This window comes from Phyllostomus hastatus, unplaced genomic scaffold, assembly GCF_019186645.2.
Source record: "Phyllostomus hastatus isolate PE091 unplaced genomic scaffold, TTU_PhHast_1.1 phas_contig_283, whole genome shotgun sequence".
Taxonomy (NCBI): Eukaryota; Metazoa; Chordata; class Mammalia; order Chiroptera; family Phyllostomidae; genus Phyllostomus; species Phyllostomus hastatus.
Genome location: NW_025333833.1, coordinates 11,041,642 through 11,167,870, shown reverse-complemented (window position 1 = coordinate 11,167,870; position 126,229 = coordinate 11,041,642). Strand labels below are relative to the sequence as shown.

At 44.2% G+C, this 126,229-nt stretch overlaps 3 protein-coding genes across 5 annotated transcripts; 1 reads left to right on the top strand and 2 right to left on the bottom strand.

Moving 5' to 3' along the window:
* The first annotated feature begins 19,007 nt into the window (after positions 1-19,007).
* Positions 19,008-32,603, top strand: SHCBP1L (SHC binding and spindle associated 1 like). The gene is made up of 10 exons (XM_045838618.1): positions 19,008-19,533; positions 21,006-21,155; positions 22,776-22,990; positions 23,770-23,856; positions 23,928-24,146; positions 27,474-27,579; positions 28,639-28,792; positions 29,942-30,192; positions 31,015-31,137; positions 32,150-32,603. Exons 1-10 carry the CDS (start codon positions 19,132-19,134, stop codon positions 32,396-32,398), a joined length of 1,956 nt encoding a protein of 651 aa, XP_045694574.1. The 5' UTR covers positions 19,008-19,131; the 3' UTR covers positions 32,399-32,603.
* Positions 32,604-35,581: 2,978 nt separating this feature from the next.
* On the bottom strand, positions 35,582-77,523 carry DHX9 (DExH-box helicase 9). Of its 3 annotated transcripts, none has more exons than XM_045838405.1 (28): positions 77,370-77,523; positions 74,098-74,230; positions 73,332-73,472; positions 65,698-65,815; positions 64,574-64,686; positions 63,819-63,967; positions 61,584-61,630; positions 59,682-59,818; positions 59,268-59,357; positions 59,013-59,174; positions 58,813-58,890; positions 58,093-58,284; positions 54,077-54,218; positions 53,528-53,610; positions 52,195-52,351; positions 49,732-49,832; positions 48,032-48,245; positions 47,760-47,854; positions 47,385-47,458; positions 46,111-46,263; positions 43,919-44,079; positions 43,020-43,131; positions 42,263-42,424; positions 42,028-42,155; positions 40,443-40,672; positions 40,155-40,270; positions 39,321-39,521; positions 35,582-36,206 (listed from the first exon to the last, which is right to left on the bottom strand). In XM_045838405.1, the coding sequence occupies exons 2-28, from the start codon at positions 74,206-74,208 to the stop codon at positions 35,834-35,836; spliced, it is 3,840 nt and encodes a 1,279-aa protein (XP_045694361.1). In that variant the 5' UTR covers positions 74,209-74,230; positions 77,370-77,523; the 3' UTR covers positions 35,582-35,833. The 3 variants fall into 3 exon arrangements, with proteins under 3 accessions (XP_045694361.1, XP_045694362.1, XP_045694363.1); XM_045838406.1 differs by lacking the exon at positions 77,370-77,523 and adding an exon at positions 74,765-74,864; XM_045838407.1 differs by lacking the exons at positions 64,574-64,686; positions 65,698-65,815; positions 73,332-73,472; positions 74,098-74,230; positions 77,370-77,523 and adding an exon at positions 62,473-62,602 and having other exon boundaries at positions 63,819-63,949.
* A 7,290-nt stretch (positions 77,524-84,813) lies between these two features.
* On the bottom strand, positions 84,814-114,419 carry NPL (N-acetylneuraminate pyruvate lyase). The gene is made up of 13 exons (XM_045838408.1): positions 114,204-114,419; positions 111,417-111,471; positions 111,006-111,091; positions 103,246-103,319; positions 101,565-101,652; positions 98,572-98,629; positions 97,075-97,150; positions 95,021-95,113; positions 94,114-94,262; positions 93,940-93,986; positions 91,624-91,708; positions 88,715-88,754; positions 84,814-85,373 (listed from the first exon to the last, which is right to left on the bottom strand). Exons 3-13 carry the CDS (start codon positions 111,071-111,073, stop codon positions 85,192-85,194), a joined length of 960 nt encoding a protein of 319 aa, XP_045694364.1. The 5' UTR covers positions 111,074-111,091; positions 111,417-111,471; positions 114,204-114,419; the 3' UTR covers positions 84,814-85,191.
* Between the last annotated feature and the right edge of the window lie 11,810 nt (positions 114,420-126,229).

Here is a 126,229-nt window from a genome sequence, read left to right as displayed (position 1 = left end):
TGAGCCATGGATAGGCAGCCATTTTTAGTGAAATATTTCATACACGCTAAAAATGTATATATAGCACATATATACAGTTTAATCTTTGAGCATTCCCATGTGTTCTGGGTAACAAACAGCGCTTCTGAATTTTGTGTTTTGCATTCCCTTCTTTATGTATCTATCCTTAAACAATGTATTGTTTATGTGCTTCATTTTTTAAAATTTTATACAAATGGAATCATACTGCAGGTGTTCTTCTTTGGCTTTGCTCAACAGTAAGTTTGTGGGATTTACCCATATCACAACACTCACTTTCATTACTTTATACTATCCCATTCTATGACGACACCACAATTTATGCATCTAGTCTCCTGAGGATGCGAATGTGGGTCATTTCCAGGTATTTACTGCAGTGAACAAAGCAGTTATGGTCACCTGTGAGTCTCTTGGTGTACTTGGTGCCAGAGCGTCTTGTTTCCAATCACTGAGGAGTAGAATTTTGGGTTATAGGTCCAATCTAGTTTTTGGCCCTTCAACGGCACTGAAAATCCTTGTCAAAGTTACTAAAGGCATCCACGGTGGCAGGCGGGTAGCTTTCCGTTCTCATTGTGCCTGTTCCTCAACCCAGCCTCGCCTCCTTCAAACGCTCCGCCGGGGGCTCTCAGGGGCGACGCATGCTCCGCCAGCGTCGCTGGCATGCCAGCGACGGCACCTTCCCGTCTATTTGCCGGCTTCTCCTCGATCCCACCTCTCATCGCTGGGGTTCCTTGGAAGTCCTTCCTGAGCCCCCTCCTTTTTCCTCTCTACCCATACTTTCTCTAGGTAAACTCATTAACCACCACCCCAACTTTAAATACCACTTACTTATTTTAGGCCCTAATGTTATTGATCCTCAGCTTTCCTCTTCCAATCTCAGGTTTATCATTAACTGCTTAGATCGCTCCAAGTCATCTCCCATGTGGTGTGTTTCAAGTGGAATTCTGTATTTCCCTCTCCACTTTCTGCCCTACTCCAGTTGTCTTTACCCTGAGAAATAGCACTACCTGGCGCCCTGTTACAAAACCAGAAGCTTGAGACAGGCTCTCGGTGCTGCCCTCCCCCTCGCCCCACCCATCCAACCCCCCACTGTCCTGTTGGTCCTACTTCTAAACACACCCTGAATCTGCACACTCTCTTCCCCCAGATGGCCACCAGCTCAGCGTAGGCTACCACCATCTGTGCCCTGGACTTCTATCTACAACAGAACCCTAACCGAGCCCCCCACTTCTGGTTGTAGAACCCTTCTTGCTTCTACAGCAGCTAAAATAATTTCATTTATAAATCATGCTCTCTCTTCCTTAAAGACTTCTAACAATTTTTCAGACTCTTTACCCTGGCCTATGAGGAACTTTATCTGTGTGTTTGCAGAAATCCATTAGCTGGCCAGGACATCCATTTAGTGGGTAATGATGAGCATTTTACAATGAAATGATGGAACAGAATAGAAAATACCGTAGGTGTGAACACATATAAGGGTAGGTTTTGTTCTGTGTCAACATTTTGTTAATAGCACTGAGTGAGATATCAAATAAATGTCTAACTGTGAGTTATGGTCAAATTGTTTTAGAAAAGCTTCCTCCAGAACCTGCGCCCACCCATCTCTCCAGCCTCATCTCATGCCACTCTCCCTAGTCCTGATGCTTCCGTCGCCCCGGCCTTCTGTCGCTTCTTCTACAACTGCCAGCCATTGGCCTTGCGGGGCCTTTCTGCGTGCAGGGGCCCCAGCTGCTCTGCTCCTTCTGCCAGGTTTCCGCAGGTGGCCCCTTCTGGTGTTTCCAGGCTCAAGGTAAGGCTCAGGTTAACAGTCCCCAACTCAGAGAGGACTTCCCCAACCATCCTACTGAAATAGTTCCCTACCGTTCATTTCTTCTCAGTGTCCTGTTTCCTTCAAAACACTAATCACAATGCTCAACATGATATTTTTCAAAGATGGTTAAGGTCTGTCTCTGGAACAGTGGGAAATCGCATCGGTGGGAAAGCGTAACCCACCCCACCATTCTTTTGACACTGTTTCTGTCAGCGCTGACTCTGACTAATATGCAGCTTGTAGATGAACAACATGTTTGAATAAGAATCCTGGGAACTAACATCAAAAGACATAGGCTTCGGCCTTCAGGCGTCCCAGCTCGGGAAGATTTGCTGACCTTCAACAGTGGAACCAGGGTGACATGAAGCTGGGACGACTAAACCAGGAAGACGCACACCAGAGTGTCCCTTGCCTTATCGGAATAGACTGGGCTGGTCCCCCTTGATCTCTTGGTTCTGTTCCCCTCTCCCTCCTTTTGAAAGCCTGGGCCTCTGAGATGGACTTGGAGACCAGAGTCCTCCGCCTTGCAGGCGGCTGGCAGCTGCAAATAAAACCACTGTCCTTTACATCAGCACCAGCTTCTCCAGTATTGGCTTCCATGGCAGCAGGCAGCTTCAGTCTTGGTTGTACCCCAGCCTCCCGTAAACTCCACCCCATTTTAGTTACCAAAGTCTTGATAGTTGTGAATAAGATACATATCACACCCTCCAATTTACCAAAGTGAATAATTTATAATGATTTGTAAAACATTCACCAGCCTTGACGTATGCCAAACGAGGACTGTGCATGTTGGAATAACAGAGGTGATGCCCTGGCTGGTGTGGCTCAGTGGACTGCGTGCCGGCCTGCAAAGCAAAAGATCACGGGTTGGATTCCTGGTCAGGGCACATGCCTGGGTGGCGGGCCAGGTCTCTGGTTGGGGGAGTGCAAGAGGCAACCGACTGATGTTTCTCTCCCTCTCTATCTTCCTCCCTTCCCTTCTCTCTAAAAAATAAATAAATAAAAATCTTTTTAAAAAACAGAGGTGAATTTCCTTAATAAATTCCTGTCTGACTCCATCCATCTTGTTACTTTGCTTCCTTAGCAAAGGGTGTTTGGCAGTGACTTCCAACACGCCATTAATCCTTGTTTAAAATCCCTTCTAACTTTTTAGCCTGGCCACACAGCAGTGATCAAAAGTGTGTCTCAAGGAAATGAGGCAATTGCTTTTTCTTGGCTCAGGGTTCACCTGAGCAGTCACCAAGAGTCTCTTTGTTTGGCTGAGTGGATCCGACTTTATGAATGAATAGCCCCTTTACCAACGAACAATAGCACAGAGCTGGGCCGCGAAGGAGTGGAGGAGCATTCATCTCCCTGCAGGTAATTATTTCCAGAAATCCAGCAACCACCACAATGATTCAGTTCCTACTGTGTGCTGGCAATTTAACCAACTTGAAGTGTTTTTACAGATTTCGTACTTTTCTGCTGCAAACGTTGCCATTTCGAAAGTCATGGCTTCCTATTGAAACTGTGAAGTTGTCAGTATTTTTCTTGAAATTATGAATGTACAGTGTAGAATCTAAGAGGCTGATGACATTGAAAGTTTAGCTCACTTTCAGCTCTTCCACACAGGGACTTGTAGGAGACCGTTCTGCATGGTGTGGGCCCAGCTCCATTCGGAGATGCACAGGATCCATGCCCACGGATAGGTTCTCCCATGGGGAATCAGGCCTGCAATGTGCCTAAGCCACTTTGAGTCTTGCTCTTGCTAAAAAACTCCCTCACCCTGAATTGATGATATTTACTGCAAAGTAACTTCCTAAAATCCATGCTAAACCTTCCCAGGATGAGTGTAACAGGTTCAACCACTTTTGCCTTTTCATTTGCAAATATCCCTCTTCTGTGATATGATTAGCAGCATTGGCTCCTTTGTTTTCTGTAAAAGGTAACCACCTAAAGCGAACCTGTGCATAGTAAATGAGGACCATCGTGTAATGTGCCGAGAAACACAATAAAGGCCGGTCACGGCAAGGGCCAAGGCTTTTGCTCCCCTTGAGAGAAAAGCCATGCCGTCCCTTTTCCTCCACCGGACTCAGTAGTCCGTGTGAATGTCTCATTTCATCCATAATGACTTGGACACTGCGGGCCGGTGTCTGCGTCAGGGACTGACACAGGGCCTCGGTCAGATGTGCAGAGTGCCACCAGCGCCTTCACTGCGCACCTGGCGTGAAGGCCTCCGCAGAGTCGCCACCGTGACCTGCTGGTGTTCACTTCAGGAAGTTACACATCAGACCTCGACTGGGGGTCAATAACCAGTCCATTCCTAATAGCTCGCCAACAGAGGCAATCCTATTCCACGTGTTTCTAAGAACCGCCGGAGTTCGTGCCTGTGACTCACAGTGGAAAGGACTCACGTGCTTCGCCTCCATGGCCGGAGAAGCCATGGTGTCCTTAAAGAAGCCATGGTGTCCTTAAAGACCTCCACTAAACTTTGCAATGAGAAGAATAAACTTTGAAGCCGATTTTCCTCCAACACGTGCTCTCACGGGAAAAGTGAGCTGGGGCTCCTCCCCACACCTCCTCGGGAACTGGAAGCAATTGCGTGTGGTCACACACCTCGCTGTGTTCAGCTCACATCCAGGAAACACCACCGCCAGGCTCCGTTGTGTGAGGGTTGGACTTGCCGCCTGGACAGCACTTCCAGAGAGCCTTCGTTCTCTCTCTGACTCTCTGAGCGACTTAGGCTGAGTTTGGAACGCTGAAAAGGCACAATTAAATTCACCTTAAAAATGCCATTTGAAGATGCTATCCACGTCTTACTGTGTTTTGAATTCATTCCAGTCCACTTCTACGCAAGACGTCTAATCAAACCGATTTAATGTTTAAGATGTCCCAACACCTCAGGTTGTAAAAAGAAGAAAACAAGAAAGAAAAAAGAAAAACCCAGAAGCTCCTTCGTTTCTGACTCAATCCTGCTATTGTTTGGAGAGCAGTCTCGTCATTCCTTTGCTGTGTCTGTTAATTTTTAATTCTTTGATCGAACTGCTTCAGGCTCCTCAGCTGGTCTTCGGTTTCACTTCTGGTGATAAGCAAGAGGCACCCGCTGAGTGACCCTGGAGTGTGGCACTGAGGTGTGCGGCGCCTCACCTGGTATCACGATGCGCTGGGCAGGAGCAGCCGCCAAGAGGGGGGTTCCTGGTTGGTAACATCTCACTGTGACATTTCCATCTGTACGTATTTAACTACATATTTTAATTTTTATTATTTTTTTAATCTTCACCCAAGAATACCTTTACTGATTTTAGAGAGAGAGGGAGGGAGGAGAGAAAGACATCAACGCGAGACAGAAACACTGATCTGGTGCATCCTGTGCGCCCGGACCGAGGATCAAACCTGAAACCTAGGGATGCGCCCTGACCGGGAATCGAACCAGAAACATTTCGGTGTATGGGACGATGCTCCAACCTACTGTGCCACCCGGCCAGGGCTACATCTTTTAACTTTAAATTTTAAATATAAAAACTTAGTTCTGTAAAAACTAAGTTGAATGCCTCGGAAACACTTGGTGAAACCGGATAACGTCAAGTCGCTGAGTTGGCGAAGTCGGCGTGGGTGAAGCAGGAAGTGTGACCGGCCTGAAAAGGCCTGAGGACAGACCCGGCGGGCAGGGCCGAGCGGCCAGCTCCGCCCCAGGGCTGGTGCTGGGGGCGTCGGGTGGGTCACTCGGGGGGAGGGCCTTAAAGGAGAGTCTGCTTTCACGTTCGCGTAGCCATGTTTATCATGCTCCTTACTGTGAAGCTATATCGTGGGTGTGATACACTGTCCCAGAGAAGTGCAGCTGAACGGACGAACTGAGAGAGGCCCATGAATGACTTAACGATGCCGATAACAGAAGCGGGGACAAAACCTCCCAAAGGGAACGCCCCGTCACTTTATGGTGATGAACAACTCAAAGTTTTTCATTACAAACAACAGACCCTGACTCTAGATATTTAAGCAGTTTATTAAAAGACGTTTTCAAAGGATATTGAGTGAATATTATGGTATGTATGGCTCCACAAAGTTGTAAAAGGGAAAAAAAAAGCAGACCCTGGGTGTCCACGGTGTGTTTTTTCAATACCACCAAGCAGTTAACCTGGACAGAGGGTCGGACCCCACAGGCTAAGAGCTCAGTCCTACAAGTACAAGATGTCCCCAGACGCCAGTCACAAGTCCATGTTGTCACCTGTGCTGTAGATCAGAGGCCCCCGAGACACCCGCCTTGAGTTTGAGTAATTCACTAGAGTGGATCACAGAACGAGGGGGAACGCTTTACTTAGTAGATCACCAGTTCACTAGGAGAGGGTATAACTCAGGAACCACTACGTGGAGGAGCTGCACAGAGCAAGGCATGTGGGAAGGGGTGTGGGGCCCCCATGCTCTCGGAGAGGGCATTTCTCCCCACATTTTCACATATTCGCCAACCCGGGAGCTTCCTGAGCCCCATCCTTTCTGGGCTCTTATGGGGGCCTCATTACATTGGCAGGATTGATTACGTCATTGGCCATTGGTGATTGAACTCAGTCTCTACCCCTCGCCCCTCCCCAGAGGTAGAGGGGGCTCTGGGGGTTGGGGGACACCGAAAGCTCCACCCCTTTAATCACGTGGTCGGTTCCTCCAGCAACCAGCCCCCACCCTTAGGTAACCTAGGGGTTTTCCAAAAGTCACCTCATTAATAGTCACCTCATCTTTAATGCCATCATCATCACTGGGACAAGGACCAAATATGTATTTCTTATTGTAAATGACAGTATGACAGGGCAGCTCACAGAGTCGGTGGGAGGACTGGAGAGAACAGGCGTGAGGCTGCACTTCCAGGGACGAAGCTGAAAACCACGGTGCGGAACTGGTCTGATGAGGGAGGAGCCTGCTGCTGCCAGCCCCCCTGTCCCCACCATGCAGGGCGCACCAGGGCCCCGGTGCCAGGGACTGGTTTCACAGTGCCCGTACTGCCGGCCGGAACCAAAGGGAACTCCTGGGTGGGAACTCAGCCTACCAGAGTCATCTGCTCTGCCCCTGCCCTTGTCTGCAAAAACAGATGATCTCTGCAGAGTCTGATTCCCTCGTGCAACTTCTGAAATTAAATCTCACCTGCCTATGCACCAGCTGCAAAGCATCTTGGGGGACTGAGTTTTCTAGATTTCTATCTTGGGGAAGCAGGACCCCTAAATCAGAGTCTTCCAAGATGTAGCAGGAGTGATCAGAAGATGCGGGGCAGCCTGAAAATGTAAGCAATGTCTATTTCAACAACTTTTAATTTTTAGTGGATTTCCTCAGTGTTCAGTCAAGTTCTCCTAATCTAGTACTGAGCATATCAGAACTCTCAAATTCCACATACAGCGTGTGGCTTATCAAAGTCTCTGATTTCCCCCAAAAGAATACAATAATTAAGATGAATGGTGAGTCTACCCGAGCTGGTGTGGCTCATTTGACTGAGCACTGGCCTGCGAACTTAAAGGTTGCCGGTTCGATTCCCAGTCGGGGCACACGCCTGGGTTGCAGGCCAGGTCCCCAGCTGGGGACATTCAAGAGACAATCAATTGATATTTCTCTCACACATCGATGTTTCTCTCCCTGCCTTTCTCCCTTTCTTCCCCTCACTCTGAAAATAAATTCTTAAAAATCTTTTTAAAAAGAATATCAGAGATTCTGATATTATAGAAAAAATATTTTTTAAAAAAGATGAATGGCAACTCTATATACATCTCTTTGTGTTGAGAGCATGACTGGGGAACCAGAATTTCTGGATTCAGATCCCAGCTGCTCCTCAGCTGTGTGACCTGCGGTGATTCATCGTGACATCTCGGCCCCTAAACTATAAACTGTGGACAGTAATGCTGACCCACCTCACAGCAGTGTTGTGTTGTGTGTTTCAAAGGAGATATCTATTAAAACAGTGCCTGAATGAATAAGGCGAGCTATTATTATGAGAAGCACGGGAGTACCGTCCGTCGAAGGAAATGTGAACGCTCTGAGTCTGTAAGCCATACAGGATGGGCCCGGGTCACAGGTAAGAGGCCCAAAGGTGAGGGAGACATGGCCCTGGCCTTCTGAGCTGCAAACCGAGTGTGGGAGGTAAACACAAGCAGAACGGACACAAGGCAGATGACAGCACGTGCACAACATCAGTATACACGAAATACTGCGAAAGTGTGCTAGACAGCGGCACGCTGTCCTGCCAGAACTTGTGAGTCACTGGGGTTGCGTACGCCAGTGTGAGCTACGCCTTAAACAAAGAGTATAAATGTGGTGGGCAGATACTGGGGGGAGGGAGAGGAGGAGGGCACGTCAAGCTGGAGTGGAGCTGCCCGAACAAAAGCCCAACGGGGAGAAATGATATAAAAGGGTCCCAAGGGCCATGCGGGATGAAGAAACTCGAGCAGGACACCGGGCTGGACAGGGGAGCAGGGCCCAGTTTGTGCAGTGCCTTCCGCTCTCGGCCGGGGAGCTGCCTTGACAATGGACGCAACGAAACCTTCAGTCGTCCTATGCCAGGGTATCCTCGCCCTTCCCAACCATTCCACCCCAAACCGTGCCATTCCTTTTCCCCGTCCATTAGTTACCCTCTGACTGTGAGTTCTTTAGAGAGACACTAACTCTCCAAGGCTATAAGATAAAAGGAACTACATTTACGAGTCTCTTGGAACTTGCTTGGGGCTGGCCTTCCCTGGGGTTTTCCAGTCCCCGGTTACTGCTCATCCCCAGGGCTGCCTAGAGGTGGTTTTTATCATCTAAACAGGTGAAAGGCAGCTCAAAGTATTCGGTAATTCAAGTTTTTCAACATTTAGGAGGGGTGGACACGACTTGCAGGCTTCTTCCCTCTAACTCACTCTCCGAGATCAAAGGGAAGTATTGGAGACATTCTGTTTAAGTCAAGCAGTTACTTCTTTAAAACGTAGCTCATTTCCCTTTCCCCTAGTGTCAGGCACGTCCCCTCCAGTGACAAACCCACAGAAGAACGGGCGGTGGGGGGACCGACTCCCAGGGACAGCGCTGTCCACACGGTCCCTTGGGGCCCTGAGTCCCTCGGCCATCCAGGCCCGGCAGCCATTCCGAGGTGCCCGGGGCCCCAGCACCCCTCGGCCAGAAGGGATCCCTTCAGTAGGGGAGCCTTCCAAGCCTGCAGCCAATAAGCTGACTCGTGAAATGAGCTCACCAGTGAAACGTACTATGGCTCAGACTTTTAATAGGTATGAAATGAATCTGAGTTAAGAAGTATTCCAGAAGAAACAGAGTTTGGAGCTCCTGTTGATAGGGAACAAACACACCACTGTTAGAATTCTGGCGCGGCTCTCCGCGCCCCATACATTTCATTTCTAGGACTCACAACCGGAATAGGAAACTCACTTGTTCTATTGAACACCTCTTGGCTTCACTAATATATACAATATAAACTATCCGTTATTGAATTTTTTAAAAAACATAGGGATTTATTGGCCCATATAATTGAAGAGCCCAGAGGTGGTTCTAAGCTTCAGGCATGGCTGGATCAGGGCTCTGACTTTCTTTCTGTCCTCATTTGTGCTGGCTTCGCACCCGAGCTGGCGTGTGTGTGTGTGTGTGTGTGTGTGTGTGTGTGTGTGTGGTTCCAAGAGGTCTCTCAGCACTGGGGCTACTTGTCAGAGATGATCTTATGATTTCAATGCAGGTTTAATTAATTGTTTTGCTTGCCTTTAAATCTAGCGGGTGCTGTGTTGTTACACAAAGGCAGAGTCCTTGACAAAGCGCTGAGGCACCAAACCTCTGCTGCTGGACAACGAGTAAGGGTGAGGTCACCCCGGGTGCTGTGGATAGCCTCACCGTCCAAGCCCAGGGGGTCCCTTCTTTGCTGGTCACGTGTCACTGGAGCACCCAAGTCTTCACTTCTTAGGGAACCTGCCACTCAAGGGCTAAGACCTCCTGCATTCTCGTATGGTCATTTTTGTTCAGAGTCTTTCCATTATTGGTTATTTTTAAGGGATTTGAAGTGTGACGCAATGGATATAGTAAAATAGTAAGAGCTATTTCTATGGACAAAGAGGACCCCTAAACGATAATGTGAAAATTTTTTCTAGTGTATCATTCTCTATTTATTACTATATTTTAATATGTAGGGTTCTTCTAGTTCTAGTCCAATTGTTAGGTGACTGAGCCGATTTGTATGACTGCCTGAAATAGCTCTAAGGACGTTTTCTGTCCAGTACACACAGCCGGTGTGTTTTTACTGTGAGGCTGCCTGTGCATGTGTGGACTGTGGGGCGGGTGGGCTGGGGGGTGGTCAGGGAGGTGAGAATTACATTCTGCTGCTGAGCTGAGCAGCGGGGACATAAACTATGCACGAGTAAGTATATGCCAACCACAGTTTTAAGCTTTTTCCATCTTTTATCTCCTTTAATCCTCATAACCACCCAGGAATGTGACTCCTAGACACGGCCCCATTTACAGATGGAAACACTGAAGGTCGGAATGGCAAACACCTTTCCGAAGGTGGCATGGCTAGAAGGGGGCTGAGCTGCAGTGTCCGAACTGGCCTTTCCTGGCTGCCGACGTCCTTCCCCCTGACGTCCGCACTGCGTGGTGCTCCCCAGGAAGGGGACAAAGGCCTCCCGCCTCCACTCAGTGCCCTCCGAGACGCCTTCCCTCCGAGGGCCCCAGAGACGTACTGCTCAGAGTCAGGATGACTGAATGGACTGACACTACATATGCCTCCGGAGCTTTTTAAAGGCTGCATAAGTGAATTCCCTGAAGTGAAATGTAACTGTGGAACCACAGGAGGACAGCGCATACTTCGTTTCCAGGAGTCTCACCGGGGTAAAGGGACACCGGTGTCACACCAAGAACCCCGGGGCGAGCGTGAGGTCTCCCCAGGCTCAGCCGTTGTTCCTGAAACCGCACACACGCCACTCCTGACACCTCGGTGTCCTCATGTATGGCTTGCTAAGATTCCTTCTATCTTTATACCATTTCATATTCTTTCTTTGCAAGGTTGACTATAGTACACACATATATTATGTTTTGAAACGTTGAAGTAACACAGAATTACATAGGGTGAAACACGAAATTCCCCTCTGGCGGCCACCCCACCCCCAACACCACCCTCCTCCCCAGAGGCTGCAGCCACTGCAGTTTGAAGTCTGGGGGTTCTATGCTTGTGTGTATGTCCACTTGCAACTGTGTAATTTTGAAAACCACAAATGGGATCATGTTGCATGGATTATTCTGAGAATTATTTTCCCCCTTCCTCCCAGTTCTCTGCAATATGTCTTTGGAGCTCTTTCTGAGGGAGGGCAGCTACATCAGCTTCATGCAGATAAAGTGGATGGACCAGTGAGAGCGGTAGGCTGTGTCCACTCTCACACTCTACAAACAATGCCAAGGCCGCCGGCCGGTTACCGCAGAGCCCAGGGGTGAAAGCTTGAACTTCGGAATCAGACTGGCTGCGTTTAAAGTCTGGCCCCACCCCTGCGTAGCTGTGACTTAACCTCTCTGTGCCTCGGTTTCCTCATCAATAAAGTGGGGTTGCTGGACTTGTTTCAGAATTTAGTCAACATATGTAGAGTTCTTCAACCATGTTTGCCACACAGTAAGTGCTAAATGCTGTCTATTTTCATAATTATTATAATTAGTGTATGTACTGTCTCCATGAGCACATACAAGCATTTCTGGGGGACTGATTTCTAAAGATGGAATTATGGGTTAAACACACTTAAAATTTGGAAAGTTTTTGCTAAGTTGCCTACCTAAAAGTCTTTAACAATTTCCACTTCCATCAACAGTGGCTGAAAGCGCCTGTTTACACTGGTCGTTATCAATTTTAAATATCTTTGCTGTGAGGAGGGATCCAAGACGGCAGAGTAGGTGGAGGATACGCTCACCTCCTCTGAGGACCACATCAGAATTACAATGAAATTATAGAACAATCAGCCTGGAGAACCTTCGGAAGACTAGCTGTATGGAAGTCTTATAACTGAGGATTCACAGAAGAAGCTACGTTGAGAATGGTAGGAAGGATGGAGATGGTGGGGGGTGGGAAGGGCTGGCCCAGCACCCATGTGCAGCAGTCAAGAATCCAGAGGGACCTCTCAGGGGCAAAGTTCTCCCCTGAGGAGCAAGGGGGCCTCAAACCATGCTGGGCCCCCCATCCCAGAACACCAGAGCCAGGAAGAGGAGCTCACATCACACCTGGCCATGAAAATCAGCAGGGATTCCGTAGTCCCTGCTAGAGGACTCCTAGAAACCCAGGCACCCTCCAAAAGGATCGGCATGCAGGATCTCACTTGCAGGCAATCATACTAGGCTCTGGTCAGGGACAGCGGCTCAGAGGGGAGGGGCCGGGGGTCCTACACGATAAGGCAGTTTGAAAATTTAAGCTTTTTCCATCTTTTAAATTTTAAAGGACTCATTTTAAAGGACTCATCATGTGGCTTGGGGGCGAGGCTGGAGGAACAGCCGCCACGTCCCTCTTGAGTCCCTCCCCCACACCACGCACAGATACCATTTTTCCTGGATCCGACACTCCCATCCACACAGCAGTAGCCTGGGGAGCTACACTAGCCCCACCCTTCCAGCTGCCTGCGGCCCCACCCTGCCCAGCTTGCCTACAGCTGCGGGCTCTGCAGGCAGCCACCAGCCTGGGGCCATGGTGCAGTCTTCCTGGAAACACTCCCGGAATTCCAGGCTGCCTTGGGGGTGGGCACCAGAGACTGAGTGGTGTGGTTTTAAGGCGAGGGGCATTTTCCCATGCACCCACAAGTGCCACAGTTCCTGTGCAGAGCCCTCCCTCCAGGAGGCCAAGTCTTAATCTGTTTTAGCCCAATGAACTCGACCGGCTCGACCCTGATGACTCCCTGAGACCCTTCCCCACCTGAGACTCAGTGGCTGAGCCGAATGCACAGAAGGCAGGTGGTAGCAGGTCTCGGGGTACCCTGGGCCTTTTGTGGACTGGCTCCAGGCTCCGTGCTGGTGGCAGCTGGCCACGGTATGCAGCGTGACTCCTCCCATCCACCCCCAGGCCCAACGCAGGCGCTACGTGGATCACTTTGCACCCCAGAGCAGTGTACCCCACAGGCACTGGCCTGCATTGGAGTCCCTCCAAGATGCTCCAGAACCAACACACCTGGTGGCTGGCTTCTGACTCAGTCAGAGTGAGACTCCACTAGCAGCACACCCAAAGGGAGGCCTCAGCAGGCGCCAGACCCTGCTGGGGCAAATCCCGCTTCATCGGCTCAGCACCCATCCAGCAGCTCGTGCACTGCGGTCAGGGTCAGTCCTCACAGTCACCAGCTAGAGGGGCAGCCCCACCCACAGACAGCCCAACAGCCACCAATTTCAACTACAACAGGAGGGCTCACACAACACTCACAAGGGGCGCCCTGGAGCGCCCAGCTCGGGAGGTCAGGGAGACTGTGCCGCTGTGCCCCACAGGCCGTTTACTACGTACATAAGGCCGCCCCGCCAAGCCCGGGGAGCACAGCAGGGCTACTTCAGACACAGAAACAAATGCAGGACATCCACTTCAGATCAAGAGACACACACAGACTGAAAGTAAAGGGATGAAAAAGATATTTCACACAAATGGAAATTTAAAAAAAAGCTGGGGTAGCAATACTTATATCAGGCAAATAAACTTTAAAGCAAAGGCTATGTAGTAAGAGACAAAGGACATTACGTAACGATAGAGTGATCCATCCTGCAAGAGGATATAACCCTTGCAAGCATTTACATACCCAACATAGGAGCACCTAAATACAGACATAGGGGGACTTCTACACCCCCATTGACATCAATGGGTAGACCTTCCAGACAGAAAAGCAACAAGGAGACACGGCCTTAAATGACACATTAGACCAGAAGGATTTCATTTACATTTTCAGAGCTTTTCATCCCAAGCAGCAAGATACACATTCTTTTCAAGGGCACTCAGAACTTTTTCCAGGATAGACCGCATGTTAGGCCACAGAACAAGTCTCAGTAAATTTAAGAAGACTGAAATCATATCAAGCATCTCCTCTGACCACAATGGTATGAAACTGGAAATCAATTACAAGAAAAAAAATGAAAAACACATGGAGGCTAAATAACATGTTACTAAACAATGAATGGGTTAACACTGTGATTATGGAAGAAACAAAAGATGCCTTGAGCCCTGGTTGGTGTAGCTCAGCAGATGAAGTGCAGGCCTGGGAACCAAAGGTTGCTGGATCGATTCCCAGTCAGGGCAAATGCCTGGGTTGCAGGCCAGGTTCCCAGTGGAGAGGCTACCATGCACTGATGTTTCTCTTCCTCTCGTTCTCCTTCCCTTCCCCTCTCTCTAAAAATAAATAAATAAAACCTTAAAAAAAGATACCTTGAGACAAATAATAAATACACACACAAAAAACAAGTCAAACAAAAATAAACACACAACAACCCAAACACTATAAAGGGTCCTCAAATCATTAAAAATGGAACTGCCTTGTGACCCAAGGATTCCACTTCTGGGTATATACCTGAAAAAACCCAAAACACTAACTCAAAATAATACATGCACCCCTATGTTTATTGCAGTGTTATTTACAACAGCTGAGACATGGAAACAGCTCAAGTGACCATCAATAGATAAGTGGATAAAAAAGTTCTGGTATATATACACAATGGAATATTACTCAGCCATAAAAAAGAATGAAATCTTACCATTTGCCACAGCATCGATGGACCTAGAGGATAATATGTAAGTGAAATAAGTCAGACAGAGAAAGACAAATACCACATGATTTCACTTATATAGAATCTAAAGAACAAAGTAAAGAAACAAACAAAATAGGACCTGGCTGGCGTAGCTCAGTGGATTGAGCACGGGCTGCAAACCAGAGTGTCGCAGGTTAGATTCCCAATGAGGGCACATGCCTGGGTTTGCAGGCCACAGCCCCCAGCAACTGCACACTGATGTTTCTCTCTCTCTCTCTCTCTCTCTCTCTCTCTCTCTCTCTCTCTCTCTCTCTCCCTTCCTTCTCTAAAAATGGATGAATAAAATCTTAAAAAAAAAGAACAAACAAAATAGAAACAGACTCATAGATAGAGAGAACAGGTTGGTGGTTGACGTAGGGAAGGGGAGTTGGGGGACTGGGTGAAAGAGGTACAGGGATTAAGAAGTACACATGAGTAGCCACAAACAGTCACGGGGACGTAAAGGACAGCATGGGGAATATGATCACTAATACTGCAATACCTGTGTGTAGTGCCAGGAGGGTGCTGGAAATATCAAGGGGATCATTTCAGAAAGCCCGTCATTGTCTAATCACTATGCTGTACACCTGAAACTGAAACAAGATAATATTGAATGTACACTGTAATTGAAAAATAAAATTTTAAAATTTTTTTAAAAATTAGTGTTTGCTGTACCAATAGATATCTACATACTCTTCCAAAGGTAGGCTAATTAACTATTGTCATTCCCAGTGTCCTTTACTGCCAAGACTGAAGCGCATGACTTCTGAGTTATTGAGGCAAGTTTGGGCTATGAACTTTTTACCACGTTTTAACACCAGTCAGTGGCGTGAGGCTGTGCCGTGTTCATGCCCTGTATTGCCTCTTGTTGGTAGAATTCATGTGCCCTGAAACACGTCTGGTGATTCTTTTCTTTTGTGTGGATTTTGTAAAATGAAATTAAAATCTTGCATATCCTTTGAAAACTGCTGAAGACAAAAACAACACAAAACAAGTGTCAGGGAGTTGCCACACGTAGCCAACGTTTGAAGATTTAGCAGAACATCATGTTTGAGGTTAAAAAGGTGTTAGACATTAGAAAAATGTGTCTGAACTTGTCCTTTCGTGGAGTGGTGTACAGTCAGCTTCTGAGTCAGAGACTGGGGCTGGAGGGAGTAAAAGAATGCTTCAGGCTCCACCCAGCCCTCTGGGACTCGGCCCTTAAACATCCCCAAAGCTCTCCAGTGCCCTCTTCTGGTCAAATGAGGAGATACATGCTTTCTAGAGAACTGTGCCTGCGTGCCCCCACCATTCAGAGCATTTGTTTACAAAGTTATGCCAAAGTGGTAAGGAAGAGGGAAGGGATTAGTGTTCTAAAATACTTGGGAATAAAGGGCAGATTGGTGTGTTTATTAAGTTTTATTTGTTCAACTGAGAAAACCAAAAGGGAAAACAAACACGACTACATTTCACAACATACTGTGTGTGCGCCCCCAAAATAATAAAAACCCAATCTCTACTACACGAAACTTCTAAAATTCCCGAATCCCCAGATGCTCTCCTTTCATGTTTTCTGACCAATGTGAGCCTTATTTAAATGCTCACATTTTCCATGTAGGGAAACACAAAAGTAATTTGTAAGTAGTAGTAAGGACTCCCTAAAACTGTACTTACTCTGTATTTACCTGTGTTCCTTATACCTGAACTTCCCTCTGGGAATGACTGGTTCATGGAAAAAACTTCCCTTCCCTTGCAACTGTCAAGGTCTAAGATTTTCCCCTTGACCTCCTTTAGATATTTACTCAAATGCCACCTGCCCTCCCCAACCCTGTATAAAAATCGTATCCCAGTCCACTCTCCCAAACTCCCCCAGCCCTGCTCACCCTTCCCCATACTCTTATCATTCTCTGGAGCACTTGCCACCATTGAATGTACTATAACTTTTACCTTTTCAAATCGAGGTATAGTTCATATATCATACGATTCACCCATTTCACGTGTAACGATTCAACGGTTTTTGGTACAGCCATCACCACAATCAACTGTAGTGCATTCTCATCACCCCAGAGAGACCTCCTGGACCTGTTAGCACTCAGCCCCCATGCCCTCTCAAAACAGTCCGCTCCCCTTTGTCCCCGGTGGCCACTAACCTACTTCCTGTCTCTCTGGATCTGCCAGTTCTAGACATTTCGTAGAAATGGAATCATATGTTATGCGGACTTTGGTGAGTTCATTCATTTAGCATGTTTTCAAGTTTCTTCCATGTTGTAGCATGTATCCGTACTTCATTTCTTTCCGTCTTTATTTTTTAAAAGACTTTATTTCTTTTAGACAGAGGGAAAGTAGGGAGAAAGAGAAGGAGAGAAACATCGATTGGTTGTCTCTCACGCACGCCCCAGCCAGGGACCAGGTCCGCAACCCAGGCATGTACCCTGACCAGGAATCCAACTGGTGATCTTTTGCTTTGCAGGACGATGCCCAACCAACCGCACCACACCGGTCACAGATTAGTACTGCATTTCTCTTAATGGCCATTTAATATTCCGTCATATGAATAGACCACATTTCCTTTTTCTGTTTATCGGCTGCTGAACATCTGGGTTCTTTCCACTTCTTGGCTGTTATAAATAATGCTGTTATAAACATTCATTTATAAGATTTTGTTTCTCTTGGCAATTTTACTTTTAAAAACATGTGGACTGTCCGTCTCCCCACTCAGAATGCAGTCTTAGAGGTTTTTGTGTATTCACTCTAACCCCAGCCCCTAATACTCTGTCAACACCGAGCAGGTGTTCGATACACATCTGGAAAATGAACAAACTGTCCTGTACTTTGGAAGCTTGAATCATTTGCCTCACGGGATCCCCCAGTTCCTCTTGGCTCCGATCCCCTCTTTTCACCTGAAGTCTGGTTAGTTCTCAAAGGGAAGAAAGCAAGGTGGATCCTGCAGGTCTCTGCTGAAGTGTCCCTTCTTCTGGGAAGAAAGGTCCAGTCCTCCTCCTGCACACCCACCCCCCATGAGGATTAAAGTATGCCCTTACTTTTTTATCATGGTCCTTACTAAATGCAATAATCTGTTGATCCATCTGCACCCTTCCCTGGGATTATGAAAACAGGAATTTTTGTCTTTTTATTACCGTAACTTTGGCATCCATGAACGTCTGGCACCTAGCAGGTTCCTAACAAATAATCGTTCGCTTTGGGGTGGGAGGAGTTGTTTTTGAACTTTTGACTGGGACGAGTGATCTTTATTACTCTGAACCTAAGAATAAAACTCCCACAGTTTACTGAAAAACAAACACTTCTGAAGAAAAGCTAGAATAGATTTTACTTTTGGTGAATGAAGTTCTCGAGTTAGGTATCATTTGAAAGAACATTCAGGACTCCTGACAAAAGGAAAAACCGTTGGAGTCAAAACATGATGAATGTTGTAATTATTCCCTGACCTAGAGTAACACAATGTTAATACTAATATTTTCCTCAAAATAAACTCCAAATTTAACATGGTGTCCTTCCAAATGATCCAGGAGGGAGGCAGGTGTTTTCCCAAGGCGGTCCTGGTGGGAGCTGGGTGGGGGGTGGGGTGGGCAGCACTTCCCAGCTAGACAGTAAACAAGAGTCACTCCAACTGGCTCCGCGTGTGTTGAGAGTGAAAAAGCAGAAACCAGTGGTCTCGGTTCTTCTCCCAAGTGTATTATCTTGAGCAGACTTTTATTGTGAAACCGTGCACAGTTTGCACGCATCCATTACTCCTTAGCTGGAAATTTGGGTCTAGTTAAAGTTACATAATATAGTCTCTTTTTTGGTGAGAACTTTGAGCAGCACAAGACAGACTAACCTGTCCTTCTTGGCAGGAAGCGGCTGTCTTGTTTAAAATGTAAGGGACATTTTATGTTGGGAACCGTGTAATAGGCTGGGGAAACTCTAGGTCGCTCCGTTTGTCACTAGGGCTTCCGCTAGGAATAACCGGAGGGTTCCAAGTACCATCGCCGTTCAGTATAAACGTAAATTTTCTTTCAGGCTGTGTTGTGCAGAGAGGCGTGTGTAGTTGTAGGTGGCCCGTTTGTTAGGTCATGATGACCTGTAGGGGGACTCACAATCACCCACAAAAAGTACGGGGGCCCTAAGAAATTCTCCCGTGGGGTGAGAATTGTCTCACTGAGTGATTTCAAGGAGAGAGGGCTGGGGACACCGCACTGAAGCTCAACACTCTTTAATCCCACTCCACCCACCTGCCCAGAACCGCACCCCTCAATACTTCAGGCCCAAGCCCCGCCCTGCCACCCCGCCCCACCCAGGAGCCCCGCCCCCTCATCACACCCCGCCCTGCTCCCGCCACCATGCCCCGCCCCCGCAGCCACGCCCCACCCAAGGGCCACGCCCCCAACACCTCGTTCGAACCGCCCCTCCACCCCGCCCCGCCGCGCCCCGCCGCGCCCCCACAACATCCGTATCAATCCCCTGCACCCAGCCCCAGCACCCCATCCCCATCTCGCCTCCGGCGGGACCCCCTCGAGCCTCCGCGCTCGTTGCCGGCTCCCAGGACACAGCTCGCCCATTGGCCGGCGCGGCGCCGGGCGGGAAAGGTGCCAACGGCTGCAGCTGGCCCGCGGGGGGCGGAGATGGCGTCGGGGGCCCGGGCTGCGGGGCCCGAGGGCCGAACCGGGAGCCCCGGCAGGCGAGGCGAGAAGGCCGTCTCCGCGCCCGGCGGAGACGGGGCGGCGGCGGGGACGCTGAAGAGCAGGGCGTCCCCGGCGCGGTCGGTGGTGGCCTCCCCTCGACCAGTGAAGGCGAAGGCGGGCGGGGAGGCGGCCCGGCGGCGGCTGCAGCTCCTGCCGGCGACTCAGGCCCAGGGCCCGGGCGAGGGGGCGGCGGGGGAGGAAGGGGAGCCCCTTCCCTCTGTGCCCGAGGAGGCGCAGGCGGAGGCGCGGCCACTGCCCCCCATCTGCGTTTCCCCCATGAGGGGCATGTGGCGGGACGAAAAGGTGGCGCTGTATTGCGACCGGGTGCTGCAGGATTGTAAGGTGAGCATGAGAAGGGACCGGAATCCAGCACGGGACCCTTGCAGAGGGGAGGTGGGGGGTGAGCGGGGGAATTCGGGTACACCTCCCAGGGAGATGGGGGTGCAGAGGGCACAAAGGAAACGTGCATTCCAGAAAAACCAAATTACTCAACACTGATGCGCTTCGCACCTTATCAGGCTTACCCAGGCCCTGTCCTAAAGGAGTGACCATTCGATTTGCGTCAAACCGAACATTTGTCAGTTAAGGGGACAGCGCTCGTCGTGTTTCTTCCGGTTTTCCTAGAGCTTCCGAAAAACGTAGATAGGCCTCATCAGTGTCCGCGCATCTATCGCAGTTTTTTCATTTAGTAATTTGTGCCCAAACCTAGGGGTAAGAGTCCATAGCCCTGAGTTTTACGCTACCATACTAAAAATGTTTACACCCTAAGAATGTTCCCACCTATCAGTCGAGGGTGTGAAATGATGTTTTGAAGAGAAGATGTATACTGCACCTGGTAATACTGAATAGACCAAATATTGTATGTTTCTGACCTGTTTTGTTGTTTAAAAAGTCATAGCAGAAGAATTTATGTACCAGGATATTCGCTGCAGTGATATTTATAAGAATTAAAAATTAGACGCTCATTTCTAGCTACTGGAGCAGTGAAGAACTTGGGGCTTCATATAATGGAACACCATGCACCTGGAAAAGTTACATTTTCAATAACTATAGATATGCTTATGCTATAATGTTAAGTAGGAAAATGAGCAGACAAAACATTGATTCATATGTATGATGAATACATGGATGGAAAAAAGACTGGAAAGAAATACTATCAACAGTGGTTGTATTCTGGCTGCAAAGACTAGGTGTGATTTTGTTTTCCCTGTATTTTTTTTTTTGTATTTTTCAGAGTTTTCCATAGCTTAATTGTATTTTTTAATCCAAAATAATATTTTTAAAAACATCAATATCAGAAAACTGGGACAGTATTAATGACCAACTTTAATATTGAGGGTTGGAGAAGGCTAGGTCTCTTAAAGACATTGAAAAACATTTACCTAGATTATTGTGTCATTAATCAAACAGGGTCTAATGACTGAGTTTTCTAATAACTTACACTATCATCCTTGAGACAGCTGGATTTAAATTTTAAAAAAATCAAATGGGGAAATATTTATTGAATGTTTAACACATGCAGTTGTTATAGAGAATGGAGTGCTATTTTAAATTTCTATGCACTGCATATGTTTTGAATAGTTAAGTCATTACATCTTTAAAGTTCGGAGGAAATAACTTTTTAAATTTGATCATTACTATGTTCATATTTTCCATTAAATATAGGTTCATTTCAAATCTGTTCTTTTCCAGGCTTTTCACTATTGAAGAGTGTATTGGTGCCATGTTTAAAATAAAGATCAATAAACTTACATGCACATCTGAAAGTCCCTAGGATTTTACGTGTGGGTTTTGTGTTTCCGTGTTTTTGCTAGGCAGAAGATGCTGATGAGGCCATGAGTAAATACCTCTCAGAGAAATTAAAGTTGAGAGACAGATGGCTTGGGGTCTGGAAGACGAATCCCGAGTTATTCTTTGTGACGTATGAAGAAGCGTCCATCCCTTTTGTTGGTATACTGGTTGAGGTAAACAGTTTTTGCCCGCTCTTGGTTCTTTTGAGTGAAATTATCAGTCCTTTTTAAGACCAAAATATGACCCTATTAATTTGGGGCTTTGATACTGAGACAGAAGTTGACAAAAGCTTACTTATATTTTTAAGTTTGTAAGTTAATTAGTGTAAAAAGGTAAGAGGGTACATTAGCACGCATTTACCTATAATATAATTAAAATGTAATCCAGTAGTATCAGTTAGTATTTATTAGCCTAGTTTTAATTCTCAAATAACATAAAAATAACAAACGTATATATCTTAAAAATTAATCATTTTTAGGCTTTAACAAATTTGTGGCTTTTTTCCATCATTTCCTTTCTTCATTTAACTCAATTATGATATTCAGTTAGATAAGGAAAGAAGAAAAATGGATCCGGAAACTATAAGTATAATTTGAAATTTTTTAAATGAAAAGTACGCTTTTTAACATATCAACTTCCAAGCCTTCATCTGATAAGGTTTTGCTTTTCTATGTCTGTAGGTTACATATTGTAGCATATCTGATGTAAGTTTGATTCCCTTATTCATCACTACACATATTTACTTTTTGTGTGTTGGGGGGTAGAATATTTAAGTTCTCTTAACAAATTTCAATTATACAATATAATGTTATCAATCATAGGCACTATGTTATACATTAGATTCTCAAACATTATTCATCTTACAATGGAAAGTTTGTACCCTTTTGTAAAGGACAGAAAACTGTACTTGAACAACGATTAAAATTTTAAAAAAAGAAGAAAAAAGTGTGTACCCTTTTGCTAACTTGTTAATTTTAAAATTTTGTGTTGATACTTATATATTTTGAAAGTAATACTGTCAGTTCCGTGGTTCTCAAGCACTGGTTTGTCAGGCAAGCGCTGGGGGTTATCACTGTGTCTCGGTGAAATGAGCCAAGTAAAACAACATAGTGTACTGTTGATAAAGCTAAATTTTTTCAACTTGAAGAGTTACTCTTTGATTATGTCCTTTTACCTACTTTGTATTTGAATACAAATGATGTAATACAAATGATGTAATACAAATAGGATTTTTAAAAACATTCTTTCATGGCAAAATTAGTCCCCCCAAAACTTTAAATATTACTGTTCTATAAAATCTGAAAGTCTGGCAACTCAAACTTAGAAATAAATAATGTAGGAGATATGCAGTTCCTCTCATGAACCTTGAAAACTAATGTCTTTAAGAAATAGGGTTTCAAAAGTTATGTTGATATTTTACTTAATATTAACCTATAATTATCCTATATATTGATTGTTAGAGAAGTCATAGCATTTTTTTAAGATTTTAATTTATTTTTAGACAGAGGGGAAGGGAAGAAGAAAGAGAGGGAGAGAAACATTAATGTGTAGTTGCCTCTTACACGCCCCCTACTGGGGACCTGGCCTGCAACCCAGGCATGTGCCCTGACTGGGAATCGAACTGGCAAACCTTTGGTTCTCAGGGCAAAACTCAACCCACTGAGCCACACCAACCAGGTCAGTCATAAAAAAATTTTTTTAATGTTATAAATAGCTAACATATGGGAAAAAAAGACTTTGTGGTTTATTTTCATTTATAGTTACAAACACAAATTTTATAATATTTACTGTAGGTAACTTGTACACCACACCAAAGCTCAACATCTTGTTTCAAAGTGCCTGTTTCTGTTGCTGAGCCTTTTTCTTCTAATATTGCGAATATTCCAAGGGGTCTGGTTGATGAGATTTTAGAGGAGCTAGAGCACTGCGTGCCCCTCTTGGAAGTGCACCCTGTTGAAGGACAAGATTCTGAAATACGTGACATTGCTTTGGCCTTGGAAGTTGTCAGGTACTAGAGCTTTTTCCTTCTGAAAGCTACAATGATCATATTCGAAGTTTTGATTTAATGTGTAAGTTTTATTTATGCAAGTAGTTCATGAATATTTATTAATTTTTACTTACTGCTGAATTCATTTTGTCCATTTTTAATGAACACATTTGTAACTCCTAGTTAAAACATTCTCTTGTGAAGTAGTATACACAGGCGATAAAAGTTTGCTATTTTTCAGTATTACATTTCACAAAGATTGAATTAAGAATTTTAGTGATAAGTAATACTAAATTCTGTTCATATTTAAGCATCTTAAATATGTCAGATTTCATTTTTCACACTGAAGGGTATTTGTTACAAATACTAGATGTCATTCACAGTATGACTGCTTCTTACAATGGGGAACAATTTGAGAGAAGCTACCCATAAACTTGATACAGAACATTTAGAGGCATGTTTTTGTTTTTCTAATGCTTTCTTCCCCTCAATATGCAAATTTGATGATATCTTAAGGAGTTTTTTTGTATACAAAATAATAACCCAAATTTATGAAATCTGAAACCTGTAATTTACAATTCCACTCTAAGGAACATTATCTTATCCGTAGTAACCAAAGTAGAATCCAGATAATCAAGTTTTTAAACTTCACCTTTAATATTAGCTCTGAAATGTTAATGATTAAAAATGTTTTCTTAAGAGTTAAAATTCATATAAACAATCCTGACATCGGAATGTCCTTTCAATTTTAAATGTGGTACTCACTGCTTTTGACTGTTTTCATCTTAATTTGATCATAGGTTTTTTTATGACTTTCTCTGGAGAGACTGGGATGATGAAGAAAGTTCTGAGAATTATACTGCTCTGATTGAAGAAAGAATTAATTTGTAAGTATACACTAAAGCTTGTTCGGCACATTATATAAGATAAGCATTGTAATTATATCGATACTTTTCAGGTGGTGCGATATACAGGACGGAACAATACCTGGCCCTATAGCACAGCGTTTCAAAAAAACCTTGGAGAAATATAAAAACAAGCGTGTCGAGCTCATTGAGTATCAGAGCAACATTAAAGAAGACCCCTCTGCAGCGGAGGCCGTCGAGTGCTGGAAAAAATACTATGAGATAGTGATGCTCTGTGGACTACTGAAAATGTGGGAAGATTTACGCCTCCGGTAATAATTGCTCTGTTTTAAATGGAAACAAAAAAGACTACATGGTTATTCTTTAATTACATCACTTATATTTGTTACCCTAATTGATACGATTATGAAATTAAATGTCCAGTTTAGGAGTTAAACACAAGGTGCAACTACCAGTATTGGAAAATCATTTTTATATTAGCTGAATTAACTGCAATCTTTTTTTTTTAATTTGTCGATGTTTTCTCTTTGAAGTTTCTAGGTTTTTTTTAAAAAAGAGTATAATTATTTATTTAGAGAGAGGGGAAGGGAGGGGAAATGAGAGGGAGAGAAGCACTGATTTGTGAGAGGTGCATTGGTTGCCTCTCATATGCCCCCACTGGGGGCCTGACCCGCAGCCCAGGCATGTGCCCTGACCGGGAATTGAACTGATGACCTTTTGATTCTCAGGCTGGTACTCAATCCACTGAGCCACACCAGCCAGGACTCTTTTTTTTTTTTTTTTTAAATATAAAAACAATCTCTTAAATCTGGTCCTTTTCTTATCTTTCCTCTTTACTTTCTTGATTATGGCCAAAACATAAGAAAGGGGGGAGACTTCCTCCACACATAATATGCATAGTAAAGAGCTGAGTAATTTGGCTGCCTCATAATTTCTGCTTTTCTGACCAACATAAGTTGATAAGTTGTTTTTGATGATAAGACGATGTAGATTTAATCCATGTCATTCTCTTCCAGTAAAATGTAGATTTCTGTCTTCGTTTTAAATAGAGGGGAAACAAGAATTCTTTCTCTTGGTCTCCACATCAGTGGAAGATCTTGAATGGACCCAGATACCTTCTGATTAGCTCATACTAAATTGTGGCACCCCCTCTTTTGTGTCCTCCCTTTACTCATCCTTTGCCTTAGGAATTCTGAGCCACATTTTACTTATCTGTTGACTGTGAGCCTACATTTTTTTGTGTGTGTTTTCTCCCAAATTTGACCTCGTTTTCAGTCACTAAGAATCCCATTCTGGTGACTATAGCGTGTTTCCTTGTTATTGGGATTCCTGTGTAACAAAGCCTTGGGGTTACTTTGGAGAATCAATATAGATACGATTTTTGAAATCCACTTATCTAGACATGCAACTTCAACAAAAGTTGAATTTGAATATACCTTTTTGTCACTGGACTTTAGATTCCGGTGGCATAGGGCAACCCAGAGTTCGCTCATCTTAAAAGTTAGAGTCACAGTGAATCTGGTTCTGGGAGCAGTGGAGTGAGCTACTTGGCCAAACTCTTCCATCGATAACAATTATAAAATCTGGACAGAATTTATTAGAAGTATTCAACTATTTTAAGGCACTATGAAATGACTAAAAGCAGGCAGCAACAAAGAAAGTTTATCCCTGAAATGGATTTATCCTTGGAATGGGTAAGAAAAGGGAATTTGTGGCTTTTTGATCTAAGGTAATCACCAATTCTCACAGCTCCGGCAGCAAAACAAGCAGTTTCTAGGTGAGAAAGGACAGCGTTCAGGGCTGCCAGATCCCGGGGAAATTTAGGTGGGATATACTGAAAATAAAGAGATGCAGAGGGCAGGATCCGCGAACTGAGCATGCGCACTGCCATTTCAAGTCCCTGCCGGAGCACCGAGTGAACAGCGGGCGCCGCGGGGCGGAGGTTAGCTGGGGGCCAAGCTCGGAAGGAGGCTGGAGGTCGATCGAACTGAGCGGAAATGTCAGCTGCCTTGTACCTCGAGGGGAGGGGTTGGCATTCCAACTGTCTGGTAGAAGACAAGGTGACAATCCTCAGAAGAACGTAACACAATCCAAAGTTACTAAAATATATTACCCAAAACTTCCACTGTTTGACCAAAAATGACTGGACACACGAAGGAACCAGAATGTTCGTTAGATCCACACCCAGGAAAAAAGTATAAACTGATTGTGAGGTGTCCCGAGTGGTGGATTGACCAAAGAATTCAAAGCAGCTATCGTACGTGTGTTTAAAGGGTAAAAGGAAAACACGGTGTTACTCAGTCCATGGGAAATCTCAACAGAGAATGGAAACTAGTGAAAAGAACCAGAGATTTCCAGATTCATCTCGGGCATGTAAAGGGTCTGTGAGTTATCATGAACCATGCTTACAACAAGAAAAAAGGTTCCACAAAACTCAAAATGCTCCACAGGCCTAAATGTAAAAATACTATAAGACTTCTAGAATAAATCAAAAAACACTGATTTTAAAACTAGGATTGCATGATTACTGTTACTTCCTGAATGTAGGATGCTGCTTTGCACTTTGAGTGATTGTAATCGGGTATGTGGTGAAAAAGTAATGTACGAGTAGTTCCCTTTCTCAATATCAAAGCCACTTGTTTAAATACATATAAAAGTGCTAAGTGGATTTGATTTTGGAATGTTAAGTGAAATTTTTGCTGTGGAGGGCGTTGCTAATATGTTGGAATTCAAATTTTAATAACTTGCATAATAAATTCTTAGAACCAGTTTCCTGAAAATGTAAGCTTCACGAACATATTTGAAATATAGCATGAAACGTATCAGTACTAAAGCTGCACCCCAGTCAGGACCCAGCAGAATCAAAGTGCTACAGAGACCCCAGAGGTTCACACCCAAGGAGAGTAAGGGTAAATCTGCCTCTGTTGGAAAAGGAGTGCCCCTTTGACTGACAGTAATGGTAAAAGTTACACTCAATTTTTATGTTCTTTCTTTTGAGGACACTGCAATGATTACGAGTTAGAAAACAGGAACTGTAAAGAAAAGGAGAAAGAAGAGAAAGAATGGAATTATTTAGAAGTTCTGAATAGCAAACATAAGACAACTAGAGAGAAACTAGAATTGTTCTGGAGCCCACAGCTAACTATTTCTAAGGAGACCCTAGGCTTTGAAATAGTTCGTTAACATAGTATCTATGTATCTATGTTAATGAATTGTTTTAATGTTGTGTCTAACATTGAACACAGTATGTAAAATTAGACATGTCCCAAAACATTCTTAGGACTCAATATCACAGGCACAACCCACCTTGGCTTTGTGTGATTCCGCAGTTCAGTGGGTCATAAAAGTACAATTGGACAAACTTTCTACTGTATGGAAGAGTTGAGGGGTTGAGGTATTCACTGCACACAGACTCCAGGTACATGCCATGAAAATGCAGAGATTTTAGAGTTCAAGGGTATAGACACTCAGTTACCTAAACTACTATACTCATTCAGTGTTCTCCGATTGCTCACTGCTCTCAAAGAGCTTAAAGTTAGTGGAACCTACTTGTCCAAGATGCTCAGTACCAAGTTTTCACTTCCTCAGTTCAGGCCGAATCTGTTCTCATTGTTAATCCTGAATGTGTTCAACTCCAGAGTCCACGGACCGTTTTTCCCGAGAATTCTGAGGCGTCGGAAAGGAAGAAGAGAATTTGGAAAGACTATAACACACATTGTGGCGAAAGTGATGACGACGAACATGGTGAGAAACTCACTGCTCTTTCTTGCTCATTTCAGTTTAGCTGCGCATGATCAGAAAAGCAGCTCTTGAAAGGTAGGGTTCTTGTGCGACCCTTGGGTGCCTTATGTCCCCCATTGCGTCCAGCTCAGTGATTAGCAGTAACACAGACTTCGGAATAATAGAAACCTGGGTTTGATTCACACTTTTGCTTCTCAGTGTGTGTATGAGATTAGCTAAATTGCAAAGTTTCTCTCACTTCCTCATTTGTGAAAGGGAGTAATGAGGCCTATCCGGCATGGTCGTTAGGCTTAAGTGATTTTATATAAATCCTTTAGCAAATGCCTACCACAGAAGTACCAACTGCTATTATTATTACTGTTTTGTAGTTCAGATCCCAATAAAGTGTCATCGTTGCTCAGATTTTCCCTGTAATGCTACAGAATGCGGTACCTGTCTGACAGTGTGCCGGGTACAAAGGTGAATTGACTTCCCTTCCGTCTGTACTGCTGATTCTGTTGCTTCCTGACTTCTCAAAGACAGTGTGTTCTTTCTTGTATCTTCCCCCTTTCTTGAGCTGAAATTCACATAAAACTACCATTTTAAAGTGGACAGTTCAGTGAAATGTAGTACATTCACATGCCACCGCCATTTCTCTAGTCCCCAGACATTTTCGTCATCTCAAATAAAACCCCAAACCATGTAATCTCACTTAGTCTCAATTTCGTAACCTGTTAAAGAGGTAACAACACTTTACTTCACAGAACTGTGGTGACGCTTAGGAGATGACAGGTCAAGTTCAAAACGGGGCTTCTGGCACACAGTGTTCGATGGCTGTGATTGTAAAGAAAGTGATCATTATGATCATAATGTGATCATAAAGAAAGTCTCTTTCCATCACTCCCTGAAATGATGGACGATACTGGGAACATTTAACATAAATGCATGTAATAATTACAGTGTATTTGTTATAACCAGTACAAGGTAAGTCTTGGGGAAAGCAGGTTATCAGTAAGGAACTGATTAAAATGACCTCAGTCTGACCTGTTGCTGAAGGTACACTGTTTCATTTCTCCTCCGCAGGTAAAGGACTTATCCTCAGACACGTTTCTCCAGCAGCACGACGACTTGGATTTGGCTCTGGATAGCTGCTACAGTGGAGACACTGTAGTTGTTTTCCCAGGAGAATATCAAGCTGTAAATCTTGCTTTGTTGACGGACGACATCATCATAAAGGGTTAGCAGGGCGTTCTCCTGTGCTGTCTTTTCATGGCAATGTGTACTGACAGATTGTATTATTGTAAACATGGTTTATCAAATTACTAGAAATTAGAACAGTTTCTTTTTCACAAAAATCCCTTATGTGCCTTTCACAAACGAGGCTTTTCTCACGTGTTCATGGTCTGGTGTCCATGCCAGAGGCCCTGTTTGGGCCTGCTGGACCAGAGCGGATCCTTGAGACCCCGTTCCCCCGACAGTACAGCCGGGTCTCAGAACAGGATCTGAACCCCCAAAATAAGAACCTGTTCACGATATTTTCTATTAGCGTCATCTGCATTTTTACTGAACAGCTTCCTTCCCATCTGTCCCCACTGCACTTCCTATCACTTTAGCGGGACCCCCAATGTAAGGCTGTATTACAATATACTCAGCATTTTCTCGAGTTAATTCATATGAAAACTTACTAAAACAGAAGTAGAAAAGCATAGTTTACTTTTTCTTAAGGTTCTGAACATACTTAGTAACTTTAATTCAGCCCTGTCTGGCCAAAAGAACAAGTAACTTCAACTTTGCCTGTCTACATAAAAACTGAGCAAACTTTTCACTAGGTTTTGATGACTGTAATCAGTATGTTACTATGTGGATAATAAGATCATATGTGTAATTCAAAAGTTTTGTACCTTCTCGAAGACTGAGCCCTTTATTTTTGGACTGATGTTACATTTAGATGATTGCTTTGACTACTCTAGAGCAAAACTATGGGTGTGATTACATTAATCTTGTAACCTAATTCAAGGATTCTCTGCCAGTCTTTTTTAGTATGGGAATTTACAAAGATTTTAAAACTAGGTTATGGTAAGGTACTTTTTGTGTCTTAACATATTGTACATGACTGCTGATTATATAATTTAGGGAAATACACAGTGGAAAGAGTATGTTAAATACCATAAGTAGATTTGGATTAAGTATAAATCAAAAATCTGACATCAAAATAAGGACAAAAGATTACAGGATAGGTAAGTATCTAATTAGTTAGCAATGGAATAATTATACATGTTACTTTTTAAAACTATATGCAAAGAAAAACAGTATTATTGAATAACCAAAGGCTTCAAACTTTGGGATTACTGATTTAATTATATGTATCTTTGTTCCTATGATTCAGGAGTTGGGAAGAGAGAGGAGATTAGAATTACTTCTGAGCCTTCTCATGACAGTTTTGTGGTGTCCAAAGCTGATAATGTGAAACTAATGCATCTGTCTTTGATACAACAAGGGACAGTTGATGGTATTGTGGTGGTGGAGTCTGGTCACATGACTCTAGAGAACTGTGTGTTAAAATGTGAAGGAACAGGAGTGTGTGTTCTGACAGGGGCTGCTTTGACACTCACAGACAGTGAGATAACTGGTGCCCAGGTACTGCATTTTAACGACTACGGCTTTCTATGACTGTAGATAACTTTGCGCGACCTTAACATGCAAACAAAGGGTGGCAATTACTCCATCTTTGAATTCAATTATAATCAAGCTTAGAAACTAATGAAAATAAACAAAATGAGGACAACAATGTCACAGTATGCTTAAGACAAGTGAACTGCCTAAGTTCAAAGTAGGGAATTATTAGCTTTGTGTTGTGATTTTTTTTTAAAAAAGTGCAGGAATCAGAGGCTATCAGGCAGATCATGAATCAGTTTCCTGATGGTAAAGAAACAGGACTTGCAGGCTGTCAGACACCGCTGCCAGGTGCTGTGACAGCTCCTAACAGTTCTGGTCTCCGGGCAACAGTCACAGAGGTCATTAAAGGGCTGGAAAATTGAATGAGAAACAAAATTAAAAGCAGACAAATGAGAGGATCTGTAATAGAATGATTCTTTTCTTCCTTTCCACTAAAATGAGTACATAGACTTTAGCAACATTGTGAGGGATTTAGAGTACATATAAGCAAATTTTTATAACTGAGAATTGCTTAAAGAAGTTTTTGACCCTCTTTCTGGAGACTTCATTTGGGTGCAACAGCAATGTAATGGACCATGTGACTTCTTTGTAGGCCCAAGAGTTTCCTAACAGAGACAATAGTTTTCCACATTTTTAGAACATCTATACAATAAACTTGCACTACTGTGTATTTTCATGTAACTTAAGTGTGTTTACATTGTTAACATAGAATTACTGCTTTGAAATCTAGAGAAAATTTTAGAGGTGTGTTTTAAAGATAGTTTTACTGCTTTTTATTGACAGGGTGCTGGTGTTGAACTGTATCCTGGGAGTATGGCCGTTCTGGAAAGGAATGAAATTCACCACTGTAACACCCTCGGAACCAGTGACGGTTCAAAAAGCACCTTAGGTGGAGTTAGTATGAAGGTATTCCCATGTTTCTTCATAGAGAATTATTACATACTAAAATATTAGTTTTAGTCTTAAAATTTTAGTCTAAGTGCCAGCCTGGCTGGCGTAGCTCCGTGGATTGAGCGAGGGCTGCAAACCAAAGTGTCGCAGGTTCGATTCCCAGCCAGGGCACATGCCTGGGTTGCAGGCCACGGCCCCCAGCAACCGCACATTGATGTTTCTCTCTCTCTCTTTCTCCCTCCCTTCCCTCTCTAAAAATAAATAAATAAAATCTTTAAAAAAAATTTAGTCTAAGTGTTATCATTGCCTTGGAAAATAGCACAAATAATTATAATATGGTTTAAATGATGGCTGGTAGGAAGTAAGTTTAGTTTTACAATTAATGATTTCAACTTGAATCCTCAGCAGATAAGTTTGAATATGAGAAAGTGGGCAAGTTAGCGCTTACAAAAATGTTTTAGATTCATCATTGAGCAGGCGTATAATACATTTTGTGAAATAAAGCAAACTAAGAGAATAATAAATATACTAAAGTATTTTCTTACTTTCAAACTTTGTAAAATAACGAGCCAAGTGAAACATTGACAGCATGACTTGTGAGATTCCTTCCCATCCCTGTCCACTCCTGTAACTCCTACCTTCCTAGGCCCCTCCCTAGACTCATGGAATGAGGCTTCTCCACAGAAATCTAGTTTATATATCATTAGTTGAAATTACGTTTATCATTTTAATTATCTGAAATCATTGAATATCTTCCTTTTTCTCAGGTTATATTGAAAGTAGCTTCATGGGATACTGCTATAATCCCATCTAGATTCAGTTTATCAATAACTGATACATTGAAAACCTCATTAAGCATTTTTGCAGTTAATATTACAGTAATCCAGTGTGAGGAAAATAACTTGTTCAGAACTGAGATTCTCTTGTCTTAAGGAAATGTGTAAACCCAAGAATAAGCTCTAGAGTTTATGACATGTTCATTAGTTCTTATTTTTGTAGAAACTGAAAAACTCATTTGCTTCAACAGGTTCTTCCTGCGCCCAAACTGAAGATGACTAACAACCACATTCACAGCAACAGCGGCTACGGCGTGAGCATTAATCAGCCCGCGGAACAGTTCTTCATCGTGGAAGAAGCCCTCAACAAAGGCGCTGCCTCCGGCGACAAAAAAGATGAGACGGTGCTGTCCAGGGTCATGCACAGCCTGAACCTGGAAATGAGCGACAACAAGATAGAGGCCAACTCGAAGGGGGACATCCGAGTGGTCACGAGTTAGCGCGCCGGGCTTGCGTCAGAGGCTCATGCTCCAGAGGGACGGCCGCCTGTTAAATCTCGCCCCCCGCGGGAAGGGTAGTTTGAATTAAATCCCAAACTTATTAAAAATATTTCAACATTTTAATGCTTTCTCACTGAATGATCCTTAAGATTTTCTAAGTAAGTTTTGAAATGTAACTCAATAAAACTCACCCTTTTAAGTGTAATATATAACTCAGTGGTCATTAGTGTATTTTTAGTCAATGTACCACCATCGTAACTAACTCCAAAAACAAATGTGCTTTTAGACGCTGATTTCAAATACTCTTAGTCGTTAGGTGTTCTATGCGGAGAATGGAAAGACGACGGTAAGAGAGCACGATATGTAACATAGGCTCAGGTTCAAAGGCAGGAAGCAAGGAAATCAAAAAGGGGGAGCAATATCAAGATGCATTTCTCCTTCATGTTCAAGAAGTCCAGAGGCGTCAGTATAGGGCTAGCGCACGTTCCATGTGGCTACTTGGTATGGGGCTGGTAGGAGGAGGTGTTCCACACTTGACATTCACATTTCTTCTATTGTTAACACTGCGTGGTTTCCATTCAAAATCACATGGTCCGACGTGGCAATGGTTGCTCAAGTCATTGTCTAAGTTCCAGCGAGGCAGGAGGGACCGGGCCTTCCCTTCAAGTCACACACACTGTTTCGACCGTCCTGCCTCTCCACAGCTAGGGTCCAATCACCTGGCTTCACCCGACCGCAAATAAGGCAGGAAATAAAATCTTGAAATTGGATGGCCATGTGTCCTCTAAAAGGGAGTTTGTTTCTAAGAAAATCTTTTCCACAAAGTAAACTTGTATTGACCTTTGAATATGAAAGGAAATAAACACTCACAACTTTTCCTTCCTCAACTTGCCTTTTACTTCGTAACCCAGCGAAAGCGACCCTGTGTTGCCGCTGTCTCCTGAGGCCCAGTTGAGAAAGACCTAGTTGTCCTTCAGTGTTGAGTGTGAGTGACACAAGCAGTAACTCCAGGGGCTGTCTCTGGAGGCCTTAACGAGAATAATCAGCAGTGATTTTAATGAGCTGTAGGAGCGGGGCCTTTCCTTTCCAGGCCCCTCCCTCCACCCCGGTTTTGGCTTCAGGAGCAGGTGACAGGCCCTTCGAGAGCAGAAAGCAGCAGCCCCGTGCGAGCAAACTTCTCGCTCACTGGCCATCTGCCTCTCTGTTGCTATGATTAGAGGAGCAAGAGACACCCCGACACCCCCAGTCAGTGTGCAGGCACGTTATCTTAGAACCAGAAAGCAGTGAACTTGAGGACAGGTGTCTTAATTTTTCCAAAGTATTAACGTGGTAAATGAGAAAACTAGGTATTACACTTTTAGTGATTAGGTGTTTCAAGTCCCATGAGTCTATACTACTCGAAATTTTCATTTAAAAATTTTGTTACATGCCTTTTGGCAGAGTCCATAGCTTCCACATTTTTAGAAAAGCCTCTCAATTCCCAGAAGCTTAAGACGTTTTCACAACGCGTACAAGGAGCACGAGAAGGCGAGCTCCACTGATGAGGCTCTAGGTTCAGCGTGGCCGTGGAGTGCGGCAGCGGAGAGCAGGAAGTGAAGGCGAAGGTGTTCAGCCCTTATCCGGAGGCAACAGGGGCCACTGGTTTAGGCCAGGAGGGCAAGGGGTGGGGTGGGGTGGGTATTAGATTGGTGTGGGAATGGGTCCTTCAGCGGAGTGTGCAGGATGCACTGCAGACAGGACTGCAGGCAGCAGAGGTCAGCTAGGAGGCTGCTGTTGCATCATCATACACCCAAACTAATGGTTTCTGGAACAGAATATAGGCAGATGCTTCATCAAAGCACAACTGAAAGGTGTTTTAGAAGAACTAGATGAAGTGACACACACGTGGCTTTGTTCATTAAGTAACTGGAACCCCTGTAATAAAAAAACCAAACCAGAACAGTTGAATAGGGAGCAGAGTTGAGGACATGGAGAGGGCTTCCTTCAGCTTGGTGGTGGCTGACCCTTGAGCACCCGTCTTTGAACTGCAGTTCCACGTAGATTTCCCAACAGTCAGCCCTCTACCCCGAGGTTTCACGTTCACAGATTCAACCAGCCACGGATCAAAACCAGTTATTTCCAGGTGCAGAGGGCTGAGTGTATGCAGTGTTCTATGTCCTTTTGTACAGAGGGTTTGGGCACCTTCAGGTTTGTGGTATCAGCAGGGGAGGGGTGTCCATATGACTGGTTCCCCATGGATGGACACGAAAAGTTGTGTATTTTTGACTGTGTTGAGGGGTCAGCACCCCTGACCTGTGTTGTTCAAGGGTCAACTGTACTGAGGGTTTTTTTTTTTTAAATTTCAGTGGACATTTAAGCAGAAATGTATGTTCAGTAAGTACTGTTTACTACTGCTGTAAGTAGCAGTCCGATGCTCAGAAAGGAAATCTCAGTCGCAGGAATACAGATCTGGACCCATTGGCTTACTGACGGCAACTGCTGAAGGTCAGCTCATGAAAATGCAGACCGAGGACTTTGAAAAGGACGTGAAAGCAAAATAACTTGCCCGAGGCCACCCAAGTGTCAGAAAGCAGCTTTATTGTATGAGCCCAAGTTCTGTTTGATCTAAAGCCTGTGTAATCTCTACTAAAAATATGTAAAAATCCATTGGAAACTGTCAAGTGTTATAAGTATATAAACATCCCTGTTAAGATAAACTAGCTTAACAAGTATCTGCTGAAACACATGCACATTAATGTAGGTAGAGTTAATTGTCAAAAACATAAACTTCATGCACTGGTGAAGTTTACCTTCATTCTCTGCCTAAATATAAACTTAAAGAGTTTTGTGGGCTAATTTTTAATTCGAATTGTAATTAACTTTTGCATTGGGAACTTAGAGAATGCTGACACTGGCTTTACATTTTTCAAAGACAAAGTTTGGGGAAAAGCCAAAATGTTCAGCCCCAGGTCAAAAGTCTTATCATCATTCAGACGCAGTGGTCCACGTGAATGGTACACTTACTGGCCAGTATTTTTTGCAAGACACTTTTCGAACAGCACCGTTATTCCTCTGACATTTAAAAACTAACAGGTGTCACTGGCACTGTAAAATTATTCTGTGTAAGATCAATAATTACACTACCAGTGTTCAGCTAATACTTTATTTTCTATTGTATTCAACTAAAGTCAAGAAAATATCAAGTTAATTTCAAAGGCAAATCTTTAATCCTTAAAGAAAAAAAAATACAAACTGTGGTACTTTAGTAATAGAGTGTATTTTACATAATATAAACAAAAGCACTAATGTATCTATATGCTTGGTTTCCTTAAGCTACAATGAAGCACAGAATGGGGGAAGTGGGTTTACTTATTAACAGCAAATAAACAACTTGGGAAAACAGGTCACATGCATTTGTCGTCTACTGTCTACGAATGGGCACCAATGTAACCAAGCTTAATAGCCACCCCCACCTCTTCCTTGCCCAAAGTAGCCACTCCCATAGCCCCCCCTGCCCCCTCCTTGCTGGAACCCTCCGGACCCTCTGTAGTCTCCTCCTGCACCCCCTCTGTAGCCACCTCGGGAACCTCCTCTATAGCCTCCCCGAAAGTTGGAGCCGCCACCATAGCCGCTGCCTCCGTAGCCTCCACCACCATAGCCTCCACCACCTCTGTAGCCTCCGCCACCATAGCCGCCGCCGCCGCCGTAGCCCCCACTGCCGTAGCCGCCAGTGCCGTAGCCTCCGCCGCCGTAACTGGAGCCTCCCCTTCTATATCCGCCTCCATTGTCGTATCGGGCCATCTTGGGAGGACGCGGGCCATCTCCGTACCTAAGAAGAGCACAAAGCCACTACTTCAGCAAAGTGTCCTTAACACTCCTCAACTAGTCACAAAATAAAAACATTCAGTCACATTTGAAATGTAACACATGAAGGAATAAAGCCAATTACATAAACATAAACTGAAATGAAATAAATCTGCTACTCCAAAACAGACACAGGAGAAGGCACCAACTGTAATCATCTGTTTTTCTAAAGTTCTTTCTGGTTCATTCTCAAAAATCTTCAAGTCTGGCAGTATATTCTTACAACTTTAAGATAGTTTGCTTCCACTCAGCTCAACTATATATAGCATTCTCTTTTAAAATAAAAATGTTATTTATTTTTAGAGAAGGGAAAGAAGGGACAAAGAGGGAGAGAAACATCAACATGTGGTTGCCTCTCTTACGCCCCCTACTGGGAACCTGGCCCACAGCCCAAGCTGGGAATTAAACCAGCGACCTTCTGGTTTGCAGGCTGGCATGCAATTCACTGAGCCACACCAGCCAGAGCTCAACTATATAGCATTGTAAGAAAGAAATAATATATCTTAGAGCTGACAATAAATTATTTGATCTTAATCACCAGATGTTTTCCTACATTAACTGAAATTATTTATTTTATTTTATTTTACTTATTTATTTAGAGAGGGAAGGGGGGAGAGAGAGGGGGAGAGAGAGAGGGCAAGAGAGAAACATCAATGTGTGGTTGCTGGGGGTCATGGCCTGCAACCCAGGCATGTACCCTGACTGGGAATTGAACCTGCGACACTTTGGTTCGCAGCCCGCACTCAATCCACTGAGCTATGCCAGCCAGGGGCTACTGAAATTATTTTTTAAAAATGTCTTTGGGTAATCTGTTTATGCTTAAATCTATTAGATGTGGCAAAGAAAAAAAATGAGGGGTAATGGAAAACTACAGAAATCAAGATGTTTTGCCAACAACCCCCATCGACAGACCCCACCCCAAGCAGCCATTCCTCCTGCACAGCTCAGAGACCAGCACGACCAGTCAGCGGCTGGCCAAGTCAAGGACGTGGCTGGGACCCGTCATCACTCCCTCACTGCGCTCTCCCCGCCTTCCATCCGCCACCACCCCCTACTGATTCTACTCATTCTCCTGCACTGCGGTCTGGTCTATTCACGTCTCCTACTTCAATCCTCCGAATGGTAACTCAGGGCACATCACATTCATACTTCCTGAATTTGTTCTTCCATGTATCCCATCCTCCCTGTGCTCTGCCATTTGCTGTCCTCAACAGAGCAGGTTATATGCGAAGCCCCCTTGGCCAATCCCCCTTCTGCCAAAAGTAATCTCTCCTGTCCTAAACACCTGCGAGAACTGTGTATGTGTCTGCTTGTGACACCCTTTTTCAGCTTTGTTTTTGAAGAGTCTCCTCAATAATTCTTCTATTTATGTGATCTGCTGGGCAGACCATTAGACCCTTGAACAACGTGGGAGTGAGGGGTGCTGACCCCCACAAACCTCAGCTGTCCCTCAGTATCGGGGGGGGGGGGATGTGTTTTAGGACCCCTCTCGCCCAGATACACAAATCCATAGATGCTTAAGCCCCTTACATAGAATGTCACAGAACAATGCACACAGTCAGCCCCCTGCGTCTGCCAATCCCCAACCATAAACCTGAAATACTGTTTCCAATCCGCAGCTGGGTTGAACCCTTAGACACGAAACCCGGGGATACGGAGAACTATGTATTTGTTTTAAAGAGTCCGCATGTAAGTGGACCCACACGGTTCCAACCCATGTCGGTCCAGAGTCAACTGTGTGGCATCATAAATGAGCGCACTGTTCCAGGAGCCACACTGCCTGACCTTGAACCGCGGGCCTTTACTTCCCTGTGCCTGGTTTCCTTATTCACGTGAAGGAGAATAGTGGTCTCCGCACACCACGGGTAGATCAGGAAAGCACTTAGCACACTGCTGGGTAGACTTAATACATTTTAAAAATGAACTCAGTTATAGCCAAAATGGGAAACCAGAATCCATAAAGCGCAAAGCAATTTCAGATACTGAAATTTTAGTTTGTATATTAGTTCTACTGTAACTTAAACTTTGGGGGTGAGACTGCAGTGCTGTAGCTTTGTTCTTAAAAGATGTATGTACGGAGCATACGGATGTAAAACACCATGGCGCCTACGCCTTAACCACGGATGATTAAGCAGAAGAAACAGGCGTGTATGTAACACACACACACACATGATAGCAAGTGTCACAAAATTCTGACGGAGAATCTAAGTTAAGAGACTATATGGATGTCCACTACACTATTCTTTGATGTAAAATACCAGCTATTGTCAAATAAAAAGTTGTGGGCAAAGAAAACTTTAAAAGGTGAAAAAAAAAAAGCAAATGAAACATTTAAGAATTAAAAAATATTTCATATTTCTTTGCTTTAAGGTATACATATTCTTCTATTTCCCTAAAATAAATCTGGATGCTTTTCATCAGAAAAAGCAGCAATTTAACCTGTCCGCACCGTCTTTTCTCTGCAGATGGCAAACACGCTGCGGAAAGAGCACTGTCTGGGCCCTGCCGCTCTCTGGCCGTGGGGCCCACCCAGGGCCTCACGCAGGAGGCGCACACACCGTTTCACGGTGCTCGCAGATCCCGCGAGTTCCACATCCAGGGAAGACCCCTGCCGGCATAAAGACCGGGACTCGCTGGAGGCCTACGTGACGGTTAGCACTTTTTAGCAATACATTTTTTAGTTAAGGTACATACATTGCTTGTTTAGACATAATGCTATTTATCGCACACTGAACAGACTACAGTATAGCGAAAGCACAACTTTTACGTGCACTGGGAAACCCCAAATTCACGTGGCTCGCTGCACTGCAGCGGTCTGGAACCGACCGATGTGCCGTACATACTTCAAGGTCCCTTACAATCTCCAACATGCACTGACTCAGAGATTATTAACACAGAGACAAAAGTAAATACCCCTTTTTCTAAGTGTGTTAATCAGAGCTAAATTCCATATTCAGTGCATGTCTAGAATTTTATCATCAAGTACAAGGCCTCTATCAACAAACTGTGGGAACTTCAGGCCAGTTTTAGAAACTACTGTCCTCCGCTTAGTTCCAAGGAAAGTGACTGTGACACTCACCGTGTACTGCCGATCATGAGGTTGATCCCAGCGGCCGAGGGCCTGGAGATCTGGCGGATCATGTTCAACATCCGTTCGTTCACAGGGTCCAGCTGGCTGATGATGCTGGGCTCTTTGGTGACCTCCACAACCAGGGCCTCCATGGCCGAGCGGAGGGCAGTGATGCAGGCAGCAACTTCATGAGATATTTGCAGCCTGATCCTGAAATGGAGAAAAACGATAAAGGGGGTTTTGGGGGAGAGACATAGAAGAAGACAGTTATTTCTCAATTCACACACAGAAAGTGATAGAATTCATTTTACTTACTTATCAAGTACTAATACTTCCAACTACAATACTACAACGCCCCCCTCCCCCACCAAGACTTAGGCAAACACAGGTATAAATGAGAACAATAATCTACACTAACGTCTCAAAATTCACTGCCAGCTGAAGTTTTAAATCACAAAGTCTATCGAGCAAAATTCTGTTAGCAATACCTAGCACTCAGCATTCAGACTGTTGGGAGTTTTCCAAGTTTCCAAGAATATGACTGAGCCTACTGGCTGTTCACTAGGCTCTCCTCCATTTCTGCCACGTGCATCTGTACACTCACCTCTAATCTCTAGTCAAAACACAGAGTACACGAAAGCAGTACATAAGACTTACTACCGAGTAGAAACCGTACTACTGAAACATAAAGGCATGAAGAGAATGACAAAGTGGCAAGGCACCTCATCTGTGCCACCAAGTTCTGCCATGTTTGATTCACACACTAAGTTAGATCAGCAGCTCAATTTGATCACAGCTCGATTCTCAGCATTCACTCTGGAGTTCACGTCCGCAAGTCCGTACCAGTCATCCACCAGCATGATCTGCCCATCGGACTGGATTTTCTTGGAGGCAAAGAGAAGCAGCTGCAGGGGGGTGACTAGGGTCATGCCTTTAGCAGAGATGGCCCGGGTTCGAATCTGCAGGTGGAGAAAGAGGCAAGAGGTAAGAGTTGACATTCCATCTGCCAATCAACTGCTATATAATAATAAAACGGCTCTGAAGATTAGCACTCATGTTCCCACTGCACATTAATAAGTAAAGACAACTTTCATTTTCAACCTAAGCTTTTCTAAACGAACCTTTTCTTACCTTTTCACCAAAAACAAAGAAGGGAGACGGGTACTTCATGTCTTGGCTGCTGAAAGGACAGTTCACCGATGACTTGTGGATGAGGGCGTTGCGCCCTTCAGTGGTGAGGATCTTCCGCTTCTCCTTGTGGTAGCACACGTTGGGGTACACGCCGAAGGCCAGCAGGGAGATGACGACGTCCAGGTTGTTGTCCGGCCCGGTGTTATTGAACACCTGTGTCAGCAAGCACTCTGTGAGGGGGAATGGGGGGGTTCAGATACGTGACTAATCTCCACACTGCATGTAAACTAAAGAGAATTAGAATCGGCTCCTCCTCCACCCTCTTTTTTCAAATAACCTAACTTCCTTTCTTCTAGAACTCTTACACCCAGATTAAGTTCAAGAAGAAATTCTGAGTTCCACAATAAAAAAATTAAAATGCCTAATATGTCCTTGTAAAGCCATCTATCACATTAGCTTGGAGTGATTATTTAAAAAAAAAAAGAAGAATTAGGCTGACCGGACCAAAGTATTCCTTCTGATGTTCTTAAACAGCTGCTCCTTCTGGAGAAGACAAGGCGGGGGGGGGCGCTCTGAGGGGAACCCACTGGAACGGGACGGACTTTCCTGCAGACCACGCTGCGAGCACTTCATCACTATCTGGGAATTACGACGGTGAGGTGTCCACAGCATGGAGACAGTCTGCTCCAGACAAATCTGAACTCCGGTCTTAAAACCTCCTAACTGAATGAGTTTGGACATGTAATTGAAACTTGTGTCACTTTCCTTATTGATAAAATGGGGTAATAACAGCTACATTCCAGGGCTGTTGTGAAGATTCTAATCTATACAAAAAGCTCTTCCCCTTCCCTTTGATTTCAATAAACACAACAGAAAAGAACTACTTTGTTTAGTTGAGATCATGATCCTTTTATAGTCTGCCATTGTGTCCACCTACTTTCTGTCTAATGGGCTCTCATTTGGTTATGTGTTCTAGTTCTCAATGTTTTAGGGAACGACCTTGTCTATTACTCTAGCTGGACGAGAAAGCACATAGAACAGTTCAACCTCCTATCAAGAGGTGAGCGACTGGACTACTACTGTGTTTACATCACGTATCATCAAGTCCTCTGTTACCTGTCCACACACTAAAAACCTTAATTAAAAGCCACTTGAAAAGCAACCTGGTAAAGTTTACTTCACATCTAAAAATAAACACATGGGCAGAATGATACATCACTTGATAAACCACTATGAGATTATTAAACCAACTACTCATTCTCAGAGTACTGAAAGCTGGATCAGTCCTCTTCGTGAAATAAAAGATGGAAACCCCCCCCCCACCCAAAGTGGCACAATTTTTAAGTCATCTATCCTCTTCTATCGGCTACATTAAATCTGAGCATCGTACCCTCTTGCTGCCTTTTTAAAATGAATGAACTAATGGGAAAAACTGATTACCACCACAGTGCAGAGAACGGAGAGCTGCGAACAAGGAAAAAGCACAGGTTCGAGGTCGGAGGCCGAGATAAACGCACTGTCACCGTCAGCACACGTCCTGCATAAATGTCCCTCCGGAACCGCCTTCGGACTAAAAGAGGCTTACCTTCTGGAAATCCAGAATTGATTAGAATCTCTTTGAGCTGAACTTTGGCTTCCCAGGTCATTCTCAGTGTAGCCATATTGAGCCTTTTGTGCTCACAAAAACGTATCTCTGCTTCTTCTCCACCCATTCTAAAGTAAACAGAACGAAGTCATTTTCAAAGCCCGGAGCACTAGGCACAGATTAGAAACTGAGGCAGTTCACCTAATCTCACAACCATCCTCTTTCAAGCCCATACCTAGCATCATCCCAAGCTTGGAACACCGATAAAAGGGCCACATGATCAGAGAATCTGCTTCCCGCAAAATTCCGATGGATGTAGCCCAGTCGCTTTCCTTCGTTGATGAAAGGCTCCGGAAAGCAGGTGGCAGCGGAGATGGTGCAGACGGCATCTCCCACGCTGAAACAGAGGCAGGAAAATTCAGTCTCAGTCACATTCCGGCTCCAGCAGCTCAGGTAGTACTGTCAAATGCAGGCCAGTGACACTACTGGCTATGATACTGCTTTTTAGCACTGAAAATGGCTTAACAAAGAACTTTACAACTGCTCTCTGAAGCAGAAAGGGAAAAAGTAGTGAGCTCTGACATTAATGGATGCATAGTTACCATAAATTATGACGAAGTAGTGTACATTTTTCCTTTCCTATTTTCTCTTCCCCACTCACAAAATCTCTTAATCTTCAAACCTTTCTGATAAAACATACTTGTTTCTCTAATGCTACTTTCCTTTCAAGGACAACTACTCAACCAACCACCTGAGAGGAGACGAACTCCAAGAAACCCGGGCTCGTTCCCACAGCAGCTGGGTCCAGGGGTCCGCCTGCTGCAACTGTCCGTCCTCCTCACTGCACACGTGGTTCAGTATCCGAAGTGCGCCACCTCCGTACTTACAAATGCGTAGCTTTTTTCTTCTGAGCCCGTGTTTTTATGAAGAGGGGAGTAAGACTCTGAAACTCTCCCACCATTTAACTGTCAGCAATAAAGCAAAGCACTTACTAGAAAATACACCCCATTATCATCATTTTTCCAAAACGAGGCTCGATGGGCAGTTTAGCCAGGATTCTTCCCAGAGGAGTCAACTCATCATTGGCATCCAACGCGTCAAGCTCTGTAGGAAGATATTTGTGAGCAGAAATGGTAACAGACACCCCTTGAACCTAGGCAAAGACGAAACATTTCTTTACAGATTAAGGTTAGGATGGTGCATTTAAGTCTTCATTTGTCAAGCCGACTGCCAGCACATGCCCGCAGCCAACGATTTTCTTCACTCAAACATAGAACAAAACCAAATTCATGAACACACACCAGAATTTGGCTTTGCAGTCTGTAAAGCTGAACACAGCCAATGAGAAGTCTATAAACACAGTAATAAACGTTAGGAGCAGCATAAGTACCTATGTGCCACAAGTCTGGTATCGTCGGCTAATTTTCCATTTCAAGGAGAAATGGCACCTTGAGAACAAGTCTAAGGCTCACAGAGAAGATGAGTACTGGACTCGCAACTCCAATTCAGATCCCCAGCCTCCAGTGCGTGCCCTCGTTTTCCCACACTACACTTCCATCCCAAGTGCAGAGAGGAAGAACAGGCGTCCTCAGAAATGTGCATAAACTGCTATGCCGTGAGTGCTTCATGTTCTCATTGTTAAATACTGGCTAAGAGATGACATCCTGCCTTTTCTCCATTTCTGCCCAAAATGACGTTAGCTCCTTCTTACCTCATGTTGCTCATTTTATAATTCTGATCACACTAAGCTCATAAGACAACACGGAAGCACATTAGCATCAGAGCCCTATGGACTGTAGCTTCTTCTAGGCTCCTTGTTAAGTGTTACTTGCCAGGACAAGACAGATGGAGTTAATTAACCTGTGCGAGGTAGGCCTGGGTTTGTAGGTACCTCTCAGAGTGTGCTCTGCTTCAATCACAGCATCCAAAGGCGGAGGTTCAATTGCCTTGGCCAAGAACTGGCCAATTCCTCCCAGGCGCAGAAGTTTTATGCTCAAAGCAATTTCATGTAATGGTGTTCGGAACATCTCTGGTGTCATGTGAGTTTCAAGTCTAAGAGAAAACCAAGCATAAAAATAACCATCCTTCCTCGAATATACACGTAGGTGTTTAATAAATTCTTTGCAGGGATAATCAGGAATATGGTGCTGTCCTTCTCTTGTGCTTATGGAATTATCAAAGAATCATTCATTCATTCATCTTTTATTGACCGATTCTAAGGAAACAGGAAGGGAGAGAGAAACATCGATGTCAGAGAGAAACACTGACCGGCTGGCTGCCTCCTGCACCAGCGACATAACCTACAACCTAGCAATGTGCCCCGACTGGGAACTGAATCAGAACGACACTCAAACTGAGCCGCACGACCAGGGCTCAGAGAACGTGTTGTATTTACTGCAAAAACTCTCTCTGGACAAGACCCTCTCCTCCGGTAGAGCAGGGGATTATGTCCACACTTACAGGTTGAGAGCAGTCTCAGCTGGAGGAGGAGAGTATGCCAAACCCCTAATGTCACTACCCCCACCTATGGCCTCTTCAGCTCCCACCTGCTAACAAACATGGGGCAAAATGGACCTTTTGTGGGGATGCGGGATAATCCATTTTCCCACAGCTTCCTCCCGACCCTACTCCATGTTAATGCCAGTGCCACCAGAAAGGATCTTACAGGTCATTTTACCCTTTACATTCAACAAGTTATTATTATAAATTAATGCCAACAATAATAGCTAACATTCACTTAGGGCTTACTATGTGCCAAGCACTGTTCTCAGCATTTAACTCATTTAATTCTCGAATAAATCCTATGGACTAGGTAGTACACCACCTTTCTTTTACAATCAAAGAATGGATACAGAATGGCTAAGTAGCTTAATTTCATTTTGTAAAATGAGAGGCCTAGAGAGTGTAAATGTTTAAGTTCATGCAAGGTACTAGGCACAAATAGAACTGAAAACCAGGTCTGGACAATTCTAACCCAGGCACACTCCCTATGAACTACTCATGATGAAGGCCCACGGAACCAGTACAGGTGATTCCGGCCCTACTGGCAAGACTTAGATCCGCTTCAAACACAATGCGTAGGGCTTGTTTACTCCTCACCCCACAGAGCACAGAACAAAATCCTTTGTTGCAGGCTATTCATGCATCACTAATTAATAGCTGCTTTGCTCTAAGACGTTAGACGTACTTATTTGAAGAAAATCTAACCTTTCAAAAGAACCAGGTACCATCCAAATGTCACAGGCATTCTGATGCTAAAATAAACCCACACTGACAATCACCAGAGAGCCATATGATACCAGTACCAAGACAAGTCAAAGCTTCCTTGGGTTTTCTTCAGTGTGTTATGTATGTCTGGTCAACTAAATTTTTTTGTCCCGTAATACACCCACAAAACCCCTAACTCCACCTTTGCTGGCAACTGGTTAAAGCTAATATATACCACATGGATCTCCAGAAACATACAACTAAATACCTATCTTAAATCTGTAATTCAGAAACACAAGGATTTTTCTTTAACCAAGAGGCCCCATACACACACATTTCCCAAGGGGCTGCACAGTAGAAATGGAAATGGACAAGATATTAAGAGAACTGAACTTCCGCCCTGGAGAAGTCAGCTAACCCTCCTAAGCTTTAGTTCCTTGATTTAAATAATGGCCTCTGTTTCCTAGGCACACGAGGAAGATCATGAGACAAGTGACGTGCTAACAGTGAAAAAAATTCTATAAATACAAAATATTAACATTTTTCAGACAGTTGACTATTCCATAAATATTAGTAATCCCAAAGTGATAAAGCTATGATGTGGGGCCACAATAATGTCCACATATTCTCCATTTAAAAGCTTATTAGTTAACAGTAAACTGGCTATCAAACATGCCACCATCAACATTCTGCTTTGTTTTCATTCTTACTGCCATCTTGTTGCCCAAGCTGTTTCCCCCAGTATACTTAACCGGGGGTATCTAGGCACTGAGTTCACCAAGTCACGGGGGAGGGGGCGGGGAGCAGGCACTCGAAGGAGAGAGGCGTATAGAAGGTTAAAAGGAACTTCAACCAGTATTCCAGAATTGGTCTCACCTCTCGAAACGGGCTCGGCTGCAGAGGTGAAAGCAGAACCCCGGCCGCACACGGCCCGCCCGTCCTTTCCGCTGCTCCAGGTTTGTCTTGGACGCCCACACTGTAGCGTAGTTGGTCATATTGTTGTGAGCAGTGAACAGCTTCACCTTCTGCCTACAGATCAAAGAATGGTTAATTCCAAGACTTGTGAACTACTGATACATAACTATTATAATTCCACTAAGCGGGAAGATGGCTTCCAGATAGCCACGCCTAGTTATGTTATCTGTTTGTGAACAGCACCAACGAGAATTAGACTCCGCGCTCTCCTGTTAACTTACTAATGTAAGGAGGCAATGTAACACCCATGTACTACAGCTGGCTAAGTGACCGACTTACTCTGGGCCTCCTTTTCTTCATCTGAATGAGTATGATGCTATTACTTCATATTTTTTTTATTTATAAATAAGCAAATTAATAAATGTAAATCATTTACACAGGATCTGGCACATAACTTAAGTGGACAATTAGACGATCTACACTATGACCTAAAGCGCACACGCTGAATGGAATACGTGGCACTTCTCGTGACCTCAGCAAGCGGGCCTGCTCGATCTTCCGGAGCACTCCGCAACCCCGAGCCCTTCGCCGTCACACGCAGGTGGCGGGGGCGGGCTGACTGGGACGGGCAGGAAAGGGCTGCACACTATTCGCCATTCCCGAAACTGGGCGTTGGCGAATCTTGCCAGGCTGGCTGAGGACCATACAGAGAAGAGGGGCCACAGGCTGGCCAGATAACCAGCTTTAACTTTTTTGTCCTGTGCATCGATTACCACATAAGCACTTTATCTCTACACAATGCCAGTCTGAGTATTTCCCAAGCTCATCTCATGCCAAATATGAAATCTGTTAGCTCTGAAATGGGAGTCCTACAGTACAGGTAGGACATCTGTCATGTGCCACACCAAACAGCACGCTACTGTATGGAAGTTGTCAAGAAATACCTGGAAACTGCAATGAGCAAAAACACCTGCAGATGAAAGCAGTGGGAATCAGCCGGAAGTCAAAAGTATTAAGCTATGTCACTTCCTCCCCTAACTGATTTGTGATGACCAGGATCAAGAGGAATTACTAATTAGCCTATAACCCAGTATTTACAAATACACAGTAACTTTGATGGTGTAAGAACACAGAAATTTAAAAATAAGGTGTTTCTGCATCTGTTAACTGACAGGAGATGCCACACGGAACACTCTGAGATTTATCCCAGGCAGGCAGGTCCCTAGGGAGCTCACTTGCAGGAGTCAATGACGTAGACAACATCGTTTATGGTGATGCTTGTCTCAGCGATATTCGTGGACAAAATCACCTGCGAAGCAACAACAGTAAGAAAAATTACACTTGAGGATTTCCCATTATGTACTTGAAAAGACTGATTTACTTTTGTGACAAATGACAAGAGAATTACAGAAGTCTTAAAAATATCTATCACTCAGCCACTGACTAGGTAACAAAAAAATATCACTCAGCCACTGACTAAACTCGGAGAGAAGATCTTTTTCTTCCCTCAGTTTAGGCAGACTACAATTTTTTAATGGTCCTTTGCAGGCCAATAACATGTTTAGTGCCCACGCCACGCACACGCTGTAACTGGAACGTCCGTCCTTTACCTTGGTCACCCCCACCGGCACCGGGTCGAACACTTTGCGCTGCTCCTCCCGAGGGATCTGAGAGTGCAGAGGCAGGATCTGATACCTCTGACTTCCTGTAACAAGACGGACAGGTCAAGGCCTAAAAACAGAAGCCGAGTTAAAAACTGCTCTACATTATGCAGAGTTATTAAAAAATGGACACGCTAAATTTTGTTTTCACATACTGGCTAAGACACAAGCAAAAATGTTCCTTTTCTCTCTCAACTATGTGAGAATTCAAAGGCTCATACCGAAGTGAGGATTCATTTCCAAGTACTTCTGCATAGTGTAAATCAAATTCCAGCCTGGCAGAAAGACCAGCACAGCTCCGGGAACGTTGAGGGTCTCAATGTACTTGAGCAGGGCCTCGATGAGCTCAAAAGAAGTTTCCTTCTCATTCAGCTGAGCCATGCTCATTCGCGTTTCTGGGCCGTAGTCATCGCCACAGATCAGGTTGCAGTTCGCCTGCAAGCAAGGGAGGAAGGTCTGGGACTGCGCACCGCGGCTCACGAGGTAAGTCTCCTATGTTTGTCCTAATATTCAAATGACACCTAGTGTCCTCCGTTCCGGCTGACTAGTCCTTTCTGATATACAGAAGAGATTTAATGTCCAGAAACGTAGAACCTGTTGCACGCTGACATACCGAATGTATCTACTGAACAGTATTTCCCATAGGACATGACTAAATTTCAAGCACAAACTCTTACATGTGATCCTTCAACTTCTAATGGCTCCTTCTACTGAGTATTTTTCTCTTATGGCTGACTGAAGACTCCTGTTTCTTCAAAAATATTTTCCTTGCTGACCAGTATGATCCTGTGTGCATCCCTTATCATAAAATTTATCCACACAAAATGCATTCATTCCTGTGTAATTTCCAGGCTCACTGCATACCACATGGGAAGTCCTTTAATTCTTAAATGAGTGAACTGCAGGCAGAGACTTGATCACTCACTTTCATCTATTTCTGAAATAATGTGAAAAGTCTGCCTTAGAATCAACGAGAAACGAAGCATTCAGTAATGACAAAGTTGTTACAACTGGGCTCTTTTTCCCTGATAAACTTTCTAATTTACTATTCATTTACATCCTTGGGTCTTCGATTAACAATATCCAATCCCAGGTTTATTTGCTATCAAATTCTGCATCGCTGGTTGTCCTACATTATTCATTCTGTTCAAATACGAGCTCCAAGATGAATTTTTATCTTATCGTTGACCCACCTCTATAGCACAATGAAATAAGTGCTATAAAAGTACGATTTTCTTCCTATGAAGAAAGTCCCTCACCACTCCCCAGTTCGTGACTTCCTCCATGTGATGTCGTCGTCACCGGTCTAGGCTAACGCTGCTGCTCCTTAAGCTGCATTGCGCCCACAGACGGCCTGGACAGCTGGTGACAACGCAGGTTCTGATTTAGCAACTCTGGGCGGGGCATCGGGTTCTGCCTTTCCACTGGTCAGTGACCCAGGTGCTGCGCCCCTTAAACATCTTACTGTTTCTCTTCCTTTTTCTTCTGACCTTTTTTGCCAGAGATTATTTAACTCATGCTATGAAAAGAGCCTGTCACTGAACACGAAACTCTTTGGAGTGACACTATCCACTCAAAGATAAATATTACAGTCAGTTTTTTAAGAAGTTTTCTGTAATGCTAACTTACTGCATGTTTTTACTAAAATCCATTCTCTTCTATGTAACAACGTGCCCACACTAAAAATTCTTCATGAACCCCGGCTGGTGTGGCTCAGTGGATTGAGCACTGGCCTGTGAACCAAAGGGTTGCTGGTTCGATTTTCAGTCAGGGTACATGCCTGGGTTGCAGGCGAGGTCCCCAGTGCGGACCATGCAAGAGGCAACCACACATTGATGTTTTTCTCCCTCCTTTCCCCATCTAAAAAGAAATGAAAAATCTTAATAGAAAAAAAAAAAAATCCTCCATGAAGTTCACTTACATCGTCCTCCTCACCGCAATCATCATCCTTATCCTTCTTCTTCTTGTCCTTCGGCGGAGGGACAAAGTGGGTCATCTGAATGCAGTCTTCCAGAAAGTACTCTGCAAGGACAATCCAGTCCAGTAAGTACTACCACGTTTCAGAATGCACTTTCTAATTCATAATTCACAATTACCTAATAGCCACCAACCGGGTTCTTCCCAACTACCAAGACATTCTAGTGTCAATGCCTCCCTTTCCTGATCTAACTCAGTGTTCCCATCTCTAACAACTAAAAGGGGAGTTATGCAAAGCCAGTCGGGGCACCCTCTACAAACAAAGTCCAATCAAACACTCACAGAACGCCTGCTGTGCACACGCACGGGTTATACACTCCCCATGGTGTGGCAGTTACACATAAAAAGGAATAACAATACAACATATGCCATGGTCCATCCTTCCCCTAGAAGGGTGTGCACGTAAAATGAGTTCCATTCAGTTAATCTGCTGGAACATCTGCTGACCAATCATGTTCCTGAGGTTCTCTGATAGGTCCAGGAGTGTCACATCATCTGAACATCTGCTTGCCCTCTAAGCCCCCAGAGCCCAGGCTGCCAGTCCCATCACATATCCAAGGTGCACATGGTCACCATGACTTGTTACGGATGTTGTTAAAAACTTGATCACCCGAGACAGTGTTTGCCAAGTTACTACACTGTCAAGTTACACTTGCTTCCCCCTTTCCATACTTTGCTCTTTGGAAACAAGTCATGAAGTACAGCACACTCAAGGGACAAGGAATTGAGCCTCACTTTTTTTTTTTAAACCCTCACCACAGGACACGCTAGAGAAGGGAAAGGAGGGAGAGAGAGGGAAACCTCTCCGTGAGAGAAACATCCGTCTGTTGCCTCTCACACATGCCCGGACTAGGAATAGAACAGAGACCTTCTGGTCTTCCGGATGCCACTCCAGCTGAGCCGCCCAGCTAAGGCAAGCCCACTTTTTTAGGGGAGAGTATCTACATACATATTTTGGAATTATTCTGTATGAGAGATTTGTCTGTATTACCCATTTACTTATTTAGCTATCATATAGATTCAAGAGTGTTATTTTATAGAGTTATAAGCTAATGTTATTTTTCTTTTGCTCAAATTATTGCAGCCTTGGCCATGGAGCTCTCTCCCCCATTGGCTCCTAAGTCCCTCTTCTCCATCACTGTGTGTTTTTTCTTTTCAAGCACTTCCTTACTTTCTGGCACTACAAAACACTCCAGGCTCATCCTGAATAGCCCCTGCCTTAATCTTAGAATCAGCAATTTCTCCATGGACATCTGATGCTTTAACTGGAAGATGGTATTGAAAGTAAGATCTGGGTGTTGGCATGTTCCTTGCTACTGGAGTGTAGTTACGTCTAGGACTGCTCAGCAGAAAAAGCTGGGAACACACACACATATATATCTAGCAGTTTGTTCCACTGACTCAGCCCCTGCTGGTTTTTGCAACCGGAAGTTGTGGAGACTTGTCTTCCTGGCACTGGACCCCTGGCCTGGGGGGCCTTGATGGGGAGCTGGGACTCCTCGCTCCCAAGACACTCCTCCCGAATCTTTATCCACATGTGCATGTGGGACCAGCCAACTCCACATCTCCGCCCCTCCCACCAGTCTGGATGGACGTGGTTTATCTGATTCTGTAGCTGTCAGACTTCTGTAGCTTCCATTCAACTCCATTTCTGACAGTTCTGAGCGATGGCTGTTCTAGAGTTTAGTTGCAATTCTGATGTGGTTGTGTGAGGAGGTGAGCCACGTTTACCTATGCCTCCATCTTGACTGAAAGTTCCTACACTGGTATTTGTTTCAGAGCTACCTTGTATCATCATCCTGAAATATTCATTCATTTCATACCAATACGGCATACTCTGTAGCTTATTTACAGGCCCTCAATTAGACCGTGCCATAGTTCACTGTTTTAACCCAAGCTACTAGAAAATAATGGTAACAAAAATCTTTTAAATGTACAAATTTGATTATAACTATCAGAATTTTAACTACTGAAATACTTGACCCTGAAATACCTTCCTCTCATTTCAAAGTCTCCCTGCTCTGGCTCTAAGAAAAATTCTCTTAATTTGACCCTGGTTGCTTCAACTTTTAACAGAATTTACCACAACTATCTACAGATCGTATTGATTTACCCTTGACTGTAATAACTTTAAAAGTCTGGCTAATAAAGGGCAGGGCATTTACTAGCTGTGCAAACTCTGCAGGTAGTGAATGAAACTTGTTCTCTCCTCACACGGACCCCACTCCTACCTGACTAAAGACCACAACAATGCTGTGATACATTTGATACTAATTTGGCCTGTATTTTAACGTCCTTTAACCTACAAAGGACATTTTCTTCATCTCCAAAATTAAGAAACTAATGAATTGTGCCCCTGAGGAGCACAAGAGATATTCACCCTCCCAACCACCCCCACATGATTTACCTTGAACTGGGAAAGTCCTCCCATAAACTTCAATGATGGGGCAACTAAAGAAATAATCACAGAACATGGTGGTGTCGATAGTAGCAGACATGAGGACAATGCGAACTTCAGGATAAGCCTGAACCACATCACGCAGCACTACTAGAAGGAAGTCTGTCTGTTCAAACACAAACAAAAAAAATTGCATTAGAAAGTCCTTGCTAGTAAGATGCACCCAAAAGATTTCAGTTTCTCGGGTGACTTTTAGAAGCCTAATATACAGGGTTACAGTGCAATGTGGTAACGGTATTTTAAATAATAGTCCTAGGCTAATACCTGTGGAAATTAAAGATGAGTGCTATTTGGATAAGGAAGGGAAGAGGAAAAAGACATAAATGCCAGCAAAGACTTTATCTCAAATTTTCCCGTAAAATTTACATTTGTAGGCACACAAACTTCAACTAGAAAAATGGGAAAAACGAATGATGAGCCAAAAATCAGTTAACTAATCACATATAAAGCAAATCTTAAAACCGATGAAAAAGTCCTAGCTGGTTCATTCAAACACCATATTGGAGAAGACATTTGTTATTTAATAATATAAAGTATCCACAAAGAGACCCACGAAAAAACAAGCTCGAACTCTGGTAAAACCTCTCTCTAGCTGTGCAGCCCTGGAGCCCCTCTCGCCGCCTCCCCAGCTGCAGAAAACCACGACGCCCCACCTTTTGTTCATGTTCCTCTTAGTACACACGGCGTTCATCTCATCTATACAGACCCTTACGTATGTTTTTAGGTTTGCTTTTCCTGAACTTTACGGGAGCATATATTTTACATCGTCTTTGGGGACCCCCTTCTCGCATACTGCAGCACTGCTGACATTCATCCACGTTACTGCAGCTGGTCTACTGACTGTGTGACGTCCCCACGTGTGAACACACCAGCTGATTCGCCAGCAGGTAGGTGGCGGTCCCTACTGCAGGTTTCTGGGTTGTTTCCAGGATTCCACTACTGTGAGCACCTGCTATTGTGAGCATTCACGTTCGTGTCCCCTGCTGCACACACACCCGTTTCAATGGGTAAGTGTGTGCGTGCTAGCTCTTACTGACCACTGCAACTATATTTACTTTACAATAAGAGGTCTTGACTTCCAGAATACTGTGAGTTTAACAGAGAAAAAAGGGTTTAATGGCCTCACCAAAAAAGACGCCCAACATCTTAGTGACGACTAAGTTCACGGCTTTGATAGAAGATGCAAGCAGCGCGGAAAGAAAGCAAAAGCAGACATTCCATTTGGACTTGTTTTCATTCAGAATATCCGTGCTGGGCCCTTGCCAGGGGCTCAGTTACTTACATTGATATCTCGTTCGTGTATCTCATCCACAATCACATGACTGATCCCGCGGATGCCTGCCTCCAGTTTTCTCAGGAGCACACCTTGGAAAGAAAACCAGAGCCACGACTGAAGGTGAGTTTCTATGAGGATTAAGCAGGGAGAAAAGTGGAGAGAGACAAACTTCTAGACAATCAACTCTGCTTATATAACAATCAACTAGTATAACCTCAACAGCATTTTAAGAAAGAAATAATCATTTGCATACTTAAAATTACTTAAGAGGTAACGGTGTACTCTGAGAGATACGTGTTTAACGAAAAGAGAATTGAGAGAGAGAACTGCGGTACCTAAGCTGATTTCACTTTTTCTAAGCTACTGTGCCCAGCAGATGTCTCATGCTCCCAAAGTTCTGCATAAACAAGAATTCTGAGACTGGCTCCTTGGTTTATTATTTCCAGCCATTCTGTGATACTACCAAGTTTTCATCAAAAAAAAAAATAAAAAAATAAAAAAAAAATAGCACAATATAACCCCCCAATGAAGACCAAAATAAAACACATCACTGACCTACAGTACAAAACATGATACTGGCATGAGGGCGGGGCAGTATAGACTCAAACCGCACACTGTAGCCACAGCTCTTCCCAGGCTCCTCTCCTCTCTCGTAGGCCACGCGCTCTGCCACCGACACGGCACTGATTCTCCTGGGCTGCGGCCAAAAAAAAAGAGAGAGAGAGAAAGTGATTTAAAAGATATGAAATTACAAGTATACTTGCTTACAGGGTTACTGATTTATTAGAGTAAGTGTGTCCCACTGCAAGCTCAGTAATCAACAGTAACAGCAATGATATCCTTAGGAAGCTCCAAAGTCTTTAAAAAATTTCAGGACCAAAAAAAAAAAAAAGACTACATAATTCTATGGCAGACATTTAAAAATGCTGTTTTTCATTTTGCATATAAAGTGATCCCAAGATTAAAAAACAAAAAAAACAACTTCTCCACTGGCCTCAACTGTTATGATATCCAGAGTGGTTTCCCAGTAGGGAAGGGGAGAGAGCGCTCTTGGGGAGCTTTCCTTGTAAGTGCCTACCACGGCGAAGACACATTTACATATGCTGAATCCTAAGGGGATTGCTACGGGTTAATGTTTTAAGTGTTGGGCCCTGATTTTTCTGAAAACTTTTCTAAGTGTTCCATAACTTCTAAGTATGCAAAGCAATATTCATTTGCTGGGTACTATGCCCTAAGGGTATGGAGGTACATGCAGATTATAAAGACTGAATGCTTCTAAGCTGCTTTGAATCTGATTTTGTCTGAGTTCCTGATGACAGTTTATATTTTAGTTTCTTGCTTAAGAAAACTTTTCCTGAGTTTTGTATCAAGTTAAGTATCTATATGAAGATGTCCCAGATTATGACGTGACTACTTAGGAAATCAGAGGCTGACAGAATCTTAAAAAACAAACAAACAAAAAAACCAACCACACAGTAACTTCACTAGAATTTTGAATTAATTACAAAACATGATTATCTTCTGTATCCCTAATACAAGAGTCCATGAGGGTATGGGGCTAGTAACAAATACAGGTTTAAGTGTACAATCACTCAGTCCACATTTATCCCAGGAAAAGATAAAGGATTAAAAGATGCCTTTTTCAACAGGGTTGAATTTTCCTGAGCTTATATTCTAAGCAACATTCTTAGTGATTCATGTGCCTTGACTTACTAAACTACGCTAGCTTTTACTGACCACTACTGTACCTCAGTGACCCTGAATAAAAGCATTACATGAAAAATTGAGCTCTGTATTTGTCCATCAAGAAGAGTTCTGCTCTCAGGAAGAGTTCACATGTCAGGAAATGTGGAAGATATTCCACTGGAAGTTATAAAAAGTCTTCTGAGCCTTTTAAGAAGTCCTTTGCATTCTATAAATAACAGGTATAAATGCTCAATACTACTATTATCCCCTTCCTCTACTTTTGTCTTTCCTACAAGTACTCAACATTTCTACTAAATAGCTGGCTTCTAGAACTTAAAACCTGGTAGGGTATTTGATACTCTTGGGTGCTCAGGGTTGCTTTTATCACCTTGGGGCAGAGTCCAGCCTTCTAAGTGAGTGTGGGCAGGAGATGGCATCGTCCCTGAGCACTATCTATCTCAGCTCCTCCCTATGCCCCAAGCCCAGCTGCCTTAAAAGACTCAGGAGAGCCATCCACGACAGAGGGTGTTACAACTTAACATTAGAGGTGCTCTTTAAACACCCACCTTCAGAAGCCACATCAGTTAAATCCCCTGGAGTATGGAGAGAATCCACCAACATCAAGGTGACTATTCAAACAGCAAGGAAACAACGACCCTGCCATCTCCTACCCATGTTTTGTATACTTCTCTGACTTACCAACTTCTAGTTTCCACAGCCCTGACTTTAAAACAAAAAAAATGTTTAAATGCATACCAAAGAGACAAGTGTTTTTTTCACTCATAACTGAGTCAACTAGAAATCTGTGCTTTTTCCTGAGAGGAGTACAGCCAAGTACATGAAATTGAAGCATGCCTACCATCTGAGACAACTCAATGTCTAGGAATTTATTCCAGTGAAACAATCAAACGAATGTATAAAGATGCATATACAAGTATTCACCCCAGCATAGACAATACCAAAATATTAAAACCCTAAAAAATCCCCATCACTTAAGAATAAAATAAGGGCATATGCATAAAATAGATTACGAATTGCTAAAAATTATGCGGCTCCTCTAATACAGCATGCACTGTGTTGGCCCACACAGGGGGGCGGGTTAAGATGAGGACACAGAATGTACATACACCGCAGTCTCAAAGGGTTAAGACACGCAGGAAAAATAATTACTTCTGGATGGTGGGATCCTGAGTGGACTCTGCTTTCCTTAAAATCTACTCTCCTAATTTTTTTCCCAATGACTATATATTCCTTTTATAGAAAAAGCCAACTAAAAATGACCTTCTAATTCTCATTACAAATATTCACAAGATAAGCATTTTGCGGAGCATACTGCTTAGTGTAAATGGCTACTAGTGAACGTTCCATCCCTTCCCAGACTGCATACCGGATGACAGCTCAGATTGTCTGCGCATTCCTTGAATACGTCACCCCTTTCCCTTGACCTTTGGCACTTCCAACAAGTCTTCGACACGTGGTCCCACAGCGAATAAACCCGAGGCCAGGCTCACCAGTAAAACATCATCTATATCTGCAGAACTACCTTTCCACATACGGCTTACCTATTTCTCTCTTAACTACTATATAGTATACAGAAATATTCTATATTCTACAAATAAACATAAAGGGCCAAGGCCATGGAGACCTCTGGAATAATCGCAATTAACAGCTGTGTAATGCAACAGTAAATACCATGGTTGCATATACTCTTTTATTTGTGCTTCAGAACAGATTTTTTTCATTCTGATAAAAAAAGTGCAGAGAAGTTAAATTATTTTTCTAAATTCATCCAAATGACTTTAGATGTAATATAAATTTTCTTTACTCCCAATCATACTGCCCCTTATTGTTGTAGCTTTATGTTGTATTTGGACAATATAGTAAAAATAACAATCACTGATTTTTAAGTGAAACTAGTTAGAAAGTACCGGTGATGAAAGCAAGAAACAACGTGAAGTCATTCCAACAGAATACTTCAATTACCCTCCCCAGGATATGAGCTTTCCTTTCCATTCTCACTGCACACACCCGCTGATCCACCTTCTCTGCAGAACCTGACTCCTCGTGCCTGGAGCCCAGCCTCCGTCTCTCCGCACCTCTTCTCCACAGTCCATCTGTGCGCACGTTACTGAAATAGCTAGTACTCACTGAGGACTCGTGGAGTTCCCTGCGTGTCAGACCCTGGGTGGCTCTCCACACCACAGGCAACTGAAGGCCCGTCTCGAACTGTTCTTCTGCAGTTTTCGAGGGCCCACCTCTCTGGTGACCCCTCTTGACATTTGTCCAGAACTGCAACAACTTCTCTTCTCTTGGAGTTGTCTAACCGAAGGGGTGCAGGTGCCACAACTCTACCCCTGTCACTTATCTGGGTATTTAAATACACGGTAACAGAATGGAGCAGCAATAAAATGATTTCTAAGGCACCAGATATCACAAAGCATGTCTGGCTCCATTTTGGGTTCATTTTACATGAGGGACAACTAGGTCCTGAAATGACAGAAATGCGACAGGAAGCACTCTGTAAAAGTCAACCATTATCTGTTTCCACTGAAAATTACTAAGTGACAAGATAGAAAGGACCAAGACTTGGATATGAACTTGAGAAATTACTCTCTTGTTTGATTCTGGGCCCAAAGACACCCTTCAGCCCAGACAAAAGAATCTCCTACGTGGTTAGGTTTAGTTTATCACTGAAGGATACACAAGAGGTCTTGAGTTCTTTTTACATTTTGTTTAAGTTTAAAAATCCTGATGCTCTACCACTTTCAGAACCTTAGGCGGCTACAAAGGGGAGTTGATCAGAAATTAGGAACAGCCTGGCCTCTAGGTATCGCCACCTCCACACTAAGCACATGAGACACACAGTTAGCAGGCTGACGACTCACCTGGGTCACTACAATGTTGCACTCGGCTGCCCGGTCATTCTGGATATAGTCATCGAGAATAAACTGGGGAACCTGTGTGGTTTTACCGCACCCAGTAGCTCCTCGGATAATGACAACGGAATTTTGACTGATTGCTTCCAGGATTTCATTTTCAAATTTCTTCACAGGCAGCAACTCTCTCTCCTGCAAGATCTGTATTAGGAAAGTTACACCTTAAGTTTCTACCAACATGTACATTAGAAGCAAGTGTCCTGTTGCCTAAACAAATAAACTGCCATCTCTATAAAAACTCCTTTCCTCTGGCTTAGTACTCAAAATATACTTTTTCACAGATGAGGGTGTACCTTTATCTAATAGAATTGTCCCTTCTCACTGAATTTCTGAGGAACCTACCTAACGGCCTTGTCCACATCCTTACTTTCCTGCTTTCTCCCTGAACATTCCACACACATTCTGCTTCTCCTAACATTTTAATGCTGTTTTATTTGAAAAACATCAGATAGAATTATTACCCCAAATCTCTCCACTTACATTAACTAGGAATCCCACGCCCTTAACTCGCACTGCTACCCTCTGATGGTAACTCAGACGAGCTGTGTGGTAACTACCTTTGTCTACTTTCCTAGAAAGGGCAAATGTACTCTTCACTGCCCTTCTGCCCACACCTACAAAGTTCTGATGCTCTGAGCACCGTCTGCCTATTACGCTGCATAGACTTACAGCCTGCAAATCATGATCCTGGTCCAACTGGTACATCAATTCATTCTTGAGGTCCATGCTTATTTGTTCCGGAGTAGCCTATAAAATGGGAAGGCGGCAGTCAAACAAAAGCAGGTAAGTCGTCTTCAACCTGAACCCCTAATGAAATAGACTCAAAAGTAAGTGCAAGAGTCTAGTCTCAGGAACGACGGTGCACTCACATAAGCCAGGGGCCCCTCGTCAATGTTGCTGCTAGTCCAAGGGTTCCAGTTGGACTGCGGAGGTGACCAAGGAACCACTCCCATTTGGTTCTGCCTCTGAGATGGCTCGAAGTGGGCCAATTTGCGGACACTAAGTAAGACGGGCACGGAAGGATCATCAGGCTATTAAAAAATAAGAAAACAAAAAACCAATACCAGCTGCTTGTCTGACTGAGAGTTTCTATACAAAGGTGAACTAAGTAACTGCATGCTTACTGCGGGTAGGATCTCAAGATTAAGCTCTTGAACGATGTTTTGCAGCTGATGCTCTAAATCTTGTGAGATGTTAACTTTGTAGGGCTCCACCTACAGAAAAAGAACCACCATGAAAATCATGCCACACGCACACTATTTAAATCTGCCAGAGCAGGGTTAAGAGTCTGCAGTGAGCACCAGGTCTACAATGTTCCCGGAGCCAACAATGAGTCAGTTCGCTTCCGTGGAAGAACTGCTTCATGATTACTGCCCACTGTGACCACAGCCACCCGCCAGGCACAGATGACCAGACCATTCCCATCTCTTAAGGTAAGACTCCTGCCGCTACAAAATAAACTTCTTCAGCCAAATCCTACACAACAGCTAAACTGAGTATTACAGTATTTCTCTGAGCTACCAAGTCCAAAGACTCACCGTCTCCCCTTCTTTCTTCTTAGTAAGTCCGGAGGAAGCTTCAATCACTCCGAGGTGGTAGAGCTGTCTGACAAGTGACAGGGCACAGGACTGTGCTGCCAGTTTCTTATTTGATCCATGTTCCCGTGCAAAAATCCCTGTAATTTAAGGTCAAGATTACCTAAGACAGAAGACTAACTCATCTAAGTAAACAAACATCTGATCTCATAAGCAAGTAGGGGCTTAGGCACAAAAGCCGCCCTATAATACATAGCACATAATGGGTTCTAAGTTCTTTTTCATTCTAACTGCTAACCACAAGCAATTTCCATAACATCAATTAAGTAACCAACCATCTTGATTACTGATTGATACTAAGACACATACAAATAATCACTATGAAAACAAGTATCTACTTCAATAAAAGTTGTCATCATTAATATCATGACATTAAAAGGGGGGAAGAAAACAGTTTACTTTGTAAAAGCAAAGGGTCAAAAAGCAAAAAATAGAAATAAAAACGGACACCAGGGGTTTGCAATCTCCTTCTGTAAAGAGCCGGGCAGTAAGTACTCCAGGCGTGGCAGGCCCCGTGATCTCCGTCACCACCACCCAGCCCTGCCTTTCAAGCACGGAACCATCCACACACAGTCTCAACTAGGGTGTGACAAACCACAGGCCCAAGAACTAGGAATACTTTTTATGTTTCTAGAATTGTACAAATATGACGAAGTATGTGATATATGTAACCTGGAAAGCTTACAATACTTGCAATCTGGCCCTTTACAGAAGCTCGCTATCCGCTGATGCAAACAAACGAGTAAAACTGGATCCCAACACTACTCAAGTGAAACAGGCCGTGGGCTGTCTTTGGCCAGGGGGCTGCAGTTTGCTGATCCCGACACCAGACTGAAGCTAGTATTAATCATATTCTTAAAGAAAATGCTAACAGAAAGGTTTCCTCTCCGGTATCATTCAGCTTTAGGAGTGATGGCAAAGAAGGGGAACAGGTCCTTCCTGCCTAACTAGCCAGTTTAGCCGAGTTCAGCCTGATGGTCCGATGGACGGGCTGGCAGGCGTGAGACTGCCTCTGTCCTCCTCCCTCAGCATCCCATCCACTCAAAGGGCTTATTTTTAAAGTCTAGGGTAAAAATTTCAACACCATCTCTTGAGGATTTATTCAAAGGTTTTATTCTATCAGGAGAGTCCCTCATATATGAAATTGGAAACATGAATGTCAGTTGCAGAATTCTTAAGCTGGAAAAAGTCTTAGGCCATTTCTCTCAATTCACGGATAAGTTAAATTGAATTCCAGCGACGTGAGGTGGGATATTCAAAATCACAAAATCTGTTAGTGACCAAACAAGGCACACGAGGCCTACCCTCGAAGCACCACACGTTGCCTGTTTAAACTCACTGTCCCGGCACCAAAGAACGCACGCACCGTATCTGTGTCTTTTTACTTCCTTTATGAACAACCCCAATCTAGTCTTCGTTTCTCGAGGTAACCGTCTCACCTTTTCCTCTGGGCTCCAAACTAGTAAACGCTACACATCTGCCTCCTAATCCTCTCATCCGGTTTACTCCTTTTCTAAATTTCACCTAGCTAGTTTTACCTAAACAAACTGGAAAAATAGTTGTGTGTACAAAGAAAAAAATGTTTTAAAGTTCTTTGACACTGGTAGACTCCTAGGTAACTTACCATCTTTTACCCTTTGAAATATAGCACCAGCCTGATCATTTTCTTTTCACCTGCAAATTGGAAAACTGGGCCCTCTAATTCTCATAATTACTAAATTCTAAAATGCCCTAGATGCTACCTTATATCATGTACTCTTTCAATTAATAAAGCCCATGTATACGTAACCCCAGACTCTAATTATTACTTCACTACACAAGACTCAGAGTATCAGCAACACTTACTTCTGCCCAGCGGCTTGATATAAATGGTCATTTCTGCAATAAAACTCCTGTAACAACATATACAAACAAGGTTAGGAATTTCAGTTAGAAATTACTAAATCCAGACTCCCAAATCAGGCAGGCTTTTTCCAACTGCTTAAGCAAATCACAGCAAAAAACACTGTAAAACATTTGCTTCTGTTCAATCCTAGAACGAATGAAGTGTGTAAACTTCAAATAATGTACAACATGCCACAAGACTGCTATAATCAAAGATGATGAGCTAATTTTTCATGGAAAGAAAATGTTAGGGTTTTAGATTCTCTATTTACTTACTCTTACTCTTATTCCAAAGGTTGTACTCTGAAGAGCTAGAACACATTCAAGGAGAAGGAATTTTCCACTTAGTTTGGGGCCAAGAAATAAAACAGAACCAAAGCTCTATAAATTACAGTTGTAATTCCTTTAAGGTTCCTTTGCACTGGCCCCCCACTAATGACTGCAGTCTGTCACACTGAGCTAACTAACACACGCACACAGGCACCCGACGCAGGGACACATGGACACTGCATCTACCAGTGGCTCCTGAGGCAGGGGCCTGCTATCTATCTGCCTGCCGTTGGAAGAAGCCCTTGACAACAAAAAATTTACCTTGTTTGTATTACACTGACGTAAATCAGGTCACGGAGAACTGAGTATCTGAAAATTATAGCTAAAATTGCTAGCAGATTCTAGGCAATGGCTTAGGATTTAAGCAAGGGAAAAACTGCCCTTTGAAAGCTTATGCTTTCTGATCCTTCCACTGCTCAGGCACATTCTAACCCTGACATTGTGCTGTGAATAAAAGGTTAAGTGAGGGTTAAGAAAAAAATTAATGTTAGACTCCTTCCTATATGTCTTGTGAACTGACCTTCAGGCACAGTTGCTTCAGGGGTCAAAGGCCACTGACTTTCAGGGGAACAACATCCACCCTTTCATTAATGACACCGATGCCAGTATGTTTCTCAGCCAGGCTTAAAGTCAATCTCATTCTCCTCCACCTAGGGGGAACAGCGACACCAGAAATCAGTTTACAATCGTTTCCCATGTGATTGCTTAGTTCAGCCTAAGCAGCAGCACATGTGTGTATGAACACAGACCTCTGGTGTTGCTGTCTGTTATGCCTTTAAACAAAGGACAGACAAGGAGCAATGCTGTCCCGGCTCCCCCAACTGTCTTTGCCTCCCTCCTCTTCATATCCTGAATTCTTCAATTCCTTGGATCAGAAGTCAGTAAGACAGTGAAACATCATAAAGTGTTTACTGCAAGCAGCAGAGGGTACACTTAAGTTATTTTAACTATTCTGAAAGTCCCCATGTGCTGCTAAGCCAAATCAGTTCATAAAGACAAAATATTCAAGAAAAATCAGCAACAAATGCATCTTTCCTTTACAACCCCTGAGGGTTTTCAAGTCTGACATTAGAATTAAGCATCTGAGAATTCAGGATTGAACAAAACAGTGGGATGCGGGGTAACATTGCTCATTAAACATCACTTTGACCACAGCGTCAAAGTGTTATTTTAGTAGTAATTTAGGGTTGCCAGATGCATCCAAGGGAGAAAGAATGCTTTGATTTGTAAGAAAAATACTTTTAATTTATTTCGCACAATTTATTTCATAAAAGAAAAGAACAGTGCCCCCAAGAGTCTAATCCATGAGCCTTCCTGGGAGTAATAACTACTACACCCTGGAATGCTCTCAGGAAGAACAGCAAGCAGGCTGAGAAACATACTGTCACTGTTACAACAACCTCCCTCTATGTTCAGTTTTGTAAGTTTAACAAACTAGAAGTAGGCTAATTCACATACAAACACTGAGGCTTCAAAGTGTTATTTTACCACCTTACACGAAGCCCTTAAAACTTCAACAGAACTCTTAAGGGCTGGCAAGCTTCAAAGCTGAAGGAACATTTGGGTCAAGTGCAATGCAATCTACCTCCAAGACTCTAAAACTTAAGTGTCTAGCTTGACCCATCAGAGAAATAATCATTACAACTGCCCCTGACAATACCACAGTGAATAAACTCACCACCTCTGGCCGATACCATCACCGGTGGCTATCATTTTTGCCTGTCAGATTCAAAGAAAACCTTAAAAAACCTAGCAATACAGGTGGCAGAATTTGCAGACTTTCTTACACAGCTGTACAAATACAGAACAATACACATCCCAAACCACCCGGACTTACTATGGAAGGGAAAGAGTGAACAAGCAAACCTGTTGTGATCGGGGCCCACTTGGGTGTACTTATATTCTCCCTGGATCTTTTCTTTTTGGAAATACTGGTTCAGCCGAGCCTTAGCATTTTCCAAGGTCCAGTTTCCATGAAGCCCTGCATTTAAATCCACTTCTTCTGATTCAAGAGTCTGTTGAATCAATGAAAATTACATTTGGCTGCGCTACTTTTAGTTATAAATATTTGAGGTACAGAAACGTAAAAACATCTTTGTGCCATCCTTTATAATGCAAAAGCTTCTTTTTAAAAAGATACTTTCAATAGTTTCTATTTCTAGTCAAAATTGTGCCAGAATTTTGCATATGATGGCCTATTAGCTAAAAAATACATTACCTATCAGTTAATATGTTATTTAAATTGTTCCTAAGAAAACTTTGACAACTTTTTTGTGCTGGTTTACCACTTTAAATAAATTAAGTAGGTAAAATGAGCTGTTTATTAAGGCATTTTCACAATATGGGCGCATAAAATGAGGTTTACTGAGGTACCTATATTTCCTACAAAGCAGATGAGAACTTTCATTACAACTAAGGAAAAATACTTTCCTTTCACAGGCAATTCTAGGGACCAATTTAACGGGTAGCTCAGGTTCACGTGTGTGTCACGTGTGATCAAGCCGTCTCAAATAACCACTGTAAAGAGGCATCTGATTTCACGCTGCGAGTATGTCAAACCTTGCCGGGAACTAAACCCTAGATCCCACTCCTGGGGATGGAACACAGGATGACAGCCTTACCGCTTGCACTTCCTGTTCTTCCTTTTTAATATAATAATCCTTCAAGTTGGCTCCTCGATCCCAGGTGGGCCCAGGAGCACCATAGCCAGAGGCCCCAACTCCAGAATTATTTTCTGTTAAGGAAAAAAAAAAATGTTCTCTTGATGAATTAAACTGCAGGAAGATCCTAAATATTTTAAAGAATATTCATAATTCACATCTTGGCACTCCATAATTAGAAACCCTAGGTTTCAATCATTTGGAAATGGGCCTGAAATCTCTATGACTTGCTTGAAAAGTGTTACATTACTGAAGCACGGGCTAAATGCTGATTCCAAGGCAGGTATGCAGTGGAAAGATACCGGTAATGATCGGAAGTGACTGATAACCTAGCATACGTTATCAATGTAGCTTTGTTTTTTAAGCTGTTACATACAAAAACACTGATTAAATAATAAAACTGTCTCTTTGCTAAATATGACCCTGGAAGGAAGCTATCTGCTAGTGCTGGTAATGAAAATGAGAAGCTGAAAAGGTACAAGAAAGTGATGGATACTGATGAAAAAGCAGAGTAACTAAAAAGAGTTAATACTGACTGATCATTAACTGAGTTTATTACACGCTTTTTAAAAATTTTTCTCCTCATAACAATCTTAATTAGTAAATACCACTATTACTCTCATTTCATAAATACTAGATATGAGACTTAAGTAATCTGACCAAATACCCTAGTCCATCTACCCGACAGTGAACATGGCAATAAAAGTTTGGGTAGTATACAGAATTCAGCAATGGCCTGGATCCACAGGTAAACAAACAAGTCTGTAATATACTGATATTTGGTAAGAGTTACGAACAAGAAAGGGCAATAAATAAGACCCTTTAATCAAATGCTCTAGTTGGTGCAAAATCTATCCACAGATCAGAAATTAGATGCTAATGATAGCAAGGAATGAAGCTATATCACACCTTGTAAGAGAAAATAAATGAGCCAGCGTTTTTTGCAAACTTATGAAGCCTTTGGGATCTCTCTCAACATGAAGAGTTTACTACAGTTAGTTCTTTTCATCCAGGTGAAAAAGAGATGATGGCCTAGATCATGTATAACTTACTCTCAGTCATGTGCACACATTCAAGTCCCTTACCTGCCTGGAGAGCCAGGTGTGGAGGAAGAGGTCCTCCCATGGTGGTTGGCAAACCTCCTCCGTCAGTACTGGCTGCGCTGTCAGGTGTGTCGGTGAGTGGGGGCAGAGGGGGTGCCACCTGCAAATGAAAAAGTCAATGCAGTACCAGCCATTGTTTTCAATGACTGTAAAACTATGATGGTCTCACTTCAGGGAGAAAAGGGGAAGAATAGTAAAAATTACTTATAATTCTCCATTTGGAAATTTTATATATACAGATAGGGTATATACAAACATAATTTTCCTACGAAAAGTGGGATGAGTAATTTACTTTCTCCACTTACTATCTTTATAAATACATTCGATATTCAGTAAGTATCTGTTAGGAGCCTTCTACATGGTAGACATTGCTCCAGGGACTGAGGATAAAACAACGCGGAGACACAAGTTCTGTACTTACGGAGCTATATTCAAAGAGCTATATTCTAACTGTGTACAAGTCTTACAGAGTTAGACAGTAAGTAAGTACCCAGTACGTCAAGTGTGATACAATACTACAGAGCAACATAAAGCAGAAAAGAAAAACGGGGACTGTGAGAGATCACTATTTAAATAATGTGAAGAGGGAAAGCTGTACTCACAGGTGACTTTTGAGAAGATATATGAACCAAGTGAAGAGGCAACCAAAAAAGATCTGAGAGAAGAGATTTCCAGAGAAGAAACATCAAGTTTCAAGACAAATGCAAAACATTTAACATAAATTTTCTACTTCTTTAAATACTGATCTACATGAATTTTAAGGCCTTACTACTCCATTCTATGGAGGTATTCTACAGAAGAGAAGTAGCAATGATTAGAACTGACTTCTGATGGAAGTGCCAAAGAAGGACTGCACCTGAGCATCAAGGTGTCAAAGCTCATGGCCACAGAAGAAATATACATCATTGACACAGACCATGAAGACACTGCTATTGCTCAAGACTTGGCTCACCTCAGTTCAGTCATCAATTCAAATGCAGAGTGCAGCCAAGCTATCAAGAGAAGGCTGAGACCCGGGAGGGCAACAGAAGAATGAGGACAGGTCACCAAGAGCAAAGATGCATCATTAGAGACCAAGGCTAAGATCACTCACACCCTCGTATTCTCAGTTACTATGTATGGATGTGGGAAGTTGGAAAGTGATGACCGGGGGGGGGCAGGGGACAGGACAGGACGACAATGACGGAAGACGATGATGGACCTGCTTCATTTCAAATACGGTGTTGGAGGGACAGCTCCATGGAAACCCTGGACTGCCAGGAAGATGAGCAGGTGGGTCCTGGAGCAATTATGCCTCAAACATCGCTGAGAGCACAAAGGACAGAACCGCAGCTGTCTTACTCCAGGCACGTCATGAGAAGGCGGGGTCTCTGGGGAAGACAGTGACGCTGGGAACTGGGAACGACAGAGGGCAGCAGGAAAGAGGCAGACGAAGTATGAGATGGACTGTCTGTGCACGAGAAGCCACAGGCAGGCATCCACCGGAGCTGGACGGGCCGTTAAGGACAGGACACTGTGGACCTCCCTAACTCACGGGGTCACCATGAGTCAGAGCCGACTCAACACACACCACATACATAACTCGATCAACACCGTGCTGATGGGTACTCAGCTACTGCCCATCTTAAAGAAATTGTAAAACACTGCCATAATCTCTTCATACTTAGGTTTATTTCAGGAAAAATTCAAAAAAGTAAAATTCCTGCATTAAAAGGCATCAACATTTTACAAATCACCACAGCGCTCTACAAAAAGGTTGCTGAATACCATACTCACCCAGTACTACATATGAGAATTTTTTCGCCACATCCTCTCCAGTTCTGAGAATTACAGAATTCATGCCATTTCTTTTACCAGTATTAGTTTTACCAATATTTTGGGTTTTGTTCTAGCAACCTATTATTTTAATTTACATTTTCCTTGTCTAGCATTCTATCTGGATATTCATGTTAACATTAACTTCAAAGAATTTAACATTTCAGTGATACTCACTCTTTATCCTACAAGTTCCCCTCAAACTTTATTAACACTGCTTACTTTCCAAGAGTATTTTGCTTGTCTTCTTTCTGTAGTCAAGTCTCGTTTCTGCCTTTTACATTCTCCTCCAGATGGCCTTTCCTACCCTCAGACCTATTCTGCATTACAATTATTACACATCATTAGATATTATATATAATAGATACTATATGCTTATATTATACATATATATCGATATATAAATGTATATATCATATACATTTGGAGCTAGTATGTCAACTTAGTTACTGTAATCTTAAAATAATCTTTACTCACATGTGGTGGAATTGACTAGTACTTTTTTCCCATATTCTTTTGGCTATTCTTAAGTAATTATTTTTCCTAATTACCTTTCCTAATATATCAAATATGTTAAACTCATACAATTTACTCAGGGAGAACTGACTTTCTTATTATGAACTGACATGTTACGAAATAAGGCAAGCTCCCATCCAGAAACACGGTATGGGGCTCTAATCTCATCAAGTCTTCTGTCTGCTGACATTCTCTGTGGACACCTTGACGTCTGAACAGCAAACAATTGTGGAAAATAGAATAACCTCCTCTTCCAGGGTGGGCAGATTTGTTTCCCAAGAGATTTGGGGACGAGGGAGAAGCCACGTGCCTGTACCGACAACTTCTGTCTCTGATTAAGAAGTCTTTTGTCTTTGGCCAGCATCTACAACATTGTGGCAGGCTAAATGATTAGCTTACAAGTATGGCAAAATCCCAGGCTCGTAAGAGTTCTTCACGCTATCCTTCAATAACAATCTGCTGCGTTGTTCTTACAGACCCTACAAACTACGTATCCTTTAGTCCTCTTAATTTTTACTAGTACAGTGAGTAGGAAATTTTTCCAATTAAATTATTTATAGTGTTTATACTATCTTTCTCTTCCATTACACCTCTTTTCTTTCTTTTTCTTCCCTGCATTACACCAATGGCGGTGACGACAGACCCTTAGGTCTCCGCTCGACAGAAACCCCCACGGCAGCGCACCTCAAACTGTCTGAGATGACGCAAGCAGCTTTCGGCATTTTCCCTTTCCATTGGGAACGATATTTTTGTAAAATATCCCTAAAAGTGAGCTGCCAGGAATATAAAATAGACATAAAATACAAGCCCAAGTTTCCTATAGTCAACAGCGGTAAACTGCTGCCACGACGCTCCCCTGCGTCTCTGCACCGCCCTCCTCACGGGCTGTCACGCCGTCATGAGCCCGGAGCCGCGCTGCCCAGCCCCGGGCTCGGTCTGAGTCCCCAGGGCTCGGTCTGAGTGCGCTGCCACCACCAGTTTCACATGGTACCTCTCAGCATGTCCAGGAAGCATTTTTCTACTCCGTTTCCTAAGTACTTTAGTATGTGCATTTAATTTTATGAAATGCTTTTTTAAAAAGACCTCTATTAAACTGACCACTGAGTATTTTCTCTTATAAACTCATTATCGTGACGTAGTAAGAAAGACACTAGAGATGTCGTATCAGATATGGTATTGTGCACTGTATCATTTTTCTAAAATATGAAAAATTCTGCATTCGTAAACCAGGTGGATTTTTTTATAAAGGACTGTGAATCAACAGTATTTACTTAATTTTTAAAAATCTGACCTAGGATGGGCTATTTTTATTTATCTTTTACCAAGAGCATTTTGAAATGTTGTATTTTTTGCTTTTTAATTCAGTACTTTGATTTCATCTTTATTAATTCCTTCCAATTTTAGCTGTTCTATTTTTCTGAACTAATACTTACTAGTTTATTTTAAAACCTATGTACTGTACAATAATAAAAGCATTTAATGTTCCTTTGAATAAATGACCACTCCTCTAACCTCCAGAGTTTTGACAGACACTATTATCTAAACAGTCTGTAATTTTAATTTTAAATTTTCATTTAGAATCAAGTGTTAACATTTCCAACTGTTTAGCAGGATTTGGGGGGGGGGGGGTCTGTTTGCTACTTCCTCAGAGTACCGTTTCCGTTTTCCCAACCCATGAAAGGGCACAAAGGCCCCTTTCAGGCCCTCTTCACCCAGCCAGCTAGCCATCTCTCTTCCCTTACGTCTGTCGGGCAGAAGTAGCTGTTTCGTTGTTCCCAAGACTGGGAAGATTACTGAAAGCATCCCCCGAGCAGGTGTTTTAAAACTTACACAAACAGGACATACCAGACCAGAGTGCCCAGACCCTGAACCCAAAGACAACAGCAAAACAAACTGAAGCCTGTTCTATCAGCCTGTACCTCCTGATTCATAACCACTTGCAGTGACTACCCAGCTACAACCCCTCTTTTCTGATACAATAAAAACTAACAGTCCCTACCCCTCAGGGCTGATACATTTCTCCACACCCTGCCCTTTCCCTCTCTTGGGAAAGTAAAAATAAAACTCTCCTCTCTGTATTTTCTTCTCCTTGTAAATTCTTTCACAGCCTGTGTCACCAGCCACCGTAACAACATATACATGTAGGGGAACTCACTGAGATGCAATATGACTTCAGCAGCAAAGGCATCTGAGAAATGTCAGACTCAACTCTGCAGCCTGAGGCTTGGCCGACTACCTAGAAAGCCCGCGTGCTGCCCAGAGATAAACATCATGCCCACAGGGAGGAGGTTGCAAATGCTCGGAGTACAATAAATGCTGAAATGTCACCTGTAAGTTGGGAATGCAGTGTTCTTTCTCATGGTCCACGTGACTACCCACCGGATGGGTCTACCATTAACCCTATAAAAAAAGAGACCCTGTCCTAGGAGGGGTGTGGACTCTCCCTGGCCCGCTGCAACTGGGAGCAGCGGCTTTCTCCCCATATGTGGTTTCTCCTATGAACGCTCCTATGAATTTGAATAAGGCCATGAGTGAGTTCTTCCGAATGGATCTTGAATTTAGACCTCTGGGACTTTCCTCCAGCAATGAACATTAGCATTTCTAACGCTAGGTGCACTGATAAACCATGAACTGATGTTTGTCTTTTCTGCTTTCTTCCCTAATGTTTATTCTGATATTAATATTGCCATTCCTTTTTGTATTTCATTTGCCTGATAAAGCTTTATTCATGTCTTTATTTTCAATCTTTCTGATGGAAACATTTCTGTATTTTACACAGAAATGTGCTGGAACTGCAAGAAGGCCAGTGCAGCTGGAATACCACGGGGAGGAAGAAAACAGGAAATGCACAGTCAGAGCATTCAATGGAAAAGATCCGAGCCCATTAGATGTCAATAAGGAAAAGACAATAGGGTCTTGTTTTGGGTATGGCCCAGCAAGCTCCTACACAAGACTACCTCCTGCAGATAACAGGAACTCAGTGGAAAAAACTACCAAGGACCTCCGCAGCTATATGCAGGCACTAACAAGGGAATAAAAGCTACCAGACTCCGGAGGAGGCTTCAAATGAGAGAAACCAAGAAAAAAGTGTAGCAAAAGTGTAACACCTGTTTATTATGGCTTTTAGTGTGAGGGAAGACCATGGGAGGCAGCTACAACTCCAATAGAACACCCAGTCTCTCTGGCCTGATGTATCAGATGGTTAAGAATTCGGGGAAACTAGGGCTGCTAGTAAGTGAGGAGGAAAGCCTGGGAAGTAAAGAGGTTCTGTGTACGAACCCTGCCCAAAGCACTCGCTCACTCTCCAACTACACATACAAAGGACAGGCCCCAAGCTGCCCAGCCAAGGATCAGAACCCCGAGGACTGGAACTGTTACTCAACAGCAGTGTTTGCAAGCTGACTCCAACCAACTTCAGTGCTTGACAACACAACAAAAGCAGCACTCTGGAGGAACATTATTTAGAGTCTCCACAACATATTATTCACAATGTTCAGAATATAATACAGTGTTACTTGACATAAGAGAAAAAATGCAATGGACAAAGCCAAACCTGAGATGATTCAGATGTCAGAATTAGTAGCCAAGGATTTAAAAGCAGCTATCATAACTGTGCTCAATAACATAACGGAAATTCACTCATATTATGAACATATGCTTACAATGAATGAAAAAGGTAAGAACTGCCACCAGAGGGGGGTGCTAAAAATTCTAGAAATGAAAAAGTATCTGAAAGAAAATTCACTGGATGGACTTAACAGCAAAACGGAGGTGACAAAGAAAATAATCAGTGGATCTGAAGATAATCATTTGAAATCATCTAATCTGAGAAACAGAAAGTAAGGGGAAAAGAAGATAGCCTTAGGGACCTTTGGGTTAAACATACATATTAACACAGGAGTCCCAGGAAAGAGAAAAAATGAGGCAGAAGAAATGATAGCCAGCTGCCTAGCTGTGGTGAAAGACACAAATGTATAAATTCATGAATCTCAGCAAGCCCCACAGTTTGACCAGGATGTGATTAAAAAACTGTCTCTAGTCACAGTATAGTCAAACCATGGAAACCAAGAAAAAAATGAAAGTGACCAAAGAAAACAACACATTACATAGAGAGGGAAGTAATCTGACTATAGCTGACTTCCCATTAGAAAACAGTGGAGGCAAAAAGACAATGAAAAATTATCTTTCAAGGGCTGAAAGATGAAAACAGGCACCCCAAAATCCTATTACAGTGAGTATATTATTCAAGAAAGAAGGGATAATAAAAATGTTTTCCTATAAAAGAAAATTTCAGAGAATCTGCCACTGGCCTATACTGTTAAGACAAAGGAGAGCAAGGGGGTAAGAAATACAGAACAGGTCATAACATGTGGAGCAATGGCCAATATTTTCAAGTATTTGAAAGAGGTGCAACACTCTTTTCAAGGCCAGAAGCAATGTCAGGATCACTTTGTCCGGGCCCTTCATTTTACAGATGGGCAAACCAATGTAATTATGAATCCTCTAAGTATCTAGTGGTACAATATACTAGAAAGTCTCTTAACTTGAGTCAAAGGCAATGGAAGTAAACAAGAGTGTGTATTTTTATAAGCCAGAATACAAAAATTCAGTGAAAATAAATTGCTAAAATTTTGTAGAGAGGTTTTATAAAATGGAATCCTTCATTTAAGTTACCTAAGGGATCCACTTAAATTGTAATGTGAACCTTTTTTAATGTCAACCATTCTTGTTTTTATAAAAATACAAATTATCTTTTTAATTAAATGAGAAATAAAGTTTATTTCTTAAAAACAGTACTAGAAAGGATCTTTGCTGCATATTCACACATATGATTAAAATAATTGTGGTACCCAAAACACTGGAGTGATATTTCAATGCATGAAATACTATTTTCTCTCTGCTATATAAGAAAGTGTTAATGGGACCCAATATTGTGCCTTAAAATGTTATCGACTTTTATATTGTTTAACACGTCATCTTTGGAAGTACGCAGAACACAACAGGCTCTGAAAAGTCAGTTAACGAATGAGTGAAATACATAAAACCGTAAGACATACAGAGTAAACGAATTTCCTGAGCCCACGAGTCAGGTGCATAATAAGAACGAAATCCAATCCTCGGGAACTCATCCCAGTGCGCTGAGGAAACCCGACGCCAAGGTATACACCAAGGAACACATTAATATATTTGAAAACAACACTGAAAAATTGTCAAAGTCTCCATATATACTGGGTTAGCATAACCTCAGAACTCACCTCCTCAAGTATTTGGCTATAAGTACTTACCCCCACAGCTGGGACTTCTTCGCTCTTCACTTCATTTATTCGAACCAAATAGTTAACAAAGTCTCTGGCAGCGTTGCTCTGGGCATCTTTTTTATTGGTGGAATTGCCCATGCCAATGTAATTGTATCCTTCCACCCGAACCTTCAACAGTCAAGAAAACAATTTAAGAGACGGGCCTGGGTAATTCTGGGACTTAAAAAAAAAAAAATCCTAATTCAATGATGCATTACTCCATAAACACAGTGAAAATAACACACCTAAGAGAATTCAAGGACTGTCTGCCTTATGAAAACACTGCAATCATTTTGTCTAGTAATAAGCTAATCCAAAACAAGAACATAAACTTACGTGGCTCAGATATCCTCTACTCATATAACATTAAGGGTCCACATTATTTTATAAGACCCAAGAACAAGCTCCCTATTTATATTTATTTTAAACACTTAGACCTCAAGCAATCGAGAATTACTGTACTTTCTACAGGAGTTAGCAAAACTGCAAACAGCGATCTAACTTTTCTATTCTGTACTGCTAGTCGGTGAAAGCTGAAGATGCATGTTCTAAGTAGAAGAATTTACCTATCAGATTGTTTTCAAAGTAATGCTTACTTGAAAATGATTTATAAAGCTATAAAACTGCAAACAAGTCATAATAAAGAACATTATCTAACATGCAACACATAAACATTTCCAAATAGCAAATAATGTTCTTTTAACACCAAAATAAACCTCAAAGGTCATATCGTGTAAACTATGTTCTTCAGTACCTCACACATGAACTTCTGCCTGTTTTTGTTCCCCACTGCTCTAATTTCGTAGGTTGGGGTCATCTTCCTTTTGCCACACCAGGCATACAGAAAATTTTTAACGTCACCCATGATTCAGGCGTCTTCTTCAGACCTTAAAAAAAAAAAAAGGTTAAAAACTTCATTATTTATAAGAGCAAACACTGGGAATTACCAGGCAAAACACTGGAAATGTCAAAACTGGAATTTACTGAAAATCTAGGTTAAATACAGGGTATTTTATCACATTGCAATTAAAATTGCTTATGAAGAAATTTTAATGACATAATCAGAGAGTCTATGATATGTTATAAATAAAAGAGGGATACAAAAATGTATAATTTGGCCTATATAAAATAAAAAAGTCTATATGCATAAATCAAGACTGGAAAAGAAATATCCCCCAGAATGGTTATCTTTGGGTGACAAGGGACTTTTATCATTTCCTTAAAAGAGGTTATGCACTGCCCTATTTTTGTACAATGGGCACCTCATGTGTTTTAACTCATTCAATCCTCACAACAATGGTAGATAACATTATACGGTAGGCATCATCACCATCTTTTCACAGGGGAAGAAACTAGGACATATAAAGCTTAAGTAACTTTTCCCAGTCACCTGCTGCGGGGCTTATATTCAAACTACTTACTATACTAAGAAATGGTCATCCATCATTTTGGGTATGTATCCAGTAGTTTATTTTCATTCTGGTCTCCAGCAGACCCTCCTCAGAGTTGCGGGCTGTATACTGTAAGCCCAAATACATTAAATATGCAGTACCTGAACTAAAAACAGTCATCTGTCACCTGAGATCGCTCCTCTAGGCCTTGCTATTTATCAGCCTGAGGACACTCGTCTCCTCAAAGTAGAACATACCACACATACTTGCCACTCCCCCTTTACTCCCCGGGTCATAGGACACCAAGAGGCTCACAAGCCTAAGACATGGGTCTAAACTGTAAACAAGATATCTGAGGCCAAATTTAGAACCCCCAAATGCTATGAGTTTAGTTTGCCGTGAGAAGAAACCCCATAACTAACATCAAATCTTTGTCTTCTGTTAATGTTTAGGTGCCCTTTGTTAACACCTACATCTAATGTCATCAAACTGGGCCCTGTTTGTATAAACCTGTTCATTCTGTACCCACAGACTAATCCCGAGGACATCCTGTTAATGGAAAAGCTGTGGAAAACTGAAGATGTCTATTTATTCCACCTCTGAATAATTAACTTAAAAACAAGCCTTCAGGGTGAATGAGTAACATAAAATAGGTAGAACTACACCATCAATTTTCTTCCTCCCTACAGATGCAGTCTCATCTAACTCCATAATATTCAATATTTACTATTCAATATTAATGATGCCCAAAAATATATTTGAAGTTTAGTCCTTTCTAAACTTCAAAATCTTTAAGCTACAAAATCAAACAAGTTCAAACTACAGCACTCAAGTACTCATTTGAATGCTAACATGACAGCTCAAACAGAATTTTAAATTTCCTTCCCAGATTTGTTCCCCCTCCCCACCCCTAAGTCCAGAGTTCCCGTTTCCCTACACAGCACCATCATGCACCAAGTTACTCATATGATCGACTAAGTAAGTGGGAGTCACTGACCCCCCCACCCCAGATCCTCCACAGCTATCCTTGCAGAGCCTTTACTCCATGGCAGACCGCATCCCTGGAAGACCACCTACATGAAGTCTTGTTCTTCACCCTTACAACCACTACATAGAAGAAGCATTATCATCATCCCTTTTCACTGGCCAATAAACTGAGACAATAACTTACCCTGGAAGACAGAGGCCCTAACTGGGAAAGGCAGATAGTCTGACTCCTAATCTACTAAACAATTCTGCCTCAACGTTCTCTCTGTTGGATGAAAAAGTAGCCACGCACTAAACCTGACAAGCGCAGGGAGGGCCAGCATGGCAGGCCCCACGGGCTCAGAGAGGAAGTAACCTCACAGGATGGTCTGAATGTAAAAATTCTTAACTAAACGCAGTCATACAGGTAGTCAGGTCCTAGTCCTGTGGCTTCCTTGACAAAAGTCATCTTTACCTTAAATGAGCCTGTCGAATGCCTTTTTGCATTTAGATGACACACCTTTGGAATGCCCGAGTAATCTTTTCCTGACCCCTCAGGGCCCAACCCACTGCAGAATCCCCCATGGTCACCTTGTTCCCCGCTTCCCATCCCCACACGCCATAAATGTTAAGGATCAACTACCCTGTACCCACCCATGTACACGAAATCTGTGCTTCCCTGTTTTACTTTTTATCCAAGCCCAGAGATTTCCCCACTTCGCTTTCTCCCGCCCCCTTCATCTACCAGCAGTGGATCTCATGCAACACCCCCTCCTCTGACTCTAAAGTATAAAATAAGCTGTAAAGCTGCCACTCTCCACAGCATTTTCTCAGTCCGTTGAGATTTTGCTTCCCGGCCGTTGTCATCAGTTTGGCTCAAATAAATCTCATAAAAATTCTTTACAGGTCTGCACATTTCTGTCCGTCTCCTCTCCCACCACTACTGCACACCTGCCAGACTGCAATGTCGTCCTGAGCAATTCCGTTTCCACTCGGGCCGCCCCGAAATCCATTCTCTTAAATCCTTCTCACCACACTGCAGTCACATGGCCTTTCCAATCTCTGCCCTTAAACGCTAACTACTCCCTGCTACCTCTTGCTTTTCCTCGGTCTTCAGAGTAATGAGCCACTCTGTCAGCTCCAAAAGGCCTTCCCTGCCCGCCCTATGTAGCTCTCCCTTCACACTCTCCAATTTCTCATCTTTATCTAAATCAGCAGCCGTTTGTTTTCCTACTGCCCCCGACCGCCACCTCGGTGAGTGAGGGGCAGGCCTGCGCCTAACTTGTTTACAGCTCCATTCACACTGCCTGCAGTTCAGCGCCCAGGATTTGCGGCACCAACGGAGAGACCCTGGGCAAGTGTGGCGTCTGGCGGGCTCCCCTTTCGCTGAGCGGGACAACGCCCCGCCGGGCATGCCGGAGGACGAAGTGGGGTCTGGCTGCTTTGGAAACAGGACTGGGAACTGCGGGACGAAAGGATGGGGGCCTCCACGGGCCCGGGACTGCACAGGCGTGGCGAGCATCCCGCAGCCCGCAATCCCAGCAACCGGCGCCGCGGCGCGTCCCATCCCCCACCCGCCCCGGCCGCCCGCGCTTCGCAACAAAGGCCGGCCGCAGAGCGGCGGGGCCGCACGCCGCTGCAACGGGTGGCGAGGACGTCTTTCCCCTACCGGCTTCCGCTGCCTGGTTCCCGGGAGTACAGCCCTCTTAGGACCGTGCGTGGTTCCTCCCTTTCTCCGAGACAAACGGCAACCGCACCACAACCTGCATGGAGAGGACACCGAAATGGCTCCTGCGGCGGCGGCAGGGGGGCGGGGTCGGTGAGCGTACGCCTGCGCAGAAAGTGAGTTTGGGCCCGAGGGCGCCCAGAGGGAGGGGCGGGGCCGGAGCTTCCCGTCGTCATGGAGATCCGCCGCGCTAGGCGGGCCCAAGCTCCCCAGTGCCTTACAGTACTGGGTGAGTTGGGGTCCTGTACCATTTTGATGCAGCGAGATGTTGTCGTAGGGACCTCTGGTAGATGAGGTGGCCTTCCAAGACAGAACTGGAAGTCTTAGGTGCTAACTCTGTAGGCTTGTTTTGATCAAATGAGATGGCATATGAAAGGCGCTTAGCTCAGTTTTTGGCAGGTAATAGGGATTCAGTAAGTGTTAGTGTTCAGTAAGTGTTCAGTAAGTGTTCAGACACTGTAAAAGAAATAAGCTCAGTGAAGGCAATAACCCTGCCTGGCTAGCTCAGGCCACTCACCGCAGTGCCTGACACATTGCTAAGAGTTCAGCAAAAACTAGATTAGTGAATGGATATATCCTGCAAGATTGTTTTGTTTTACACTGGAGATCCTTTTGTCTTCAGACTCTGTGGAATACTTTGTATTCTGAACTACTGTAGTAGTCATTGTGAAGTTTTTAACTCTAGTTTTTCCCATGAAGGCAGAAATACAAAATATATCAAGTTGGGGTTGTTCCAGAGAATCCAGACTAATCCATTTATCTGGGCCCATCATACCTATATATCCTTATTTTTCACCTCTTTGATTACATTTTTCTTAACTCTTCTAACTCATAGTGATCATTCCCTTTAAAACTCGGTTGCTCTTACAATCGGAATAGTAGTGCATGTATTCATTCTTTTATTTTCTCCATGTATTTGCTCTCTTCAATTAAGAGTAGCATCATTAAAGGCAAGATATTAATTTTTGTTTCTTTGTACCTTTCAGGGTGTTTACACCTTCAAGTGCCTGATATTTACAATAAGAGAAACCCAACTAGCATAAATTGATTGCAAGTATTTTGATAGATAATGAACACAGCAACATATTAAGTATAAACAAAAATTTCAGAGGTGAAGCTTGAGCTTCCAATGATTATGGAGAATTTTATTATTGAGTTGGTTCTTAATTTAGCCCTTGCACCTGAGACCTGCAATCTCCAGGGGACTGGGTGTCAGTGACTGGCATTATTTTAGCACTTTCTAAGATATTCCTTAACATTTGCAGATGAAGCTTCAAGACATGCTCCCTTTTCCATCTATACCTCTTTGACCTACTGTTGCTTTGAAATCACTTAGTAAAAGGCTCTCTGATTGTGTTATTCACTATTTCAGATAGTCACACATGGGCCATTGACGAGCATGTGAATGTTTTTCATTCTCTATCCTCTACTAGTAGAGAATGGGACAAAAATTCCCAACCTGAGAAAAAAATATGAGGGTGGCACTATAGTCTGGCTCTGGTAATAATAAAAGCAGATTTTTGTTTCAGGTCTTGCCTTAGGTTTACTATCATTTTCAACTTTATTTTGCCAGCTATTAGTTAAAATATTTAGCAGTGATGTAATGTTTTTCTCCGTTGTGTAAGGAACATATATAGAATTGCGTGGATAGCTACAAAAACTAATAAGAGCCAACACTTTACTATGCTTATGATGTGTCAGGTGTTGTTTTAAGATGCTGTTTTTATATGTATTACATCATGTAATCCTCACAATAATCCCAGAAGGTAGACATTATAATTTTCAAGTTATAGATGGGATAATAACTGAAGGACTAAAAAGTTAAGTAATGTGTAGGTCACGTAGCTAGTAAGGAAGTGATGGAGCTGAGACTTGAACCCACATGGCCTGGACCTGAGGTCATACGAATAACCACCAACAGGATAGCCTTGGCTCCCACACAACCTTGTTACACTGTTTGCCGTTTCACACTGAACTGAACTCAACTCTCCACTACATCAGTAGGTCCCTAGTCATTGAATCTTAGGGATAACACGGGAGTGCTAAGAGATTGTTGACGGGAGAGACCTGGCTCTTCCTGCTGATGCATGTAAAGAATTACATATCAGCAAGTCTAGTAGCATGTAATCAGTTTATTAGTGGCCCATTCCCATGGAAGAGAACAGGACTGGGTAGGGGTGGGGGTGAAAGGCAAAGTTGCAGGGCAAAGCAGGGCTACAAAAGCAAGAGCAGATGAAGACCAGGGTGGCAAGCCCCTGGGCGGCCTGAGGCCAGGGGGCCAGAGGCCCAATGGCCGGAGAGCCAAGAGCACCCCGAAACCCCAAGAGAGAGCCTAACTTGTTTTGAGGACTTACCCTTTGTTCTGAGGACTTATATAATTGGTGGGGTAGGAGGAAAAAAGTTACATATTAATGAACGGGTAAATGCGGTGTCAGCTTTCCTGGGGGAATGTGACTACCCAAACTTAGGTATGTGTGGGGGTCTGTTAGCCTGAATCCTTATCTTGCTCCAGATCCCATTTGTTCATCTTGTAAAACAAATTCGTGACAGGAGGCAGTTAATTAAAACTAGGGCACTTTCCAAAGTTATTTATGGACTCTTTCTGTAAGCATCAGGGACTCCCTTGTAAAACAGATAGTGACCAGAGGTAGGCAATTAACCAAAGCTGTTTTATGGGCTCTTTCTTTGAGTACTGGGGGCCCTGTCCCACATTCAGGCCTTGGGATGAAAGCACAGTTTCAAGGCTTTCTTTCCCAGATAGTGGAAATGCTACACAGAATTTCAAGGACTTCCCTTCTTTCTTGTTAACATAGTGTTTCTTGAGATGTTGGAACACCTGGCAATATTATCAGACCAGGCTCAGGACTGCTGAGTTAGTATGTGAGACCTGTCTCCTTCCTCCTCCCTGCCTCGGTTTACTATTTATTCCACCTAATTGGTAAAAGGCGTTTCCTGGCAACCAGGGTGCTAAATGCTGGCCAGTAACAGTATTGCAGTCTCAGAGTTCTTCCTATGCTGTCTCCTGCCTCAAGGTGGTGTTAAAAGTGAACATATGACCCTAGCTGCTGTGGCTTAGTGGATTGAGTACCAGCCTGTGACACGAAGGATCACCGGTTCAGTTCCCAGTTGGGGCACAGCCTGGGTTGTGGCCAGTTCCCTGGTGGGGGGTGCATGAGAGGCAGACACACATTGATGTTTCTTTCCCTCTCTTTCTCCCTCCATATCCCTCTCTCTAAAAATAAAGAAAATCTTTTTAAAAAAGTGGATATATGAATTTAAGATTTTTGGTGTGAAATAGTCTGTTGTTACCCTGTTAAGATTCATATTCTGGCTCTGCCAGAACTGATGCAGACTCCGGCCAGCAATGTCCACAGTATCATGGATGCAACGAACAAAATCACACGGACTGCAGAAGTCCTGTGGAAAAAATGGACGGCGTGGCCACTTTCTGAGTGAGAGAGCGCCCCGACCCTTGCCTGGACAGGCTTTTATTGCTTTCTGGGAGCATTACATCAAGGAAGGTCCTCATTCATTATGCTCCAGGCAGTAACGATCTAACAATAGATAACATTCAAAGAACTATGAGGCTTATTCTGAGTCAGGGTTGGTTAGCTAAAGAGCCATAAAACTTTGGGAAACAAACTTATTGTATGCCTGGACCCTTATCAGAGAAAATCGAGGGCATTCTTAGCAAAGCAGGTTTCACAGGATTTTATGCATACTTTCCCAGGCCTGATCACCCGGGGAACTGCCTGTTCCTGCCCAGGGCTGCACCGCCCTCTGGCGTTGTTTCAGGCTGGAGTCAGGCAGGGGAAGTAAGGCAGCCTAGAGATTAGGAGGCTTCTCGCAGACAGAATGAGGATTCATGCTATGTCAAAGCTGAGGGGCGAGAGTCCATCACCCCCTTTTTCTATAGCCCCCCAAGTCCTTCCCTAAGGCTACCTTCATGACCATGCCTGTCTTAGGTTGTCCCTCCCTTGAGGAATCTTACCTGTCATTGGCTAACCAGTCACCTGCACTGGGGGCCAGGCAGGGTGAAGTAAAGGGAGCAAAGGCGGTGCCCCTGCCAGGGAGATAAGCTTTGTCTCCTTAATGGCTTATGGTGCTAACGTCTCTTTACTCAGCCTTAGCCACGGTGGGGGTTACAGCTTCTGAAACTAGGCAGGGCAGTTCCCAGCACAGAACCAAGTGTGACCTTGACTAAGATATTTCATTCTCTTTGCCATAGTTACTTCATTTTGAAAAAGGGAAGATGCTATATTGTATCACTTCTAAAACACGTTTGCAAAAACACTTTGAATCCACTGGAATGAGATGGCATGTCATCCTTTGTCAGTATTTTTTACTTTCTCATAGGTATATATAAAATAATGTCTTACAATAAACAGCGTTATGAGATTTGGTGAAATATTACCTATATCACAAAGTAATTATACAGAATAAATATGTAAAGTTCAGTTCCTGGCATTAACCGTATTAAAAACTTTTTCTAACTAACCCCAGCGTCTGAAGATTACCTTGTCACATTGCACCCATGTGATTCAGAGGCTGAGGCCCCATCAGGAGCAAGAATGGCAACAGGTACACAGATAAGGGGGCCAGCGATGCGTGTGTCCTGGCGCACAAAGTGATGTGCTGCCCTTTAGGGACAACATGTACCAACACAGAACACCCCAGGAAGGGGGCATGCTTCACCCATTAGACATGATTTTGTTAACAAAATAACACACAAAACACAGAGCTGATCAGAGGCAGAGTTTGGATTATTCCTTTAAGATTTAGTTTTCAATGTGTGTTACCACAGGAACGCAGGGCTCAAAAGCCAGGGGGGTTTTGACCTAACGTGAAGGTCAAACCTAATGCTCCGGGCCCAGAGGAAGATGCTGTTGAACGGAGCTGTGGGTGCGCACTAACCCAGCAAAAATACAGCTGGAGAAAATAAGGACAGACCTGAAAGGTGCTAGACATGGAAGTGTAACTCATTAAAACAAGAGAAAAGTTAAACCACGTTTTAAGTGGAATTAAGCGTGGCACTGTTAATGGCTTACTATTTAGGATTGATGACTTTCGCACAATGAATGTCACAGATGCGGTGTATAATGCGGCCAGCAGATATGGCTGTTTAGTTCTTGAGGGTGAAGAATAGGGCATATCTGATGCCTTTAAAATTATTGGTATTCATCGATGCCAATTTCTTTTAGAATTCTTTTTTTTATGGCTTGCTGTGCATATGTTATTATTTTGCCAGCTATTAGCTACAGGTTTGGCAGTGATGTAATGTTTTTCTCAGTTGCATAAAGAACACATACTGAATTGCTTGGATAGCTACAAAAACTAGTAAGAAGTAACACTTCCTGGGCCTAGGATATGCCAGGCACTATTCTATTCATTTTTTAAAAAATGAGTGAGCATGACATTGAAGGTCATTTACAAGTATTATTTTTCTATATCCATTGTACTAGTTTCTATTGAGACATTTATACAAGCCCTATGGCTACCTGTACAGAAATTTACTCAAGTTCATTGGACTTTGCAACGTGCTTTGTTCTACTTTTACAATTATATTTGTTTTCTCTGCCTTTATTCGATAGAAATTAGTTTAATATTAGTTTGGTTGGCTTCTCATGTGGTCATTGAAACACCATACTCACATGGGCTGTTACGGTTGCCATATCAAAGTGTGGGGCTCTATTTCCCCTGCATTTGCATATTTGAGCATTTTGTGCCCTGCTTTGTATCAGCCTTTACTGACTCTAATACATTTCTGTAAGGTTACGGAATGTTACTTTTTCCAGTGTTGATTAGTTTCCTATAGCCAGTATTTGTAGTTTCCTGTTAGATATTAGTACAGAACGTACTGTATTTGCATGAACAAAGAAAATGTTTTCCTCGGCACACCATTTCAGAACTTTCAAAAAAGGTAAATGGGATATACTAACCTATTCAGGAACAATGACTCTCAGATGGAGACACAGAGCAAAACATAAGCTTGCTGTATTTAAAAGAGGTATTTAAGTGAAAAATTCCAAATGCTTGAAAAAAAGATGAAGATGCCCCAAAAAACCTATCTCTAAAAAGTACCAAAAAATAAAAAAAAATTGCAGTGCTACAAGAAAGAAAATGCCTTAAAGGTAAACAAAGAAGTGAAGAAATGAATCCAGAGAGGCAAGAGGACCCTGATTTAAGCTCTTACCTTAAGAGAGTCTCTGCTGATCGAGGATGAATTTAAGCTTCCACTTAAGCTTCCACTTACTGAAAGCTGCAGGGGGCCGGGAGAGAGGAAACAGAGCTAGCTAGGGGGTGCCCAGAGTGAGGAGGCTGCGGAGACCCCCATGCGCAGCCAGAATGCCTTAGGCTCCAGTGAAAAGGGAACAATAGCAACAACAAAACAAAAATGAATTCAAAGCAAACATAACCACAGTAAAACAAACTCAGAAGAGAAGCACAGGAAGAAAATGTGTCTGTTACGAACTCCATGCTAGGTAGAGCGAAAAGAAGTCTTTAGTAGTGTGTTGAATAAAATATTTCTCATGTCATTAGTTTTGACATTGGAAACTAAATTCAAAGGTAACAGCAAGTTTATAATATCCCAAAATTTTACTTTTGATTAGAGGCATGACTGGTAACTTACTGCTGTATAACACTCATTCATTTCTGTGGAGTTGGATGATAAGTTAGAGTGCTACACTCAGCTTTGCTCGTTTTGCCACTTTTGTCATTGTAATCATTGTAATGTTCTTTGTGTTCAAAGGATCCCACTAACCGTCTTAAAAATTCTCCAAGAACTGATTTGAGAAAATTACTATATAATTAATGCATAATATAAAATTGATAAATCGCCTATCGCTGAAGAAGAGTGACTCCTTGCAAGTGTGCCTGGGAAGTAACAGGAGCCCCTGGGCTCACTGCAGAAGGGACAATGGCCTTCACTTCCAATAATTCAGGGTGATGTGGGGGGTGACACTTCCTTATCCGTGCGGGGAGGGGAAGTTTGTGGTGCCGGAGCAGAACTCCTTGGGTCTTTGAAACTTTGAGCTTTTGGGAGTTCTCATACAGCAACAAGTGGAGACATGAATCTTTTTGGAAGGCCTCTCCTTTGTTATGTGAAAACCACCCCAATGGGCCTTTTAGTTAGAGGAACTGAAGCGAGTCCTCACCTAACACAGTGTTTGGGGGGAAACCTGTGACATCACAGGTTTTAATCTGAAAGCAGGTGTTCTACAGTTAGACTGAGCAGCTGAGTAAACTGGTGTGTTAATACAATAGTTGTGTGTGTTTAAGTCATGTTGTCATTTGGCATTAAAGTTAGCACGCCTGAGGAGATGCCACAGCTCAGAGTTTTCCTAGATTCCAAATGAATATTAATTAAAATGAAATTACATTCCAGTGGTTTAAAATGAGAAAACTTTAAAATAGGGTGAACAACCAGAAATCAACAGAATGGGAGCTACCGAAGGCAAATGGAATTAATCACAATTTTCCTTTTGATTCCCTTTCATCCATGTGGGCAGACATTTCTCCGCACAAAGTTTGTGTAACGTTGAATGACTGAGGGCCCACATCTCCGGTTACAGTTTTCACCCCTTCAGGAAACAAATCTTTTTAAAGATCACAGTAGGTACTTAAATACTTGGTGATTGATGTGCGATCTCATTTGGCAGGAAAGACTTTAGTTCAAACTCATCTATAAAGTCCTTGAGAAATGGATGCACTCTTCGAGGTGGATTACATCACAGTGTACACACCCCAACTTGATAGGCAGGCATTAGCTGGCTTCCAAGTTTGCATTCTTTAAACCAGGAAAACAGAGGAAATCCAGACTCTTCAGTTTAGCCTCTGCCTTCTCTATAAACTCCTTGGAGGCTTTCTGCAGCGGAAGCCGGGGTGGGCCCATGGGAATCCCAGACACCAGCGTCATGACGGCTTTGGTCTGCGGCACTCCAAAACCTATACAGAAAAAAGTAAGAGAGGACAACATGACTGGGACTGTCCACTCCACCACGCACATCCCAAAGAAGAGGTCTCATTCGTACAGTGACTATTACGAGACAGCATGAGGTGGACTGAGAAGTGGGAACATTTCTAGTCCACATGGCAGACTTAGAAGACATAGGGAATCCTTCTTCCTGCTTCAAATACATAGAAATGCGGGGGAAAATGTTTCTAACAAATTGACAAGCTGCAAAACAAAACAAAGTAAGCCTCAAAGTCAACCGCAAAAGCAAGGAGGAGGGACGGAAGTTATCAGGAATAAAGAGGTCAGAGCAGTGAGGAGCTGAAGCCAAAAGATCCATGAAAATAATCTGATCCAGGGGTACACTCCTGTCGATCAAATGATACAGGGCTTTATCACTAGAATAGAATTTCGTTCAAGCGTACCTAAGAAGTCCCTGAGAAACGCGCTATTTAAGGTAGTTTATGAGTTAAAGTGGCTGTTCTGGGGCTGGTGCTCTAAAGCTGGGGCAGGAATGCAAAGCAAGCCTGGGGGCTGTGCGTAGCAAGGATCTGGACTCAAACTCCTTGTGTCAAACTGGTAGCCAGCCTTCCATGAAAAGCAAGAAAATAAAATCTGGCCCACTGGCTTAAGGATAGAGGCATATAGCCCTCGACGTGTGCCAGGGCTGTGGAAGATAAAAGATCATGTGAAAGAAATCCCCAGCCTGTACCATGTATGAATGACAGATCCGTATTTGCATGATGCACTTGGCGTAGGAACCAGACTAAGGAAAGAACGAAATAGAAACTGAGGCACGGATACATGAAACAAACCGACAGGGACTGGATGAAAGAGGGTGAAGGGATTAGCTGAAGAACGTATGTGCATAGCCCGCAGGGACATGCAACAGTGTGGTGATGGCCAGAGGGGAGAGGGGGTGATGGAGGGGGAGAGGTGAGCACAAAGGGAAGGAGAACAGGACATCTGTAATGATGTAAACAACAAAAAGTGAAGGAAGGAAGGAAAGGAGGGAGGGAGGGAGAAAGGAATCAGAGGGAGGGAAGGAGGGAGAAAATAACCTAGATTGGTTAGAACTGGTGACACCACGTGCCCCAGGGCAGTCAAACACAAAACCACTCAACAGGACCCCTCACAACCTAGAGGACAATGGGTTCCCCAGGATACAACGGTCTCTGAAGATGAGTTCAGAGTTAAAAGTTACAGAGCACAGGAGGAAAAAGAAGCTGCACTGAAGTCAGCAAACGCACAACTAGCAAATTGCACAGCCTGCGAACTGAGGATATAGAATTCTGCAAGAGACTTCACAGAGCTAAAAGAAATAGAATCCATAGGCTAAGAGAAGGGCATATAAATAAAGAGCAGGAAGATTTGGAGAAAAAAAACAGACAGTGAGAAATACTGGAAATAAAAAATAATCAGTGAAAGTAAACATAGCTAAAGACAGAATCCGTGATTTTGAAGGTAGATCTCAAAAAATAATCCAGAATAGAGAAAAAGATACATGTTTTCTTAACTGTCTATTGCTTTTGGATCCATGGTATAAGAAGTAACTTTCTTTTGCTAAAATAACTTAGTTACAGTAACAATTTAGCATTGGGAAGGAAAATACTAGAATGACTAAATATAGAGAATATGGTTTGATGAGAGCAAAATGGCCCTCCCAGGCTCACTGTGAATGGTGGGATAGGGAGCTGCCTTCATGCTAGGGCTGCAGGTCTCTCGAGATAAGTTTCTCTTTGACTAAACCACAACAGCTCCAAGTCCCAAGAAAGTCTGAAATGAGCTTTTTAAGATATGTTCTTCTACAGCATGAAAACTATCTTCAAGATTCCTCTTTTAAAATGCAAATATTCCAGAAAAAAGTTAATAATTTCAGCTAATGCCTTAGAGCTATATTTTGTAGACCATTGTTGATATGCAAAACAGTATTATATATACAGGTAAACTTTTAGTTCTTTTAAAAATGAAATAGTTCAACATCTACTTCAATGCACTTTAGGACCATGTAACTATCATAAGAAACCCACAGTTCTGAAAAAAGTATTGCTTAGGGAAAGGGAATAATAACAGGTCATTAATAGTACTAGTGGCACACAGATACAACAAAAATCAAGAAAGCAGAAAAGCAAATGGACTCTGGCTGGTGGCTCAGATGGTTGGAGTATCATCTGGTACACCAAAAGGTTGCGGTTTCAATTCCAGGTCAGGGCACATACCAGGTTATGGGTTCCATTCCTAGTCAGGGCATGTACAGGAGGCAACCAATCCATGTTTCTTTCTCTCTGTCTGTCTGTCTGTCTCTCTCTCGTCAATAAAAACATATTGTCAGATAAGGATTAAAAAAGAAAAGCAAATGGGAGCCCTGGCTGGCGTAGCTCAGTGGATTGAGCACGGGCTGTGAACCAAAGCATCGCAGGTTCAATTCCCAGTCAGGGCACATGCTTGGGTTGCAGGCCACAGCCCCCAGCAACTGCACATTGATGTTTCTCTCTCTCTTTCTCCCTCCCTTCCCTCTCTGGAAATAAATAAATTAAATAAAAAAAAGCAAATGGGAAACATTGTCTTTGAAGGGCTGAGTGAGCTGAGAAGCCTGTGAGAACGAGGGACATAGTACATACTAGGTGCTTCAGGCCCAGGAGCAGTGGCCAGGATATGCCAGAAAAGGCTCTGAATAGGAGGTAGAAGGTTTGCCAAGAATAAAGCTAAAACATTTCCTGGACCTAACCCGAGTTCTTAGGAAGGGTCAATCTCTTGCAGAAGTAGAGTGAATGATAGCATTTGCCATGTGTCATAGTATAAGACAGGAGACTCTGGAGATGTTTCTCTCCTCAATTTCACCACATTTCCCTCAAATTTTACATTTGTCCTATTATCCAATCCTCAATCCATTTAAACTTAGTTGTGTTGACAAACTCTTTTGAAGTTGCAAATACTCTTGGGAGAGCTGTCAGTCATTCACAATTTAGTAAGATCTATATTCAGACTGCCTTCCTCCCAGCACTTAGGCGGAGATGAGCTGCAGTGCGGTAGGAGAATTTTAATGAGAAGAGGCAAGTGGAGGGGGGCAGTGCTGATGGCTCAGGAGAGAAGGAATAAAAAACGGTGCATGCCTGGGCTGGGGAGGCGAACAGGGTGCTAAAGTGGCAGAGGGAGGTTTGAGAAAGGGTGCCTTCAACTAGATTCACTTAACCATTTTATCAGGTCGGTCCTGAAGGTTAGCATTGGAAATAACTCCGTTTGCAACAGAGTGTGAAAAGGTGTTCCCGTTGAACCCTCAGAGAAAGGCCATTTCCTTTACATTCTCCAGCAGCAGACCAGGCAGGAAACTTACCCAGTTTGACCACAAAGTTGATGAATCTCTGAATACAGAACTGGAAAGGAACAAACAAATCTATAGTCAGTATTCTTGGACTATGACAACAATGTAAAGAACTTAGAAGTCAAGTCAGAGGAGTCCCAAACCCAAAAGTCCACACACGTTAATTTTCGGAAAGCCTGCCAGAGAGAAGAAAATCAGCCCAGTGAGGATGGCTGGAGACCCATCCAGGGCACAGCAGGGTCTTGTCATACAGTTACGCTTTGCAAAGTGAACCCGCACAGAAAAGAAGTCCCGATGACAGGATTGTGCAGTAGAGATGCAAGAGAGGGAAGACAGCCTTTAGCCCATCAAGCTCAGGCGGGTAAACATATCAGACAGTGCAGTTGTTTCCTAGCCTCTGGGGTACTTTCCAAGACACCTACGGGGCAAACGGCCAAGATGAAGATTTATGGGAATCAGCTTTTAATCACTCAGCTTCTACAAGTGCCAACTTCCAAAACTGATCAGAATAAGAACTCACACATAAGGGAGCGGTGGGTTGTCCTTTCATATCTCTCCTTCCACAGTCCTTCTCTTTCTTCCCTTTTTGAAAAAATAAGGACATACCTCCCACAGCGCTGCCCTGGGACACCTCTGGGAGCCAGATAAAGGGGCAAATCAGAATGTTGGCATTGGCATTGACAAAGAAAGTGACAGAGTAATTGCTCCAATGGATGGAGAACGAGTTTTCTTAAAAAAAAAATCAGAAGTTTTCAGTTTCTTGCTTTCAACCTGGCTATTTGGGTTGTCAGCTGAAAATCATGAAATGATCAGGCCTTCTGATGTTTGGCATGTGACTCAAAAAGAACTGAGTGACACGGCTCGAGCAAAATCTCCTCCATTCTTATCTAGTCATTTATATGGACAGGGGTTCACAGCACTTACTTCTCTACAACAAAAACCAGAAATAATGTCCGTGCTGAACTTGAACTCATCTTAGCATTAAGTAGTACTCATCCTAGATTTCACGCACTAATTCATAAAAAAGGACTCCCATCCATCTCATTAAGAGATGTAGTTTCAATAACATTTTAATTTTATGCCATTTTAATCAAATGTATAGTAGTCATAACAATTCAAAGCAGAACAAAATTTTAATATTCAGAGGCTTACAAACATATGTATATTTCCCCCCTCACTCCCAAACTACAGAGCATCGCATTCACAAGCCTGAACTTCGCTGCTTTTTTCCACTTCATATGTCATGGAGATCTTTTCAGACCTGTGCATATAAACCTGGCTCATCCTTTTAAAGCGCTGTCTATCATTTGATTGTATGATTCAAAAATGATGCATTTAACCATTTCCTTATAGATGGATATTTGGGCAGCTTCTATCTTTTGCAATCCTAAATAATACTATAAGGAACATCTTTGTACATGTGTCTTTTCACGTACGTAAGTATAGCAAATGGTATTCAAGCCCATGAGAATGACTAAGGTCCACTCCAATTAGTTACTTGACTGCCTCTTCACTGGACTGCAAACTCCTGTAGGGCAGAGACCAGCTTTACTGAAATGCTGCGCTCCGCTCAGCCCCTGGCATGTGTGTACATGAGTAAATGGGACCTACTTGCACTTGCCTTCTGCAAGCAGAAACAGAGAACACGGTACACTGACTTCCTTATGAATACTGCGTTGAGGAGGAGGATTTATTTGAGCATGACTAAAGGGGAAAAAAAGAGATGGCAGCTGGATCAGCCAAGAAAGGAACCACTAAGGGTCCACCTCACGCTGTTTCTCAGACCCCTCCATCCTGTGCTCTCCCTGTGTTTCTGCTTGGGACAGGTTGCAACGTTCAGAAATAACTTTTTCTGGGAAACTAAGGAAAAGAAAAGACATGAATGCAAAGAGATGGCAGCGTCCACACAATTCACACCTCTTGTCGTAATTGAAATCAAATTCATGCCAATTTTTAATTTATTTGGCATAGCTTCCTAAGTCCCTACCCTGTTCCTGCTCTCAGCTTTATCTGGTCTGGGGCTGAACAAAGGTAAATGTTTAAATAAGCTGTTTCACCTCCAAGTAGGAAGCAGATTTCGGCTGGCTCAGAGCGCAGGGCGGGCCGCCTGCTCTGGTCTTGCTCCTGTGTTTCCTTCCTACTTAGTTTCTTGGGATACTCCTCACGGTCACGTCCATTGTCCTGAAACTCCGTGTGCCTCTCGGCCTCCAGAAGTCTTTCTCTTGTGCCTACTCTGCTTCTTTCCACCCCATCCATTTCCCTGAAGCACACACACTGCCCAGGGGCTGAGACCAGCTCTGTCCAGTGAGGCCCTTTGTTCCCTGGACAGCCAGGCCGTCCTCCCTGTAACTGTCACAGCAGCCGCCGCTTCCCCAGGCTCCTCCCCGCCACAATTGAGCTCCTGCTGCTTTTCCTTCCCTGCTTCAAAGCCAGCGGCTCCTGCTTCCTGCCTAGTGGATGTCTTCTGTTGTCAGCACATTTTCATGGGGAAGAGGACTAACTAACCTGCTCTGACTTTGAATGACATCTCCCTACTGCAGGTCACCAGCGTCACAGCTTCTGGTGACTCGGGTGTGACATCCTCAAGGGGATGGCATGTGGTCATCCCCCCAGAAATCTACTGTTACTATTTTACAGTTGCAAAAGTACTTTGAACACGGAGTAAAAAGAAGATCATTTCCAGGAGGAACAGAGGAGTCATTCCGGTATGGGGCCTGCCCTGGTTAGACGTGTAGGGGGCATGGACAACGGGCATGGGTTTGATTTTAAACAACAAAAAAAGCAAGAAACAGGAGGCGAGTAAAGAAAGAGACAGCTGGGCAATCTTAACAAGGCGGGCATGGCAGGATGAGAGAGCCTGAGAATTCACCAGCGGGAAAGCACAAAGGCTGGGATGCATGTGGAGGGGGAAAAAAGTTAACCTGGTGATTCAGAGCCGAAGAGAGGTCCTTCTGTTCAAAAGCCTCCAACATCTGGTTTGTCTTTTTCCCCAGGTAGTTGTAGGTGCTGGAAAGAAAACAGCATGTGCTGAAGGGTCAGCAACCCGGTGGGAAAGGTCCGGGCCACCACACCCCCCTGCGGCCCACAAGGCACAGATAACCCATCCTCCAGAATGCATTTTTCCGGCTCTGACCTACCAGGGGGGTCAGGTGACTCCAGGTCTGAGGTTTCCAGCATCACTGAGCAGTGCCCAGAGGAGGCAGAGAACACTCTCGTGATGAAGAAAGTGAAGGAAAGTGCGAGAAGGATTAAAGGAGAAAGAAGAAGAAGAAAGGAAAGAAGGACGTGTGTTTAGTAAGAAACCACCAGCCACCCCCTGCCCCAGGGCACAGAGACCCGCGCTAGATAAGAACTGTGGGGAAGAGGCAGTGTCTGAGGTGAGTCCCGGAGGCCTTAGGCTGAGGAAGTGGGTGGAGGGTGCCCCACAGTACAAGGGGCAAATCCCAATGGATTACCTAAATTCAGAATTTAGGTATTACCAGTTTCCAGAAAATAATAATGATAATAAAATAAGAGGCCATTTACTAAGTGTCTATTATATTCGATGTGCTTCACACAAAGTGTGTCTCATTCTCCCCAGGCCCTGCAAGGCAGGCCTGGTCTCCATTGCACTGCAAGGAAGGTGGGGCTCAAGAAGGGCTACGGCGTTATCTTGAAGTTTCCATCACTTCATGTAGTGCTCCGTGACAAGTCAACACAAAGGGAAGTTATCTGATCTCATAAAATGTTCTTGTGCATTAAAAAAAAAGCTCTGACTTTAGCAATAAAAACAAATACTTCAAACTAATCACTAAAATCTCAGAGAAACCAGAAAGATAGGTTATAAAAATTTATAGCTAGGATGTTTCCCCTTTGTTAACAACTTCTTGTAAAGCAAGTTAGTATGAGAACATAGGCTTATCTTGGACTAAGAATAGAATGTTCTTCACGTATGTAGACCCAGGAGTGGGTTCCAAGAACGTGACGTGTGTATTATTGTCTGGTAATAAAATAAGGAAATGAAAATATAGCTGAGAAAAGTCACTTGTAGGTGTGAAACACTCCGAAGTCCCAGTGTGTGCACGAATGTCTGAGGGCTTCCAGAAAACCACATCCAAATCCCAGGGGTCTTAGCCGTGTCCTCAGTTAGACGGAAAGGAACAGGGTTATAAATGAAGAAGACGTGAAGTCTAACCAAACGTACTCTGCTTATAAATCATGTTGACAGAATTACAATGTCTAGTATCGAGGCCAAAAAATTGAGAGTCAGAAAAGTCACACTTTCCAGGGGGAAAAAGTTTCCACGGCCGGTAGATGCAGGTTTCCTTGGTAGAAATGGCCTCACCGTGATGATGGATGATGCAGGCCCTCCCAGCTTGTGAGCAAGCCATTAAGACTATCTAATTCAGTTACTCAAGGCCATGCTCACCAAGACATGCTATGAATGTTACTTTGCTTCCCCGGTACATCTCCTGCAGGGGAGAAATGCACTTTCAGTTAGTGCGAGTATTTTAATCCATCTGCTTGCATGTGCGTTTCTAATGAATTAGGTTAGTTAACACGTGCAGTGGACATGCTGATCCAATTGCCTTCTCCCCTAAGCCTTCTGCTGAGCCTCTGTGATTCTGCTTTCCTGGCTGCAGCACACAGGACCTGAGGTGCAGTCTTGATTATCTGGTGACATCCTGACATGCCATGTATGGGCAGCTACAATCAACCGTGTGTATGCCGAAGCAGAGAGAGCTCATCTGGAGAGAAAAAGAGCGGGAAAGAAAGAGCTGTGCACAGAGATGCAGAGGGGAGCATCTCCAGAGGACGGCAGATGGATGGAGACAGAGCTGCCTCGGCTGTTGAGAGCCTTATAGCTCTGGATTCTCGTCTTCTCTTAGACCTGCCTATACTTCCTCCTCTTGAGTTTTATGTAATTTCCCAGTATTTTATAATAACACCTTAGCGTGCATATGCTAACGGTTCATGTTATCTGTAACCGAATGATTTCTGACCAAGACATTCTGTGCATGCCCTGAGCTCGAGTACCTGACCTCTCCCGGCAACAGATGCTCCTAATAACAAAAACCGAGTGGCTAAGTGCTACTTAATTCCCTCTCACCGGAAGACAGTGGGGAAGAAAGGCAACTTCTACAGAAAAGGTGTGCATGCAGGAAGTATTGCTACTTAGAAGGAGAATGCCTCTCTGGGCGGGGGGCTTTTATACATTCATACATTGCTGACCACTGGGAAACGTGAGTCCTGCTTACCTGCCCACGGCTCCCGTTGCTCCCATCACCAGAGCACTCAGCAGTTGCTGGTCGGAAACAGACAAAGAGTATTTACTTTTGTAAAAAAGAGGGAGAAGATGCGACTCTATAAGCAGCTCCAGAAATGGTTTTGGGGGCAAACCGGCCAGCGGGACGTGCCCAGCGGCGACTTACCTCATCCACCCCAAAGAGGAGAGCAAAGTGCCGCTGGCGGTGCTGATCGACGCACTGCCCGAAGTCTAAGAGATCCATGTCACTGAATTTCAGCCCTCCGAAGGTGGGGACCTTCTCCTGAATCCCGTCCAACAGCTCTTCGGCACGAACTGCTCAAAACAACGGGCGCCTCGTTAACCTGCCCACCTCCCGAAAACATCCAACAGCCTCCCACATGGCCGCACGCCTCTGCCCTGAGGTCCCAGGAGCCGTTCTCAGCCCAAATTGACTGCGGGTTGGACATGGCTGCTTGCCCTCACCTGGCAGGTCCTATGTGTTATACTTGTCAAATGATAGCCCCAAGTCTCCCGCTCCCTGAAGACTATTGACGAATATTTATAGAGGACAACTTCTATTTTTATTTTTAAGAAAGGTAGACAGGAATGGAGTATTAAAAGTAATCTAAAATATTTCGTTTCATTGTGAGAATCTTCTTACTGGACAAGTAGAATGGTAGTAACAGAAGAGCTAGAAGAAAAGCAAGAAAAGATCAGAGACCCTTGCTATGTGCCAGGCACTTACACTACAGTTGGGTACAAGGTAGAGAGACACAGTTCTGTCCCAGGGCTGTGTCTTCCTTCGTGAGAAGGAGCTGGGTGTGTGAAAGACACAAGGTGTCTGCTAGAAGGGTCTTGGTGTCAACTCCTCTTTCGTACTCCATTTCCATTGTCAGCTGGTGTCAATGACTGTAAGGGCTGACTTATTGCCAATGAGAGTGGCTTACTTCGGAGCAGTAGGAACCATGTAATCAACAGTGCTATGCTCTTACGACATGGGGTGGGCGGGAAGGAGTGAGTGGGGTTTCTTTGTGCAATAGGGTAAGATGGGAGGGGGTGGAGAAGGAAACCTGGAAGGAAGCAGTACTCACTCTTTACCCCCGTCAAGGAAGGGATGTGATAGTAATAAAGGGGCAGTCCTGGGGCAGCGGCGGCCACCTCCTTCAGGAACTCAGTGAGGTCATCTGAAAGAACAGCCGGCAAAGCTGTGATGTGAACACTTGTGACACACTGGCTTTCCCTGGTAGACGAACCATCTAATGAAACGCAGCCATCCTTTGCGGAAGCCAAAATTCTTGGCCCCTCTTGCCATCCCTGAGACTGCTTGCTGCAATATCTTTGTAACTCACTTCATTCGAAGTTTTATTTTCCTTTCTGTAGAAAGGCCAAAAGACACTATCACTTTCCTACCATTTTATTTTATTTAAAGAAACATTTATTTATTTTCAGAGAGAGGGAAATGGAGGGAGAAAGAGAAGGAGAGAAACATCAATGTGTGGTTGCTTCTTGCACACCCCTTCCTGGGGACCTGTCCTGCAACCCAGGCATGTGCCCTGACTGGGAATCGAACCAGTGACCCTTTGGTTCGTAGGCCATCGCTCAATCCACTGAGCTATACCAGCCAGGACTTTTCCTACCATTTTAAAGTACTACTAAAACACTGGGATGAACCTTCCCACCTGTTAAGAGAAGCTCATGAAACACTTTCACAAAACAAGAAGCGCATAGGTAGGACTCCTGTCCTCTTACCCCAGAAGGGTTAAGTGCAGTCAGTGAACAACACAGACTTTGCATTAGGACCAGAAAGAGAAAGCTGTAACAGAAAATTCTGCAACGAAAGGATAAGCAACATGTGCTCAAAGAGGGAAGTTACAAGGGTAATCACATATCCCTGGCCAAGTGGCTCAGCTGGTTGGAGCATCGTCCCATACACCAAAGGACTGTGGGTTCATTTCCCAGTCAAGACGCATACCTAGGCTGTGGGCTTGATCCCTGATTAGGGTGTGGAGAAGGCAACCAATGGATGTTTCTCTCTCACACTGACACCTCTCTCAAGAGGCATCAACATCCCACAATAATTCAAGCAGGGTTTGGCGCTTTTTCCTTTTGGGGAGAAATCCAGGTATATCAGAAGAGAGCTCACTCTAGTTTACAGAGGTCTGGGGACTTTCTACATCATCATCCCGTGTGAGCTCTAATTGCAACATTACTGCAGAGAATAAACAAACCCAGCAGACTTTCTGATGCCGTTGGAAAGTGGGAGAGAGAATCTTACGTTCTTCACCTGAATACTGTGATGATGTATTCTGTCTGTGATAAATATTTCTGATAAAATTATTATGTATAATTTGTTCTTTTTCCCTATCTTTTGGAGAAAGTATTCATGTAGAATTTTAAAAAGCCATGTGAAAAAAAAGTCAAATGTTCATTTTAAAGTCCCCAAATAGCAGTATTTAAATTACTTATCTTTCTTAACAAGTATTTTCTCTCAACCAATAATAGATGTTATTTCATGATAACTTCAACCCATTATCCATTTAGTTATGGATTTATTTAATTGTGCATGAAAATAACATCTTGTCTGTTTCTAATCCTTTGAAAATTTGTGTTTCTTTTTTTTTTGCTAATCAAAAGAATGAAAAAGACTCCATGTACTTGGAAACCACAAATAGTTTTTATAGAGAGGGTAGAGGAGGAGAAAACAATACCTTGGTATTTTGGAAGACAATAGATGTTTCTGTGAAATCTCCTTTCAAATTCATCACTCACTCAACCTCGCACAGTACATGTAGTCTCAAAATGCTCAGCACTTATATTCCTCCTTTTTTGAGAAAAATGGTCCCATGCTTCCATGTGACTCTGAACTCTGCACAGCTGGCACACCAAGGCATCTGACCCAAACACAGGCACCTACGGCTTGACCCAGGGCTTGGTGGATGACCCAATCAGATTGCTTGACAAAAGAGCTGAAATCTTTTAATGAAGTCTTTTCTTTTATGGATCCAGGGAGGCCAAATATTGTGGAGAACTGCTGTCCCACTGCAATGTCATGCCTCCGGTCCTCCATCAAACTACTTTCACGGGTTAAATTAACCATGGTGAATGAAGGCAAGAAGAAGTGGAGCATCTAGACCCGCCTAATTACCTTTGTTCTGCGGCTTGAAAAAGAAAGGTGCAATGACAGCGATGCCGTTGGCTCCTATTTCTGCTGCATGTTTGGCCTTTGAAAGAAGAAAGAGGACTGTTGGGGGTCTGGTGGCAATGCTGACGTGTGTGGGTCTGGGAGTTTTCTCACCCCAACAAGCAATTCTCTGACACTAGCTGGGTGTCCCACAATTCAAATCAACTCTGACACTATCTACCTGGACATAGGGTCAGATCTCACGGGTTCTCAAGGGTTCCATCCCCTAACCTTCTCTCCCCATTCAGGTAATAACCCAGGTTATTACCTGTGCTTCTGACCCAGCAGCTATAGATTAGAGGTTCCAACAACCCCCTCATGGGTTGATTAACCTGCTACAGTGGCTTGCAGAACTCAGAGAAACATTTTACTTACTAGAAAACCGGTTTATCACAAAAAGGACATAACCCAGGAGGAGGCGCACAGGGCAAGGCATGGGGCAAGGGAATGGAGCTCCCATGCCCTGGGGAATGCAAGTGGGCCACTCTCCCCGAATCTCTACCTGTTTGCACCCTGGAAGCCCTCTGGCATCCCCTCTTTTGAATTTTTATGAAGGCATCATTTCATAGGCATGACTGATTAAAAGACTGGCCATTGGTAATTCAACTCCCAGCCCCTGCCCCTGTAATCCACTAGTCACTGGTCGGTTGTCCTGGCAACCACCCTCCTCCTCAGGTTCTTTACAAAAGTTACCTCTTTACCTAATAAGAGACACCTTTATTGCTCTTGTCACAGGGAATTCCAAGGGCTTTAGAGGCTCTTTGCCAAAAAAGGGACAAAGACCAAATACAGCAGTCCTTCCTTATTCATGTAGCTGGTTTATTTCCCTTAACATAATGTCTTCAAAGAGACTCATCCATATCGTGGCACATGACAGGATGGATTTCCTTCCTTTTGAAGACTGAATAATACCCCACTGTAGGGATGTGCCCCATTTGTTTATCCATTCATCCTCAGATGCACATGCGGGCTGCTTCCACCTCTTGGCTACCATGAATAATGCTGCTGTGAACCTCAGTGAGGGCAATCCTCTGTGTTTCAGTTCACTCTCCAGCGCTTCAGGCAGCCAGTCTCAATTTTTACCACTCATCATGACTGAACCCCACCTTCCACCCCCTTTAGGCCCAGCAGGTGGCCTGGCCTTTTACTTCCCAGAGAAAACAGTTTGGCTGAAAGTGTGCTGCTTCCCGGCGAACTCCGCTACCTCTATTCCCATCCTCACTTTGCTCAGAGAAAAGGGGTGCCTCCATCTTCTATTCAAAGCTCTGCTACAACGGTTATCACCTGGGCTATTCCCTCTGGGGCTCTGGGCCTGTTTCTGGATGGGGAGCTCTGTGAGTTCCCACACCTAATATTCTCCAGCACAGCATCCAATATGTAGCAAAAATTGCACTGATCGTAACTTCAGCATAAAAACAGAGGGCCCCGAGTGGTCTCTCCCAGACGGACCTACGTACATACCAGTTCCTGTGACTCCTTCAAGCTCAGGGCTCCTACATGAATTACCACCTGATCCAACCTGCGAACGAGAAAGTGCCGCTGCATCACTGGAAGTTGATGACAACACAGAAGGGCTGCGGCGTCTTGGTGTGTGCTGGTTTTAGCAGCTAAGTAATATCTGACTAATCTCAGTCTCATGACTGTCAAATTCTGCAGTGGTCTATTTATAAGTAACCTAACTTGGGATTAAAAAAAATGTCCAGAGAATAACATTTAAGGTTCAGTCGAGGAGTAGAATTTTTGAAACCAGTGGCTGATTAATCAGTGCTTGAGTACTTTTTTTGGACACAGTATTGTTTTAGGTGCTGTATTTGACGGTGATAACATGCATAAAGGTAGGTGTAAAAATGAGATTTTTTTGTGTTTGTGTAGGAGATAAAAATAAAGAGGTTCCTCAAAGAGAACAACCAGGAACTAGCCACGTGAGAAGTGAATTCACTGGAAAAAGCTTTCCCCCATCTCGTCAGTCCCTAGAATTTGGCCATCAGAGGTTTTCTCCAAGACCCCAGTGCTCATCGCTGGAGGTGCTCGGTGTGGCCCCCGTGGAAGAGGCCACAGTGAGACTGGTCTTCTCAGGGTAGGACTGCTCAGACTCAGCTGTGGATCCAGGTGTCCCAGCGAGGCTGAGGGACTCTGAATGACACAGACCTTGTCCTCATGGGATGGTTTCCACTGAGGCCCAGTTGCGTCCTGCACTGATCCTTGAGTTGTCTGTCTTAGATAAAACGGGACCTAGCTCGGAGAGGACATGATCAGGTTTGCATTGTTAAGGGACAATAAAAGACTCCGGAAGGAGAAAAGAAGCTGACCGACCTGTTTTGCTCTCACCGGAAGCTTTGTTGCAGGACCTCCTTGACCCTTTCTCTTGGCCCCAGTTAAAACAGCCACCCATGTCCTGCTCCTGCCCACTGAAATGTGAGGTGCTGCTAGAGAAAACCACCCTATGGCTTTATCACAAACTTCCTGCTTCAGGAGAAGGAGGCTCCAAAAAGCCTTCTGGTCAACCCAACTGACTTGCTTTTCCAATTCCCTGCAGTGGCTACTCCAACTCTTCATTATTCTCCTTAAGATCTAAATTCCACCCCAGCTCCTTGTTCTGGGCAGATGTCTTCACTCCCTGGACACCAAAGGTGAAGCAGCTTTCACGCACAGCTCCCCTCACTGTTCCTGCTCCACACTTAGCCGAGTCACCGCCTATGCTTTCCACACAGCTTCTTGGCTGTCTCCTAAAGCTACTCCACCTACTGGTTTTACTTGACCCCTCCCCTCCCCGCTGAGAGCTTCCATCCAAGGCATCAGTCCTCCATTCTCCTTAATCTCTTCTCCCTTGGTGAAGTCCTCACAGCACAGAAACATGCTCAAGACTTCCCCACGTGAACAAAAGAAAAAGAGCTGTCTTCCCTCCTCTCTAATCTACTGATCCATCTCTCCTTCCTTTCACTAGAATTTTTTTCTGAGAATAAGCTACACTCCTGCCCCATGGCCATGGGCCCCGGCGTTCCTCAGCCGCTGCAGCCTCCCTCTGCTACAATCCCCTCTGGCTCTGTTCTCTCCAAGGTCATGGTCACTTCCTCCATGTCAGTCTAAGTGGCCTTCTCCACCCTCCACCTTCTGACTTCCACAGCATCTAACAATTATGATAATAAACGTCATAATGGACACAGCATCTACTGTAAATAATGACAGTAAATTCTTGTGTGATACTTAGCACCATGTGTCAGGCACTGTTCAAGTCCTTGCCACCACCTTATGTGACAGGGACTGTTATTATTCTCATTTTACAGATGAAGCACGGGGTGGTTAAGACTTGTGTGAGTTCACAGAGCTGGTCAGAGGCTCCACATTCGGGCAGCCTGTCTCTCTACTCAAGCTTTTAATGACCATGCAACCACGCATGAACGGATTCAGAAACTGAACGGATTCAGTGACAAGACACACTCCCCACCCCCACCCTAGCTTCTGAGGCCTGTCTGTCTCTGTCCACAACAGTATCCCTGTTTCTGGTGCTTTTTAAAATGTGTATCCTTAGTCTTCCTCTTTTTTTACTCTGCCTATGGTCTTTAATCTTTTTGGGCCCCGGATCTGCCTGCAAATTAGCTGGCAGCTGATGGGTCACCAGAAAAGGCTTACGTGAACCTGTACTCAAAGCTGGCATGTAATTTCAGAGTGCTCAGGGGGCTCTGAGACCATTTAAGGATCATGGGCTTCTCATTGCCAACCTCTGCTCCAGGCTCAGTCAGGATTTACCTCCGATCTTTGCTTCCTTCCACCTACACCAGCACCAATCACTCCCTTCTCTGATCCCTGTTTATACTACTTATCAGAAAGATCAGAGTGTTAGTTTTCATGGTGTGACATCTCCACTGCATGGTAAGCAACCTGTGGGCTGAGATCCTGTTTGATATTCCCAGGGCTGGCACAGTGCATAACACACAAGGACATAATAGACAGTGAATAAAACCTGGTGAACTGAATGTGCTTATTGAGCTGACACTCTCCTATTTGTTTTACCATGACATGAATTGAGAGCTATAACAAAAATATATAATTGCATTGAAGTGCAGAGGATGCAGGAAGTTCGCCAAGATGAGAGAAAGCCCCACGTATAGCATGCTGATCATGTGCATGGAGCAGACTTGTAAGGAAGCGGGGCTCACAGAAGCATCAGGAACCCGTGCCTCGAAGGCAAGGAGCATGAATTTCTCAGCAGAAGAGCCAGGAGCCCAGCAGATCAGTCACTAGCACCTTCCCTCTTATCCCTCCAGCCCAAGGCCAGGTAACCCAAGGGAACTGATTGGTGGATGGATGGGAGACAGGCTCCAGTGCCCGGATGGGGTCTCTGAGAGTCAGGCTTGTCTTACAGCCCGGCTGTCCTTCCGCACGGAGAGGAAGGGTGCTCTTCTGTAGACACAGCTCTTGCAGATGAGTGTTTTTATCCCGGTGGAGTCACTCACTTGTTCCTTCCTTTTGTCACCCACTCCTCTGCGACCTGGCGGCGCTCTGAGATGCTCAGAGACAGTCCTTCTCCCGTCGTGCCATTCACTGTTCCAAACAAAGGGTCAGTCAGTGGGGCCAACTAGTACCTTTCGCTCATCCAACGCTGGGAAGGTGGGGGTCAGAAATCCCTGCTCAAGGGGAAATGAGAGAAAAGTCGGAGGACAGAATCAGGGAGGCGGAAGGGAAAATGCCGTGTTTCTGTTTTCCACCTTCACCTTGTCAAAAAAAAGTAGCAGGCAGGTTAATTCTGACTTATAATTACAGACCGGTCACTGTTATCAGGAATGGAGAGCAAAGAGAAAGATAACTGCCCATGTTTTAGGCAAATCTCCAACACACCACCCAGATCGATATTTGGGCCCGAATGGCAGGAAAATCAACACAATCCAGTCCTGGCATGTCCAGGCGGTCGTGACCTCTGCCTGTGGTTTGCCATGGGAGCACTCTAGGACTACTTCTATTTTTTTAATATTAATTTATAAGAAAGCACCAGGATGTTAGTCCTTTTTGGAGCAAGCACTCATACATTCACGTCTCACAACAGCCCTGCAAAGTATACCTAATTCTCCTTATTTACAGAGGAAAGTGGGAGTTTCTGAATCACTAACTAATCCAAGCTTGAATCCACACCGCTGCGATTCCGAGACTTTCTCTTCCCCGAATGGGTCCCAGAAAGGATGCAGACAGCACGAGGACACATCCCTGGGCCTGAGTCGTGTGGCAGCACTTCCTGTCTCCAAACCCTGGGCACTTAGCAGGGACACAGGGGAGGGTGGGGGAGGGGAGGCGAGGGGGAGTGGGAGAGTGTCTTGACTTGATCACTCTTCTGGGGACTTGAGCCACCTCAGGCACTCCCTGGAGCCCTTGGAGGAGGAAGAACCCACCTTCCCCACTATGGCTTGGAGCCGTAGGCGGGCACTGAGAGGTTTTGTTAACAGGTTTTGGTTGTGACTTGTGGCCACCTCTTCACAGACGTTTTAGCCTGCTTTCATTATGACCCCGTGGTGCCTCCAGTTCCAAAGGGGACCCTGTTGGTACAGCGGTAGCTCGGGGCCAAGGTACAGTGCACTTAGAATGCCAACCAGTCCAAGGGGCTGGGGCCCAGGACCCAATGCAAGGGGCGTCCTGGTTGCAGGGGAGTACGGCGGTCAGGCTTAGAGTGCCCATGGTCTGACCTTCTAAACTCCCACCATCTATGAGTAAATGAGGGTGACTGCCAGTTCTCTGATTGCCTTAAAGTCTTTCTTACATTAAAATATGACAAGTCTGGGGGAAGAGAGAATGAAGCCCATTCGTGTAAGAGAGAAGCCTGGGTTTTGTTGCTCCTCTACCACTTCTTGGCTGAAGAGCCTTGAGCAACCCAAATAACATATCTGAACCATAAATTTTCTTCTTCAGATGGGAGTGAAAGTAACACCTTATCTGCCTTGAAGGCACCCTACCACATTAGATAGTCTCTGGAGGTGCTTTTCAGGTCTGAAGCTGATGAGCCTACACGTTCACAAATGTGACATAGCTTCGCCAGACTCTGTCATAACCTTTGACACGATGACATGGTGATGTCCTGGCTATTAACCAGGTGAGAGTGGCTAAGGACTGAGCTGGAGTTATGCAGAGAGATGTCTACAGATGACTTACCAAAAACGTTCTTCACTCCCTGCTTTTCCACAAGATAATCCACATACTGACCAATGACTGAGAAGTTGATTTCTCTAAAAGGCACAGAAAAAAAATAGAAAAAAAAGGTATACTTAGTCTTCTTTTAAGAACATTATTCAGTCAGTCCCCAAGTCTATAATCTGCTCTCTGTTGTTAATAATTTTTTGAAATCCACCTGGTCAGTGAAATTCTTTGCCTTTCATTATTGTTTTTTTTTTTCCCCTTCCGGGTCTGGTGGTGTCTCTGTTCAGCCACGTGTTCCTTACTTATGTGAGCAAAACACTATTCATCAACAAAGGCTTTGCATTTAGTTATTAAAAATCAAGTAATATAGAAAAAGAAATTACTGAACCCTCTTTTGTCCTGGTGAGGAGCAACCATGTCAGCTTTAAAAAATAGGAAAATTCAACCTTAATAATTTAAGAACTTTAGCACTTCATATTTATGACAACGAATGAAGGCTCAATCCACCTGTATTTGCTAGTTTTAAATCAAAGAGGATTAAGAGTCGAAAGGAACTTTGCTGTCACTTGGCCTCTCGAAGTGTGGTCTGCCGAACTGCAGTATCTGGGGGAACCTGTTAGAAATGCAGAGTCCCAGGCACCACGCGTTCCTCCCCAGCCAGACTCTGCATTGTGACAGGATCCCCATGGCATCTGCATGCACTTTGCAGATCGCTGACCTTGTGAGGATCCGATGCTCACGGCAAAAAGGGCTCTTTTCCTGAAAATCATGTCGATTTTAAAATCTAGAAACTGACTCAAACACAAACCATATAAACGTCACCTGTTCTCCATCAAAATATGGGTGGAGAGGAGGGGGGCGGAGAGTGAAAACGCAAAGGGGACCTGTGGCACGAGTCTGTGTTAAATGCTGTGGAACCCGAGGCTACGTTGACCAGAACAGAGTAGTCATTGGCTGCCATTTGCATTTTGTCAGTGGGGCCAGAGAACCCTAACTTAATTTTAACCGTATTGACACTCTTTTCTTATTTACTTATTGTCTTCCTTAAAAAAAACAAAAACAAAACAAAAAATCCGATGCCTTCGGGAAACAAAGACATAAAAGGGTATTTGTCAAAAAGAATGGGAACCATAGAGACCAAAGCAAGGAATGCACAAGCAATCACCGCCCACAGCATGAGAATGACAACCAGCCACAGCTTGCCACAGGGAACAGGTGTGTTTCAATGCAGTTGGAAGGCCTCCAGAGGAGCAGACTCCCCCCTCTACCAGCTTAAATGCCAAATCCTCACCTCTCAGATTTGCTGAGGAGGGAGGTTCCCTGAATGTGTGACAGGAGCAAATGCAGGCTGCACTAACTTAGAGATAAGGTGGGGGAATTCGCTGCCTAACAATCCATCTCAGGACCCCCACTGAGGTGGCTTGACAGGCTCAGACATTTCTGGCCACTTAGGGCCGTATGTTTATAGTACACCTGCTCCTCGCTGCATCTGTCAGTTCCGTCCCCACTTGGGACAAGCTCTGAGATGCAGGAACCACCAGCAGGGGCTTTGTTTGTGTGACACTAATGCTGGCTTTGACCACCGACGTCCACCTACTCATGCAAACAACCAAGAAACAGCTCCAGCCGACCCAGGGGACTTCTGAATCACACATCGAAGCACAGATCGAAACCTAGAAAGAACCTCCCCAGAAAGAGCCTGCATTGGAGTTTCAGATTCAAAGGAGGTGGCTCTGGTACACTTTCACTGAGGTCTGGAGCCCTCCCCAGCCCCGCCCACTTTCTCAAAGATGCTGACAGCAGCCCTGTCATTTTCACCAAGGAGAGGCTTGTAGAGCTCTGGATGGTACCGGCCTGGTAGGCATGGTGCATTCTTTCGGTTTAGTTTAATCTAACGCTTTCTCGTTTGGGAAAGGAAGCTGGAGAGCTTGTTTACATTCTCAGAAATCCTTAAAGAGAGAAACTGACTTGGGCTGTGAGGGTGCCGGTGTGTGTCCCTGAAGTGGACTCCTGAAGTCAGCAGAGGCCCCTACCACCAAGTGGGCCTCGAATGGCTAGGCCCACACAAGGGCTTGGCACTGTCCCTGGCTTCAGGGGCATGCTCAGCCATCACTGTGGTGACTACTCCTCAGCGATGGAAACCAGGCACTGAGATTCGGGAACGTACAATGGTAACGAAATGCCCATGAACTGCCCGAAAAGCAGCGTATCCTCACACTTGCACCATGCTTTTAAATTTCACTCTTACATTCAGCAAGTGAAGGAGATCCTGTATATAAATAACTACAGTATTGAGGAAAACATGGTGAAGGCTGTGAGTTGAAAATGACGTCGTGTGTAGAGGTCAGAAGAGGGACTGATCATTCTGATGAAGGAGGTGTCAGGGAGGAGGTGGACCTGGAGTAACGAACAGGATGAAACCCCTCGATCCCGTTCCTTCCCAGATTTTGGGGGGCTGCTGCTTTTCTGCCCTGCCCTGGGGCCCTCCTCTTCCCAGGCAATGGGCTGCACCGCCAGACAAGTACGGGAAACTGGGGTCCCCCTCCTTCCTTGGTGACTCCACACTTTTTTATGGCTTCAGTGGGCGGTGTTTCCATCCACACTTGTCCCCGCCATCCCCCCCACCCCCCAACTCCTCCAGGCCTTCATGACTGACAAGCTACGGCAGTTTCACTCAGGTTAGGGTTGCTCGTGAGTGATACATTATCTGTCCCTCCAAGAACTTTGCTGCTTCTGCTGCTTTTTATAAAACGTGTCTAGCCTGCAGGGGTGCTGCTACTGGTGGGATTTCCTGGCCTTTTGGAACTACCAAATCCCCTTGGCAAGGTCAGAGGTTGACAAGGGATGGCCCCAAATGTATTCTGTTGATTTTTCACAAGGCGAAAATTTCTTTTCATGTTAAAAATAAATGATTTTCTTGGAAAAGTCAGAAGATGTACCAAGGCCAGGCCTACACTTCCACACAGCACCAGCTGGCCACGAGGCGCAGTGGCTGCCCCCACGGAGGCACAGAAGCCCCGGGTCACCTCAGGGATGTCGGATCCCCGCCTGAGCTCGGGTATAAGTCTCAGCCCTTCGCAGAGGCGCTCAGTTGTGCCGGTTACCAGGAAGTTACTGGTGAGAATGGAACAATGAGAATTGAACTATTCGTCTCCTCACCAGCTGTTTGGGAGTTGGTCCTCATGGAAGTGAAAGGTAGCACTTGAAAAAATCAGTTCACTTGAAAAAGCTGAACTGGCTTTTTACTGTATCTTCTCTTCCTCCAAGAGCCCCAAGAGCACATCTCACCGTTGGCTGCCTTGGGGGAGGCAGGCTCAGAACCAGCCCCATGCTCGCTGCAGTCATTCTCATTCTTAACTCAAATTCAACACCTCATTCCAGTTCCCCTGGGTTCAGAGCCTTTGCCTTAGGTCCATGATTATATTTTAAATAAGATCGTTTAGCCCTGGCTGGTGTGGCTTAGTGGATTGAACACGGGCTGCAAACCAAAGTGTCGCTGGTTCAATTCCCAGTCTAGGGCATATGCCTGGGTTGCGGGTCAGGTCCCCAGTAGGGGGCGCACAAGAGGCAGCCACACAATGATGTTTCTCTCCCTTTCTTTCTCCCACACTTCCCTTCTCTAAAAATAAGTAAATAAAATCTTTTAAAAAATAAAAGCATTTAACTTTTTTCATATTGCAGAAGCAATATAATTTATTTTGGAAAATACACACAATAAGAAAGGGAAAAAAACCTGTCAAGGTCTCCCTGTAGATGATTATTCTTATAAATTTGACATTTTTCTATTCACAACTACACAGTGAAGTATTTTCCTCCATAACTATCGGCATGTTATACATTATTGCCATAGTTTTTCACAGCATTCCAAACTGACTATTATCCCACTTCTTCAGATATCCTGTGACTATACCGGCGACACAGCATGTCAGTGTATAAAAGCCCATAATCAATGTAGCTAGTGCTCTATTCTTAGATGTTTAGTTTGCTTTCAAACTCTGTAAGAGGAGAGACCTTCAATCAAATTATTTTTAACCACAAACTGAGGCCTTGAGTGGGTGAACTATGAAACCGCACATGGACTATATCTCTCCCCATAGGGTCTAAGGATAACAGAATTTTTCTGAAGTCTCTTTTCAGAGGAAAATCTCCATTACTGTTTATTTCCTCTCCTGGCCCACAGTGCACAGGAAAGACTGTCTCTCTGAGAGCACAGAATCCACAGGACGGCTGCTTGCGTAACTGGCATGATCTGGCATGCATATCAGGAAACCTGGCATTCCAATTCTTTTGCCTTTCACCTGTCTCTTTCAGCATTTGAAATCAAAAGGAAATTATGTGTGCTTTTGGCAAAACACCCACAATACTTGGTTAGTTCGAGGCTCCTTCAGCAGAGGAGTGAGCAGAGATTACGTCTGCCCCAACTCGCCAGAGCATGTTCCGCGCATGTGGGTCGTGAAGTCTCCCAAACTCAGCGAAAACGACAATACTCTGCCCAACTCCAACTCCAGCAGGTCAGGCCCTCACTGGCTGGGGTAATGGGTTTTGTTTTACTGGAGACCGTGGTGCAGATTCCCACGGTAAAGTCAAGGGCATTTGAGGGACAAAACACAACGCTTTTTCTTGATATTGTGGCCGATCTGAAAGAGACTTCTCTTCTAACGACTGTACTTGCCTGAAGCAAAAAGTCACTTCTTGAAACAACTAAGGAAAGAAAGCAAAAGTCTTTTACTCCAGTGCAGACACAGAAAAGGGTTGGGCTGGATAGAGAGAGACTTCCCTGTGCAGCTATGTGGGTAGCGGCAAGATCTTTGGGACCTTGGTTTCATTCATTGCAAAAATAGGGGTGACAGCTCTGTCACAGAGTTCTCGTGAAGACTAAACTGGAACACGTACATGAATGTGCCCAGCATGATGACTGACACGGTGCTTAGCCAATCAGTGTTAGCTTCCTTTTTCCTTTTTTTTTCTTTTTGACCATCAGCATTATTCATCCCTGTAGTATATTCGCTCATAAAATAACAAAATTTACCACACACTGTGCTAGATGCTGAAGACACAAAGACAAATAAGTTACACGCTCAGTCTTTGCATGTTTCCTGGTACTTAAGAGATAGCTACTGAATAAGGTTAGGCCATTCAGGCCTGCTGGGAGAGACTGGCATGTGACAAACAGTCATTGTCAGACTTCCTGGACACAAATAATTCTGATAGAATGTGAAAAGGTATGTGCAGGGTGCTGCGGGACCACAGGGGGAGGACCCTCTCGCTCTTTTCAGGGAAAATGAGGAAGAATCCCCATGGATGGTTTTGACAGAAAAAAAGAAGTGTTCAAGTGCAGTGAGACAGGAGAGGATGGTGGTGGAAACAGGCAGAGGAGCAGAATGTGGAAAGGCACGGAGGAAGGCGGGGTATGCGGGTTTGGGGAACTGAGCGGTAGCAGGAGGGCAGGCTGCGCAGGGCTTCTCTCTGCCAGCCCCCCACTCGAGGACATCAGCTTATATTATATTGAGAGAGTTGATTCCTTCGTGAGGATTCCTTAGGATCATGAACTAAAAAGGATGCACGGTAGTAGTTCTTGCTCAGCCATCCCAAAGCACGGAGTCCGTGGTAACACTGGCCGAGCCAGGTTGGGAAAACTCCCACAGTGGCAGGCCACCGGGCAGAATGTCCAGGTGTGACATTCCATGGGACGTTTCTTTGTGTCCTGTTTATTGCAAACATGTCCAAAGTGCAGATCCCCTTGTGGGCAAGCACGTTAATGCTGACCCGCTCCTGGTGGGCGCCCCAGGCCTGCTCCGACCCATACAGGACAGTCTGGATGCAGTGGGCGGTGGGACAGAAGGGACCCAGCCCAGCTTATGTGCCCACCATGGGCTGTATGCATTTCTAATGTACTAGTTTTATGCTTACAAGCCCCTTACAGAAAATGTATTCTTATTTTGATTTGAATTGATGGAAAAAGAGAAAACAGAGAAATGGAAGCAGGAGGGCCAGAGGTACCTGGGAAATGGAGAAGGAAGCAGCAGAGCAGTCAGGTTAATAATCTCCAACACATGGGGCCTTGTGTCCCAGGAACACAGCAGAAAAGAGAGGAAGAGCATGCTGCGACTCTCAGAGGGTCCCAGATGAAACAGTTAAGACTGACTTAAGAAGCCCCTTCTAGCCCTGGCTGGCGTAGCTCAGTGGACTGAGTGCCAGCCTGCAAACCAAAGTGTTGCAGGTTCGATTCCCAGTCAGGGTGCATGCCTGGGTTGCAGGCCATGGCCCCCAGCAACCGCACATTGATGTTTCTCTTTCTCTCTCTAAAAATAAATAAATAAATCTTTAAAAAAATAGCCCCTTCTAGGCTAAGGGTGGTCTGGTTGAAAAGATTACGCAGCGTCACCCACAAGTAGTGTTTTGAGTTCGCAAACAGGATCTTTCTTACTCCATAACAGGAAGTAAATTCTGCCTGCTCACGCAATCACATGTCCTCTGTTATCTGCCCAGCCAGTGGCTGACACAGGGAGAAAAAGCTGACTTCAGTCTTTCTTAGAACTTGTGGAAAAGGAGAAGCAACAGAAAGGAAAAAAAACAACAACAAAAACTGCTACTAACCAGTGAGGAATCTAAATGCCATCTCAGTCAGAATTTCGTTTAGACCGAGCAAAGATGTATTTTTCATGCACCTTAGAACCTGGAAGTCTTGAACTCTAACGATCAATGGGAAAACAGTGATGTGGACAACTTTGAATGAGCACAGTAAATATTATAAGAAATTTCTTCTATTTTAAAGGGGGAGGGTGAATATTTACCAATTCAGCAACAGAAAACCAAAAATTTAAAAAAGCCTTATTTACAGATATCTTAAATTCCTCCTCTGCCTTTCACCCCGATCTGATGCCACAAAAGCAGTTCTGACTTTTGTCCCTAAGCGCACACTGACCCTGTGCTAAGCACTATTCTGTGGAGAGTCTCACACAATCCGTGATGTAGGTATGGCCATCATATTTGATGGAGGAGGAAAGAAGCATAAGGAAGCCAGAATTCTGGTGGTTTGGGTAGACTGACTCCTCTAAAAGGTCAAAACCATGTAGATCCAGGAGGTGGCTGAATCTCCTTTCCAGGAGGCAGCGTCCTGGGAACAGCTATATGTCATCCATGGGCACGCAGCACAGGGCCATTACCTGATAGTGTAAGTGAACGGACTGCCACACTTTCACTTGGAAGTGAAGTACTTGTCTGGCCAACAATTTCTCAGCCATCATCTGCTGTCACCTCCCACTCCTGCAGGCTCCCCAACATTCAACCAGTGTGGCAATGAGACTGTAAACATGCCTAACGGGGTCTCTTTCGTAGCTCCCTTCCCCCCTTTCATCCCGTCTCTGAACAGTCTGGGGTGGAGTCACCCAGAGGCCTAGAGCCAGGATCTAGAGGGGCCAGGCCAGGGCTGGAGACCAAACCCTGCAAAAATGAAAGTCTCATCCGACTCCACTGGCCTTCTTTGGGAAAGCCGGGGCTGGGGTAAAATCCCAGAAGAATCTGCATTGTGGAGCTGCAGACCCTAGGAAAAGGCCAGCCGCTAGAGCTCATCATCTCTCTCTGCACTGTTTTTGAATTTGAGATTCCTCGTCTCTGACTGGGGTCAGAGACAGTGCAAACAGATGACTGATGGAAGCGGCCACTTGACACCCGCATCACAGAAGTACGGAATTTAAGTGACTGGGATACGGAGAACGTCAGCCCATTTCGACGGAGTGAGACCAGACCCCTCTGAGGCCCCAAATGGTAGTTACCCATGCTCAGTCATCGGCGTGATGGTTGCTGCAACCAGGCCTTGGAGTTTCTTCTTCGGGGAGGCCATTGAGCTGCTGAAAAAAGTCTGGAAAACACACAACAGAATTCCTCTCTTCTTCAAGGAAGGTCAATTAATGATAAAACTCCTGGGCGAAGTCTGTTCGCCATTTTGAACTGTGAAACATGCTTTCTAGTAGGCAAAGACAGAGAGCAAGCGAGCACGTAGAATTTTAGGGCCTAATTCTAAAGGAGGAGAGACTGTTTTTCAAAGTCAGGAGAGCAGCGTTCTGGCAACATGCCACTGAGAGGGCGATGCCAGGCCTCAAAGAGCAGAGGTGAAAAAGCAACAGACCAAAGGAAGAACACGAACCTAGCTGGGGGGGCTCAGATGGGGAATTACCATTACTCACATGGAAATAGGGTCTGGAGAAGAGGGACCTTCTTGTCTCTTTCTGTACCTTCAGTCTGTTGGGCAAGAAATGTACTTAAAACCAGCACTTACCGTTTTAAGGATTCCGTGTAATCTTTGCAGCTGTCTTCAGATTTAACTAACTGTCCTCTCAGATGCTAATTCTGAATGGTTTTGTCCTGTTTTTCTAGTTCTAATATGCCACATAAACAATATTGTAATTATTTATTCATTTCTCCTGCACTAGACCAAACTCCCCAGGAAAGGGAATACATTTTATTTGCCTTTGCTTTTCTTTCACCGATTGCTCTGCAGACACCTGTGTCCAATTAAAAATGGACGGATTTTTGGTTGATTGAATGAAGTGTTCAGACCGTAGTTGGATGATGACTTTCAAAGAAGGGGGAAGTCAATCTGACATAACTCATTTGGGGAAAAGGATGCCTTGCCATTTGTTAGACAGTTTCCTTGTCCATAACCAGGATAGAAAAGCCGAAAAGTTGCCCAACACAGGGAAGGAAAGCAACACGGCATCCTGGGTAATCGCCTGGGTTCTGCAGGCAGACTGCCTGGTTCAACTCCCAGCTCTGCCACTTCCTGGTTATAGAAAATGTTATTATTTTTTGAGCTGCAAGACATAAAAATCCGAAGCCACAAATGCAAAGTTTAACAACTGAAGAACATAAAATACAATCAGATAGGATTTGATGACGATTATACAGAAGATGGTTGGCTCAGAACAAATATAGTGATGTCTACAGGTAATCAACAAGAGGGGTATATTATATTTTTGAGGACACTAGCACATCTAAAAACTCACGATGACTGTTGTTTAACCCCTCTATATTTTAATTTTCCTTTCTACAAATGAGGGTAATAGTAGTCATACTACCTAGGGTTGTTGAGAGAATTACATGAATTAATTCTGGAAAAGTGATTAACACTAGTGCCAGACACACAGTAAGCACAAGTTCAGCCCCTCCCTGAAGTCTTGTCTGACGGCTGTAGGGCATTAGCAACTACTGTCCTCACTCCCTGACCAGCACCCTCTTCCCTGTCATCTCAGCTCCTCTGGTACCTCCTCCCCAACCCCAGCTACTCTTCCCATTCAGGGACTAAGTCCTTTCAATTCTGTTATCTTCTTTCCTGCATTCCTTCCCTCTCCCCTGACTGCTCCTCTCCTAACTGACCCTTTGCTTCCTCTTATCTACACCAATGGGCACAACCCAGGTCCAAGGGGCCTCTGGGGGCTCAAGAGGGTTCAAGTGATAAGAGTCCCAAGAGCTGAGTTCAGCAGGAAAAGGCTCCTCAATCAAACAGTACTAGGCTGTTCACACTAGACTTCCATACTCTTGGGCTTTTAGCTGCATTTATTTCATGACTAGGTCAGTTACACTGATATTCTTGTGATGGTCAGAAGCTCAGACTGGCAGATATATATCTATTTGATTGAAAGAAATCAAGTCCAGTGACTTAGTATAGTTTGATTAGTTACAACTTCTGAAGCATGGGGGAGTGGGAGGAGAGTTGGGAATCACTGTCCTAACTCCCCCTCTCTTATCTTCTTTCAGTCCACACAGTCTGGAGGTTAATCGTTCAGTAACACAGACTTTCTGACCCCTCCTTTGCCAATAACTTTTCATCCTGGCTCCCATGAGCTGAAAATGCCAAACTCCCTGGTCTGGTCTCTGTAAAGATCTCTGCAGCAGCCGACCCTGTCGAGGCTGGCCTGCTTGCCTTCTCCTGTGGGTGTCCAACCTGGAATGCTGTTGTCTCTCACTTCAGCTCCTTCAGTCCAGCCAACTTTTAAAAGGCTAGGGAATATCCCCCGATCCTCCAAGATGAAAATAATTTTGTACCCCTTAGAGCCTCCCCAAACACTGGCTTTTTATTTAAAAACCTTACAGCAGGGTAGTTTGGGCGCCTTGTTTAGGCTGTAAGCCATGTGGGAGCAGGAAACCCTTAAAAATATGTATCTTTGCACAGATCAACACCCTAAATAAATGAGCAACGTTTGCTGACTCCGTGAAATGTGAAACTCTCACAGGAAGAGATGGGGTGAAAGATCACAGCAGCTGTGACTGGGGAAACACCTATGTTTTGTCAATTTGAGTTTTAAATACACTTGGTAATGTTCTGCTTTGAAGGTCTTTAGAGCTTGCGTCAAGAGCAAATGGTTAGAATGTTCTCCAGCCTAAGGTTGCATGTGAATTTAGAATATGACTGAAAACACTGGGGAGGAGGTGTTACTCTTGAAATCTTATGCCTGAACCCACAGCCAAGAACACTCAGTGCAAAGGATTCAGGTGGCCTTACTCAAAATCGCTGAGAAGGGCAAAGTTTAAAAAAAAAAAAATCTCTGGGGGAGGAAAAGGATGCAACTGGATGAGGAGAATAATTGACAGAGGAATACTTGGAAAGGAAGAAGCAGAAACAGAGACACGAAACAAAACAAATGCAGAAATACGACCAACTTCCCGCAAAATGAAGAGACTGTATCAAATTTAATCGCTAAATTCTCTGGTCATTTTCACAAAAGGATTCTTAGAGCCCAGCCGCGTGACGAGGAAGGAAACCAGGGTTCCCTTTGTCCCCGTCCGTCCCTCTGACACTTGCTCCAGGCCCGAGGGTGTCGCCTTCACACTTCCTCTGGCTCCGTTTCCCAGTTTCCCAGTTTGTCTGCCTTCCCCTGTTCCTCGCCTTCTCCCCTCCGTCCCCTGCGTCCCCTGCGCCCCTCTGCCCGAACCTCCGGTGACCTTTGCGTCCCCGCGCGTCCCTCCACGCTCACCCGAGACGCCGCGGTGGTCTCCCTCGCCGTGGCCGTCGCCGCCGCTCCGCGCAGTGCGGCGGGTCGGCTCCGCCGCGCCCCTTATCTCCGCAGGGGCCGCCCTGCCCCGCTCCTCGCGCCCGCCACGCCCAGCGACCCTGGGCGCTGTGGTTTCGCGCCTCTTCCCGCCCAGCGCGCAGGGCGGCGCGGACAAGCAGAGTCGCGCGTCCCTCACCCCAGGAGCGGAGCTGGCCCTTCCCTGGGTCTGACTTGACTCAGGTGAGCTGAGGGGTCACCCGCGCGGGGGCCCGGCTCCCCGAGAGCTGCGCGCGGCCACCGCGGTCTCCGCAGCGAGGGCCCACAGGCTCCTGGCTGACCCCTCCAGGGCATCTTTAGGTCTGGGTCTCGACTTTCCTCCGTCCCGGGCCCTGCAACAGCGGTATTTCGTGGTCGTGGGCTGTGAACTTCTGGCTGCTTCTGCCCCAACCCCTTACGCTCTCCTGTTAAAAAGAGAGGGGAACCGATATTGAAAGCAGATTAGGTACTAAGTGCAACAGTTTTTCTGGCTTATTCTTGAGAACAGTTGAAAGAGTTTTGAAAGGGAAAAGTATTTTCAACCAAAACACCTCCACTTGCAGGAATAGTAAAAGGTTATTTTCTAAAGTCATGTCCTGTGCTAATAAATCAGAACCCCCTCCATAAACAAGTCCTCTGCTTTCTCTAGTGATATGAAGTAACCTCCGTCTTCCAAATGAAGCAATGGCTGAGGCTTATTATTTCATTTAGAGAAAATACATTCCCCAAAGGGTTTTCTGGTTTGCAAAGTGCTATTAAATCCATAATAATCATTCCTTCATTGCACAAAGCACCAGTAATTAATTTATGAATTCACGACACAATCCTATGTGGTGGGTATACTTTAAATTCAGATTTCATAGATGAAGAAGCGTCATCCCACTCTACAGATCAGAAACAGGCTTATTTCTTGACCTCTAACTCCACTGGGAGGTGCTCAAGGCCGGCACCCTGACCTCTGACTTTGTCTGCCCGAGTGCAGAGTACAGTGTAGGCCCACCTGCAGGCCCAGAGGGGGAGGTGGGAGACATGTACTCTCTTCAGCTCTCTCTATTAATCATTATTTTCTCTTTATTATATTTTTTCCATTGCCATTTAGTCCCTTCATACCCTCTCCCCCCCAGCAATCACTACACTACCATCTTTTTTGGTTTAAAAAAAAATATATATATAAATTCCACATTATGTCTTTTGTTTTCACTACAACTCAAGTTTGAAACCCAGCAATGCAGAGGCAAGCTCTGCCCACTGGTTTGTCAGTTTCTCGAGGACAGTAACGGGTCTGTTCGGTTCCCGGGGACACACAGAGTGCCTGCTCCATGGTAGGCACTCCGCTGATGGTCCAACGAGCACGCAGTGCAGAACATCTGTTGGTGACGGAGAGCACAATGCTGGCTCTGTGGCCTGAACGTAGACTTTAGCGCGGATAGGGGGAGGGGGCCTCCTTGAGGACAGGTGTTGATGCCATAGCAGGGAGCCTTGTGGCCAAGAGGACCGGGGTCAGCACAGGGGACACAGGAGCTGGGGGAAGAGGACTCTAGTGCGTCTTAGAGAGCAGTCTGCATATTGTTGCCTCGTGGCTGACTTTGAGACCCTCTTCCTGAATTGTACCCCTGGACTCATGCACCAACACACTAGGTTAAACAACTAGGGTTAAACACACTAACTGGTCATCTCCTACTAACTGGAAAATTCAGGCCTCGTGTGACTACTAGAAAGGGAGAATTATGAAGGTGCCATAGGCTGAAAACAGAAGAGAAGGTTAACATTAATTTTGCTAGGCAGGGCCTCTGTGACAGTATCAGAATCATTACAGGGGCAAGACTTCCTTTTGAAGGAGACTCACTGGGTAGAGGCTGTGCCCACATGAGCGTTATGTCCTGGGGAAGCGCATAAGCGAGTCTGTTCTTCTGTGACGATGCACCAAGGGTTCCCCAGGGATGGCAAAGAGAAGGGAGCACATCCTCCAAAAGCATCCAAACTCAGTGCTGCTCCTGTTCCAAATATGGCAAAAAACTCACCACTAGGTGGCAGTCTACCAGCACAAATTGCTTTCTCTTTTAACGACTTTGCAAACTGTACGTTTCTGGAAATATCAGAAAAAAAAAAAACAAAAAAAAAACCTAGATAACATTTTCCTGATTCCATTTCCTTATTCTCCTTCCCCCCAAAATATGTGCAGCTGACATCCTCAATTTTAACATTCTTTTAAAATCTGTCTCTTAATATTAAAATAATGAAAAAGTGATGTTTAGAAACACAGAAATTAGAAGTAGAAAATTAAGTCCTTCTCCCCAAATATTGATTCTTTGGGTTTTGAAGATAAATGTGCTTGTAAAACAGTACACTCAGTGGTCTTAACTTTTTGATGTATAAAGAATACTTAAAAATCTTGCTCACGTTTAACTTAGCATTTTCTCCCCTATGAATATAACTTTGCCTCCTTTTAGCACTTGAGGTAAAAATGGGGCAATTGGGAGAAATATAATTTCTCTCTTCTATGAAGAATTTTTAGCTATGTTCTTTTTCTGAGTGAAGGGAAAACTCACTGGAAAGAATTTGATGAGGTAAGTGCAATTTGAAATTTAATTCTCCTCCACCCAAGGCTGGTTAGATTCTTGATTACAGCTGAATCTGGGTGCCAAATAGTTGGGCTTCTGGAGGTTGAGTCCTCCCCCCACCTTCCTACCCCTTCAGCTAGCTGGTCGCTGCAGGGGGCAGGAGCCCGGATGGGCTCTGTGGGGGCCACCTGGGGAGAACTTGCTGGTCTTGTTTCTCCTCATTCCTTCCACCCAAACCATCAGGTCCTTGCTGCCCTGGAGTCGTTCACTCAGATTCCAGCTTTCGGTGTCATTTCCACCATCCCATTGACTACGTTCTCCTGGGCCTACTGGAGAGCTCCCATAAATTATTCCAGCACTTTCTCAGGTTAGGTGTTTTAGCTGTAGCCAGATTGTGAGCCTTGAAAGAAAAAATGTATGATCTATATTTGGCCATGTGTTTAAAGCTGAACCAAGTAGGTTAAAAAAAAGCTAAGTACATAACAGTATTCAGTTCTTCCATTTGTATTAAAAGTAAAAAAAAAGAGGCCTGTGTAGAAGTATATCCTGATATGCATAGATAGTTCCTAGAAGAACAACAGAATAGTGAACAGCTGGTTTAGCACTGGCAAGCAGGGATGCTGGAGATCCTCTCTATATAAGCTTTAACTCTTTAATGATTGACTGAAACTTCCAGAGGGAGGGGCAGCACTCCAAGAGCTCAAAGCAATGGCAGTTTACCAACCTACAGGGAGCTACTTAAATGTTCTAACTTACACATTCAGGCTACTGTGCCAGCAGCTCTCAATCATTTTTCCCGGGAAAGGGGGTTAAAGGCAGGAAGAACTTGTTTTTCAATGTGCCCATTGTTACTGTGTGAAATGTTTTGTTTGTTTGTTTGACTGTTTGAATTCTATGTAACCATGTGCTGGTAGAGAGAATTTCATTTTGTCCAGCTCTGGAGGCAAGCCTTATTTTTAGAATTTTTAGAATTCGGTTCTGGGCATTTCCATCTAGTCATCTGACTCCAGTCTGTCTGAAACCTCGGGGCCATTTTCTATAGTTCCATCTTGCTGGAAATGCTTCCACCAGGGCTGTGCGTCAGCTGCTTTTCTCCCGGGGAGGGGGAGCCCGGCTGCCCTCCCTCTCACCATCCCTCTTGTCTCCACCCCCAATCCCAACCTTGCTCTCGGAATCTCCTTTTGTTACCTTGGGCCTCTGGTCTCTCCACCCACCAGACCTCACTCCCTTTGCCAACTAGCATAGATGAGCATGCTTAATCTATGGCCAGACAATGCGGGCTTTCGGGTGTTCACACAACTTCAGGTTTGTGCAAGCGGCTTGCCCTGAGCTTTGTCTGTGTCTCAGCACTATGGGAATGGCCATTATGTTGGCGGCACTAACTCACCTTGCTCTGCTTGTGCCTCCACCTGCCTGGCAGACAACCACCCTGTTCTCCAAGTCTCCCTGTTTTTTTGTTTGTTTGTTTGTTTGTTTTCAGGGAGGCATGGTTGTACCACCCGTGTTTCCCCCCTGCTATCCGTTCCTGTTCCAGTTTGAGCTCCTTGTTGGTGTTCCCTTCCACGAAGCCACTAGGGGGCAGTGTTTCATCTCAGCCACTGTCCCACACTCAGCCAAGGTTGTTTTTCTCTGGGGCCTGAAGACGTGGAGAGAAGCCCCTTATCTTCTACTTTGCCATATTTTTCCCCCATCCAGGTGCCAAAGCAGTGTGACCTGTGTCCAGTGTCTCCCTGAGACCACTCCCTTCCTCCCTGCAGGTTCTCCTTCTATAAGCTCAGGTGTGGGTCTAGGGAGCTAAGGCAGGGACAAGACGTTGTTTCTCCACCTCCTCTCCCCCCCCCCCCCCCAGACCTATCATCCTTTCCACACCAAGGAGGGTTCTATCATCCTTTTCACGGCTGCCGTGAAACTGGCTTCACGCGGTCACTTTTCCCCAGTCTGATCAGCTCTCCCCGCTTCATCCACTCCCTTAGCTTGATCACACTCTTAGTGGTGGGCACAGCTGGCTCAGGCTGGCACCCTGGCCACACAACTGCATTCACACCTGTCTCACGCGGCAGTGATCTGTTGACATGTCTGCTTCCCGTTAGATGGTGGGTTCCTCCAGAGTTGAGCTCCTAACTGTGCTTTTCATCTTTGTATCCCTAGCACCCCATCCCTGCCTATCACCTGGCAGACCCTGGTAAGACCTTTTGGAAGAATCGTCGAACAGCCATTCAGCTTAGATGCACAAAAGGAAACAGCTCCTCTTCGCCAAAGGGATACTCAGGCAACACACACACACACACACACACACACACACACACAGGGAGGGAAGCTATCCTTAAAGGGTGACCTCTGCCCTACAAAGTAGGCATTCAAGGCCGTGTAGGCCCCTCGGGTCCTTAGGGGTAGACCGCATGCAGGGACCGAGCAGAACTTCCGGGAGAGGCTTGCACTGGTCTTGTTTTGAGAGAATAACGTGTTGAACAACTCATTAACCAGCTACATTTTGTTGTGTACCTGCCAATGGGAAAAACAAGGTCAGAAACACGAAAACAAAGACAGTATGGCCAAACATATTGATCAGAAGGGGAACAAGCAGATGACAGGGGACAGAACATTTTATTTGTATCATCCCAAATTCAGGGAAATATGGTTAACCCAACGCTCGATTCACCTAAGTATTTGTAGCAGAGATCCAAGTGACGACGGGGTGTGGAATTGTTAAGGCGGGAAACTGGTATCTCTTCTCTTCTTATTTACTAGAAGTAAGTCTGATATCATGGGATAGACCACTAGAAGTAAACAACTCTTCAACCAAGAAAGATAAATTGTGTCATTACCTGACTCTGTTCTCTGAGAAGTAACCCCGTGAATCACTGCGCAGGCAGAGCCTCTGCAGCTAGTGTGAGACAAACAGAGGTACTAATTATGTGTATTATGATAATAATAGTGCTCAACACTTGCTTTAAGACATGATATTTGCCGAATTGGGAAAATAAGAGTATTTTGCAGAATTGGAAAAAAATAAGAATATTCCTGCAGGCTTATGGGCACTCAGCGGCATTATCACAAGGAATAATAGTCATTGGAATAATTTCAGAGATGAGGAATGAGAGTTTCATGTCAGAGCCAGAGAGAGAGACAGACAGACAGACAGACGTTGGTTAAACAATTTGTTGAAGATCACAGAGCTCACAAGAAGTCTCTTTAATTCCAAAGCATGGCCTCCTCACTCCAGATGGCAGGGCCTGCGCAGGTGGATGATGTTATAATGTAAAATCTTTAGGCGAAAACCATGATTTCCATGTTATTCTTAAAAACAGTGTTGTCTGGCCAAATGTTTTGGCTCAGTGGTTCGACACACACAGAGTGATGCAGGCAGAGACTAAATGACGTGCCAGGAGCAGGCTGGGCAGAAGGACAGCGGCTGGGAGGACGTGGTGCCGACTCTCCTATTTCCCAGCCCCTTATCTATTCTCTGCTCCAGGTTCTAGATGGCGCAGTCTCCTTGAAGCCCAGCAGAATACCCACCAACCCGCCTCCCAGCCCACCCACCAACCAATACACCAGCCAGTGCCTGCCGAACACACACTTTGTGGTTCCTTGAAACGGTGTCTGGTGCTGTGGGGAATGCCGAAGCAGGACCAGGCAGGGGCCCTGCCGCCCCGGAGCTTGTAATCTAGGTGGAGAGACAAGACAAAAATACATGACACAGTTACAGAATCTGACAGAATGTGATAACGTGCTAAATTGTGTGGTACAGACAATTAGAGAACAAGACAGTATATAATAAAGTGCTAATTGTGTGGTGCAGACAATAAGTATAATAGGAGTTCAGTGCAGGGATGGGCGAGTGTGGGCTGCAGCCTTCGGGGAAGGCTTCTCAGCATGTCAGGCTGCCGTGGCGACGCGGTGCCTGCTGGGAAACCGAATATGGAACAGACCGCAGAAGACACTGTGCTGCACTGCGGTGCCTCTCCTCTGTCGAGATGAGGGCAGAACAGAAGGCATTCTTTGAGAGACGGCATTCTTCCTTTAACTCCAAAACGAAAATCAGATAGAGGGAGTACCTGATTTTCTTTATGAATGGTGTTACAGAGAGTGTCCACAACACTTAAAGTCATCCTTGAAATGGAATGACGTTGTGCACGTGCTGGGAGAGGTCAGTGTTTACAGAAATCACGTTGTAAGCCCTTTTCACTGAGGAAGGATACTTGTGTATGACAGAAAACCTCCTAGAGCTTATCTTTATGCAAGATCCCTTGAAGCAAGGGAATAGGCACTGTTAAATGCTACTGACGAGACTGGTAAACATTTGGTGAGGTAGTTAGGTAATGTGTACCCTGAATCTTGAATATGCGTATATTGTTCTGACCATAGTGTCTCGCTTCTGGGACTTTATCCCATGGATGTACTCATGGCTGACTGCAAGAATAGCTTTTCTACAAGGATAATTATCACAGAACCCCCAAAACAGGACTGATGAAATAAATGAACACATATTTTTAAACTTTTATTTATTTATTTTCAGAGAGAGGGGAAGGAAGAGAGAAAAAGAAGGAGAGAAATATCTGTGTGTGAGGGAAACATCAGTTGGTTACCTCTGGCATGCCCCCAACCTGGGACCAGGCCCCCAACTCAGGTATGTGCCCTGACTGGGAATTGAACTGGTGACCTTTCAGTTCACAGGCTGCTGCTCAATCCACTGACCCACACCAGCCAGGGCCAAAATAAGACATATTTATAAAATAGAATCAAGCATCACTAAAATGCTACCATAGAAAAATATTTGACATGGTAGGAAATGATCCCTGTACAGAGATAAATGAAGAAAGCCAATTCCAAAACTTGAAGAACATGGTTCCATTTTAAAAAAAAAACATGTTTTATGCAGAGAAATGTATCTGAGTGGTGAAGAGACATATCATTTCCACTTCCTTATGTTTTTGTGTAATTTCTAAATGTTTTCCAGGCTCCGTGAGTAAGTCTCATAAGACATGTGTTAAAACCGTGTGGTTCTCTGATTTAATATGTCTCCAAAGTTTGATAGTCATACTTTGTCATCCAGTAAGTTTTCTATAAATGGGAAGACCTATTTCAGAGAGGTTCCTACAGGCCTGGGAGGTGGAGGTGGAGGCGGGTTGGAGCCAGAGATTTCACACAACAAAGAAGTTGTGGGACAGGGGGCAAGAACCAGGAGCATCACTCCATTTCCTTTGAATTGGGAATAATTCCTGTTTAGCAGAATGCACACCTTATTTTTGTGAACTCACATCAAGGTGGGGGATGTTTGGGAGGGGTGCACACATTGAGGCTTACAAATCATCAATTTTTTTAGTGGCAGAATCTATCAGAGGGTGCAGAAAACCCAGGGCATGGATCAATTTTTAAGACTTCTGGAATGTTTAAATATATATACAGATGTACCAAAACAGAGTGTTTAAAAAAATGTGTTGTATTTTAAATTTTGTCCTGAACAAATTAATAGCTTTAACACAGAGAATACAAGAACAGAAAGTAAAACTTCATTTGGAGATTATGTGACAATCCATGCCTGAATAATTAATAATAATAATAATAATAATAATAATAGCAGCCCTGCCTGGAAACCATGTGGAGGATGTGGAATTATTGGAAAAAAAATCAGAAAATATCTGGAAATGGTTTTGGAACTTTTGGCCCACGGAATTTTCCATGTCGAAAGCGAAAACAAAATACTCTTTTTCTATTCCGAGAACTTTATTTAGATCTATTTTGAAACGGAAACATTCCAATACAAAAGCACATTATTGTTCTCCTATGACTAGATGTCTTCCGTTTTCCAAGTTTTGACTAATCAAAGGTCTTACAATGTACGTGTCTGAACTTTTTTTAGTTAATAATTTTCTATTTTTACCTCACCCTCTAACTTCTTATCTTTCAGTCAGGCCAGTGAAACTAAAGTGCAGCAAGGTCAGACTTCTTTTCCCTTTTCTATGCTCCCCAAAATATAGAGAAAATCTTTGGATAGTCAGGTTCCTTGGAAGTCAAACCTTAGCTAAAACCAGGGCAGGTTTGCCTCTCTGGAAACTCCAACCCTTCCAACCCCCCCCAAAAAAAACCTCCTTTCGCCGAGATGGGCAGCGAGATGGGCAGTGTCCCTGAAACACAAGTGCTGTGGACTTGCTCCCGCGCGTTCTCTCGTCTCCCAGGTAACCTGGGGGGTGGAGCCCTTGCTCCAGGCGCTCCCCGGACGACGGCACAGGGGCGTGTTCCACGGGAGGATGGGGGCACACGGAAAGCAGTGGAAGTATTTCTGACAGTTGGCAGACAGCTGTCACGGACAAGTCTTCCCTCCCACTGCTGTCACACAGAAAGCCTAGACAAAATGTGGCAGCAATTAGAACTATTTATATACAACTGGTATTGAAAAAAGTACAGGGCATGGGCCAGTGCGCAGCATGAAAAAGGAGCTGGGAGCCCGGGTGATAACTAGATGCTGCTGCTGACCCTGCACGTAGGCGCTGGAATCTGGGGGCCGTGGCGTTGAGGCCCAGGTAGGACAGGCGGCCTCAGGCCGCTGCGACTAGGGCTGTCAGATCAGCCCATACAAACCCAGGAGGCCCAGTTAAATTGGAACTACAGATAAAGAATGGATAAGCATCGTATCCAAAACTCAAATTTAACTGGGTGTCCTGTATCTTATCTAGCCCTAACTGTGACCCAGTTCTGTCAATCAGCTTTGCAGCCCTGGAGGGGTGCCTCACCCATGAGCAGGGACAGGAGAAAATATGGACAACTGTCGTGAGGAAGCAGGAAGGAGGCTTGGAGCTGGTCTGGGGCTGTGGGTGCAAAGTCATGTCCCCCACGACCTGCCATGAGTCCATGTAGGATTCGAATGTATACAACCTATGGAATATAGAAACCTCAACCTGAGAAATTGCCATAAAACCTGGCCCAGGATCTTTGAACCCTCCGAAATTCACCAGAAACAAACCAACTGCCCAGTGGGGGTATGCCTACAATTCAAGCATACAGGTATCCCTTGGGATAACCAGCTCTGCTGGAATCTTACTAAAAAATTACCAACCAAATGAGGAAATGAGTCATCCTGAAGGGGAAACTGGAGATAAACAGAAAAATTAGCAATCTGAGAACTAAGTTAACTTAAAAAAATCTGGAAGATGTCATGAAATAAGTAACTTTCAAAAGCCTGAGATCTAAAAGAAAGCACACAATGAAAGAATATTTTATTCTTAAAAAAGCAGCTTTATTTAAGGAGAAACCAAATAGCGATTAAAAGTAGGCTTGTTGACATTAGAATTGTAAGGGCACGTACCAAATAGTACATTAGATGGGAGGAGCACAAAGTGGCCTTGAAGAAAGGTGGGAGATGGTCACCTCAAGTGCAGCACAGAGAATAATGAGGTAGAAAACGACGCACACGAAGAGGAGAAATGAAGGTGATGACGAGAAGGCCATGTGCGTGCACACACACGCACACACACACACACTGCAGAGAGTGTAAGGCAGGGGGACAGTAGAAGACAGGGGTACAATTGTTACGATGTAATAGAAGTTGCTTAAAAGATAAGACCCCCACCTATTTTGTCTAAACAACAGAGAGATTTCTTTCTCTCCCCTACAACAGTCCAGGTGTCAAGAGCTGGCAGAGCGGCTCCGTTATTTTCAGTCTGTGGCGTCTATTGTAGGATCCCGCCTGGCCTCTTATCTCTGGCCCCCAGGTCGGAGTCTTAGGCCCAGGTGGCGGTGTGAGGAACGTGCAGGGAAGGGAAAAGGGGCGTGCGTGCCTGTTTTCTTTAGAAGCACTTTCCAGGAGATACACGTATCATTTGTCATGCCACAAAGCCACTAGGGAGGCAGGGAGAGGTTCTAGCTATGTTCCTGAAAAAAAACGGATAGTTCTATTCTCTGAGGAAATAGAGAAAAATGGATATGGGAGGGCAAGCAGCGGTTTACCCCACTGAAGTGAGGCAGTGTGAGGGGAGATTGTGGATGGGAGTTTCCCGGAACTGAGGGAAGACCAGGGTCCTAAAAATCAAAGTCGGAGCATGTCCCCAGCAAGATCAAAAAGAACAAATCTCACATTGGTCTGTTGAAGTCAGGTAAAATATTAAAAACTGCTAGGGGGAAAAAAGGGTTTAGTCACAAAAGAAGGAGAAGCAGATCAGTAGCAAACTTCTTATCCATCACAAAGATACTGGGAAAGTGTTGATGAAAAATAATGTTCAACCTAGAAATCAATATCATTCAAGAATGAGGGAAAAATAAAGGCATTTGCTGGTAAACAATTTAAAAAATAGACTAGCTGAAAGAACTACAAAAGAATCAATTTCTGTAAGATGGACATTGAATACAGAAGGAAACATGGAGTGCCAAAAACCTTCCTTCCTGTATAATATTCTTGAACTCAATTGCACTTAAAAATCCATCTCAAAATATGTAAAGAAAAATGTGATGGGATTATGAAGATGCCCAGTACCACGGGAAGCCCATCAGATCAGAAGATTAGGGTTATGGCTTCTGCGTGGACACTTAATTTCTCAGAACTGTGGGTTAGACTGAATATTTCTGTAATTTACTCTAACTTAAAAAAACAAGGACCGCTTTGATTCATCAGTTGTGTGGTTTTTGTGGTTTGATATTTCTGGTTTACAAGATGGACTTTGGAGTATGAGGGTTCAAATTGTTGCTCTGTCATTGGCTACCTTTGTGACCTTGGGCAGCTTAGCCTCTTAAAACCTCTGTTTTCACATCTGGGAAACAGGAAACATAATTGTATCAGTCAGAGTTCTTACATTAGTCAGAGTTTTCTGAGCAACAGAAGCTGACTCTTGATAAATGGAAAAATGTTTTATTTAATAAAAAATACTGGGTGAATCACAGAACTGTTGAGTGGACTGGAAAACTGGGCTTGAGGAGTAAGCCTAGAGGAATGTTGCCCCAAACCAACCGATGGATCTAATGGAAGACTGCTGCTGTCCATGGCTGCTGCTTCTCCATCGGAAATACACCATTGCAGTCCCTGGAAAATAGCCACCACTGCTGGTGCTACCACAAAAAAACAAGAAACCTTTGCCTCCCCTCATTATCAAAGATGCAAAGATGGAAGGTCCATGCAGAGTCTCTTTTCTCTTGTTGTTTATTTCTGAATCAAAATCTTATGATGGCATCCCTGATTGGCAGGAACTAATTCATGTACCTGAATCCTAGCTACAAGGGAGGCTGGAAATTTGCATACTGATTCTTGTGTTGGAGTCATGATGACTTATAACAGGAAGGAGATTCAAATGATAGGCTACCACGAATAGGATAGATGCCAATAAAAACAACAATAATAGTAGTAGTAATAGTAATGTAATAATAATAATATCTACTATACAGAATTTGAACTTCCTCGTATTTGGGGCATCCACCATTTTGTAA

Excerpts from the sequence above, each read along its gene's own strand:
- SHCBP1L (XM_045838618.1), top strand. The coding sequence starts at position 19,132 with ATGGCGTCGGGGGCCCGGGCTGCGGGGCCCGAGGGCCGAACCGGGAGC. Across the intron at positions 22,991-23,769 it reads TTGGCCTTGGAAGTTGTCAG|GTTTTTTTATGACTTTCTCT; the intron begins GTACTAGAGCTT and ends ATTTGATCATAG. Across the intron at positions 28,793-29,941 it reads GGACGACATCATCATAAAGG|GAGTTGGGAAGAGAGAGGAG; the intron begins GTTAGCAGGGCG and ends CCTATGATTCAG.
- DHX9 (XM_045838405.1), bottom strand. The coding sequence starts at position 74,208 with ATGGGTGACGTTAAAAATTTTCTGTATGCCTGGTGTGGCAAAAGGAAG. Across the intron at positions 63,968-64,573 it reads AAGAACAGGAAGTGCAAGCG|ACTCTTGAATCAGAAGAAGT; the intron begins GTAAGGCTGTCA and ends TTGATTCAACAG. Across the intron at positions 58,891-59,012 it reads ACGAGGGGCCCCTGGCTTAT|GCTACTCCGGAACAAATAAG; the intron begins GTGAGTGCACCG and ends CCCATTTTATAG.
- NPL (XM_045838408.1), bottom strand. The coding sequence starts at position 111,073 with ATGGCCTCCCCGAAGAAGAAACTCCAAGGCCTGGTTGCAGCAACCATC. Across the intron at positions 91,709-93,939 it reads GCAACGGGAGCCGTGGGCAG|CACCTACAACTACCTGGGGA; the intron begins GTAAGCAGGACT and ends TTTTCTTTCCAG. Across the intron at positions 85,374-88,714 it reads CAACTTTGTGGTCAAACTGG|GTTTTGGAGTGCCGCAGACC; the intron begins GTAAGTTTCCTG and ends TTTTCTGTATAG.